We start from the raw sequence: 144179 nt of genomic DNA, 5'->3' as shown, positions 1-144179 counted from the left end.
TTGCTACCAGGTTCTCCTTGTGATGCGCTATCCGACTGCTCCTGTGGATCCTCCTTTATGTCGATGGCTGCCATGGGGGCCTGCTTGAGTTGTTCAGAAACCAAATGGCCACACTTCCTCAGTTCTTGTTGGGTCTCAACTTTTAAGTCAGTCTTCATGTTCTCCTCAAGAAACTCCTCGATTTCATCCAAGGTAGGGTGAAATAGCGATGTCTCCTCCATGTCCACCCCAAAGTCAGGAACTTTGAAGAACTCCTCTTTGACCATTGTTGGATGTTTTCTTTTGTCCCACCAAGATACAGAAGCATTACCCAAAGACGTCTGGGACAGGAGATAGTCTAGAATACTGTCCTGACCCTCAGCACTGCCCGTACTACTGTAGCTGGAGCTTAGCACCTGGGAATCAGGACTGGAACAGGAGCGGAAACTGGAAGAGTCACTGTCATCCTCGGAGGTGGGAGAAGGCAACATGTGATAGCTCCTTCCTCCCATCAACATCTGCGTGGAGTAACTGAGGTTTGACTGCGTGTTTGAGAAGCACTCATCCGTAAGAAGCAAATGATCCACCATTCCTGGATGAACTTCTGAGACGATCCCAGCACCATAAGCCAAAAAATAAAATGTAAAATATCCCTTGCGGTAGAGGCTCTGCAAGATAAGAAGACATGAGATTGATGAAGTCAAGTCTGGCTACATCTAAGGAACTTCATATCCAATAAAGTGTCATTATGACCCAAGATGTGGTCTAGTTACATCCCAGAAGTTTGCAACTGGGGAACACATGAAGTTATATCATGATGACCCTTAATGAGGTCCATCCAAGTGTTCTTGACAACTATGGACTACCAGCCTGCAAGCAACTGCGAGGTTGACTAGAATACAACCGGGTTACTCTTATGTTTTTAGGTCAAAAATCAGGGTCATCAAATACACACCTCTATCTCTAAGAGTGGAATAGTATCAAAGTTATTCATTATTTGCATGTGTTTTGAGTTAATCCTAACTCCCAAAACTTATTGGCTTCTTATAGATCTAGATACCATTGTGATAGGGAAGCAACTAATAACCCTAGTGGGGACAAGGCCAACCATGACTGGTTACCATACCTGGGTTCTGAAGAATTAGGTTCTACAATAAACAAAACCAAGGCGATCCATAAATCAATTAATGAGTAAAGTAAAGTGAAATATTTTTGGAAGGATAAACCACAGAGCCCTCATTTGCAGTCCTACGTAAGTCTTCTACATTCCTTTACTTGGCTCTTAGAACCTGGTCTCGATGTATCGGCCAACTGCACTTTGAGAACATGTTGTCTCATCCCCCCTCTTGGCAGCGAAATGGTAAACTGAAGGTGGAATGTTCTGTTAATGAGATGTTTTAATGCAGGAACATTCAAAGATTGCTGGATCTGGCTATCAGTTCCGCACATAAGGCAAGATCGCTGGCTCCAGAGGGGAGCGGGATAAAGGCTCCTTTCTCAGAAGACGTAAGTCTATTACAAGGGTAACAGTCATCCCCCGTCATATGAGGGCTGTGACTGTGCATGTATGAAAACCCTAGTCATGTTCCCCGCCACACTGAGCCCCTTTCCACATGCTACACTGTTGCTCTGTGTTACGCTCTGTCAGATGAATAGTCAATAGGGGATTATGTGATGTCTTAACCCCTCTTCTTCCAGGGGTGAAGGTCATCTGCTCCTGGTGAGTCCACATGTCACCATCTATCATGTCCATCTACCAGATCCCAACAGCTGGAGCGATGATAGATGATGAGCTCCTACTGGAACACCCATGAACCTGAGAGCTTGTTATTTTAGTGGATACTATAATGTCTCCTAACCATCTAACTTACTATACACTGAGTGTGATAATTCAAGAGTATAAAGCAGTGATGGCGAACCTTTTAGAGATCGAGTGCCCAAAATGAGACGCAAAAACCACCAGCTTTTCCCAAAGTGCCAACACGGCAATTTAGGCAGTAACAAACTTATTGCTACCAGAATCTTTGAGCTCCAATCCGACACCTTTTCACTCTTCGGACAGGACCAAGCAGCACAGGATGGGTCACTTTAAAATAGCAGGGTGCTACTTGGACTGCCTGAGACTGCAGGAAGATGCCATTTCTCCCAAACTCTGTCCCTCGGAGACAGCCCGTGTGCCAAAAGATGCCTCCGAGTGCCATCTCTGCCACCAGTGCCATAGGTTCACCACCACTGGTAAAAAGGGTAATTTCTTCAACCCTCCTGTAGACTGCATGTCCTCATTGTCTACATTGTCTACATTTCTATGGAGCATGGAGGGACAATGGGAACCCTTCATGGGATTCTTCATAATCAAGATTGGACCCTCACCTCATGGCTCTATGACCTGTCTATGGACATGCAAATGAAAGAAAACTCTTCTAAAGTTCCCCTGAATTTGAAGGTTCTCCTGGAGATCATTCATCATCATCTTGTGAATGCAATTGACATCCAGGAGAAACAGGGAGTTAGTTATTCTCCCTAAAATGTTGGAGGGCACCATAAGACCTCCACCTTCATTTCCTATTTGGACTAACCCAATAATACAAGAAATGAGTGAATGTATTCCCAGGAGGATCGCCAAATTCAGTCAGTCACTATTGGGATCGATTGGACTCAACTGGACCTAATTCTGATCCTATGTATCCATTCCCTCCTCTCTATGTGACATATGGGTGGGTCTTCAATTTTCCGCTGACAGCTGGATGTATTTTTGAGTCTTTAACTTGAAGAAGAAATAATCAGCTGGGAAAGCATGGAGAACTCTTCCCTCTCCTGTGTTTGTTCTTCTCTAACTGAAGTGGAAAGATTGTTAAAATCTTATCAGTGACTTTGAAGAGTTACAAATTAACCCAGGAAATGGAATAATGGGCACATGCTGACATGTGATTGCGGACCAGCCAATCCCGCGCTCAGGGCTAATATGATGGACAAGAGAAGGGGACCACCCACCTTTTACCCTATGTCACCAAGCTTTCCTACAGCCCTGAACGGTAAATCATTAATCTAATGATTGATGTGGCAGAATATCCAGGCAGATGACGATCTGACCACGATCACCACCACACTCCATGGCTGTCAATACCAATTATATTTAAATGAGCGTTCTACAAAAGTGACATCAGATAATTCCACTGCAAAGTTTCATGACAGCGACCACATGACTAACACAAGCCGGGGGCAATGCACTTGACCCGCTGCAGCTTTACAGTAGTCACCAGATCCTCTACTAGAGTCTACAGTGTAATATCACAGATAACACAAGATCCACATCTGGGAAGAGCAGGAAATCGTCACAAATCAACTTGTTTTTATTATCCTCAAAATTTCTGGAGGTAATTAGACACATTTTTCTTTTTGCCAAAATTCAGGGGAAAAATGCTTTCAAGTTAGATCCTACACTGTGTCCAAAAGAAGATGGGTGCATGGAGGGATGGATAAATGTGGGATAGAGCAGAAGATAGATGATATATAAATAGATAGATAGATAGATAGATAGATAGATAGATAGATAGATCCTCACTTCTAGACAACCCCTGTATTAGCAGCTTATCTCCACAGGTTTCTTGTGTTGGCTCCTGAGGCCAGTGAAGATCAAGGAGCTACAGTCGCTATGGAATGTACGGATTGTCATGTAAACAGCCGCCAGATTAACCCTTGGAAGAAAGCAGGGTGCTATGCCAAGTTCATAGGGGTTAAATCTGAGGGTCCCATTCTCAAGATTGGCAGAATGGTGCAGATATGATGTGGGACATTCACACAAATGCCACTGTGCGCACTTGTAGAGATTTAACCCCTTCAGCCCTGGGGCTTAGAGTGACAGCAGCGTTAGGGTTAATGCAGCTTATCCTTGGTGCTGTGTGTGAATGGAGCATTGTACAGTCTATTATTGAGTCCTTACAATGTTCTCCAATCCCCAATCTCCGGCCCCTGGTGCTGAACATGACCGCTAGTAACCCCCTCCCTCCCTCTCTGCTCCTACTGTCAACATTCTCCTCTCCATAACAGCCCAGGAATAGCTACAGCAGCACATCTCATCTAACTGCACCAGGCTGCAAAAGACGTGTGCCCATCACTGTGCCCAGAGGAGCAGTCACACAGAAACCTATCAATGCCCTCGTACAGCCCAAGGTGTGTGCCCATCACTGTGCCCAAAAGAGCAGCTACACAGAGACCTATCAATGCCCTCCTACAGCCAAAGAAAGTGCTCATCATTGTGCCTAAAGGAGCAGCCACACAGGGACCTATCCATGCCCTCCTACAGCCCAAGGTGTGTTCCTATCACTGTGACCAAAAGAGCAGCCACACAGGGACCTATCCATGCCCCCCTACAGCCCAAGGCATGTGCCCATCACTGTGCCCAGAGGAGCAGCCACACAGGGACCTAGACGTGTGCCATCACCGTAGCCAGAAGACCAGCCACACAGGGACCTGTCCATGCCCTCCTACTGCCCAAGATGTTTGCCCATCACTTTGGTCAGAGGAGAAGCCACACAGGGCCTACACATGCCCTCCTACAGCCCAAAACAGGTGCCCATCACTGTGCCCAAAAGAGCAGCCACACAGGGCCTATCCATGCCCTCCAACAGACCAAAACGTGTGCCCAGAGATGCGACCACACAGGGACCCATTAATGCCCTTCTTCAGCCCAAAAAGTGTGCCCATCACTGGGCCCAGAGATGCAGCCACACAGGGACATATCTATGCTCTCCTGTAGCCTAAGACGTATGCCCATCACTGTGCCCAAAAAAACAGCCACACAAGGACCTATCAATTCCCTCCAACAGCCCAAACCGTGTGTGCATCACTGTGCCCAGATGAGCTGCCACACAGGGACCTATGTGTGACTGGAATCCAGAAATCTAGGGCAAACCAACTCTTCACAGGAAGAAGACACCCGCAGCTGATACATTCTATTTACATTATTTGGATACATTGTATCAAACTCCAACACTGTGATACTTTGCATCCCTGTCAATATCAACAATGACACATTCTGCTAAACACAGGAGAAATGTAGGTCACACTATAGGAAGATGACATACTGCCCCCCATCTGCCATAGAGTAAACAACCACCCCCAATACTGGACTACAACTCCCCTAGGACACAGAGCCAAAGCAATCGTACATGTAATATCCTTTTATACAGTCATGTTTATATAGGGATTACTGTTAAATAGCAGAAGTGATGTGACTATTACTGTATACAGAGATGTAGCAGAGGTGAGTTTATTTAACCCTTCCTGTTCTGTTATACACATTGGCCAAGGGTAATGTTGTAGTGTCACAATTCTGTGTTATATCACAGGGAACAAAACATGACCTTACCATGGGATTAGTCACATTACAAACTCAGCTCTGCTAGATGGATGTAGATAGATAGATAGATAGATAGATAGATAGATAGATAGGAGATAGATAGATAGATAGATAGATAGATAGATAGATAACATGGATAGCTAATACATAAGAGACAAGTAACACATTGATGACACGACTTGATCTTTGTTATCCAGCTGTTAAGTAACTGCAAACCCTGCAGAGGCCAACCCTGAAGTGCATGCTGTTACTTGTAGTCCCCCAGCTTGTGGTCTGGCTCTCTACATGCCATTAGTAACTTATTGCTGTCTCCTATGTCAGCTCCGGGTCACCATATGTTGGGATTATTACTATGATTTGCACATTCTCCCCTCCACCATCCATGATCCTCTCCCTACCTGCTGCTCCAGCAGATCCCAGGGAATTAATCAGTAAAGTTTTAGGAGTTTTTCCTCCGCGCCCTTGAGGTGAGTGACAGCAGCGGCTCCGGTACAATGTGTCTGCAGCAGCCAGCAGAGTAATACTAGTGATCCTCACATGACTGGGACTGGGACAGGGAAGGCTTGGAGAGGGCTCGACCACATCTCCGCAGCTCATTGGTGCAGAGTACAGGGGGCGTGGCTTGTGCACTTGTCATCAGTGGGAGTTTCTTCCCAAGCCAAGAAGTAAAAGTACAGGAAAGTCTCCTTACACCATGCTGCAGGCATCTCCTGTCATAGGATCAGCTGCGGAAGATGTAGCAGAGCTGTGTCCTCACACTACACACTACATGCCCTTACCATGGCTCTTATGTCACCCCCTCATCCTCATAGACTGTAAGCTCTTATGTCACCCCCTCATCCTCATAGACTGTAAGCTCTTATGTCACACCCTCATCCTCATAGACTGTAAGCTCTTGTGTCACCCCTCATCCTCATAGACTGTAAGCTCTTGTGTCACCCTCATCCTCATAGACTGTAAGCTCTTGTGTCACTCCCTCATCCTCATAGACTGTAAGCTCTTGTATCACCTTCTCATCCTCATAGACTGTAAGCTCTTGTGTCCCCCCCTCATCCTCATAGACTGTAAGCTCTTGTATCACCCCCTCATCCTCATATACTGTAAGCTCTTGTGTCACCTCCTCATCCTCATAGACTGTAAGCTCTTGTGTCTTCCCTCATCCTCATAGACTGTAAGCTCTTGTGTCTCCCCTCATTCTCATAGACTGTAAGCTCTTGTATCACCTCCTCATCCTCATAGACTGTAAGCTCTTGTGTCACCTCCTCATCCTCATAGACTGTAAGCTCTTGTGTCAACCCTCATCCTTATAGACTGTAAGCTCTTGTGTCACCTCCTCATCCTCATAGACTGTAAGCTCTTGTGTCACCCCCTCATCCTCATAGACTGTAATCTCTTGGGTCCCCCCCCCCCCTCATCCTCATAGACTGTAATCTCTTGGGTCCCCCCCCCCCCCCCTCATCCTCATAGACTGTAAGCTCTTGTATCACCTCCTCATCCTCATAGACTGTAAGCTCTTGTGTCACCCCCTCATCCTCATAGACTGTAATCTCTTGGGTCCCCCCCCCTCACCCTCATAGACTGTAAGTTCTTGTGTCACCCCCTCATCCTTGTAGACTGTAAGCTCTTGTGTCACCCCCTCATCCTCATAGACTGTAAGCTCTTGTGTCCCCCTCATCCTCATAGACTGTAAGCTCTTGTGTCACCTATCATCCTCATAGACTGTAAGCTCTTGTGTCACCCCCTCATCCTCATAGACTGTAAGCTCTTGTGTCCCCCTCATCCTCACAGACTGTAAGCTCTTGTGTCACCCCCTCATCCTCATAGACTGTAAGCTCTTGTGTCACCCCCTCATCCTCATAGACTGTAAGCTCTTGTGTGTCCCCCTCATCCTCATAGACTGTAAGCTCTTGTGTGTCCCCCTCATCCTCATAGACTGTAAGCTCTTGTGTCACCCCCTCATCCTCATAGACTGTAAGCTCTTGTGTCCCCCCTCATCCTCATAGACTGTAAGCTCTTGTGTCCCCCCTCATCCTCATAGACTGTAAGCTCTTGTGTCGGCTCCTCATCCTCATAGACTGTATGCTCTTGTGATCAGGGCCCTCTGTAGTGTAATATTATATTTGTATATGTCCCCTATGATGTGTAAAGCTACGGTATATGATGGCGCTATATGGATACAGATGATTAATATAGGTGTCAGGTTGTGGGTTGTGTCGGCTCCAGATGAGTTTATCTGTTGCAGTGTATAATAGATAGAATATCCTCCTGTTGGTGCTGTCCCTCCGCCTTGCTTTACACTGCTGCGCTCTTTTCTCAGACATGTACACAGAAGTAGTGGCGTAATGTGAGGCCACGTGTGAGATACGCGGTTATTAGCGAGTGACCCCGGCGGCAGAGTTACATATTTGTCGGGCGCTGGATTGTGTAAACTCTACATTTCATAAGACGCTGCAATGTCAGCTGTAACCGAGCCAGGCAGCCATGTCTACCGCAAGTAGTGACCCAGCATGGACCGATACACTGTATTGTACAGTATTATACCGCACTGCATGTACTGTACTATACCGCACTCTGTGCCACATTATACCATTATACTGCACTATACTGTACGGTATTATGCTGTACTGCACTATACTGTACGGTATTATAGTGTACTGCACTATACTGTACTGTACTGTACGGTATTATACTGTACTGCACTGTACTGTACGGTATTATAGTGTACTGCACTATACTGTACGGTATTATACTGTACAGCACTGTACTATACGGTATTATACTGTACTGCACTATACTGTACGGTATTATACTGTACTGCACTATACTGTACGGTATTATACTGTACTGCACTATACTGTACAGTATTATACTGTACTGCACTGTACTGTACGGTATTATACTGTACAGCACTGTACTATACGGTATTATACTGTACTGCACTATACTTTACGGTATTATACTGTACTGCACTATACTTTACGGTATTATACTGTACTGCACTATACTGTGTGGTCAGGGCCGCATTTGCCATGAGGCGAGATGAAAATCTCGCCTCGGGCGGCAGAATGCAGACCTCTTTAAAAAGCTCTTTAAGAAACAGGTGCGATTTACATGCAGAGCGACGCAGCATGTTTATTCTGGGGGGCTGTATATATTTATATGGGGGACCATACTCTTTTTATTCTGGGGGGCTGTATATATTTATATGGGGGACCATACTCTTTTTATTCTGGGGGGCTGTATATATTTATATGGGGGACCATACTCTGTTTATTCTGGGAGGGCTGTATATATTTATATGGGGGACCATACTCTGTTTATTCTGGGGGGCTGTATATATTTATATGGGGGACCATACTCTTTTTATTCTGGGGGGCTGTATATATTTATATGGGGGACCATACTCTTTTTATTCTGGGGGGCTGTATATATTTATATGGGGGACCATACTCTGTTTATTCTGGGAGGGCTGTATATATTTATATGGGGGACCATACTCTGTTTATTGTGGGGGAGCTGTATATATTTATATGGGGGACCATACTCTGTTTATTGTGGGGGGCTGTATATATTTATATGGGGGACCATACTCTGTTTATTCTGGGGGGCTGTATATATTTATATGGGGGACCATACTCTGTTTATTCTGGGGGGCTGTATATATTTATATGGGGGACCATACTCTGTTTATTCTGGGGGGTTGTATATATTTATATGGGGGACCATACTCTGTTTATTCTGGGAGGGCTGTATATATTTATATGGGGGACCATACTCTGTTTATTCTGGGAGGGCTGTATATATTTATATGGGGGACCATACTCTGTTTATTCTGGGGGGCTGTATATATTTATATGGGGGACCATACTCTTTTTATTCTGGGGGGCTGTATATATTTATATGGGGGACCATACTCTGTTTATTCTGGGGGGGCTGTATATATTTATATGGGGGACCATACTCTGTTTATTGTGGGGGGCTGTATATATTTATATGGGGGACCATACTCTGTTTATTCTGGGGGGCTGTATATATTTATATGGGGGACCATACTCTTTTTATTCTGGGGGGCTGTATATATTTATATGGGGGACCATACTCTTTTTATTCTGGGGGGCTGTATATATTTATATGGGGGACCATACTCTGTTTATTCTGGGAGGGCTGTATATATTTATATGGGGGACCATACTCTGTTTATTCTGGGGGGCTGTATATATTTATATGGGGGACCATACTCTTTTTATTCTGGGGGGCTGTATATATTTATATGGGGGACCATACTCTTTTTATTCTGGGGGGCTGTATATATTTATATGGGGGACCATACTCTGTTTATTCTGGGAGGGCTGTATATATTTATATGGGGGACCATACTCTGTTTATTGTGGGGGAGCTGTATATATTTATATGGGGGACCATACTCTGTTTATTGTGGGGGGCTGTATATATTTATATGGGGGACCATACTCTGTTTATTCTGGGGGGCTGTATATATTTATATGGGGGACCATACTCTGTTTATTCTGGGGGGCTGTATATATTTATATGGGGGACCATACTCTGTTTATTCTGGGGGGTTGTATATATTTATATGGGGGACCATACTCTGTTTATTCTGGGAGGGCTGTATATATTTATATGGGGGACCATACTCTGTTTATTCTGGGAGGGCTGTATATATTTATATGGGGGACCATACTCTGTTTATTCTGGGGGGCTGTATATATTTATATGGGGGACCATACTCTTTTTATTCTGGGGGGCTGTATATATTTATATGGGGGACCATACTCTGTTTATTCTGGGAGGGCTGTATATATTTATATGGGGGACCATACTCTGTTTATTGTGGGGGAGCTGTATATATTTATATGGGGGACCATACTCTGTTTATTCTGGGGGGCTGTATATATTTATATGGGGGACCATACTCTTTTTATTCTGGGGGGCTGTATATATTTATATGGGGGACCATACTCTGTTTATTCTGGGGGGGCTGTATATATTTATATGGGGGACCATACTCTGTTTATTGTGGGGGGCTGTATATATTTATATGGGGGACCATACTCTGTTTATTCTGGGGGGCTGTATATATTTATATGGGGGACCATACTCTTTTTATTCTGGGGGGCTGTATATATTTATATGGGGGACCATACTCTTTTTATTCTGGGGGGCTGTATATATTTATATGGGGGACCATACTCTGTTTATTCTGGGAGGGCTGTATATATTTATATGGGGGACCATACTCTGTTTATTCTGGGGGGCTGTATATATTTATATGGGGGACCATACTCTTTTTATTCTGGGGGGCTGTATATATTTATATGGGGGACCATACTCTGTTTATTGTGGGGGAGCTGTATATATTTATATGGGGGACCATACTCTGTTTATTCTGGGGGGCTGTATATATTTATATGGGGGACCATACTCTGTTTATTCTGGGAGGGCTGTATATATTTATATGGGGGACCATACTCTGTTTATTGTGGGGGGCTGTATATATTTATATGGGGGACCATACTCTGTTTATTCTGGGAGGGCTGTATATATTTATATGGGGGACCATACTCTTTTTATTCTGGGGGGCTGTATATATTTATATGGGGGACCATACTCTGTTTATTCTGGGGGGCTGTATATATTTATATGGGGGACCATACTCTGTTTATTGTGGGGGGCTGTATATATTTATATGGGGGACCATACTCTTTTTATTCTGGGGGGCTGTATATATTTATATGGGGGACCATACTCTTTTTATTCTGGGGGGCTGTATATATTTATATGGGGGACCATACTCTGTTTATTCTGGGAGGACTGTATATATTTATATGGGGGACCATACTCTGTTTATTCTGGGGGGCTGTATATATTTATATGGGGGACCATACTCTGTTTATTGTGGGGGGCTGTATATATTTATATGGGGGACCATACTCTTTTTATTCTGGGGGGCTGTATATATTTATATGGGGGACCATACTCTTTTTATTCTGGGGGGCTGTATATATTTATATGGGGGACCATACTCTGTTTATTCTGGGAGGACTGTATATATTTATATGGGGGACCATACTCTGTTTATTGTGGGGGAGCTGTATATATTTATATGGGGGACCATACTCTGTTTATTCTGGGAGGGCTGTATATATTTATATGGGGGACCATACTCTTTTTATTCTGGGGGGCTGTATATATTTATATGGGGGACCATACTCTTTTTATTCTGGGGGGCTGTATATATTTATATGGGGGACCATACTCTGTTTATTCTGGGGGGGCTGTATATATTTATATGGGGGACCATACTCTGTTTATTGTGGGGGGCTGTATATATTTATATGGGGGACCATACTCTGTTTATTCTGGGGGGCTGTATATATTTATATGGGGGACCATACTCTTTTTATTCTGGGGGGCTGTATATATTTATATGGGGGACCATACTCTTTTTATTCTGGGGGGCTGTATATATTTATATGGGGGACCATACTCTGTTTATTCTGGGGGGGCTGTATATATTTATATGGGGGACCATACTCTGTTTATTGTGGGGGGCTGTATATATTTATATGGGGGACCATACTCTGTTTATTCTGGGGGGCTGTATATATTTATATGGGGGACCATACTCTTTTTATTCTGGGGGGGCTGTATATATTTATATGGGGGACCATACTCTGTTTATTGTGGGGGGCTGTATATATTTATATGGGGGACCATACTCTGTTTATTGTGGGGGGCTGTATATATTTATATGGGGGGACCATACTCTGTTTATTCTGGGGGGCTGTATATATTTATATGGGGGACCGTATTCTGTTTATTCTGGGGGGCTGTATATATTTATATGGGGGACCATACTCTGTTTATTCTGGGGGGGCTGTATATATTTATATGGGGGACCATACTCTGTTTATTCTGGGGGGCTGTATATATTTATATGGGGGGACCATACTCTGTTTATTCTGGGGGGCTGTATATATTTATATGGGGGACCGTATTATGTTTATTCTGGGGGGCTGTATATATTTATATGGGGGACCATACTCTGTTTATTCTGGGGGGGCTGTATATATTTATATGGGGGACCGTATTCTGTTTATTCTGGGGGGCTGTATATATTTATATGGGGGACCATACTCTGTTTATTCTGGGGGGGCTGTATATATTTATATGGGGGACCATACTCTGTTTATTGTGGGGGGCTGTATATATTTATATGGGGGACCATACTCTGTTTATTCTGGGGGGCTGTATATATTTATATGGGGGACCATACTCTGTTTATTCTGGGGGGGCTGTATATATTTATATGGGGGACCATACTCTGTTTATTCTGGGGGGCTGTATATATTTATATGGGGGACCATACTCTGTTTATTCTGGGGGGCTGTATATATTTATATGGGGGACCATACTCTGTTTATTCTGGGGGGCTGTATATATTTATATGGGGGACCATACTCTGTTTATTGTGGGGGGGCTGTATATATTTATATGGGGGACCATACTCTGTTTATTGTGGGGGGGCTGTATATATGTATATGGGGGACCATACTCTGTTTATTCTGGGGGGCTGTATATATTTATATGGGGGACCATACTCTGTTTATTCTGGGGGGCTGTATATATTTATATGGGGGACCATACTCTTTTTATTCTGGGGGGCTGTATATATTTATATGGGGGGGTCGTATTCTGTTTATTCTGGGGGTCTGTATATATTTATATGGGGGACCATACTCTTTTTATTCTGGGGGGCTGTATATATTTATATGGGGGGTCGTATTCTGTTTATTCTGGGGGGCTGTATATATTTATATGGCGGACCATACTCTTTTTATTCTGGGGGGCTGTATATATTTATATGGGGGGCCATACTCTGTTTATTCTGGGGGGCTGTATATATTTATATGGGGGACCATACTCTTTTTATTCTGGGGGGCTGTATATATTTATATGGGGGACCATACTCTTTTTATTCTGGGGGGCTGTATATATTTATATGGGGGACCATACTCTTTTTATTCTGGGGGGCTGTATATATTTATATGGGGGACCATACTCTTTTTATTCTGGGGGGCTGTATATATTTATATGGGGGACCATACTCTTTTTATTCTGGGGGGCTGTATATATTTATATGGGGGACCATACTCTGTTTATTCTGGGGGGCTGTATATATTTATATGGGGGACCATACTCTGTTTATTCTGGGGGGCTGTATATATTTATATGGGGGACCATGCTCTGTTTATTCTGGGGGGCTGTATATATTTATATGGGGGACCATACTCTGTTTATTCTGGGAGGGCTGTATATATTTATATGGGGGACCATACTCTGTTTATTGTGGGGGGCTGTATATATTTATATGGGGGACCATACTCTGTTTATTCTGGGGGGCTGTATATATTTATATGGGGCCAGATTCTTATTTTCCTGGGGGGGGGGGGGGCTGTATATATTTATATAGAGCCGGATACTGTTTATACTGGGAGGGGGGGGGGGTGGCTATAAAAATAAATTATATATATTCATTAGGGGGTGCTATATATTTACATTAATCAGGGTAGCACTTATTATATATTAGTTATAAGATGCAATAGAATACTTTGCATCATGTAAAACAAATGTTGGGGGTCTGTATTAATAAATTGGGGGTGTTGTATATTGATTGGTGCTGTACATGCTATAATTCCAGTAGAATAAATATATATATAATGAAGGGATGTTTTATATGTGGGGGAGAGTGCGGTCAGTTGCCTTGTGAGGGGTATATATTATTTAGGAGCGCAGTGTTATCCAGGAGACTTTATACTGTAAGTGACTGTGGTATTTTTAGGGACGCCGGGTGGAGATGCTGCACGGAGCTGAAGATATCTGGCCGTGAATTCAGCAGTGATATGTAATGGATTGGAGAATCCGGAATAAAGTTCTCCTGATGGAAGAGATTGTCATCTATAAGGTACTAGATGCCACTAATGACTCCCAGAACCTGTAGTCAGTCACACAGTGTCAGGGAGCTGTCTGTAGGGTTGTTAATTGTTAGTAAAGTTTTCAGCATTTACTGAACAGGGAGCGGGGGTGGGGGACTTTGGGGGGCAGCATTTTAATATTCGCCTCAGGCAGCAAATATGCTAGAATCGTCCCTGTGTGCGGTATTATACTGTACTGCACTATACTGTACTATACCGCACTCTGTGCCACATTATACCATTATACTGCACTATACCGTACGGTATTATATTGTACTGCACTATACTGTATGGTATTATAGTGTACTGTACTATTCTGTACGGTATTTTACTGTACTGTACTATACGGTATTATAATGTACTGCACTATACTATATGGTATTATACTGTACTATACTATACGGTATTATAATGTACTGCACTATACTGTAAGGTATTATACTGTACTGCACTGTACTATATGGTATTATACTGTACTATACTATACGGTATTATAATGTACTGCACTATACTGTAAGGTATTATACTGTACTATACTATATGGTATTATAATGTACTGCACTATACTATATGGTATTATACTGTACTATACTATATGGTATTATAATGTACTGCACTATACTATATGGTATTATACTGTACTATACTATATGGTATTATAATGTACTGCACTATACTATATGGTATTATACTGTACTATACTATACGGTATTATAATGTACTGCACTATACTGTAAGGTATTATACTGTACTGCACTGTACTATATGGTATTATACTGTACTATACTATACGGTATTATAATGTACTGCACTATACTGTAAGGTATTATACTGTACTGCACTGTACTATACGGTAATAAACTGTACTGTACTATCCTGTACGGTATTATACTGTACTGCACTATTCTGTACGGTATTATAGTGTACTGTACTATCCTGTATGGTATTATACTGTACTGCACTATACTGTACGGTATTATACTGTACTGCACTGTACTATATGGTATTATAATGTACTGCACTATACTGTACGGTATTATACTGTACTGCACTATACTGTACAGTATTCTACTGTACTGTACTATACGGTATTATAATGTACTATACTATACGGTATTATAATGTACTGCACTATCCTGTATGGTATTATACCGTACTGCACTATACTGTGCGGTATTATACTGTACGGTATTATACTGTACTGTACTGTACTATACTTTGTGTTATACTGTACTTCACTATACTGTACGGTATTATACTGTACTGCACTATACTGTACGGTATTATACTGCACTGCACTATACTGTGCGGTATTATACTGTACTGTACTATCCTGTATGGTATTATACTGTACTGCACTATACTGTACGGTATTATACTGTACTGTACTATACTTTATGTTATACTGTACTGCACTATACTGTACGGTATTATACTTCACTATACTGTGCGGTATTATACTGTACTGCACTATTCTGTACGGTATTATACTGCACTATACTGTACGGTATTATACTGTACTGCACTATTCTGTACGGTATTATACTGTACTGCACTATACTGTGCGGTATTATACTGTACTGCACTATTCTGTACGGTATTATACTGTACTGCACTATACTGTGCGGTATTATACTGCACTGCACTATACTGTGCGGTATTATACTGTACTGCACTATACTGTACGGTATTATACTGTACTGCACTATTCTGTACGGTATTATACTGTACTGCACTATACTGTGCGGTATTATACTGCACTGCACTATACTGTGCGGTATTATACTGCACTGCACTATACTGTGCGGTATTATACTGTACTGCACTATACTGTACGGTATTATACTGTACTGCACTATACTGTACGGTATTATAGTGTACTGTACTATCCTGTATGGTATTATACTGTACTGCACTATCCTCTATGGTATTATACTGTACTGCACTATTCTGTACGGTATTATAGTGTACTGTACTATCCTGTATGGTATTATACTGTACTGCACTATTCTGTACGGTATTATACTGTACTGCACTATCCTGTATGGTATTATACTGTACTGCACTATTCTGTACGGTATTATAGTGTACTGTACTATCCTGTATGGTATTATACTGTACTGCACTATACTGTACGGTATTATACTGTACTGCACTATCCTGTATGGTATTATAGTGTACTGTACTATCCTGTACGGTATTATACTGTACTGTACTATCCTGTATGGTATTATAGTGTACTGTACTATACCGTACTATACTGTTTTGTGCTGTACTGTACTGGACTGTAGGGTATTATACTATACTGTACGGTATTTTATAGTACAGTGCTATACACTACTATGTTATATTACACTGCACTATGTTACACTATACTGTACTATACAGCAGTATACGGTACTATAACAAATACTCTATGCTATGGACGTGTGACATCACAAGGCGGAGTGTAAGTTGTGACCTCACAAGGTAGGTGGGTGTGTTTATGTATGTGTACATTACATCATAGCTACATATATGACATCACTGGGTAGAGAGGTCATGTGACATCCGGTGGTCGCTGTGTGACATCATTACTAGAGTGTGATGTCACCAGGTACAGGGTCTGTATCATTTGTTGTAATTAGCTTATATTTCCGCCCATTAACCCCTTCATAATCTGATACCAGCGGCTCACGATTCTACTAGAGGGAACTACAACTCCCAGCATTCCTTACATGGGCCTCACATTACAACCTATTATGTGACACAGATTTTATGTAGTGTTCCCGATGGCAAACACAAAGCTATAGGCACAATGTGCCGCCATATGGTGCCTCTGTGTACCGCCACTTCTCCCCACGGATAATACCGCCATATACAGAACTTATCACAGGGACAGGTCAGGGGATGATGGGGGTTGTAGTGCTGCTTGGTTAGGTCGGACGTCCTGATGATCCATGTAACTATGCAGCAAATTTACATCAGATGAGACAAAGATTGCATGAACATGTGACCCGAGACACCCCACAGGATCAGAGAAGATATAGCAAGACTGTATCACACAGGATGGGATTAGATACACAGCTCAGCAGACTGTATCACACAGGATGGGATTAGATACACAGCTCCACAGACAGTATCACACAGGATAGGATTAGATACACAGCTCCACAGACAGTATCACACATGATGGGATATTAGATACACAGCTCAGCAGTCAGTATCACACAGGATAGGATTAGATACACAGCTCAGAAGACAGTATCACACATGATAGGATTAGATACACAGCTCAGCAGACAGTATCACACAACATAGGATTAGATACACAGATAAGCAGGCAGTATCACACATGATAGGATTAGATACACAACTCAGCAGGCAGTATCACACATGATGGGATTAGATACACCGCTCAGCAGACAGTATCACACATGATGGGATTAGATACACAGCTCAGCAGACAGTATCACGCAGGATAGGATTAGATACACAGCTCAGCAGACAGTATCACACAGGATAAGATTAGATACACAGCTCAGCAGCCAGTATCACACAGGATAGGATTAGATACACAGCTCAGCAGACAGTATCACACATGATGGGATTAGATACATATCTCAGCAGACAGTATCACACATGATGGGATTAGATACACAGCTCAGCAGACAGTATCACACAGGATAGGATTAGATACACAGCTCAGCAGACAGTATCACACGGGAGAGGATTAGATACACAGCTCAGCAGATAGTATCACACATGATGGGATTAGATACACAGCTCAGAAGACTGTATCACACAGAATGGGATGAGATACAAAGCTCAGCAGGCTGTATCACACATGATAGGATTAGATACACAGCTCAGCAGGCAGTATCACACATGATAGGATTAGATACACAGCTCAGCAGACTGTATCACACAGGATGGGATTAGATACTCAGCTCAGCAGACAGTATCACACATGATGGGATTAGATACATATCTCAGCATACAGTATCACACATGATGGGATTAGATACACAGCTCAGCAGACAGTATCACACAGGATAGGATTAGATACACCGCTCAGCAGACAGTATCACACAGTATAGGATTAGATACACAGCTCAGCAGAGAGTATAACACATGATGGGATTAGATACACAGCTCAGCAGACAGTATCACACAGGATGGGATTAGATACACAGCTCAGAAGACAGTATCACACATGATAGGATTAGATACACAGCTCAGCAGACAGTATCACACGTGATGGGATTAGATACACAGCTCAGCAGGCAGTATCACACAACATAGGATTAGATACACAGATAAGCAGGCAGTATCACACATGATAGGATTAGATACACAACTCAGCAGGCAGTATCACACATGATGGGATTAGATACACAGCTCAGCAGACTGTATCACACAGGATGGGATTAGATACTCAGCTCAGCAGTCAGTATCACACATGATAGGATTAGATACACAGCTCAGCAGGCAGTATCACACATGATAGGATTAGATACACAGCTCAGCATACAGTATCCCACATGATGGGATTAGATACATATCTCAGCATACAGTATCACACATGATGGGATTAGATACGCATCTCAGCAGACAGTATCACACAGGAGAGGATTAGATACACCGCTCAGCAGACAGTATCACACATGATGGGATTAGATACACAGCTCAGCAGACAGTATCACGCAGGATAGGATTAGATACACAGCTCAGCAGACAGTATCACACAGGATAAGATTAGATACACAGCTCAGCAGCCAGTATCACACAGGATAGGATTAGATACACAGCTCAGCAGACAGTATCACACATGATGGGATTAGATACACAGCTCAGCAGACAGTATCACACAGGATAGGATTAGATACACAGCTCAGCAGACAGTATCACACAGGAGAGGATTAGATACACAGCTCAGCAGATAGTATAACACATGATGGGATTAGATACACAGCTCAGAAGACAGTATCACACATGATGGGATTAGATACACAGCTCAGCAGACTGTATCACACAGGATGGGATTAGATACTCAGCTCAGCAGACTGTATCACACAGAATGGGATGAGATACAAAGCTCAGCAGGCTGTATCACACATGATAGGATTAGATACACAGCTCAGCAGGCAGTATCACACATGATAGGATTAGATACACAGCTCAGCAGACTGTATCACACAGGATGGGATTAGATACTCAGCTCAGCAGACAGTATCACACATGATGGGATTAGATACATATCTCAGCATACAGTATCACACATGATGGGATTAGATACACAGCTCAGCAGGCAGTATCACACATGATAGGATTAGATACACAGCTCAGCAGACTGTATCACACAGGATAGGATTAGATACACCGTTTAGCAGACAGTATCACACAGAATGGGATGAGATACAAAGCTCAGCAGGCTGTATCACACATGATAGGATTAGATACACAGCTCAGCAGGCAGTATCACACATGATAGGATTAGATACACAGCTCAGCAGACTGTATCACACAGGATGGGATTAGATACTCAGCTCAGCAGACAGTATCACACATGATGGGATTAGATACATATCTCAGCAGACAGTATCACACATGATGGGATTAGATACACAGCTCAGCAGGCAGTATCACACATGATGGGATTAGATACACAGCTCAGAAGACAGTATCACACATGATGGGATTAGATACACAGCTCAGCAGACTGTATCACACAGGATGGGATTAGATACTCAGCTCAGCAGACTGTATCACACAGAATGGGATGAGATACAAAGCTCAGCAGGCTGTATCACACATGATAGGATTAGATACACAGCTCAGCAGGCAGTATCACACATGATAGGATTAGATACACAGCTCAGCAGACTGTATCACACAGGATGGGATTAGATACTCAGCTCAGCAGACAGTATCACACATGATGGGATTAGATACATATCTCAGCATACAGTATCACACATGATGGGATTAGATACACAGCTCAGCAGGCAGTATCACACATGATAGGATTAGATACACAGCTCAGCAGACTGTATCACACAGGATAGGATTAGATACACCGCTCAGCAGACAGTATCACACAGGAGAGGATTAGATACACCGCTCAGCAGATAGTATCACACAGGATATGATTAGATACACAGTTCAGCAGACTGTATCACACAGGATATGATTAGATACACAGTTCAGCAGACTGTATCACACATTATGGGATTAGATACACAGCTCAGCAGACAGTATCACACATGATAGGATTAGATACACAGCTCAGCAGACAGTATCACACAACATAGGATTAGATACACAGCTCAGCAGACAATATCACACATGATTGGATTAGATACACAGCTCAGCAGACAGTATCACACAGGAGAGGATTAGCTCAGCAGATAGTATAACACATGATGGGATTAGATACACAGCTCAGAAGACAGTATCACACATGATGGGATTAGATACACAGCTCAGCAGACAGTATCACACATGATGGGATTAGATACACAGCTCAGCAGACTGTATCACACAGGATGGGATTAGATACTCAGCTCAGCAGACTGTATCACACAGAATGGGATGAGATACAAAGCTCAGCAGGCTGTATCACACATGATAGGATTAGATACACAGCTCAGCAGGCAGTATCACACATGACAGGATTTGATACACAGCTCAGCAGACTGTATCACACAGGATGGGATTAGATACTCAGCTCAGCAGACAGTATCACACATGATGGGATTAGATACATATCTCAGCATACAGTATCACACATGATGGGATTAGATACACAGCTCAGCAGGCAGTATCACACATGATAGGATTAGATACACCGCTCAGCAGACAGTATCACACAGGAGAGGATTAGATACACCGCTCAGCAGACAGTATCACACAGGAGAGGATTAGATACACCGCTCAGCAGATAGTATCACACAGGATATGATTAGATACACAGTTCAGCAGACTGTATCACACAGGATATGATTAGATACACAGTTCAGCAGACTGTATCACACATTATGGGATTAGATACACAGCTCAGCAGACAGTATCACACATGATAGGATTAGATACACAGCTCAGCAGACAGTATCACACAACATAGGATTAGATACACAGCTCAGCAGACAATATCACACATGATGGGATTAGATACACAGCTCAGCAGACTGTATCACACAGGATAGGATTAGATACACAGCTCAGCAGTCAGTATCACACAGGATATGATTAGATACACAACTCAGCAGAGAGTATCACACAGGAGAGGATTAGATACACAGCTCAGCAGAGAGTATCACACAGGAGAGGATTAGATACACAGCTCAGCAGACAGTATCACACAGGAGAGGATTAGATACACAGCACAGCAGTCAGTATCACACAGGAGAGGATTAGATACACAGCTCAGCAGGCAGTATCACACATGATAGGATTAGATACACAGCTCAGCAGGCAGTATCACACATGATGGGATTAGATACACAGCTCAGTATCACACATGATGGGATTAGATACACAGCTCAGCAGACTGTATCACAGAGTATAGGATTAGATACACAGCTCAGTAGACAGTATCACACAGGATAGGATTAGATACACAGCTCAGCAGACAGTATCACACAGGATAAGATTAGATACACAGCTCAGCAGACAGTATCACACATAATGGGATTAGATACACAGCTCAGCAGGCAGTATCACACAGGATAAGATTAGATACACAGCTCCTCCTCCTCTCACCTGACAATGTTTTTACCTTCCACAAAATCTTAAGAGTTTTTATAATAACTTTGCACCAAACATACAGTCCTGGTCACAAAGGAGAGTGCACAGCGCCATCTACTGACTGCTCAGAGTAACTACATCCCGTCAGGAGAAATATGGTAGATTATGTTATATGGGATATTCAGTATTCACTGCTCCCCCTGCTGGACAATCTTCATCATTACACTTCTTCTCTGCTGGACGATACTTATAACTACATGGCTCTCTCTGCTGGATGATCCTTATAACTACACTGCTCCCCCCTGCTGGATGATCCTCATCATTACACTGCTCCCCCTGCTGGATGATCCTCATCATTACACGGCTCCCTCTGCTGGATGATCCTTATAACTACACTGCTCCCTCTGCTGGATGTTACTTATAACTACACTGCTCCCTCTGCTGGATGTTACTTATAACTACACTGCTCCCTCTGCTGGATGATCCTTGTAACTACACGGCTCCCTCTGCTGGATGTTACTTATAACTACACTGCTCCCTCTGCTGGATGTTACTTATAACTACACTGCTCCCTCTGCTGGATGTTACTTATAACTACACGGCTCCTCTGCTGGATGATCCCTATAACTACACTGCTCCCTCTGCTGGATGATCCTTATAACTACACGGCTCCCTCTGCTGGATGATCCTTATAACTACATGGCTCCCTCTGCTGGATAATCCTTATAACTACACGGCTTCTCTGCTGGATGTTACTTATAACTACACGGCTCCCTCTGCTGGATGATCCTTATAACAACACTGCTCCCTCTGCTGGATGTTACTTATAACTACACTGCTCTCTCTGCTGGATGTTACTTATAACTACACTGCTCCCTCTGCTGGATGATCCTTATAACAACACTGCTCCCTCTGCTGGATGTTACTTATAACTACACTGCTCCCTCTGCTGGATGTTACTTATAACTACACTGCTCCCTCTGCTGGATGTTACTTATAACTACACGGCTCCCTCTGCTGGATGATCCTTATAACTACACTGCTTCCTCTGCTGGATAATCCTTATAACTACACTGCTCCCTCTGCTGGATGATCCTTATAACTACACGGCTCCCTCTGCTGGATGATCCTTATAACTACATGGCTCCCTCTGCTGGATAATCCTTATAACTACACGGCTTCTCTGCTGGATGTTACTTATAACTACACGGCTCCCTCTGCTGGATGATCCTTATAACAACACTGCTCCCTCTGCTGGATGTTACTTATAACTACACTGCTCCCTCTGCTGGATGTTACTTATAACTACACTGCTCCCTCTGCTGGATGTTACTTATAACTACACTGCTCCCTCTGCTGGATGTTACTTATAACTACACGGCTCCCTCTGCTGGATGATTCTTATAACTACACTGCTCCCTCTGCTGGATGTTACTTATAACTACACTGCTCCCCCCTGCTGGATGATCCTTATAACTACACTGCTCCCCCTGCTGGATGATCCTTATAACTACACGACTCCCTCTGCTGGATGTTACTTATAACTACACGGCTCCCTCTGCTGGATGATCCCTATAACTACACTGCTCCCTCTGCTGGATGATCCCTATAACTACACGACTCCCTCTGCTGGATGATCCTTATAACTACACTGCTCCCTCTGCTGGATGTTACTTATAACTACATGGCTCCCTCTGCTGGATGTTACTTATAACTACACGGCTCCCTCTGCTGGATGATCCTTATAACTACACGGCTCCCTCTGCTGGATGATCCCTATAACTACACTGCTCCCTCTGCTGGCCGCTGGTGGTAGTGCAGGGAAGGCTTTGTTTTGGTGCAGGCCCGGTTACCATGGAGCTCGCACACTGTACACACCGTGCGGCTGCGGTGCAGGAGGTAAGTGCTCGGAGACTTTGTATTTCTCATGATACCGGGGAGGTGTGCAGGATGATAGTGATGGACGAGGTGAACTACAAGTCCCAGGATGCCTGGAGCTGTAACCCTGCAGGGATCCTGAGGAACAGCTGCTGCAGACTGATACACTGTAACGAAAACTGAATCCTTTTAAAGGTGCAAGATGCGGCTTTTATCCATAGATAAGGGGGTGACAGTGCAGGGACCCCAAATCATCCTGACATCAGGGTCTTGTTACACTAAATGTACAGAGCCGGAGACACAGATACAGTGACACGTGCGGACGTGTATGAAGTGTCGCCGCCACACAGCACCGAAAGCTGCAGGCGTAATGTCACGGGTGACGCACGGCCGATAAACTGAGAAAAACTGAGTGCATCAGAAAAAATCTTGGGTGCCCGAGGGTGCGCCACATGCATGGAGAGCGGAGGGTGCTGCGGCTGTATATATATATATATATGTACCTGTATATAACACTGCTGCTTCTCCTGTACTGAGGCTGTACATACACTCACCGGCCACTTTATTAGGTACACCATGCTAGTAACGGGTTGGACCCCCTTTTGCCTTCAGAACTGCCTCAATTCTTCGTGGCATAGATACAACAAGGTTCTGGAAGCTCCTCAGAGATTTTGCTCCATATTGACATGATGGCATCACACAGTTGCCGCAGATTTGTCGGCTGCACATCCATGATGCGAATCTCCGTTCCACCACATCCCAAAGATGCTCTATTGGATTGAGATCTGGTGACTGTGGAGCCATTTGTGTCCAGTGACCTCATTGTCATGTTCAAGAAACCAGTCTGAGATGATTCCAGCTTTATGACATGGCGCATTATCCTGCTGAAAGTAGCCATCAGATGTTACAGGGTACATTGTGCTCATAAAGGGATGGACATGGTCAGCAACAATACTCAGGTAGGCTGTGGCGTTGTACCAAGGGGCCCAAAGACACCATGACACCACCACCACCAGCCTGAGCCGCTGATACAAGGCAGGATGGATCCATGACACCACCACCACCAGCCTGACCCGCTGATACAAGGCAGGATGGATCCATGACACCAGCACCAGCCTGACCCGCTGATACAAGGCAGGATGGATCCATGACACCACCACCACCAGCCTGACCCGCTGATACAAGGCAGGATGGATCCATGACACCACCACCACCAGCCTGAGCCGCTGATACAAGGCAGGATGGATCCATGACACCACCACCACCAGCCTGACCCGCTGATACAAGGCAGGATGGATCCATGACACCACCACCACCAGCCTGACCCGCTGATACAAGGCAGGATGGATCCATGACACCACCACCACCAGCCTGACCCACTGATACAAGGCAGGATGGATCCATGACACCACCACCACCAGCCTGAGCCGCTGATACAAGGCAGGATGGATCCATGACACCACCACCACCAGCCTGACCCGCTGATACAAGGCAGGATGGATCCATGACACCACCACCACCAGCCTGACCCGCTGATACAAGGCAGGATGGATCCATGACACCACCACCACCAGCCTGAACCGTTTATACAAGGCAGGATGGATCCATGACACCACCACCACCAGCCTGAGCCGCTGATACAAGGCAGGATGGATCCATGACACCACCACCACCAGCCTGACCCGCTGATACAAGGCAGGATGGATCCATGACACCACCACCACCAGCCTGAACCGCTGATACAAGGCAGGATGGATACATGACACCACCACCACCAGCCTGACCCGCTGATACAAGGCAGGATGGATCCATGACACCACCACCAGCCTGACCCGCTGATACAAGGCAGGATGGATCCATGACACCACCACCACCAGCCTGAGCCGCTGATACAAGGCAGGATGGATCCATGACACCACCACCACCAGCCTGAGCCGCTGATACAAGGCAGGATGGATCCATGACACCACCACCACCAGCCTGACCCGCTGATACAAGGCAGGATGGATCCATGACACCACCACCACCAGCCTGAACCGCTGATACAAGGCAGGATGGATCCATGACACCACCACCACCAGCCTGACCCGCTGATACAAGGCAGGATGGATCCATGACACCACCAGCACCAGCCTGACCCGCTGATACAAGGCAGGATGGATCCATGACACCACCACCACCAGCCTGAGCCGCTGATACAAGGCAGGATGGATCCATGACACCAGCACCAGCCTGAGCCGCTGATACAAGGCAGGATGGATCCATGACACCACCACCACCAGCCTGAGCCGCTGATACAAGGCAGGATGGATCCATGACACCACCACCACCAGCCTGAGCCGCTGATACAAGGCAGGATGGATCCATGACCCCACCACCACCAGCCTGACCCGCTGATACAAGGCAGGATGGATCCATGACACCACCACCACCTGCCTGAGCCGCTGATACAAGGCAGGATGGATCCATGACACCAGCACCACCAGCCTGACCCGCTGATACAAGGCAGGATGGATCCATGACACCACCACCACCAGCCTGAGCCGCTGATACAAGGCAGGATGGATCCATGACACCACCACCACCAGCCTGACCCGCTGATACAAGGCAGGATGGATCCATGACACCACCACCACCAGCCTGAACCGCTGATACAAGGCAGGATGGATACATGACACCACCACCACCAGCCTGACCCGCTGATACAAGGCAGGATGGATCCATGACACCACCACCACCAGCCTGACCCGCTGATACAAGGCAGGATGGATCCATGACACCACCACCACCAGCCTGAACCGCTGATACAAGGCAGGATGGATCCATGACACCACCACCACCAGCCTGACCCGCTGATACAAGGCAGGATGGATCCATGACACCACCAGCACCAGCCTGACCCGCTGATACAAGGCAGGATGGATCCATGACACCACCACCACCAGCCTGAGCCGCTGATACAAGGCAGGATGGATCCATGACACCAGCACCAGCCTGAGCCGCTGATACAAGGCAGGATGGATCCATGACACCACCACCACCAGCCTGAGCCGCTGATACAAGGCAGGATGGATCCATGACACCACCACCACCAGCCTGAGCCGCTGATACAAGGCAGGATGGATCCATGACCCCACCACCACCAGCCTGACCCGCTGATACAAGGCAGGATGGATCCATGACACCACCACCACCTGCCTGAGCCGCTGATACAAGGCAGGATGGATCCATGACACCAGCACCACCAGCCTGACCCGCTGATACAAGGCAGGATGGATCCATGACACCACCACCACCAGCCTGAGCCGCTGATACAAGGCAGGATGGATCCATGACACCACCACCACCAGCCTGAACCGCTGATACAAGGCAGGATGGATCCATGACACCACCACCACCAGCCTGAGCCGCTGATACAAGGCAGGATGGATCCATGACACCACCACCACCAGCCTGAGCCGCTGATACAAGGCAGGATGGATCCATGACACCACCACCACCAGCCTGAGCCGCTGATACAAGGCAGGATGGATCCATGACACCACCACCACCAGCCTGAGCCGCTGATACAAGGCAGGATGGATCCATGACACCACCACCACCAGCCTGAGCCGCTGATACAAGGCAGGATGGATCCATGACACCACCACCACCAGCCTGAGCCGCTGATACAAGGCAGGATGGATCCATGACACCACCACCACCAGCCTGAACCGCTGATACAAGGCAGGATGGATCCATGACACCACCACCAGCCTGAGCCGCTGATACAAGGCAGGATGGATCCATGACACCACCACCACCAGCCTGACCCACTGATACAAGGCAGGATGGATCCATGACACCACCACCACCAGCCTGAGCCGCTGATACAAGGCAGGATGGATCCATGACACCAGCACCAGCCTGAGCCGCTGATACAAGGCAGGATGGATCCATGACACCACCACCACCAGCCTGAGCCGCTGATACAAGGCAGGATGGATCCATGACACCACCACCACCAGCCTGACCCGCTGATACAAGGCAGGATGGATCCATGACACCAGCACCACCAGCCTGAGCCGCTGATACAAGGCAGGATGGATCCGCGCTTTCATGTTGTTGTACCAAATTCTGACCCTACCATCCGAATGTCGCAGCAGAAATCGAGACTCATCAGACCAGGCAACGTTTTTCCAATCTTCTACTGTCCAATTTCGATGAGCTTGTGCAAATTGTAGCCTCAGTTTCCTGTTCTTAGCTGAAAGGAGTGGCTCCCGGTGTGGTCTTCTGCTGCTGTAGCCCATCTGCCTCAGAGTTGGACGTACTGTGCGTTCAGAGATGCTCTTCTGCCTACCTTGGTTGTAACGGGTGGCGATTTGAGTCACTGTTGCCTTTCTATCAGCTCGAACCAGTCTGCCCATTCTCCTCTGACATCAACAAGGCATTTCCGCCCACAGAACTGCCGCTCACTGGATGTTTCTCTGTAAACCCTAGAGATGGTTGTGCGTGAAAATCCCAGTAGATCAGCAGTTTCTGAAATACTCAGACCAGCCCTTCTGGCACCAACAACCATGCCACGTTCACAGGCCACAAATCACCTTTCTTCCCCATACTGATGCTCGGGAGAACTGCAGGAGATTGTCTTGACCATGTCTACATGCCTAAATGCACTGAGTGCCACCATGTGATTGGCTGATTAGAAATTAAGTGTTAACGAGCAGTTGGACAGGTGTGCCTAATAAAGTGGCCGGTGAGTGTATATACCTGTATATTACACCGCTGCTTCTCCTGTACTGTTGTATTTCAGCTTCTCTCTCTCCCACAGCTTAGAATCCCGTTATTCCGCCAGCTCCGTCCTCCTGGATGAACATGTCTTCCATGACCCTGGACCGGTCCATTGTGTCACGAGAAAGCACAGCAACCGGCGCCGGATCCAGTAAGTAGTGATGTCACACAGAGCGTCACACCAGGGAGGGGGGATGATGGGAGTAGTAGTATGCCTCTTACATGTGGGGTCTTGTCTGCAGGAGGGGTCCGAACCACATCCCATCGCTCTGCCCCGAGGTCCATCCTGAGCTCTGCCAAGTCCTGGAGCGACACCAAGTCTCTGGTTTCAGGTAACGTGGGATAGAGGGGAGGTGGGAAGGAGTATAACCCCCAACCTCCACATCATACCGATGTCTCCACAGCCCAGGGGGAGAAGAAGAAGAAAAGGAAAGACGCCAACCCCTTTAAGATCTCCCCGGATGTGGACTTCTTCCAGATCCGAGATCAGGAGAGGGAGAAAAAACAAATGGTAAAAGACATCACTGTGTATTATCCCTGTACTGTGACATCGCTGTGTGTATTATCTCTGTACTGTGACATCACTGTGTATTATCTCTGTACTGTGACATCACTGTGTGTATTATCTCTGTACTGTGACATCGCTGTGTGTATTATCCCTGTACTGTGACATCACTGTGTGTATTATCCCTGTACTGTGACATCACTGTGTGTATTATCCCTGTACTGTGACATCACTGTGTGTATTATCCATGTACTGTGACATCACTGTGTGTATTATCTCTGTACTGTGACATCGCTGTGTGTATTATCCCTGTACTGTGACATCACTGTGTGTATTACCCCTGTACTGTGACATCGCTGTGTGTATTATCTCTGTACTGTGACATCACTGTGTGTATTATCCCTGTACTGTGACATCACTGTGTATTATCCCTGTACTGTGACATCGCTGTGTGTATTATCCCTGTACTGTGATATCACTGTGTATTATCCCTGTACTGTGACATCGCTGTGTGTATTATCCCTGTACTGTGATATCACTGTGTATTATCCCTGTACTGTGACATCGCTGTGTGTATTATCCCTGTACTGTGACATCACTGTGTGTATTATCCCTGTACTGTGACATCGCTGTGTGTATTATCCCTGTACTGTGACATCACTGTGTGTATTATCCCTGTACTGTGACATCGCTGTGTGTATTATCCCTGTACTGTGACATCACTGTGTGTATTATCCCTGTACTGTGACATCACTGTGTGTATTATCCCTGTACTGTGGCATCACTGTGTGTGTTATCCCTGTACTGTGACATCACTGTGTGTATTATCCCTGTACTGTGACATCACTGTGTGTATTATCTCTGTACTGTGACATCACTGTGTGTATTATCCCTGTACTGTGACATCGCTGTGTGTATTATCCCTGTACTGTGACATCGCTGTGTGTATTATCCCTGTGCTGTGACATCACTGTGTGTTATCCCTGTACTGTGACATCACTGTGTATTATCCCTGTACTGTGACATCACTGTGTGTATTATCCCTGTACTGTGACATCACTGTGTGTATTATCCCTGTACTGTGACATCGCTGTGTGTATTATCCCTGTACTGTGACATCACTGTGTGTATTATCCCTGTACTGTGACATCACTGTGTGTATTATCCCTGTACTGTGACATCACTGTGTGTATTATCTCTGTACTGTGACATCGCTGTGTGTATTATCCCTGTACTGTGACATCGCTGTGTGTATTATCCCTGTACTGTGACATCGCTGCGTGTATTATCCCCTGTACTGTGACATCACTGCGTGTATTATCCCCTGTACTGTGACATCGCTGTGTGTATTATCCCTGTACTGTGACATCGCTGTGTGTATTATCCCTGCACTGTGACATCACTGTGTGTATTATCTCTGTGCTGTGACATCACTGTGTGTATTATCCCTGTACTGTGACATCACTGTGTGTATTATCCCTGTACTGTGACATCACTGTGTGTATTATCTCTGTACTGTGACATCACTGTGTGTATTATCTCTGTACTGTGACATCACTGTGTGTATTATCCCTGTACTTTGACATCGCTGTGTGTATTATCCCTGTACTGTGACAGCACTGTGTGTATTATCCCTGTACTGTGGCATCACTGTGTGTGTTATCCCTGTACTGTGACATCACTGTGTGTATTATCCCCTGTACTGTGACATCACTGTGTGTATTATCCCTGTACTGTGACATCACTGTGTGTATTATCCCTGTACTGTGACATCGCTGTGTGTATTATCCCTGTACTGTGACATCACTGTGTGTATTATCCCTGTACTGTGACATCACTGTGTGTATTATCCCCCTGTACTGTGACATCACTGTGTGTATTATCCCTGTACTGTGACATCACTGTGTGTATTATCCCTGTACTGTGACATCACTGTGTGTATTATCTCTGTACTGTGACATCACTGTGTGTATTATCTCTGTGCTGTGACATCACTGTGTGTATTATCCCTGTACTGTGACATCACTGTGTGTATTATCCCTGTACTGTGACATCGCTGTGTGTATTATCCCTGTACTGTGACATCACTGTGTGTATTACTCCTGTACTGTGACATCACTGTGTGTATTATCCCTGTACTGTGACATCACTGTGTGTATTATCCCTGTACTGTGACATCGCTGTGTGTATAATCCCTGTACTGTGACATCACTGTGTGTATTATCCCTGTATTGTGACATCACTGTGTGTATTATCCCTGTATTGTGACATCACTGTGTGTATTATCCCTGTACTGTGACATCGCTGTGTGTATTATCCCTGTATTGTGACATCACTGTGTGTATTATCTCTGTACTGTGACATCACTGTGTGTATTATCCCTGTACTGTGACATCACTGTGTGTATTATCCCTGTACTGTGACATCACTGCGTGTATTATCCCCTGTACTGTGACATCGCTGTGTGTATTATCCCCTGTGCTGTGACATCACTGTATGTATTATCTCTGTACTGTGACATCACTGTGTATTATCTCTGTACTGTGACATCGCTGTGTGTATAATCCCTGTACTGTGACATCACTGTGTGTATTACCCCTGTACTGTGACATCACTGTGTGTATTATCTCTGTACTGTGACATCACTGTGTATTATCTCTGTACTGTGACATCGCTGTGTGTATAATCCCTGTACTGTGACATCACTGTGTGTATTACCCCTGTACTGTGACATCACTGTGTGTATTATCTCTGTACTGTGACATCGCTGTGTGTATAATCCCTGTACTGTGACATCGCTGTGTGTATTATCTCTGTACTGTGACATCACTGTGTGTATTATCCCTGTACTGTGACATCACTGTGTGTATTATCCCTGTACTGTGACATCACTGTGTGTATTATCCCTGTACTGTGACATCACTGTGTGTATTATCCCTGTACTGTGACATCACTGTGTGTATTATCTCTGTACTGTGACATCACTGTGTGTATTATCCCTGTACTGTGACATCACTGTGTGTATTATCCCTGTACTGTGACATCACTGTGTGTATTACCCCTGTACTGTGACATCACTGTGTGTATTATCTCTGTACTGTGACATCACTGTGTATTATCTCTGTACTGTGACATCGCTGTGTGTATAATCCCTGTACTGTGACATCACTGTGTGTATTACCCCTGTACTGTGACATCACTGTGTGTATTATCTCTGTACTGTGACATCACTGTGTATTATCTCTGTACTGTGACATCGCTGTGTGTATAATCCCTGTACTGTGACATCACTGTGTGTATTACCCCTGTACTGTGACATCACTGTGTGTATTATCTCTGTACTGTGACATCGCTGTGTGTATAATCCCTGTACTGTGACATCGCTGTGTGTATTATCTCTGTACTGTGACATCACTGTGTGTATTATCCCTGTACTGTGACATCACTGTGTGTATTATCCCTGTACTGTGACATCACTGTGTGTATCATCCCTGTACTGTGACATCACTGTGTGTATTATCTCTGTACTGTGACATCACTGTGTGTATTATCCCTGTACTGTGACATCACTGTGTGTATTATCTCTGTACTGTGACATCACTGTGTGTATTATTCCTGTACTGTGACATCACTGTGTGTAGTACCCCTGTACTGTGACATCACTGTGTGTATTATCTCTGTACTGTGACATCACTGTGTGTATTATCCCTGTACTGTGACATCACTGTGTGTATTATCTCTGTACTGTGACATCACTGTGTGTATTATCCCTGTACTGTGACATCACTGTGTGTATTATCTCTGTACTGTGACATCACTGTGTGTATTATTCCTGTACTGTGACATCACTGTGTGTAGTACCCCTGTACTGTGACATCACTGTGTGTATTATCTCTGTACTGTGACATCACTGTGTGTATTATACTGTGACATCACTGTGTGCGTTATTTTTGTAGGAGAAGGAGAAGAATAAGCAGCTGCGGGTTCACCAGAAGACGACGTATAACACGCGGATGACTGCGGAGATGGGGCGGCTGAGGAGAGAGATTGAGGAGGAGGAGATGGAGGAGGCCGCTGGGGACAGGGACAAGGCTTTGGCCCTACAAGAAAACCCTTCATGGAAACTTGCAGTGACGAGAGGTGACCCCGGGGTGATAATAGGGCGTTTCCTTACTACAGGGTGACATTGTCCCCCAGTCTTTCTGGGATCATGTGATCCGATCCCACCCCCACCCCCACTAATTACACATGTAGGGGCTTATACATGCATTTTTGATTTCTCTTTGGATATGGGACACTTTAGTGCTGAGGGCGCAGAGCACAGCAGTGTGAGGATATAAATCGATCCATCTATCTTCTCGTCCAGACAGGAACATCCAGAGGGAGAGTCTGAACGACTACATCAACAAGAAGAGAGAGATGTTCCGGCTGGAGGTAAGTCGGGGGCGGCAGTGACTGGGGTTATTGTGTGTATTCCTGGATGGGGAGGTCACTGGACTGCAGACAGTACAGCCGCAGCAGTGATCAGCGGGTGCCGTGTAATGCTTCGTCTCACCTGTGGTGGCGCTGTACCCTGAGATCCTGTCACCCCTCCGTCATCTGGGCATCTGACTACTTAGAGAGTCCGGTTATAGATTGATCCGTTGTTGGTTCTGTTCGCCAGTACGGCCTCCAGGTGAAGAGAGACGAGATCCAGAAGCTGGAGAGCATGGCCGCCGCCGAGGAGCTGAAGCTGGAGAAGGCCGAGCAGTTCCTGGAGCAGGACGCCATCAGATTTGATGAGTTCCTGAAGGAGAATGACAGGAATTCTGTAGAGGCCATGAAACAGTAAGGACCTGTCCTCACCCTGCTGTGCTCTGTGTCGCCAGTGTTATGTATTGTCCCTAGGTGTAATCAGATCTTTGTGTATGTTGTTAGTAGCAGCAGGACTGTGATATATGGATTTATATTCCAGGATTGTAGCTTCACCAAGTGCACTGGGGGCGTGTCCTCACACTGCTGTGCTCTTTGCAGCCATTGTTGGGTATTATCCTTGGAGAGATGTATAATCAGACGTTTGTAAATGTTGTTAGGAGCAGCAGGACTGTGACATATGGCTTTATATTCCAGGATTGTAGCTTCTCCAAGTGCAGTGGAGGCGTGTACTCACACTGCTGAGCTCTGTGCTCTCTGTAGCCATTGTTGGGTATTATCCCTGAAGAGATGTATAATCAGATGTTTGTAAATGTTGTGAGGAGCAGCAGGACTGTGACATATGGATTTATATTCCAAGATTGTAGCCTCACCAAGTGCACTAGGGGCGTGTCCACACACTGCTGTGCTCTGTGCTCTCTGTAGCTATTATTGGGCATTATCCCTGAAGAGATGTAAAATCAGACGTTTGTAAATGTTGTTAGGAGCAGCAGGATTGTGACATGTCTGTATATTCCAGGATTGTAGCTTCTCAAAGTGCACTGGAGGAGTGCACTCACACTGTTTGCAGCCATTGTTGGGTGTTATCCCTGAAGAGATGTGTAATCAGACCTTTGTAAATGTTAGGAGCAGCAGGACTGTGATATATGGATTTACATTCCAGGATTGTAGCCTTAGTGTGTGTTCACACTGCTGTGCTCTGTGCTCTCTGTAGCCATTGTTGGGTATTATCCTTGGAGAGATGTGTAATCAGATCTTTGTGTATGTTGTTAGTAGCAGCAGGACTGTGACATATGGATTAATATTCCAGGATTGGAGCTTCTCCAAGTGCACTGGGGGCGTGTCCTCACACTGCTGTGCTCTGTGCCCATTGAATAGAAATGGCTTCTGCTGGATATAACTGAATCAAATTACTCAGCCTCTGATTTAAACTTAGGGCCGACAAGGAGACGAAGCTGAAGCTGGAGCGCGCGGCAGAGATCAAGAGTCTGACTGGACAAATGATGAACATTAAAAGGTAATGGAAACTCCTGACGCCAGATGTCGATCACCTGACATGGAGATACATGGCGGCGTTCTCCACAGCGCCACACCCGTCTTCTGGTTGTGTCTGGTATTGGACCTCATCAAAGTGAATATGGTTCAGCTGCAATACCAGGCATGACCTGAGGACACGAGTGGCGCTGTTTCCAGAAGAAAGCAGCCATGTTTTTGTAGTCCATTCCAGAGGCTTTAACCCCGTCCTGTCGTTTTCTATCGTCCTCAGTGACATTGCGAAGTCGGAGGAGATTCTTCGGGAGTATCTCATGTACAAGGAGTTTCTCTTCCGATTGTCTCCTAAGGAGTGGCAGGAGGAGATCCTGAAGAAGAGGGCGAAGGATCGGGAGAGCCGGTCACATCTGCCGCCCATCAGCAGGGAGAAGGAGAAGAGCGGCTCCGTGTCTCACAAGGTCTCTGCATCCCCGGTGTCAGGGAAGAGTAAGTGTCCAGGGGGCGGGGCCACTGAGCTCGATACATTGTATCCCGGGTCTTCTCCGGTATAATTTGTTTCCTCCTCCTCATCCAGAACCAGAATCTCGATCGTCCGGACCACTGGCCAGCCGCGACTCCACCCGGGACATCCGCCAGCCATCCAGGTCCAGCCTCAAGACCGTAGCCTCCAAGAAAGTGTAAGGACATCGTGACGTCTCGTGTGTATGGAGGACCTTAAAGGGGCGTCTGCCTTTCTCTGCAGTGACCCATCTATTGTCTCCACAGGAGCAGCACAACGCTACAGGAGGACGAGAACGTCTCCGAAAACTTGGTGTCCTCCGACAGTGAAGAGGTGAGAGAAGTTTTGGACCGCGCATCCCCCTGTCACAAGGTCACCTGCCTATAAGGACAATGAGAGGGAAGGGGCGGCTTAAAGGAAATATTCCATCATAATAAACCAGGGACATTACTTATAGGTCCAGGCACCGGGACTGTGGTAACCTTCATATATTTGTTATCCATGGCCTCCTGCCTAATGGGCCTGAAGGATTCTGGGGCTGTTACCAGAGTCATTCTGTGCTGTAGCTTCACAGGTTGTTATACTGCCACCCCTCATAGAGGGAGGGGGTGACAGTGTAACAGCCTGTGAAGCTACAGCATGTAGGTGCTCTGTTAACACCACCAGAGCCCCTCAGCCTTATTAGCATAATTTTAATAGTTGATCTTAGAAGGAAGGAGGCCATGGATAACAAATATAAGAAGATTAGCACAGTCAGGGTGTCTGGATCTATAAGTGTCACTGGTTTATCAGGATGGATTGTTGATAGATTTCTTTTAAAGATGAAAAACATGGCTGCTTTCTTCCAAAAACAGCAGTTTGGGGTAGTGAAAAGGTTAATGACAGCAACTTGTAAAAAAAAAAAAAAAAACACATCCCTGAAGCGCCAAGGGTAGTGAAGGGGTCAACCCTAAGCACCCCTGGTAGCTTAGGGTGACATAGGGGGTTAACAATTCCTGGTGGCCTAGGGTACATTCTGTTCTGGGGTAGCAGTTAGGTTGATACCAGTTTCCCTGGTTGCACAAGTAACAGTCTATTTTCTACACTAGACCACCAGGGATACTGCTATTAACTCCTTCATTGTCAGCATAATTATGGATGCTGGGATTATCCCACCAGGAATGCTGATATGAGCCCCCTCACTACCCCACACCACAATGGAAGCTGATGTCAGCCCCTGGTGTTCAGTGGGATGATCAAGTAATGTCTGCACTGCCTGCGATGGGATGATGGGAGTTATCCTCCTCCTATAGGCCATGCAAACAGCAGAGTAGAGAGTGGCTAAGCGGCTGATGCTGATGACTGATCTTTTCCCAGGAGCCGGAGCTTTACTTTACGGATCCACAACAATTACTGAACATCTTCTCAGAAATGGAGGAGCGGAACCTGTCCCTGATCCAGAACTCACAGGAAACGGAGGAGGCGCTGGAGGAGATGAGACACAGCATCAGCGCCACCGAGAGGAGAATGTGAGTGCAACCTAAAGCAGAACACAAACCCATCCACAGTCACTCTCTATAACTGGTTTCTTTTTCCATCTCCAGGGAAACAGAGACCCAACAGCTGAAGGCCCAGATCACCCATCTACAGGCAGCCATAGCGCGGGAGGAGGAGAGAGCTGCAGATCTGGAAATGAAGTGTCGTGTGTTTGCCTTTGGCCAGTACAGTTTTGAAGAGCAGGTAAGTCCACATGTGCAGAATAGTGAGTGCAGCTCTGGAGTATAATACAGGATGTAACTCGGGATCAGTACAGGATAAGTAATGTCATGTATGTACACAGTGACTGCACCAGCAGCAGAATAGTGAGTGCAGCTCTGGGGTATAATACAGGATGTAACTCAGGATCAGTACAGGATAAGTAATGTCCTGTATGTACACAGTGACTGCACCAGGAGCAGAATAGTGAGTGCAGCTCTGGAGAATAATACAGGATGTAACTCAGGATCAGTACAGGATAAGTAATGTCATGTATGTACACAGTGACTGCACCAGCAGCAGAATAGTGAGTGCAGCTCTGGAGTATAATACAGGATGTAACTCAGGATCAGTACAGGATAAGTAATGTCATGTATGTACACAGTGACTGCACCAGCAGCAGAATAGTGGGTGCAGCTCTGGGGTATAATACAGGATGTAACTCAGGATCAGTACAGGATAAGTAATGTCATGTATGTACACAGTGACTGCACCAGCAGCAGAATAGTGAGTGCAGCTCTGGAGTATAATACAGGATGTAACTCAGGATCAGTACAGGATAAGTAATGTCATGTATGTACACAGTGACTGCACCAGCAGCAGAATAGTGAGTGCAGCTCTGGGGTATAATACAGGATGTAACTCAGGATCAGTACAGGATAAGTAATGTCATGTATGTACACAGTGACTGCACCAGCAGCAGAATAGTGAGTGCAGCTCTGGGGTATAATACAGGATGTAACTCAGGATCAGTACAGGATAAGTAATGTCATGTATGTACACAGTGACTGCACCAGCAGCAGAATAGTGAGTGCAGCTCTGGAGTATAATACAGGATGTAACTCAGGATCAGTACAGGATAAGTAATGTCATGTATGTACACAGTGACTGCACCAGCAGCAGAATAGTGAGTGCAGCTCTGGGGTATAATACAGGATGTAACTCAGGATCAGTACAGGATAAGTAATGTCATGTATGTACACAGTGACTGCACCAGCAGCAGAATAGTGAGTGCAGCTCTGGTGTATAATACAGGATGTAACTCAGGATCAGTACAGGATAAGTAATGTCATGTATGTACACAGTGACTGCACCAGCAGCAGAATAGTGAGTGCAGCTCTGGAGTATAATACAGGATGTAACTCAGGATCAGTACAGGATAAGTAATGTCATGTATGTACACAGTGACTGCACCAGCAGCAGAATAGTGAGTGCAGCTCTGGAGTATAATACAGGATGTAACTCAGGATCAGTACAGGATAAGTAATGTCATGTATGTACACAGTGACTGCACCAGCAGCAGAATAGTAAGTGCAGCTCTGGATTATAATACAGGATAAGTAATGTCATGTATGTACACAGTGACTGCACCCCAGCAGAATAGTGAGTGCAGCTCTGGGGTATAATACAGGATGTAACTCAGGATCAGTACAGGATAAGTAATGTCATGTATGTACACAGTGACTGCACCAGCAGCAGAATAGTGAGTGCAGCTCTGGAGTATAATACAGGATGTAACTCAGGATCAGTACAGGATAATATATGTACAGAGTGCTCTCCGGCAGAATGTGGAGTGCAGCTCTGGAGTAAAATACAGTAATGCATATATAAGGAAACTGATGGAGACATCTTTTGATTTTCCAGGAGAAGATGTTGACTTCTCTTACAAAGAAAGTGGGGGAAGTGTACCAGGCCTGTATAAAAGAAAACCGGGCTAACTTGAACGCCTTGCAGATGTTAACCATGATGGAGCAGCAGGTGGAGGAGCTCTTGGACAACATTGAAGCCATCCCTAAAGAAAGGCTGGAGATCGCTGAAAAAGCAAAGGAGAAGGAGCGGCGGCTGAGGTGCGGAGAGGTCCGGGTGCTCGGTTATTCAGTTCAATTTGATTTGATTCATTTGCAAATTTTTCTTGTTCCTCAGGTTAAGAGATGAGAAAATTAAACAGCAGAAGCTGCACCAGGAGGAGAGGCTGCGGCGCGCACTGGAGAGAGCACAGGCCGACCCCAAGAAGACGGTAACTTCCCATTATACATTCCGGAGCGGTATCATGGGGACAAGTCCAGGGAGCATGTCACATGTCACTCACAATACATCAGAGACTGTGACCAGACGAGTGGAGCGGACGTGCGCTGTACCCCTTACAGTACATTTACACCTCATCCGGGTCGTGCTTGTGCTGGACACTGGATCCTGACATCTTCTAAGTTCCATTTCCCATTTTTCTCCCTTCAGACTGGAAGAAAGCTGATGACCCGTTCTGATCCACCAGCAATGAAACCCAAGATCGAGATAGACCCTGACGCAGACAAGGAGAAGGAGGAAGCCTTGTATTTTTTTAGTTAGCATCATGGACTCTGTGGATTCTTCTAGAATCTTTGAATTTACATAAAGGACTTCTTGTCTAGAACTTTTAATATTGGGGGGGGGGGGGGGGGGGATGCAGTGAACATTTTTCTAATATACTATAATGTGCATCTATGGAGGTTGCAGGACCTCACATCTAATCTCCCCGTGTGTCTTGAATCAGCTCTGCCAGCGGGGATTAACCCCTTTAACTTGATGTTTGAATATAGTGCTCATAGCATACTACAGCCAGGATGAAAATAGGGAAAGTTAACCCCCACAGCTGTGTAAACAGGAGAAGAGAGGAGACCAATCTTCCATCCTGTAAATGGATTTATATAGCAGTACCTGAGGGGGCACTTGTTTCTTTACAAAGTAAGACACTAATGTAGATTAGAAAACTGTTCACAACATCTCCCCCCCCCCCAATACAAAAAAAATCAAACAAAATAACGGTTCCGCTCTAAAACATCATGTCTAATGCAAATAAACGGTGGTGAACGCTACGGAGAAACCTTGAATTAAGAGCTTGTAATGTTTCGTACACTTTGATTGCAAGCAAAATTTCATAACACAAGCAGCATGTGAGCGCTCGGCCCCCGCCCCCCCCCCCCCCTCCTGTATTGAACCGCCCTCTCACAAAATTGTATAATACAATATTGAAGACTTAAAAAATAAATAAAGAGGGGAAAATGTTGTACTACACGTGACTAAATGTTTTTGGGATGTGGAATGCATGTGTGTCTGCATTTCAATGATTTCCTATGGGTAAACTTGCTTTGATATACAAACAATTTGGATTACGAGCACAAATTCTGCTTGTAATATAAAGTTATTCTGTAATTATGGAACCGATCCTCTTCGTTTATATGATTCCCTATGGGAAAAGTTGCTTTGATATACAAATGTGACGGAGTAGCAATACCAAACACAACCTGTAGATAGATTTGACACTTTTTGTGGGATAAAACACGGATGTTTTTCAAAACCTGGATATGCCCACAAGAGTTTCCCTGGATTAACCATTATCAGCCTGAGCCAAGGATAGACCACTATATAGTTATTCCTTGCAAATTCCTTTAAAAGGGGAGTTGGTGTAAAGTGGCCATTCACCTCTCCTCAAGCTATTGTGGCCGACTCCTTCATTTACATATAGGCCAAGTATTTCTATAATCAGAGGGAAATAACCTTCTGCTGCTCTGGGTTCAGTCCATATATTGACAAGAATCTAATCAGAACTACAGGCAACATTCAATTCAGATGAGTCCAGTTGAGGCTGATACTTATAGCCAATACACAACCCAAACCCAACTGTATCGATCCAGCCCCACAATTGCTTTGCACCAGTTTTGAAAACTCCCCCAATATGATGTGCAGTCAATGCAATTCTGCTAAAAGTCATGCAAGAAACAGAAGAATTAGAACAATTTAAACCCTTTTTTAATACTTTCTTAATTCACCAAAATCCACCCAATTAAAAAAAAAAAAAAATTACAGGAGGGTGAAAAAAAAGGAATCTGAATTGAAGGGAATATATATAAATATTAAATTTGTACAACTTTGTACAAAATAAACCAAAGAAAAAAAAAATTCCTGCAGTATACACAAATAAATACCTGATATCACAATTTACACCTGACGAAGGGCCAGTCCTGTTCATGGATTCTTATAAAAGGGTCAGCCTGGACAGCAGGAGTTTTGGACTGACCAGTTTATGCTTCAGAGGTAGGTGCACAGTATCACTGGAGAGACAAGATTGGAATACTTGTGGAGGCAGTCATCTGCCAATGGGTGCCAGTCACCTCATCAGACACAAGACTGCAGAATACTATTTTCCAGACTAAGATTCAGGAATTCCTTCCAGGTGGATATAACAGAACAGAATATGTTACAATGAAGTCCCAATTCCTGCTTGGATTAAGTAGTAGGCGGGGAGAGAGCAGCTTGTGGGCACTTCCACGAAGAGAATAACGAATGACGATATGCGTGGATAAAGAGGCGCAGAAAATCTAGTGCAAAATGTAACGCCACGTGGGAGAACAGTCCACGTTCAGGGAAACGGATGTGCAGGGGGGGGTCATCTCCTAAAGGCCATGTGACTGGCTCCAATGGAAGAGGCAGATGCACCCTGCGGCTGGTTGACTTAAAATAACACTTTACATTTCTGATCGAGCACAGCTCCGGTTTATTCAAGGTCCTGCAGGTTTATTGTGCTTCCTGTAAACTGGGAATTATCTGAAGCGGCATCATCTTCCGCCGACACGTGAGGCTCCTGGAAGAAAACAAAAAAAAAAAACATTGGTCTAAATATGCACAAAGAAAACAAAAAATAAATAAATAAAAATACTACAGCTACATCTTAAAGGGACACTGCATATTAACAGTCTATCCTTAAGGTGCTTGTAATCACGAGAGCCATATCAGTTTAAGGGGATTTCCCATGAAAGACAGTTCTCAAATTTGAACCCCCTAACAATGTTTAAACAATAAAGATAATTTTAACCCCTTACATTACAATGTTTTTTGCTATTTTAGCTCCTATCAATCAGTTAGCAGACACTTCATGATCCCTCTGTGCCATGAGATGCTGTGTGCTGCCAATGTTCTTAGATTATCAGGGTACAGGTTTATCTACACTTTTATTTAGCTTCTGAACATTGTACTAGTACCTGACACAAATAAGAGATTAGACAGATCATAGATTAAAGATGAAGAGATCCATGAGATGCATATAAAACACAATGACACTTCAGCTCTGCTACACCTGAGCTTTAACACACAGAATATCCCGGGGGAGGGTAGGAGACAGAAATCACACTGCATCAAGCAGACAGGAGAAGCTATTCACGAGTAGAATCTGCCCTGCCCAACCATAAAAATCAGAAGATTTACAGTCAGATGCCGGGGCAACCGAAATTGTATAAACCAAGAGACAGGTGGGAATTAGATCTGTGAAATGCTGTATTTTTGATAATAACTGAATTAGAGAATGTGTTATTTTTGTTATCCTGAGTATATTTAAGAATCGTGGACGACTAGTCTTTAAATTTTTACTTTCACCAGGCCCAATCCTTCATACCAAATTCCACACATGAATTAATGGAAGAGCCGAGTGTGCACATTTAATGGGTTACCTGCAGGATATGCACCGGTAAATCCACAGTGAGCTGTGTGTGCGCGGCTGGCGACTGGGCACTCAGCTGGAAAGGCAGGTCCCCATCTCCTGGAGGTTCATCCTAGGGCAGAAGACATGAATTAAAAGACTAAATAAAATTAATAGTTCACCATGTAATTATAACACAAGAATTACTTCCGCAGACATATTTATATGAACCAAATGCAACTGCACAGACTCATGTAAAGATTCAGATCTGTCTGCACAGAGTATCCAGCTACTGTTTAAGTGGTCAATAATGCAGAGCCTGCCCAAGTTTATCTACTCCATTTAACAAAGGAAAACAAGGATTCTGCATACATACCTGAAGAAGCTGGATCTGCACATACTGTGTCCCGGTCGCTGGATCATGTAATGTTAGCCCGCCATTTGCCAAGACACTGCTACCAAAACGGTTGCCAGCAGGAGAGACTGCTTGGTTTTGTTTTGTACCTTTAGTTTTCCTCTGCGGAGGTGAAGTCCCTGTAATAAAATAAAATGTTAAAAAAGGGAAATTCTGAACACAGCTGATCAATATTAGATTACAGGGGTTAGATAAGGTATACAACTTACCTGAGCTGCTTGCACTGCCCTTCTTTTTGCTCTTTGCCAATTGAATGGCTCTGTAGTCAGTCCGCGCCGAGCCCCCACTCTCCTGAGAAAATGGAAACAAGACATTGAAGTGTGCCAAAAGAAAGGAAACTTGTCACCTTCATAATTTTCTTTCCTCTCCCTATTCATAGGACATACATGCCTCATTGAGCCAAGCGTCTCCTTTACATCAGAATTTCCTGCTCAGGGCTTACGTAAATTATCCAAAAGATAAAATGGGGAATAAATACACTACCAAAATATGGTCTCTGACCTTGGAGTTATCTGGAGGTTACAGCTTTGCAGTTGCTAAAAGATCACAGGTCTTAATATTTTAAGCCATACATGACAAACTATTACTGCAGTTTCCCAGGAAGTACACTAAAATAGTAAATTAAAGTTGCTAAGCAAATTCCAATTTACCACGTCTGTTACAATAGCAATGATAACTTAATAACCTCCAACATAATAAAGAAGTCTATAAATGAGGGGTCCCTGCTTACCAAAATGGAGTTTCCAGTTCCAGGAATAAAGTCTATATCCTTCTGAGCGCTGTAGTTTCCGGTCGTTGGGAACACAAACTGCGTTACCACTTTACTCCCCTCCTGTTGGCTCACAACCTCTGAAGCCGGGATGAGGCTTCGGTCAGCTTTGGTCTGGGTCAACAATTCCGGTATGGAGCTCCCCGTTCCCAGTGTAACTGAAGGGGTTAACGTTGCGGCATCTATGGTGGATGTGAGTGCATGTATGTCCTGGTTGGAACCTCTCATAGATAAAGATGCCAAAGATCCAAGAGCCTCTGCATTTACTGTCTGTACATCGTCCAGCTGTAGACTTCCCTGCTGCAGAATAGACGCTGCGGCTCCTAGAAGAAGCGAGCTCTCTAGACCATTGTTATTGTCATTATTGGACACCAATACCAAGGGGTCAACAGGATGTACCAGAGTGTTATTGGGGGTCGATAGGTTTCCCCCTAACGTAGATCGCACAGAAGACACATCAATAGTCAGTATTCCAGAATTAACCAGGGTCAGGTCAGCAGAGATTCCCGAACCATTAGACGACACGTTGGTGAATAGTGAGGAGAGGTCAAGGTTACTTAAGTCACTCTGTCCGGAGCTCGTCAGCTCACTGCTGGGAGTAAGGGAACTAGCAGCTTCAAGTTCTGGAACACAGAAAACATTGCAAATAAGATGAGAAACGTATAGAATCATGAAATATATGACAAACATGGCAAGTTATTAGAGTTTTTCCAATCCTGCATGTGGCGCTTACAAGTCCAAGACAAAAAGATGCAATCCTCCCCTTACCAATCAGATGCTAATGCCCCTCAGCTTCACTGATAAAATCATGGTCGATTTCTTTAAGAAACAGCACCACAGCTGTCCATGGTTTGTATGTGGTAGTGCAGCTTAGCCATTACAGCAGAGCAGTAATACCTATGCACACATGTTGTTCTATTATTCAACAGAGGAAGTTGTTTAGTGTAAATTTAGACAAGCCTTTTTTTTGTGATGCACATGTCATATCTACAGTTTGTGATAATCTGGAGTAGTCAAATGCTGAAGCCTGGTAAACAGAGTGTCAGGGAAGCAGGGGGCCGACAAGGCCCTGCAAAACTGCAAGCAGTATCAGGAAGCAGCTTTGGAAAGCTGATTTATAATACCTGTGCGATTGTATATGTATGTAAAGAAGCATACCGGGTTTGTGACGTTTAACCATATGAGACTTCAGGCTCTGCTTGGAAGTAAAGATCTTGCTGCAGTTGGACACCGAGCAGCGAGTCTTTGAGGTGTCCACATCCTGAAGGTGCTTTTTGGAGTGGATGTACAGGCTGCTTCGTGCTGAGAATTTGGCTCCACATCCTAATAAAACAGGTAAATGTAAGCTCAAAAACCCATCGTACACCATCCTCATTCATTGCAGATTACAGGCATCATACACGAACCTACAATGCTCTGGTATAAAGTACACAAATATGTGACTAATGAAATTACCCTCCATAGGACACTCAAAGGGTTTAGTGCCCAGATGAGTAATCTTGTGACCCTTTAAGTGCTCTGCCCGTGTAAATGACTTTCCACATCCTTCAACCGGGCATGGATAGCGTCTGTCATCCTCATGTTTCCTTCAAGTAAACAAGACAAAAAAATAATAATATGAGCAATTCTAATAATTGCAATTTTAAGCAGCTTCATTTTGGTACAGATAGCAGCACAGCAATGTGGAGGTTTTCATACTACATATTCTATATTTCTGTATGGATCCCTCTGCGTGCAACTTGGGAGCCCCATTCATTGAGTCAACAATGAATCCTTAACATATAGAAGACATCACATTGAATGAAGTTGCACAGATTTGGGCTGGGAGGGTACACAAGTTGGTAAGAAAAACATAGAAAGCAACACTAAATCTGTATTGCGGCCACTTAATTTTCAGGATCACTAGAAGAGGACCCCTAATGAAAGTAATGGCACATTACATACAGAGTACCCCTTTAACAACACATGACAACTTTTTCAAAAAATGTTATACACTGTGTTGTGACTTCATCAATATCAGTGCTGTGTGACGGCAAGATGCAGCGGAGACAACTTACCTCTTATGCCTTAAGAGCTTGGACATGCTCGTGAAGGTAGCGCCGCAGCTTTCAGAGTCACAAATAAAAGGACGTTCACCTGAAATAAGAATAAACAGTGAGACCCAGAAACAACGACATATACAACATTTTCAGCTTTATGTAGAAGAAATGGTGAAATTATAAATCTAGCGATTCCCACAAAGAATGGCGGCGAGCTGCCCCAGATCATGGCCATGACCATGTACATTTAAGCAAAAATCCCAACCCCAATGGTAATTCCAGATACTCTGCCTTATGCTACGCAGCCAAAACATATGTAGACGCTGGGCTAAATCACATGACAAACATATGGACACTTCAATCCAATAAGTAGCAATGCATGACGTACAGCAGCTATGAATACTCACAGTCTGTGTATGTTGCATATTAAAAGTATACAGGCTACTATAAAGTGTAACCGGCAAATAATAGCAAGAACTAGGAGACCCCTAAATATTTTCTGTACACTACAGTGACTATTCTATTAAACATTTACTACATAGGATGCCTGACTGTTGGGGGGGTTAGAGTGGCAGGACCACCTGGGTTTGGCTCCTATTTAGTAAACAGTACTTCTATGATCAGTCCTGGAAGTTTCATCGAAATCAAAGGAGCACAAGGCAAACTCATCCTGCACGCCATTCATTTAGATGAATTTCGCCATTCATTTTGGACAGTTATAGACTGGGCACTCCTGGAAGCAGCAGGGAAACTTGTGGGGTCACCCCATTCAACCAGAAATGTAAAGAGGAATTCCAGGAATTCTGGAATACCCATTGGGAAGCAAGCGTAGTTCCATGCTCCAGTTCCCACACTGAATGGAACCTCCAGTCTTTGGCATCAGTGCAGGGGAACCAAAAGCTTAAACAGGGCAAGTACAATTTTTTTTTTTATTTACCACCCCTGCCCCAAGGTGTTTTCCAGAATTCTTGGTAGACCTTCTTTTACCTCTATACATTCGATCTAATTTCCCTTTTAAAGCAGTCTAGCTCCCATTTCTGACTTGAGGACATACCTGTATGACTTCGTAGATGTATTTTCAATCTACACGCCTTATCATATTTCTTATTGCAGCCAGGGAAAGAGCAGAAGAACTGTTCCTGCTCCCGTACATGCGCTCTGTGATGGGAGAATAATGCAGTCACTGTAATAAAAGTCTTGTCGCAACCTACAAAGAACAAGAGTGTTCAGTCTCAGAAACAATAATAGCTCAAGACCACAAATCATCAAGCAACTGTGCAAAAAGAAATCTCACACTCTGCGAATAAAGCTTCAACTATGCGTATACATGGGGACAGAATAAAAGTCCAGCGAGCGATTGGTGGTGCAGCACCACTCAGCCGCTGATTGGCTGCTTTAAACTGCTGCCTGTGCCACACTAAAGATCAGTCCTGAGCTGCAGGCCTTACTCGGCTTCTATTGGAGGTTTTATTAAAATAATTATAACCAAGAATCCCCTTTGAGATGCTTTCAGGAAGGCAATTCATCACAGATACATAGCACAGCTGCTCGGCAGCTCACGTTTTCATTCTTCTTCCACCCTCGTGGACATCTGTGGCCATTGTGTTGGATCTGCATACTGTAAATCTAAGGATATGCTGCATGTCCTTTAGTTATGCAGCAGAGCACTAGCATTCGCCCCATAGTTATTCACTACTTATAGGGGGGATAACTATTCCCAGGAAGCAGATGTTGGGGGTGAAAGAAGAACTAGACATCATTAGTCAGGGAGAGCCTGGCAGCAGGTTACATCCCTCTGTTCACTGAGGACACGTGCATGCTCTGCTCAATGTGAATGGGGGGGTTGAGACAAATATAAAAAGTTCACAGAAATGTTTGGGGTGGGTTGAAAAAATGGGCACAAATGACAAGGAAAAAAAATTGCAAAGCTGCAGAAATTGGCAATGGCTATCCTTACTGACACCAGCAGGGCTGAGGAGCTGCATAGCCTTTTCCTGACCGCTCATAGCTCAAGACCAAAACTGAATAACAGCCACGGAAGTCAGGCTGACACTAACCAGCACCTGACACTGCTCTAACCACCACTAACCTCTGTTGTGATTATAACCTATACAGAGCCCCTCCAATTCCTTCATCAATCCGCCTGCAAATTGCTAAGTGTTACCATTCCCACTGGTGGTATGACGGGGGAATGACAAGCTCACTGTTATGCATTTGTATCACAAAATTAAAAGTTAAATTTGTGTGTTAAAGGGAACCTGTCAGCAGAAATTGACCTAACAAACCACTACCAGTATGTTGTTAAGCATCTGAACACCTTCCAGACCGTGTTTTTTGTTTCATGACTCAGTGTGGTAGCAACCACCAGAAAATCTACTTTGAAGCGAGATGTAAATTGGTTATATATAGTGAAAGAGGCGGAGATTTTAACACTGAAGTCAAGCTCTCTCTTCCTCAGAAAGACTCCTTCACTGTAATTGATGATCCTGCATCTAGAGACATCACTAGCCAGATCTCTAGAATTAAAGTGACCAAGGAGGAGGCGTTCGGGGCTTCAGAGTTGAACTCTCCTCTTACTTGAAGTTATACAACTAATTGACAGCGCACTTCAAAGTTGATTTTCTGGATGATGATGCCACCGCAACGGGTTAATGAAACAAAAACTAAATGGTGTTACACTGTTTGACAATATCCTGATAGTGGTTTATTAAGCTAATTGCTGATGACAGGTTCCTTTTAATTTCCTGGAGGGATAATGGTGTAACAGATTGAGAATTGACCCTTGATGAATGGTGCTCCCTGACACCACTCATGCTGTATGACACCAACTACATGTATCAATGTATCATATGTGCTGCACGGGTAATCCACAATGTGAGATAGCAGTGTAGCCGTGGATGGGATTTCTGACCAAGCTCGGCATCTCATAGGTGACCTGTCACTTGTTCCTACGGATGCCAGTCGCAGCTTGTGGAGTGGCTGCTGGATTACCACTCTTGTACATAGATGCTGTATACCACATAATTTTGAGCACGCTCTCCCGGCGCCTCCACCATCTCATCTCTGACACGTACCATTAAATTCACACTTATACGGCCTCTCGGGCTCGAAATGTGTCCTCCTGTGTGCGCTGAGCTTGGTGGCGGTGGGGAAGGCCTCTGCGCAGGCGCCGCAGCGGAACAGGTTCTCCTGCTCGTGGGCCTTGAGGTGAGCCTTGAGGTTGTAGATGGTGGTGAAGCTCTTGCCGCAGCCCGGGGCGTCGCAGGGGAAGGGGCGCTGCTTGTCGTGTGACTGCAGGTGCCGTTTCAGCTTGTACAGGGTGGTGAAGGTCCAGCCGCAGTTCTCCACGTGGCACTTGTAGGGGCGCTGCTCCTTGGTGTGGCTCAGTAAATGGACCTTTAGTTGCTGTTTACGGTCAAAGGCTTTGGCGCAACCGGGCTGCGGGCAGCGGAAGACCAGCAGCACCCCCTTCCGGGCTAAGTCCAGCGCCTCCCCCAGATTGACCTGCAGCTCCCCAATGTCCCCCACCAGGAAGCCGGCCACCTGCTCGTCCTCAGGGTCCCTCAGCACCATGTCCACGTCGTCCAGGCCCTCGGAGAAGCTGTGCGGGGCCCCGGAGCTGCCGCCCGCCTCCCCGGAAGGTGACAGCTCTGACGCCCAGCTCTGGTAAGGGGTGGCCGGCGCGCTGCTACTCCCACTACGCGGCTGCGGCCTATCCCCGGACACGTCCCTGCTCCCCAGGGTCAGCAGCCCGTTCTCCAGCCGCACCGTCACGTAACCGGGGAGAGCAAGCTCCGAAGCCGGGCAGGGCCTGGGGGCCGCGGAGGGGGCGGCCGGCGCGGCGGCCTCCAGGTTGACCACCATGTAGATGGGACGGACATTAGCCTCGTCTTTGTGGAGGCCGCACTTCTCGTCGTCGTCCTCTCCCTCAGGGAGCTCGGAGCCGCCATCTTGCTGCCGCTGCCCCGTCGGCCCCTGGATTTCCATCTTGGTGTCCCTGTAGCATGTAGTTCGCGCGGAAGGAGACGGCAAAGGGCCGCACTGCGAGCTGCGAAAGACGCGCTGAGACACCATATCCATCCGCCGACCAGCGCGCACTATTTTTTTCAGTAGAGTCTAAATATTTAGTCACGTGACCTCATTTTTAAGCATATTTATAAAACTTTTGAGAAATCTCAAAGTATATTGTGCGATTTTCTTACTTATATTCGGTGATGGGCGCCATTTTTTTTTACAACACTTTATTGAACAACACCATTAAGAGATGTCTGCGTCTTATTTTATCGAATTTTGAGGTAAAATGTGCACAAAATTCCACTCACAGGAAAAATACATTATTCTGAACAGAAAGCCGAGGCTAGGCAAAAAAAAAAAAAACTGCATTAAAAATATTATCCAAACAATTCTAGTGTGAACATGGCCTTAGAGAGCAGTTATTGGTAGGCGCTCTCATGGACACCCCAATTATGGACACCATTTTTGGATTATAAGGGAGTTGGAACCGGTGGAAGTCAAAGTTTTTACTGGAGAATCCCTTTAAGCCATGATGGCCGTGTGTGACCTTGTTACAGGGGATTATCTGTCACGGACATCGCTACTCTACAACCGTATACAAAAGATTTAGTGAAAAAGCCTTTGTTAGAGGCACATAGTCTGGAAGTGTCTGACTGTCCCACCAGAGCATCGGAGGATCCTCCGACCTCCATCCTCATTCATTGACTACTAAGGTCTATTTACTAGTGTTTGATGGATGAAGAACTCCTCAACATTTTATTCGGTGGGCCCAAGGACTCCAATCCGACTCCACACCCCTCTCAGTGCAGACCATAAGGCTTGTAGTAGTTGCAGCAGAGCCGCAGGGATGGTGGGAGTTGTAGTTATCACTGTCAGGCACTAGGGAGCAGCACGGTCCTGTTCCAGTCCTATGGCAGCTCCTCTATGAGGGACGGCAGTTCTGTATCTCACATCTTTTGGGAACGGGTGTATAGTCAAATATCGCCAGAGTCTCGTCAGTGATTGGTGTAGTTTCATTGCGTCTCAAAAAAATAAACCTGGCTCCAGTGATAGAAACTGATACAGCGCCCCCCGCGGAGTCGTTTTCTACTTGCCGAGAACTTTTATCAATAAGATATTGGAGACCATTTCCAAAAATTTTATTACAGTACTGTTCCCTCTCACTTCACGGACATCCTTTATGGCCGACCCTTTGCTCGCTGGATCCCAGATCGTTTAATCACACTCCAATGCGTACATTCAACTCAACTCAGGTTGCCTTACGTGTAAAAGGTAAAGCCTGAGGCTACTGATCTTTAATATCTTAAAGGGATGTGTGCATCAGAAATGGATCAACCAAATTCAGAACCCGCACTGATCCAAAAAATGGATGTGTCCGGAGCCCTCTCACTGCATACCCTAACGAAGAGGTGGTCACTTTCTTAGTATTTACGTCTGTGGACCTAGGATCAGAACTTCCCTTTAAACCTCCTAGATGGTGGCATTGAGGAATAACTCCCCCAAAGAAATTTAAAGGGAAGGTCCACAATTAAAAAAAGACATCCACCAGAAAGAGCTACCCATGATTATTGCCAAAAAGTCAAAGGGAACTGCTGACCCCCTCCACCAAGCACAACCCAGGAACAGATCCCCATATCACATCATCTTGGAGTCCGGTAGGTTACTATTTAACCCTGCGAATGCTGGAGACCTATCAAATTACCGGTAATAGATGACAAAGTTGTCAAAGACATTGTGTTTATGAAAGGATTATTAGACTTCAGATCTTATAGAATTCATCAGTTTACTTTGGATTTATGGAAAATATAAGAACATCAGACAAGACTCTTGCACAGATGGACCGGATTCATGCTGGTGGCGGTCAGGAGCGCGGTGTCACGGCGGTCACTTGTCTCGCAGCGCAGCGTCCAGCACAGTCCTGTCCTTGATGTCATAGGGCAGCGTCACCCTTAGACTGCGGTCTTCCTCCATTGTCCGGATTATCGTATCGTATGCGTTTCTGTTTCCTGACCAACAGCGCCTGGCCACCTGCAAGGGAAGAGCCAAACATTACACTCCAAGTGGCAGATAACAGGGAGCAATAGATGCTATAGCACAGCAAGTATACAAAGATCCAATACTCAGGTAATATGCCCCAGTTTTGTCAAAATACGTTTTTCAGACCAAAAATATAAAGATTGATCCTCAAAATGGGAATGTAGGCTACCTGCACTAAGCGGGTCTGACCACAATACAGAGAACGGCGCTGTCCGCTTCCTTTTCTATGCATTTACTGCTGAGAACAGCTGATCTGTAGAGGGCACATGACCGTCATCAATCTGATACCGCAGCCAGCGTTAGGTATCATCCCTGGAGAGATGTATAATAGGATTGTAGCTTCTCCAAGTGCACTGACTGGCTCTGTTCGGCCAGTGTTATTTACTGTCCCCGGAGAGATGTGACCACTGACCACTGTGTATGTTAGTAGCAGCAGGACTGTGATATATGGATTTATATTCCAGGATTGTACTAGAAGCTTGTCTTCACACTGCTGTGCTTTGCAGCAGATAAAAGCGGAGAGCTAAGAGCACAGCAGTGTGAGGACATATCCACAGTGAATTAGGAGCAGCTACAATCTCGGGATATAAATCCATGTTCTCCCATTTCCCAGGGACTAACTAAATTACTGAATTTCCAAAAATAGTCAAAAGGAAGACAAATGATTATTAAGATGACATAAAATATTTCACTCTCCTAAAATTGGAAACACTAATTCTTCAAAAACCCACCCCATTGGACACGTCCCAGCTCAGCATAGTTCTGGCATTTTGTTCCGCCTCTGGAGATCCATCCAGAACGAGACCAAAGCCTCCGTTGATGACCTCGCCCCTGCAAGGAAGCCAAAATCTGGATTAAGAGTCAGAAGGTAATTCATCAGAGATGTGGAGCGCAGCAACGACAAAACATGTTCCCCAGATGCAGCTGGTGACCGCTCTCCACCTTTTCCCATAAATATAACATCCTAAATATATCAGAAGGGTAAAGTTATATTTGAATACAACCTTATAGGGCAGTGATGGAGAACCTTTTAGAGATCGAGTGCCCAAAATAAGACCCAAAACACACTAGCTTTTCCCCAAAGTACCAACACGGCAATTTAGGCAGTAACAAACTTATTGCTACCAGAATCTTTGAGCTCCAATCCAACCCTTCTCGCTCTTCGGACAGGACCAGGCAGCACAGGATGGGTCACTTTAAAATATCAGGGCACTACTTGGACTGCCTGAGACTGCAGGAAAGTGCCATGTCTGGCAAACTCTGTGCCTGGGAGACAGCCCGTGTGCCCACAGAGAGGCCTCTGAGTGCCATCGCTGGCACCAGTGCCATAGGTTCGCCATCACTGTTAAAGGGCGTTTCCAGACATTTCATTAGGATAGGATCAGATCAGCCGTTTAAAGACTGAACACTGTGGCTTACTTTACTGCTCATTAAGCTCAGCACTGGACGTTGTATAGTGGCCATGCTTGGAATTACAGCTTAGCCCCAATCACTTTCGAGAATGAGATGAAACAGGCCATGCGATGGATTGATGTGACATCACAGTCTCAGGAAAAGAAGCAACACTGTTGCTTTGAGTAACTGATCTTATTCTATGGTAAGGATATTCCGCTTCATCAATATCTGCTCAATTCATTGAAAACCTGCATAAGGTGTCAAATATGAAGAGCAAAGATTGCTCCTTTTGAACCTAAAATTTAGCAAAATTGCAGTAATCTATAAGCACAATGAGTTCCAAAATGATGTTATGAGGAAGGAAGGTCCTGGCAGGGCACTAGATCTCTCCTATTACAACAACATCAGCGGGAATCCCCCCCCTAAAAATATATACAGACCCTTCACGCAGTCCACTCACCAGCCCACGCCTCCTCCATTGTGGAGCGCCACCCAAGTGGCCCCCCGGAAAGAATCTCCGACAAAGTTCTGCACGGCCATGTCTGCAAGTACAGGACATACACAGATTATCTCCAAATGTGGAGCCCAAAGCCCGGCATAAAGGAAATTGTATTGTCAAGTCTATGAGAACATGGACAACAACTTCCTAAGGAATTTCCAGGTTAACTGTGGACTTACAGGACAAGATGGGGGGGGGGGGGTGGAATAGTGCCTGATGTACCTGCGCAGAAGGCGGAGCCATCATAGATGTTGGAGGTTTCTCTATAAGGACTATCTGTCCCACTCACATCATGATGATCTCGGCTAATGACCACCGGAGCCTGAAGAAGAGACAACGATGGTATATATTGAGGTATGAGGGTCAATCAATGAGTGTCCAGCCATAGTAACGCACTCACCTTCACTTGCCCGGAGGCCACTGCTCTGTTAATGGCGACAGCAATGGATATCCTGCCTTTCTGGTCAGAGTATAAAATTCTTGCCTGAGAACCAACCACCTAAAATATAAGTAATTATATATCATATTAAATTATTTTTTTAAGAATATTTTTATTCGTAATATTTTTACCATCATCATCTTCTCACTTAAAACAAAGTCCTTGAAAACCTCATTAGAGAAAATCCAAATCAAAATCCATCATGATAAACCAAGGACACTTAACCACAGTCAGTGCCTGGATCTATGAGCATCTTCTTATATGTTATCCATGGGCCAATTCCTCCTAAAATCAACTTTTAAAAAGGGCTCCTGGGGGGGGGGGGGGTGTTACCAGAGACCCTCCATGCTGTAGCGTCACAGGCTGTTACACTCTCATTTCCCTCTGCCTGCTGTAATCTCACACAGTGGGAGGAGGAAAGTGTTCTTGCACAATGGAACAGCCTTTAAAACTACAGCATGAAGGGTCTCTGGTAACTCCCCCAAGAGCCGCTCTGACTCATTAAAGGGCACCTACCACCACGAATCTACCTATAAAGGTAGATCGGGTGGTAGGTGGATGTATGGGACGTGAGGATAGCCCTTTTTAGAGCTAATCCTCACGTCCCCACTAGCGTAGCATAAACTTTATTGCCCTAATATGTAAATTTTATTAAGCGGCTACTGGGGCGTGGAGTAGCCGGACACGAGGCTACACGGCGCGGCTACTCCACGCCCCAGTAGCCGCTTTCCCCGCCTACCCTGTGATCTTCGGCGCGCAGCTCCTGGCAGCTGCGCGCCCTCGTCCGAGAAGCCGGAGTTCTGCGCATGCGCAGTAACTCCGACCTCGTTCCCGAGATCGCGCATCCTCGGGCTCCGAGCGCAGGCCCGAGGATGCGCGATCTCGTGAACGAGGCCGGAGTTACTGCGCAGAACTCCGGCTTCTCGGACGAGGGCGCGCAGCTGCCAGGAGCTGCGCGCCGAAGATCACAGGGTAGACGGGGAAAGCGGCTACTGGGGCGTGGAGTAGCCGCGCCGTGTAGCCTTGTGTCCGGCTACTCCACGCCCCAGTAGCCGCTTAATAAAATTTACATATTAGGGCAATAAAGTTTATGCTACGCTAGCGGGGACGTGAGGATTAGCTCTAAAAAGGGCTATCCTCACGTCCCATACATCCACCTACCACCCGATCTACCTTTATAGGTAGATTCGTGGTGGTAGGTTCCCTTTAACATAATTGTATAATTAGATTTTAGAAGGAAGGAGGCCACGAATAACAAATGTAAGAAGATTACCACAGTCACAGTGCTGGATCTATGAGTAATGTCCCTTATTTATCACACCTGATTTTGACGGTAGATTTTTGAAGAAGATAACCAAAAAAAAAAAAAAAAAAAAGAGGCCTGTGCCTCCATTCTTTGTTTACAGATTAGAAAAACATGGCCGACTACTAAAACAGCGCCACAGCTGTCCTCAGGTTGTGTGTGTAACTGCAGTTGAGCTATGTTCATTTATTGGAGTTGAGCAGCAACATAGACGTAGGGACATTGCTCGAACATCCCCTTTAAGGAGTCAATTCACTGAGTGGATACAATGGCGATAAGGGACATTATGTTACCAGTTTGTGTTCCCCGGCTTCTCGGATCCATCGAATATCATCTTTGTACTGCTTCTTCACCGCATCACTCACTGGGGAGCAAGGAGAGACAATGTGAGACACAGGAACCAAAACATCACAGTCCGATCATATACCCACAAGACTCATGTGACCGGTCACAACCCATGTACAGCGCTGCAGTATATGCAGGATCTATATACAGATGATGGAGAAATAACATGAAAGCTAGAACTGAATGCTATGGATAAAATTTCGTTATTTCAAGGGTTTTTTGGAATATCGATGCTTTCAGATTGACAGGTGCTGAGATTTTGCTCCATCAGTCTGGAAGGAAACGTTGAACAATCTGTCAGTTATTATATTATATTAGAATGTGCAGTTATCATCTAAAGCCAGAACTGTGCGGAGCTGTCAGACCTACACAATGTAGCAGCAACTGTAGTTATAGGTAGATGATGCATACACCAAATGTACATCCACCCACACAGAAAAGTCACTCATTGCTTGTCCTGTACTGATCCTAAGTTACATCCTGTATTATACCCCAGAGCTGCACTCACTATTCTGCTGCTGGTGCAGTCACTGTGTACATACATGACATTACTTATCCTGTACTGATCCTGAGTTACATCCTGTATAATACCCCAGAGCTGCACTCCACCAGCAGTACAGTGAGTGCAGTTCTGGAGTATAATACAGGATGTAGCTCAGTTATGGTTTTATAGTGGCTGTATAACATGTTGGATATTTTCAGTAAGAGAAGACTCTGCATTTATCTAGTTCTAAGCAATGACCCCCAAAAGACTTTAGGGATCTGTTTACCTCCTTGTGCAATAATATCCTCCATAACATCTCCTGCTATCTGGTCAGTGACTTTGAGGTCAGATGGATCTGCGGAGGTGCACACCCAGCGGAATGGACCAAAACCCAGCGAGAAGATGTCCCTAGTAATAAACACAAAACAACTTAATTACTAGATGTTTGAGATTCCAGTGACCCGGGGGAGACACATACTTAACGCTCCAATACTAGAATGCTCCTTTTTGGGGAATGAGGCAATGCAATGAGACATTACATAATGAGAATTTGGTTGCTCACCCCATAATATGCTGCACGTATGATGGGTATCTGAACTCCATGCCTCTCCCTCCTTTACATTCCACATCAGCACCTATTGGAGAATTAAAGGGCATGTTATAACATTTGGACCGTGAAGGGATTCTCTATATTGGAAAATTAAGATTTCCTTAAAGACAAGCAGATTATACTGGTTAGGTCCTCCAGAGTGATAGACATTCTTTGTAGCGACTCAACATATTCCGGAATGGGATATTTTTTCGATGAGACAACTTTTTAAACTCAAACTCACCGGCTCTTTGTGCCTCCAGCAAGAACGCATTTCCATAATCCCAGAAAAACATGCCTTTATCCGAGAGCTTATTGATCGCAGAGACCTGCCGACACAAACTGCAGGAAAAGCAGAAACCGTTCAGGAGCTAGGACTAGAACCAGAAGCTCATGTTCTAGATCACTTTTAGTATCAGGCTTCAGTAATTGAACAACATGTTGTTAGCGGACAACCCTTGGACACTACTCACCTTTCATGGACCAGCTTGCGGAAGGCCTGGGGGTCCCTGCACAAAACTTCATTGGCTTCTGTAAAGGACAGCTGGACTGGGTAATAGCCACCACTGAAAGGATTGTGGCAGGAGGTTTGGTCAGACCCAAGGTCTACAAGTAGGTCCCCAGTCTTCTCATATTCTTCAACCAGTCTCTCCCTACAAGCCAAGGAACAATTAAGTGTTTGGACTCAGGATTCATTGGTGCTTACATGCCTAGTGGTGGCAACCTCCTTGGGATCTGTGAATGGTGGCCACATGGGATGGCTCGGATGCAACCACTTTACCTCTATGGTGACACAACAGGAGGAGCTTTATGTAGTGGCCCCAGTGGTTGTTCCCCCCCAAAAAAGAGACATACGACTTAGAAAACTACTGTAAATATGAATATATTTTAAAAAAAAAAAAAAAACCTTACGATTCATATCAGAGAACAGAAGCTTAGATAAGTTCTCCCTCCCCCACAATAGCGTAATAGGTTACAGATTCTTTCCTGGCACATTGCAACATGACAATTACAGGCCACATATGTGCAGCAGAATATGACTTGCCAAAGGTCCACAATATTCCCATGGTATCCCAGGCTGAGCGTCTCCTTGTCCCTCTGCGCTTTTCTGTGAAGATACAAAAACATCATTTCTAGAAGTATTTTCTATAGAACTGGAGGTGAAGACCCTCAAGACCATCCTGCCCCCCCCCCCTCCAGCTGCCGCCCTGTTACACATAAGAAAAATCTCAATTTCCATTTCTCCTCACCTTATCCTTTGCATACATTCATCCAGAGATTTGGTAATCTCCATCAGCCAACCTTGCTTATGTCTCTTCACCAGAGCGTTCTCATCCACCTGACAAGACACAGGAGCTATGAGGTGTTCATAACATTTACCTCATTAATGTCCCAACAGAAGACAGACACCTACCTCTGCAATGACCCCAATACAGCCCACAACGGCTGCCGCTTTCGCCTGGGCTCCGCTCATGCCCCCCAGACCGGAGGTCACAAACACCTTCCCAGCAAGATCCTCCAAACCAAGGTATCTTCTGCCAGCATTCAAGACGGTCAACTGTGCAAGACATCAGATATGAGTTACCAGAGATGGGATCAACTCCTGAAAACACATGTACACATTGTAACAACTTACCACTGTGCCATGCACAATTCCCTGCGGGCCAATGTAGCAGTAGCTCCCAGCCGTCATCTGTCCATACCTCCAAAAACAAAGTGGTAAAGTAAGGTTCCTACATACAGCAGCACAGATCTGAGCTTCAAGATCAGGTGAAATAGAACCAAAATACTTACATTGTGACTCCTAAAGCAAACATCTTCTCATAATCTTTTCTGGAGGAGTAGTTGGGAATGACCTAGAAACCCAAACATTAGTATTACATATACAATTACAGACTACTGAGGGACGGAAAATAACACAAGAATGGACCACGATGAGAAGTCTCACCATCCCGTTGGTGATCACCACTCGTGGAGCTCCAGGGTGACTGGGGAAGAGACCGAGAGGATGTCCACTGTACATCACCAAGGTCTGGTCTTCCGTCATAGCCGATAGGTAATGCATTACCAACCAGAACTGAAGATACAAGGAAGAGGAAGCTGGTTATGCACAGAAGAAGCCTAATCCATATTCTAATCAAGGGAAGTTCTCATTCCCATCAACACCAGAATAGAAAACCTGCCAAAGTTTGTGTGGGCTACATCGAATCACATAGACAACTTTTGTGTCAAAAAAGTTCATGATGAAGAACAACAATACCCTGATACAACTCAGACAGATAACCTTCTTTTATTTTACACTAAACTAGACTAAAAATACAATGGAACGCACCCTTGGTCAGTCTCCAGACTAAGAAGTAGAAAAGCCAAACCATGTCTCCACCAAACCATAGATCATTTCTGGCCGCCATGTTTCATGGTCTACGTGTTTCATGGCCACCAACTAGTGACTCATACTCCAGGTCCATGACGTCCTGGTCAGGTGTTAACCACATAAGTCTTTTGGAAGGCAAACCCTACTTTGAAAGTTGACCAAACTCTTGAGACAAACTCAATGTCTTCTCAATTTTTCTTTATAAAACTTTATGGATGATCAACACAATGATTGCAATTCCCATGATCTCAGGAGCCTGGTCAGCTCTTACAGTCTTCTGAAGTTACTAAGATGAGCGCTTTATGTGAAACCATAGAGGATACATATTGGAGGAACTCATATGATGTTGGACCTCTAAAAGCCTGGACAGAGTGAGCAGCAGACAAATAACTAAAGAACATAATCTGCAGTTCACTTATCGGTTGCTCTCTCATCAGCCAAAGCCTTCATATTGCGGCTGATAATAATAATTATTATTTATATAGCGCACACAGATTCTGCAGCGCTGCACAGAGTGAGTTTGCCAAATCAGTCCCCGTCCCTAATGGGGCTCACAATCTAATCACCATACCAGTATGTTTTGGAGTGTGGGAGGAAACTGGAGGACCCAGAGGTAACCCACGCAAACACATAGAGAACATACAAACTCTTTGCAGATGTTGACCTGGATGGGACTTGATACTGGTAAAGGGAAGTGGGTCTTCCCAATGTTATACCTCCTACAGTAACAGAACCTACCTGCGCCCAGTTACTGAACACCTGCCCATTGCCACCGTACGTCACCAACTCCTGGGGAAACTGTAAAAGGAAATACAATTGTGTTATACAAAAATCTATTACCGCCCCCAGAAACATGTAAGGGGCTGCAAGTCACATGGAAAGAAGGGGCAATAGCCCTGGGTCTGTTCGCATTTAGCACCCTCCATTACTCCTGCCACTCACCTTCCTCTTAGGAGTTATAATCAAGCCAGCTGTGTCATCAGTTGGGTAGTGCATAACAGCGGTATTATTTTAGGTACTGCATGCAAGTCATTGCAGCACAGATGTGGAATAGTATCTGTGCACAGTAAAGCAGTATTGTTTGGTCACTGCATGGCGGTATTATTTGGTCACTGTGTTGTAAAGTTAAATGTTCACTCCAATGACCCTATTACATGTGCACTATATGTCAGTATTATACAAGCACTAAATGATACTATTACATCGTCCACAGGTCAAGGTCATTCGAGGTCCATACCTGAGCCACAGCCGGATCCAGGTTATTCATGATCATGTGCATCACAGCCGCCGCCTTCTGCGTTTTACAGGGATACTCGCTGATCGGATAGGCCCTGATAAATAGCGCATACAGTGAGCCAGCGACAAAACGTAGGGGGCGCTGTGCACAATCATGCAACCACCACAGCCCCTCACCTCATATGTATCTTCGGGCAGAACCGGTACATGTAGATGTGTCCATATTGTCTCAGCTCCTCTGCAAATTCTGGCGCCAGCGTGGAGTGATGCTCCGGGGGGAAGTAACGTAATGCATTCTCTAAGGCGAGCTGCAAAGAAGCCCAAATCCACCATGTATGGTAACATACACATCATTGTTCCCCACTATCAACAGGAAATTAAAAAGGTTTGTATGGGATTAAATAATAAAAAAAAAACAAAAAAAAAAACAAACACAAGGCTGTTATCTGTAACAGCGCCCCACTGGTCCATAGGTTGGGTCTGGTATTGCGGTCAAACCCTTTAAGGCATCTTCTGACCACTCAAACAAATTCCCATCCCTGGATGATACAGAGTCCACCATGCAAAACAGGAGAAAGGTCCCCAGCCAGCAGAGACGTGATGTTTAAGGATAAGGAGAGAACTTTGTATCCATAACTCAAGGCAGAGGAACCCATGGACACGGTTACTTCTCATGCCCTCTTAAAGGGGTTGTCCACAAGGCTGCTTTCAGAAACAGCACCACGCCTGTCAATGGGTTGTGCCCGGTATTGCAGCTGTAATGAAGTAATTGGATCTCCACTGTAATACCAGACACTACCCTTGTCAGAGGTTTCTATACTCTAAGTAAGCAGCCACTTCTGTCTAATGCTTCACCGCTGTATAAATATACTCCACACACACCCAGAGCTGCATTTTAAATTCTGCTAGCTCTAGTTTCCGGCACGTGTCTCCAATAGGCCGATTTATAAGAAGAAGTTCAAACTTTTTGAAATATGGTGCCAGGATGAAGATCAGTCCCGAGACAAGTATCAGGATAACATAACCAGCTCTGCTACATCATAGTGATAAAATATAGCCAGGGATCAAGGATAATATAACAAGATGGTGACATAGCAAACAGGACGGTGACAAACACTGGAGGCAGAGTCTGGGGAGAGGGACATCTGTGCAGATCGCTGGTCACCTGTTTACTGCTATATATTACACAATGAAGGGGAATGATTAACCCAATGATAACACCCTGCCACTGATACACTGTGACGAAAATGGATATACACAGAGCCAGGATGGGGTATACACAGCGTGAAAAGGGTGATACAACCCCTTTATCATTCCTGTATTTTGCTGTCAGTTAATGGAAACCATCATGGTTCCTCATTTAGAATCTGAAAAGTCTATTGTTACAATGTATCACTTCATTCTAACTTGTCTCCTATTCTGATAACTTCCAGTCATTCCCAGGTCCTAGAAAAAGACTCAATCATACATCTTTGTCCATGTTTTCTCTTAGGAACCAGAAGTTAACAAGAGTTTTCCACAATCACATAACTATGGTTACTTTCTTCCAAAACAGCACCACACCTGTATGCTGGCTGTATCTAGTATTGCACCTGAACTCTAGTGAAGGGCACGGGACTGAGCTGTGTGGTTTACAAATTGTGGACATCCCCTTTAAATTACTTAGAAAATGCTGATCAACTACATAGATCAAGCCCCTCTCCTCAGGTGCTGGGTGCACAATTTTGTTGCATTTGGCGTTTTCTGCAGGATTTCAATATGAACAGAACCTAAAATGTAGGGACATTGTGAACTTTCACCCCAGTGAGACAAAACGTTCCAGCAATCCACATGTCTCTATCCAGGAGGCCTATACTATCCTGTACAGAGATGATAGAACTCACCTTCTCCTCCTCTGCAGAGAGATGGGGGGTCCGGATAGGGGCATGGGGGACCCCTTCATCCCTCCCTCTGTTGGGGGGCAGGGGGTGGAGGGGGATGCCAGCACACAGCTCCTGCAGACTGATCATCATCATGAGGCTTCAGGGCAGGAGATCAACTGGACTCACACAGGAGACCCAGGGGGGACTATCAGGTGTAGGAGTCACACCCACCACTAGACTGCACCCTCATTGGTCAGCACCCTTCCCCAAATTAATGTGTTACCTGAGCCATTGCTGCAGACAGGACAGAGCAATCTCCTAGGCCCTGCCGATCTCCCGGTAGATGTGACATTATTGTCCAGGTATAGACCCATTAAGGACTTTACAATGGTTTTAGTTGCTACAGAAGTTGATAATTTATTTTCGCCTTATAGCAGCGACACCCCTGTCCACAGGCTGTGCCTGGTATTACAGCTCACAGAAATTATTTAAATGTGAACAAAGCTGCAATACTTGTCAATGCAGGAACTGAACCCCCCCCCCCTCCCTCAAGCCTCCCGTGATATATGTAATATCTCTTCATCTTAACATTATTGTATGTATTATGCCTGTACTGAGACATCACTGCGTGTATTATCCCTGTACTGTGACATCACTGTGGGTATTATCTCTGTACTGTGACATCACTGTGTGTATTATCCCTGTACTGTGACATCACTGTGTGTATTATCCCTGTACTGTGACATCGCTGTGTGTATTATCCCTGTACTGTGACATCACTGTGTGTATTATCTCTGTACTGTGACATCACTGTGTGTAGTATCCCTGTACTGTGACATCACTGTGTGTATTATCCCTGTACTGTGACATCACTGTGGGTATTATCTCTGTACTGTGACATCACTGTGGGTATTATCTCTGTACTGTGACATCGCTGTGTGTATTATCTCTGTACTGTGACATCACTGTGTGTATTATCCCTGTACTGTGACATCCCTGTGTGTATTATCCCTGTACTATGACATCGCTGTGTGTATTATCTCTGTACTGTGACATCGCTGTGTGTATTATCCCTGTACTGGGACATCGCTGTGTGTATTATCCCTGTACTGGGACATCGCTGTGTGTATTATCCCTGTACTGGGACATCGCTGTGTGTATTATCCCTGTACTGGGACATCACTGTGTGTATTATGCCTGTACTGGGACATCACTGTGTGTATTATCCCTGTACTGGGACATCACTGTGTGTATTATCCCTGTACTGGGACATCACTGTGTGTATTATCCCTGTACTGGGACATCACTGTGTTTATTATCCCTGTACTGGGACATCACTGTGTGTATTATCCCTGTACTGGGACATCACTGTGTGTATTATCCCTGTACTGGGACATCACTGTGTGTATTATCTATGTACTCTGTTGCATAGTTTGATTTTACAATACTATTCTAGTTCATCCTGGTTTGAATCACGGTTCCGGGGTGCAGGGCTGTGACCAGTAGAGGGCGCTGTTCTGTCGGTTTCCAAAAAGTGAGTGGGCGGAGTCTTTACCCACGTGTTGGGCATTTAATTTAAAGAGACAACAGCCTGGAGGAGAGTCATGAAAGTGACAGCCAGGAGAGGATCCAGCATCTCAAGGAGGCAGGAGCCAGGACCAGAGCATCCCGGGAGCGCAGGCAGCTGTGGGCAGTATACAGCATGTGCAGGGGGTGCATGGCACAGACCTAGAGCTGCCCCTGCTGCTGGCATCATACAAGTACTGGACTCCTCTGCAGAAGAGTCTGATGTGAAGGGGTGGAGTGCAGGCTGACATCACAGCTGAGGGGTCGTTACATAGGCATCTGGAGATAGAGGCAGCTCCAGAGATGTGAACACCTGCCCCTAGAGCTGAGGGCAGAACCTGGGGTGACCCTTCATCAGTCCTCATCATCACCCCCTTCACCTGGGACCTGTCATGCAGAACAAGGGCATCACATTCATTGTCTTCCTGGAATGGATTGTCTCAGTGAACACAGAAGCAGGTAAGTCCTGAGGTCACATAAGTGACAGCTATAGGGGGCAACTGCCTGCTGGGAGTTATAGTACTAGTCTGATGGATGATGATACTGGGATAGAGATAGAAAGATACATCCAGGAAATGGTAAGATATGACTCAGATATATAGACAGATGTTGCTTCTGGTGTTTCTCTTCTGTTAACCAGCAAATACCCAGTCCACATTTTGAAAAATATTTCTCAGCTGCTGCAGAACCGCTTGGCTGCAGCATTGGTCAATGCTGGGTTTCTGACAGTGTCACAGATGTTTGTGAGATGAGCTGTACATGACGACTGCTGCTTGTGGGTAGAATTCTGTATTTCCATAGATACATCAGGATCTTCTTTCTCTCTTTGGTGTCACTTGGCTCCGGCCTCAATGTAAGAGCCATGAAAATGTGACATATGATCAATACAGGAGATTATTATAGAAAATTCCACGGTCCGAACATCACAGCCCACACATATCATGTATGACAGCAAGTATTGATAATGTATCAGATAACAATGAGCGGTAAGATCTGTATGACTGCAGATCACCAGAGGATAGCAGATACTAGAGAACCTCAATGTTACATGTAGAATAAATCCATACCTGAGTTACATGCTGTATTATACCCCAGAGCTGCACTCACTATTCTGCTGCTGGTGCAGTCACTGTGTACACACATGACATTACTTATCCTGTACTGATCCCGAGTTACATCCTGTATTATACCCCAGAGCTGCACTCACTATTCTGCTGCTGGTGCAGTCACTGTGTACATACATGACATTACTTATCCTGTACTGATCCAGAGTTACATCCTATATTATACCCCAGAGCTGCACTCACTATTCTGCTGCTGGTGCAGTCACTGTGTACATATATAACATTACTGTACTGTACAGCAGCAGAATAGTGAGTTCAGCTCTAAAATATAATACATGATGTTTTTGCAGATTCCTGGGTTCTTCTGTAACACAGGACTCGGTGCAGTTTTTTGTTTTAGCAGGTTATAAACTTTTATAGTTGTTTTGAGATAAAAAAGATTACTGACCAGGATTTGGGTTCCAATAAATTCCCTCCGTCTCACACATGTTTGGACAGTGCTTGCGGAGTTTGGAAGAAAATCATAGCTTATTTCTAGATTTTCCTGGCTCGGGTCAGATAAGGGATTGATTTGTAAAACATATGAGAAATCAATGGACATGACATTTATACAGGTCATATTTACATTGATTTTTATAGGACTGGTTTATAGGGCCACTCTAAGGCCTCATGCGCACGATTGTATAAGGGGCCTATTATACGGTTTCACAATTTGTGGCCATCTCAGAGCCCCCATAGAGGTCAATGCCACTGGGTCATGGTTTGGTGAGCAAACAGTGAACAAGCTACAATTCTGTAATGTAAATCCATGTATCACAGTCCTGCTGCTACTAACAACATTCACAAAGGTCTGATTACACATCTCTCCTGGGACAATACAGAGCACTGGCTGTGGTCTTTATGGTGACAGATTCCCTTTCAAAAATTGGCATAAAAAGGCTCCCTGGAGTGGTGATTATGTAGATGGTGTCTTTTATATGGAGTGGTGCTCTGGAAGACCCTTCCTCCAGGGAATTGCACATCTCTCCCGGGACAATACATAACACTGGCTGCACAGAGCACAGCAGTGTGAGGATCCAGTGCATTTGGAGAATGTGAAATCCTGGATTATAAATTCATATATCACAGTCCTGCTGCTACTAACAACATACAAAAAAGTCTGAATACACCTCTCTCCAGGGCCAATATATAACATGGGCTGCAGTCTTTATGATAACTAGTTCTGTAACTCTTGTTTTACCCTTTAGATCTATAACTCTTCATAGCTGAGGGTTTGTTTGTTACAATGTATTAGCACATGTCCCACTGTAATCCTGTGCCATGTATATAATATGTAATGTAGGGGCCACAGGAGGCCTTGGAGGACCACCCTAGTCCTGGACGTCATCCCTTCCCCACTCATTTGCCTCTGGCGCTGGGTAACATGTGGTTAATGCGGCGGCGGGCTCCCTGGCTTATGGGGGGTTATGAGACAGGATGCTGGCTGATTATTGGAGAATGGATCCGGTTCAGCGGCTGCAGTCAGGAATCAGTGCATGCAACAGCAGCTCCCAAAGAGATAAGGCCGCTTCCCCCGCCATCAGCAGTTTATGAATTATTGAAGATCTGTGCCCGAATATGAGGTCGTCCTGCTGTCTGTGTGCCAGGCGGATGGGATGATACCCCCATAAGCAGCAAGCGCCCTCCCTATAGTCCTGAGGCCATCCCCTAGTCATTACATGTGTGACCCCCATGCCATTCATGATCCATTATTACACAAATGTTTGGAAACTTTGTAATATTCCGTATTTAGATGAATTTATCAGCATTAACAAGATTTCTGGTTGCTGTCAGTGAATAACACATTCTTGTAATTTTCTAAAACTTGTGAAGACCGTCGCTGAGAATTTGTTACAGTTGCATATAGACAAGGTAGTCACCTGGGGAACAACCTGTGGTGTACTCCCGATGTATTTATGGAGGGTGCACCTGGACTGGTGGAGGGGGATTAAGGGACAGTGTCGCACTTTAAGGGGAGGAGGTTATTGCAGTGCACTTACCTCCCCCCCCCCCCCCCTCGTACAGTATTTAAAATAAACCTACCACTTGAAGTGGCAGGTTTCAGATGGAAATACCGAGCACCGGCTCAGGGTGAGCTGGTGGCGGAGCTTATTTTTGTTAGTGTTTTAAACCGCTGTATTGCGGTTTAAAACACTTTTTAAACTTTATAGCCGGCGCAGGGAGGTACGCGCTCAGCGCTTACCATGCGTGCGGCTACATAGGAAGTGAAGGAGAGACGCGCGCATGGTAAGCGCCGAGCGCGTACCTCCCTGCGCCGGCTATAAAGTTTAAAAAGTGTTTTAAACCGCAATACAGCGGTTTAAAACACTAACGAAAATAAGCTCCGGCACCAGCTCACCCTAAGCTGGTGCTCGGTATTTCCATCTGAAACCTGCCACTTCAAGTGGTAGGTTTCCTTTAAGGAGGAGCGAGCTCCTTCTTCTTCCTCTCTGGACTGCGGCACACACAAGAAGCAGTCCCTCCCTCCCTCCTTAAGTTAAGGATTGTTTACTGTTTTGAAATTCTGTGTTTTGTAGTTTTGAAGTCACAGCTGGCGGAAAAATGGTGATCGGAGATTGGTGCCTTGCTCGTTTGGCCGACTTGCCATCTGGGAGTCCAGATGGGCATAGGGCAGTCCCGAGCCGTTTTACCTTTGGATGAAGATGTTTCTATAAAGTGCCTACTGTTTTACATTTTATGTTTTTCAGAATTGTTAAATAATATATATAATAAAGCTGTGATCGGTTTTCCACCACCCAACACGAGCCTCGGTTTTAAGTGTTATGCACGTTTTACAATTATAAGTGGTTTTATGCATTCTAGCGTTGATGAAAAGTGCTGGTTTGCCAAATATTGGAAGTGGGGTAAGTTTGGCATTCCATCAGTCTGGACTTCATGCTTCTATATGTTGGGCTCTGTTCACATTCTGTTACACAGCAAGCAATGGTAAAATTAAGGACACCTTTAGGGCCCCTGAGGAGATCTGTTCTGTCTGAGATATGAGTCATGTATCTACAGTATAACGTGCAATAATGATACATTGTAACAAATTATTGAGACTGGAGATAGAGTTGAAAAGGCAAATAAAGATGATTGTATATGTGTAAAGAACATGCATAAAAAAGTATACATTGGATACAATTGTAACAAGATCAGGGTAACAAATTGTAACAAATTGCTGTAAGATCAGGGTCGGCTCTAGGCTTCAATAGGAGCCTGGGTGACAGAGCCTCAGTGGGCCCCTTTGCAGTGAACTAATGTGGCGGCATTTAAAAATTCAGAAACTACCGGTAAAACTGTTTCCTGTTCCCTAAAATTTTCCCTAATTTATCATACCAAACAGCCCCCTCATGGTTATTTTATATACAGCCTATGGATTCATTAAATACAGCCCTCAGCACGATGGTTTCCTTAAAGGGAACCTGTCACCAGGGACCTCATTTTCACTAAAGACAGATTGTAAAAGCCCATGACACCTGCAGTGCACAGCTGCCTCTCTGCCTTTTCTATGCATTTGCATTACTATATAATTGTGTGTTATAACTTACTCTTGCATCCTGACAAAATCCTGGGGTAGTCACAGGGGCTGGGCTTTGGTTTGCATGCATTTCAAAAAACAACATGTGACTTGTCTGAGCTGTAAGCTGTCTCCATGTTTGTGCTCCTGTACAGATTGTCCCTCCCCCACTGATGTCAGCTCACAAGCTCTGAGAAGGAGCAGGAGGTGGAGCTGTACAGGAGCACAAAGGTGGGGGCCAAGCTCTGAGGAGGGAGTAACAGACAAGTCACATGTTGTTTTTTGAAATGCATCCAAACCAAAGTCCAACCCCTGTGACTACCCCAGGATTTTGTCATGGAGCAAGAATAAGTTATAACACACAATTATATTGTAATGCAAATGCTTAGAAAAGGCAGAGAGGCCGATGTGCACTGCAGGTGTGATGGGCTTTTACAATCTGTCTTTAGTGAAAATGAGGTCCCTGGTGACAGGTTCCCTTTAAGTACAGCCTTATGTGGTCCCCCCAGCAGCTGTGGGCCCTGGCACTTGCCCAGGTATGCCCAGTGCTGGCGCCGGCTCTGTGTAATTAGTATCACCACTGTATTGTTCCTGAGACTGTGCAGATTCATGGAAAGCAAGCAGAGATGTGGAATGTAGCATTCTCTCATGATATCTCTCTGTCTTTTAACTCCACAGATTCGGGCAGGTTCCACCGTCTCCGCTGTGATGGACACTCCTGTAACCCTCCGGTGGGGAACCTTGCTCTGGGCCGGACACCGGTCACCCTCACCACCTGCGGCCAGAATGTCAGTGAACTCTACTGCTTCTACCCTGAGGTCCAGATCCACCGGACTCCGGTCTCCTGTAGCCAAAGCCAGTGCACGAAATGCAGCAAGACGCAGTCCGAGTACTGGCACCCCCCCTCCCACATGACGGACGACGTCTTCTCCAGCCCGGCTACATGGTGGCAGTCATCCCAGGGCGTCCTCCGGGAGGAGGTCAGGCTGGACTTTGAGACTGAGCTTTACCTGACGCATGTTATCATGGTGTTCAGGTCTCCACGGCCGGCAGCCATGGTCCTGGAGAGGTCCGCCGACCACGGGAAGACGTGGAGAGTTTATAAGTATTTTGCTACTAACTGTACGGCAACCTTTGGCCTTCAGGATGACCTGAATGAAGAGGGGTCAATGTGCACCTCCAGGTATTCGGACGCCTGGCCCTGTACAAGAGGAGAGGTGAGCAATGGAGGACCACCCTGCAGAGGAGCTGTATACATAAAATAGAATAAACTATTCTGAGAGACACGCTGACACTTGGGGGACAGGACAGGGGCACGCTGACACTTGGGGGACAGGACAGGGGCACGCTGACACTTGGGGGACAGGACAGGGGCACGCTGACACTTGGGGGGACAGGACAGGGACACGCTGACACTTGGGGAGACAGGACAGGGACACGCTGACACTTGGGGGGGACAGGACAGGGACACGCTGACACTTGGGGAGACAGGACAGGGACACGCTGACACTTGGGGAGACAGGACAGGGACACGCTGACACTTGGGGGGGACAGGGCAGGGACACGCTGACACTTGGGGAGACAGGACAGGGACACGCTGACACTTGGGGGGGACAGGACAGGGACACGCTGACACTTGGGGGACAGGACAGGGACACGCTGACACTTGGGGGGGACAGGACAGGGACACGCTGACACTTGGGGGGGACAGGACAGGGACACGCTGACACTTGGGGGGGACAGGACAGGGACACGCTGACACTTGGGGGGGACAGGACAGGGACACGCTGACACTTGGGGGGGACAGGACAGGGACACGCTGACACTTGGGGGGGACAGGACAGGGACACGCTGACACTTGGGGGGGACAGGACAGGGACACGCTGACACTTGGGGGGGACAGGACAGGGACACGCTGACACTTGGGGGGGACAGGACAGGGACACGCTGACACTTTGGGGAACAGGACAGGGACACGCTGACACTTTGGGGAACAGGACAGGGACACGCTGCCACTTTGGGGAACAGGACAGGGACACGCTGCCACTTTGGGGAACAGGACAGGGACACGCTGCCACTTTGGGGAACAGGACAGGGACACGCTGCCACTTTGGGGAACAGGACAGGGACACGCTGCCACTTTGGGGAACAGGACAGGGACACGCTGCCACTTTGGGGAACAGGACAGGGACACGCTGCCACTTTGGGGAACAGGACAGGGACACGCTGCCACTTTGGGGAACAGGACAGGGACACGCTGCCACTTTGGGGAACAGGACAGGGACACGCTGCCACTTTGGGGAACAGGACAGGGACACGCTGCCACTTTGGGGAACAGGACAGGGACACGCTGCCACTTTGGGGAACAGGACAGGGACACGCTGCCACTTTGGGGAACAGGACAGGGACACGCTGCCACTTTGGGGAACAGGACAGGGACACGCTGCCACTTTGGGGAACAGGACAGGGACACGCTGACACTTTGGGGAACAGGACAGGGACACGCTGACACTTTGGGGAACAGGACAGGGACACGCTGACACTTGGGAGGACAGGACAGGGACACACTTGCACTTGGGGGGACAGGGACACGCTGACACTTGGGGTACAGGACAGGGACACGCTGACACTTGGGGGGACAGGACAGGGACATGCTGATGCTTGGGGTACAGGACAGGGACACGCTGACACTTGGGGGAACGGGACAGAGACACGCTGACACTTGGGGGGGACAGGACAGGGACACGCTGACACTCGGGGGACAAGACTGGGACAGGACAGGGACACGCTGACACTTGGGGGAACGGGACAGGGACACGCTGACACTTGGGGGAACGGGACAGGGACACGCTGACACTTGGGGGAACGGGACAGGGACACGCTGACACTTGGGGGAACGGGACAGGGACACGCTGACACTTGGGGGAACGGGACAGGGACACGCTGACACTTGGGGGAACGGGACAGGGACACGCTGACACTTGGGGGAACGGGACAGGGACACGCTGACACTTGGGGGAACGGGACAGGGACACGCTGACACTTGGGGGGGACAGGACAGGGACACGCTGACACTTGGGGGAACGGGACAGGGACACGCTGACACTTGGGGGGGACAGGACAGGGACACGCTGACACTCGGGGGACAAGACTGGGACAGGACAGGGACACACTGACACTTGGGGGAACGGGACAGGGACACGCTGACACTTGGGGAACGGGACAGGGACACGCTGACACTCGGGGACCACAACCACTAAAGCCATTAACTGCACAGTGTTTGAGTATGTATGCAGTGAGCTCTCCCTAGTGTTGGCTGCCTTTTCACAGTTTTAATTTCTGACTGGCTATGCAGGAGATTTGGTGCTCTGTAACAGTAAACTAATGCTCCAACCCTTTGAAATATGTTTCATAAAGTAGCATGTGCAGAATATCTGGTCCACTTATCAGTTTTTTAAAACATTGATTGACATATTACCAGATTTCTATTAAAACAAATAGACGCAAATAAAAGGGGTCTTATTACATAAAGGGTTAAGCGCACATGAGAGCCCATCTGCCCCCCTCCACATAACAGAACCGCAGGGGTCCCCAGAGCCTCCGTCATCAGCGGTAGCCACACTTGTGTCAGCCGTGTTGGAATTACATTTTTTCCCCGACTGCTGCGGCATGGAGAATAGAATGGAGCGTCTCTACGGCACAGCAGGGTGAGCATCTCCTAACAGTGGGGGGGCCGGGACACTGCACTCTCACTGCTAGGGGGGATTGTAAGAAATGATCTTTAAATCATGACAGTTGACCGGACATGAATACAGTGACGCAAATCACGCTACATGTGTAGTCACAACACACAGCCGGGGGCCCGCACTGTGCCGAGGGGATCCTCCTCAATTACTGCTCCAATGACTTATTATATAGAATATACACTGCTCAAAGAACTACACAACAAAAACAACACAATGTAACTCCACGCCTGCTTATACTTGTAGGACGTGAAAGGCTGGGTGGCACTACTGGAAGTACGTCAGATTGGCTAAGGTGCTGGTCTATATATTTCAATACGATCTCTATCAGAGAGTCCCAGTATAAGACAAGTGGGTATTGGAACAGTTGATAGGAGCGCTGTGGTGCTCTAAATTCCTAGCGTGAGGGCATACAAAATGTAGAAAGATAAGAAAAGGAATGGCACTCACCGCGTTGTATCCTTCCAATGCAAATTTATTTGTGCATACTCACAATAAAGACAAGGAGTGTTGTTGCAGGTCGAGGGGAGGGGAGGACGCAGGGACTCAAAACATGACAAATAGGACCACTGTTTCGCGCGCTCGGCGCTTCATCTGGCTTGTCTGCTCACACACATGTAAAACATAGCGGGCATTTAAACCTGCTAACCACGTCTCCTTGAGACAGAAGTGTTCAGAAAAAGTACAGCTAAGAACGCTCTCCTACACTTCCAGAGTTACCATCCTGGATACGTTAAGAGAGCCGTTCCATACGGCCAGTTTGTACGAGTGTCCCGCATCAACAGTACAGAAGAGGGTTTTCTCACACAGTCCCAAGAGCTGAAAATCAGGCTCTTAGCAAGGGACTAACCGGAAATAATCATAGAAGAAGCATTTGAGAGAGCTAAAAAGAATAGGGAAATAATACGTAGTGGCAACAGAGCCCGCAAAAAACAAACAGGCAAAATAGATAATGAAAGATTTGTTTTCTCCTTTAATTTCTCACCCCAGGCCGAACTGGTTAAATCAGTTATTAGGTCCAACTGGCCCATAATAGAAGCAGATAGAGAACTTACCGAAGTAGCAGCCAGGGGCCCCCTGATAACATTTCGAAGGGGGAGAACCATTAAGTCGGAGTTAGTCAGGAGTGCGTTTAACCCCACCACCGATAACTGGCTAGAGACGAGCAGCCCTAAAGGCAACTACCCTTGCGGGAGTTGTAGCTATTGCACACAGTTTATAAAGACTAAAGAGATAAACTGTGGAGGCCAGATGGTGAAATTGAAACATCTCATAACATGTAAGACTGATCATGTGGTTTATGTGATCTTCTGTGACTGTGGTAATTTTTACATAGGAAAAACCATTAGAAGCCTAAACAGACGGTTCTATGAACATATCAGGTCCCTAAGGACAGGTTTGGGAGCACCCAGACTAATAGAGCACATAAAAACACAGCACAATTCTGACCCTAAGACCCTAAGATTTGCCGGTCTAGAACGAGTACCTGTTTTGAGAGGAGGTGGCGACAGACAGCGCCTCCTATTACAAAAAGAGGCTAAATGGATTCTGCGCACAGGAGCCTTAGGTCCCCTGGGACTAAATGATAAATTAGACATGAGTGTATTTATTTAATATGGTCCAGAATATGTACTTTTACGCCCACAAAATACATGTACCAACAATCTCGATTCCCAACTAAAAAGAAACTAAGTTAAGAAACAATAATAATACCAAAGGAGGCATATAGGACAACAATCTATCCCAAACACAGACAGAGGACTGTTTGTTGGGAATCAAATGACAACAATCTTTATTATAAATATTTACAGCAATCAAGACACATAATATTAAAAACGTAAAAAATATTCCACAAGACACAAAAGAGTGTGATGGTGGTCCAAAAAGTCAATCAATGTAAACGCATCTCCACTATAATGGCCCAAATAAATATGCCAAGTTATCTACAAATTCGTATTACCCACCCGGGCATGACATGATGAAAAAACAACAGGAGAGAGGCTTGACCACCACCACAGCACCCCGACGCACGTTTCGCCGTCACTTCTTCCTGGGGGTGTGAGAAGAAGTGACGGCGAAACGTGCGTCGGGGTGCTGTGGTGGTGGTCAAGCCTCTCTCCTGTTGTTTTTTCATCATGTCATGCCCGGGTGGGTAATACGAATTTGTAGATAACTTGGCATATTTATTTGGGCCATTATAGTGGAGATGCGTTTACATTGATTGACTTTTTGGACCACCATCACACTCTTTTGTGTCTTGTGGAATATTTTATACGTTTTTAATATTGTGTGTCTTGATTGCTGTAAATATTTATAATAAAGATTGTTGTCATTTGATTCCCAACAAACAGTCCTCTGTCTGTGTTTGGGATAGATTGTTGTCCTATATGCCTCCTTTGGTATTATTATTGTGGTCTTGGTGTTAGGATCTATACAGGAATAGGGTCATCTGATTGGTATTCATTAAGTTAAGAAACATTACCAATTGTAACATTATGTAATTCCACTGCGTATTTGTATACACAGCTATTTTTTTCCCCAATACGAGATATAACTTCAAGATTCTGGGGCAAAAATTAGCACTGGTTCCCATGTCCATTCTGACATGAGGTACTAATGGTAAAAAGTTTTTAAATACAGGTCATTTTTGTCTTGCTACCCACTCAGCCCCTTTCCTCAAATATATTTCAAGCGCATGCCGCGCTATACTCCCATTGTTGAATAATGCCGTTAGATTGTTTCAGCTGTAACCACAGCAACACTTTCTACCCCTTTGGTCGTGCGCCTATTCCGGCGCAGCCTGCGACTGGTCCCCGCCTCTCCGGCTGGCGTCGCTGGGGGGGCGTGTCATGTGACAGCTGACCCGTTGCGATGACGATGCGGATGCTGCGCAGCACGCCCCGTCCATACCGATGTAGGTTGGATGAGAGCGGACCACAGCGCATCCTAGCTACCGGTGAGTGCATTGACTTGCAGGGTATATTTAATGTACATAGGCATTGATCTCTACATGTACTGGGAGTTGTGTAACTCGTGGAAGAACCAATAGAAAGCAATTCCTGTTTCAGGGGGCGTGGTTAGCAGGTTTAAATGCCCGCTATGTTTTACATGTGTGTGAGCAGACAAGCCAGATGAAGCGCCGAGCGCGCGAAACAGTGGTCCTATTTGTCATGTTTTGAGTCCCTGCGTCCTCCCCTCCCCTTGACCTGCAACAACACTCCTTGTCTTTATTGTGAGTATGCACAAATAAATTTGCATTGGAAGGATACAACGCGGTGAGTGCCATTCCTTTTCTTATCTTTCTACAGTTTGTGACTCCACGCCTGTCACTTCTGTAAAATCATCCTGTCCAGTTATGACTCAACACTGATTGTCAATCAATTTTTTCTTCTGTGGTGCAGATGGAACAGACAACAGGTATAAAGGAGCGGTTCTGTATGTGGTGACCACAGACCACGTCTCTGTTCTCCTCTTTTTTGGCTGTTTTTTGGTTGCTTTTTGCCATTGCCCTTGCCTAAAGAATAATAAAGAATACTACACACAGGGGTGTCACAGTGCAGTGTAATATGATTATAACATAACTGACCTATACGTTTGTAGAATTAGGATTGCAGCTCTAGATGTGACAATACATTCTAATCTTTGCTCCTTCTTCCCCGCAGGTGATATTTCGAGCCTTGAATCCAGCGAATAAGATTGAGGATCCATATAGTCCGGAGGCACAAGACCTGCTGAAGATCACGAACCTGAGACTTTTGCTCTTAAAGAGACAGGAGTGTCCATGTCAGGCAGTGCCGGGGTTACAGGAGAAGCCGCATAGATTCGCTCACTACGCCATTTACGATCTCATCGTACGAGGAAGCTGTTTCTGCAATGGTCATGCGGAGGAGTGTGAACAGACGGGGAATGTGCCAGGAGCAGAAGCTGCTGTGAGTAGAAGGAACACCCATGTGTCAGTCCTTACTGTAGTTCTTGCCTTCTATTCCACCACCAGAATACTTTGCTGCTTTATAGTGAATTTCCAACAGCAATACAACTTGTGACCCAAGACGTTGCAAACATGAAAGTTGTGAAACTTTCTGATAGATTTTATGCATCCATTCCAGTCTGGTCATAGGATCTCTATTAGGTCATGAATGGAAACATTATAACTTTTTACAGCTATGGATTTGCTGCAAAGTATCCAGACAATAATAATAATGATAATAATAATAATAATCTTCTTTATACAGTGTCAGCAAATTATGTAGCGCTTTACAGATTCTGGGGAACATATACAAATAAAATAAGACAATATTGAGGGCCCTCGCAAGAGCTTACAGTCTATGAGGATGAAGGGGTGACACAAGAGCTTACAGTCTATGAGGATGAGGGGGGACACAAGAGCTTACTGTCTATGAGGATGAAGGGGTGACACAAGAGCTTACAGTCTATGAGGATGAGGGGGTGACACAAGAGCTTACAGTCTATGAGGATGAAGGGGTGACACAAGAGCTTACAGTCTATGAGGATGAGGGGGTGACACAAGAGCTTACAGTCTATGAGGATGAGGGGGACACACAAGAGCTTACAGTCTATGAGGATGAGGGGGTGACACAAGAGCTTACAGTCTATGAGGATGAGGGGGCGACACAAGAGCTTACAGTCTATGAGGATGAGGGGGTGACACAAGAGCTTACAGTCTATGAGGATGAAGGGGTGACACAAGAGCTTACAGTCTATGAGGATGAGGGGGGACACAAGAGCTTACAGTCTATGAGGATGAGGGGGACACAAGAGCTTACAGTCTATGAGGATGAGGGGGTGACACAAGAGCTTACAGTCTATGAGGATGAGGGGGACACAAGAGCTTACAGTCTATGAGGATGAGGGGGGCACAAGAGCTTACAGTCTATGAGGATGTGGGGGAGACACAAGAGCTTACAGTCTATGAGGATGAGGGGGACACAAGAGCTTACAGTCTATGAGGATGAGAGGTGACACAAGAGCTTACAGTCTATGAGGATGAGGGGGGGACACAAGAGCTTACAGTCTATGAGGATGAGGGGGTGACACAAGAGCTTACAGTCTATGAGGATGAGGGGTGACACAAGAGCTTACAGTCTATGAGGATGAGGGGGAGGACACAAGCGCTTACAGTCTATGAGGATGAGGGGGACACAAGAGCTTACAGTCTATGAGGATGAGGGGGACACAAGAGCTTACAGTCTATGAGGATGAGGGGTGACACAAGAGCTTACAGTCTATGAGGATGAGGGGGGACACAAGAGCTTACAGTCTATGAGGATGAGGGGGGACACAAGAGCTTACAGTCTATGAGGATGAGGGGTGACACAAGAGCTTACAGTCTATGAGGATGAGGTGGTGACACAAGAGCTTACAGTCTATGAGGATGAGGTGGTGACACAAGAGCTTACAGTCTATGAGGATGAGGGGGGACACAAGAGCTTACAGTCTATGAGGATGAGGGGGGACACAAGAGCTTACAGTCTATGAGGAAGAGGGGGGACACAAGAGCTTACAGTCTATGAGGATGAGGGGTTGACCGAAGAGCTTACAGTCTATGAGGATGAGGGGGGACACACGAGCTTACAGTCTATGAGGATGAGGGTCTTACACAAGAGCTTACAGTCTATGAGGATGAGGGGGTGACACAAGAGCTTACAGTCTATGAGGATGAGGGGGTGACACAAGAGCTTACAGTCTATGAGGATGAGGGTCTTACACAAGAGCTTACAGTCTATGAGGATGAGGGGGTGACACAAGAGCTTACAGTCTATGAGGATGAGGGGTTGACACAAGAGCTTACAGTCTATGAGGATGAGGGGGTGACACAAGAGCTTACAGTCTATGAGGATGAGGAGGTGACACAAGAGCTTACAGTCTATGAGGATGAGGGGGTGACACAAGAGCTTACAGTCTATGAGGATGAGGGGTTGACACAAGAGCTTACAGTCTATGAGGATGAGGGGGTGACACAAGAGCTTACAATCTATGAGGATGAGAGGTGACACAAGAGCTTACAGTCTATGAGGATGAGGGGGGCACAAGAGCTTACAGTCTATGAGGATGTGGGGGAGACAAGAGCTTACAGTCTATGAGGATGAGAGGTGACACAAGAGCTTACAGTCTATGAGGATGTGACACAAGAGCTTACAGTCTATGAGGATGAGGGGTGACACAAGAGCTTACAGTCTATGAGGATGAGGGGGACACAAGAGCTTACAGTCTATGAGGATGAGAGGTGACACAAGAGCTTACAGTCTATGAGGAAGAGGGGGGACACAAGAGCTTACAGTCTATGAGGATGAGGGGGTGACACAAGAGCTTACAGTCTATGAGGAAGAGGGGGGACACAAGAGCTTACAGTCTATGAGGATGAGGGGTGACACAAGAGCTTACAGTCTATGAGGATGAGGGGGAGGACACAAGCGCTTACAGTCTATGAGGATGAGGGGGACACAAGAGCTTACAGTCTATGAGGATGAGAGGTGACACAAGAGCTTACAGTCTATGAGGAAGAGGGGGGACACAAGAGCTTACAGTCTATGAGGATGAGGGGGTGACACAAGAGCTTACAGTCTATGAGGATGAGGGGTGACACAAGAGCTTACAGTCTATGAGGATGAGGGGGAGGACACAAGCGCTTACAGTCTATGAGGATGAGGGGGACACAAGAGCTTACAGTCTATGAGGATGAGGGGTGACACAAGAGCTTACAGTCTATGAGGATGAGGGGGGACACAAGAGCTTACAGTCTATGAGGATGAGGGGGGACACAAGAGCTTACAGTCTATGAGGATGAGGGGTGACACAAGAGCTTACAGTCTATGAGGATGAGGTGGTGACACAAGAGCTTACAGTCTATGAGGATGAGGTGGTGACACAAGAGCTTACAGTCTATGAGGATGAGGGGGGACACAAGAGCTTACAGTCTATGAGGATGAGGGGGGACACAAGAGCTTACAGTCTATGAGGAAGAGGGGGGACACACGAGCTTACAGTCTATGAGGAAGAGGGGGGACACACGAGCTTACAGTCTATGAGGATGAGGGGTTGACCGAAGAGCTTACAGTCTATGAGGATGAGGGGGGACACACGAGCTTACAGTCTATGAGGATGAGGGTCTTACACAAGAGCTTACAGTCTATGAGGATGAGGGTCTTACACAAGAGCTTACAGTCTATGAGGATGAGGGGGTGACACAAGAGCTTACAGTCTATGAGGATGAGGGTCTTACACAAGAGCTTACAGTCTATGAGGATGAGGGGGTGACACAAGAGCTTACAGTCTATGAGGATGAGGGGTTGACACAAGAGCTTACAGTCTATGAGGATGAGGGGGTGACACAAGAGCTTACAGTCTATGAGGATGAGGAGGTGACACAAGAGCTTACAGTCTATGAGGATGAGGGGGTGACACAAGAGCTTACAGTCTATGAGGATGAGGGGGTGACACAAGAGCTTACAATCTATGAGGATGAGGGGTTGACACAAGAGCTTACAGTCTATGAGGATGAGGGGGTGACACAGGAGCTTACAGTCTATGAGGATGAGGGGGTGACACAAGAGCTTACAGTCTATGACAGTGATGGCGAACCTATGGCACGGGTGCCAGAGGTGGCACTCAGAGCCCTCTGTGGGCACTCAGGGCATCACCAGAGATGACTCCAGGTATCTTCCTGAAGTCCCAGATAGCCCAGGACTTGCTGTGCGTCAGCGCTATCTGGGACTACTGCAGGAGTGGGAAGGTGTGGACAGATCTGGATTATCATTGTAGCTCCTGCTCCGGCCCTGACAATTCTTCCTGTTTATGGGACCCTGGAGGGAAGCTACAATGATCATCCAAGTTTCTTCTATTTTCTGCATTATTGGTGCCTCAGGTGGTGGTAGCAATGAAAACTGTGACATAGAAGGGAGTATAAGTCACAAATTAAATTTCTGCGCTGGCACTTAGCGATAAGTAAATGGGACTTGGTTGTAGTTTGGGCACCCGGTCTCTAAAAGGTTCGCCATCACTGGTCTATGATGTTGTGAGCTGTACATTTTACTTGCACTGATACAATGTAACAAACTATTTGTTACCTGGGTTAACTAGAAAACACCTTTGAGTATTTTATCTACTGACTGCAATCAGAGATCCTACACACGGTAGAAAGTTACAGAACATATTTATAGATGGCTTCATGAACCATGCAGAGAGGAGGAATACGTAGTGGCACGGGGTTGCGGTAAAAGGATTTCCCAATTTTCCATTATTCCTGGATTTTACGCTCACAGATCAGGAAGTGGCGGTCTTGTTATTTTTCGGTTAGGTTCGCCCCCTCACATAATTGGGAATAACCCGCCCAGTGTTGTTATTACCCGAATAGTGTCCCACTCAGTGAGCATGAGGCCCTGGGGGGATGCTGGCACCACCTGACCTCCACAGTGCAGGGGTAGTGGCTCTACTAACCCCTCACCCCACCCCATAGATACCACCCAGCTGGCAGCGTTCCAGGAGGGTTGTGAACCAGCCCGAGCTGCAGCCATCGCAACACTGGGTTCAGCAAAATGTTACACAGACATGAAGTGAGGGGCTGAGTGTGTGGTGACATCCCGGCACTGTGTTATGGGGGTGCTGGGATATCCCACCCTATATGATATAGGGGATAGTGACCAGCACTGAGAAGTACTCATGTATATATCACCAGAGTCCTTGGTGTCCTCTGCGTTTTGGAGTGGGTGTTATTTCTCCACTTAGTCCCTGAGTCACATTTGGCAGGTGTCATTTACCTCGGACTCAATATGGTCCCTGGTCATTCCTGTCTGGGAGGGTATCCTGCAACTATGTGATGGCACTGCTTGGTCCTCCGGTCACGTCTGGTGGGGCGGGTGTCAGGTTCCCAGGTAATGTCTGGTGTGGCGGGTGTCAGGTTCCCGGGTAATGTCTGGTGGGGCAGGTGTCAGGTTCCCGGGTAATGTCTGGTGTGGCGGGTGTCAGGTTCCCGGGTAATGTCTGGTGGGGCAGGTGTCAGGTTCCCGGGTAATGTCTGGTGGGGCGGGGGTCAGGTTCCCGGGTAATGTCTGGTGGGGCAGGTGTCAGGTTCCCGGGTAATGTCTGGTGGGGCGGGTGTCAGGTTCCTGGTAATGTCTGGTGGGGCGGGTGTCAGGTTCCCGGGTAATGTCTGGTGGGGCGGGTGTCAGGTTCCCGGGTAATGTCTGGTGGGGCGGGTGTCAGGTTCCTGGTAATGTCTGGTGGGGCAGGTGTCAGGTTCCCGGGTAATGTCTGGTGGGGCGGGTGTCAGGTTCCTGGTAATGTCTGGTGGGGCAGGTGTCAGGTTCCCGGGTAATGTCTGGTGGGGCGGGTGTCAGGTTCCTGGTAATGTCTGGTGGGGCGGGTGTCAGGTTCCCGGGTAATGTCTGGTGGGGCGGGTGTCAGGTTCCTGGTAATGTCTGGTGGGGCAGGTGTCAGGTTCCCGGGTAATGTCTGGTGGGGCGGGTGTCAGGTTCCTGGTAATGTCTGGTGGGGCAGGTGTCAGGTTCCCGGGTAATGTCTGGTGTGGCGGGTGTCAGGTTCCCGGGTAATGTCTGGTGTGGCGGGTGTCAGGTTCCTGGTAATGTCTGGTGGGGCGGGTGTCAGGTTCCTGGTAATGTCTGGTGTGGCGGGTGTCAGGTTCCTGGTAATGTCTGGTGGGGTGGGTGTCAGTTCCTGGTAATGTCTGGTGGAGCGGGTCTCAGTTCCTGGTAATGTCTGGTGGGGCGGGTGTCAGGTTCCCGGGTAATGTCTGGTGGGGCGGGTGTCAGGTTCCCGGGTAATGTCTGGTGGGGCGGGTGTCAGGTTCCTGGTAATGTCTGGTGGGGCGGGTGTCAGGTTCCCAGGTAATGTCTGGTGTGGCGGGTGTCAGGTTCCCGGGTAATGTCTGGTGTGGCGGGTGTCAGGTTCCTGGTAATGTCTGGTGGGGCGGGTGTCAGGTTCCTGGTAATGTCTGGTGGGGCGGGTGTCAGGTTCCTGGTAATGTCTGGTGTGGCGGGTGTCAGGTTCCTGGTAATGTCTGGTGGGGCGGGTGTCAGGTTCCTAGGTAATGTATGGTGTGGCGGGTGTCAGGTTCCTGGTAATGTCTGGTGTGGCGGGTGTCAGGTTCCCGGATAATGTCTGGTGGGGCGGGTGTCAGGTTCCTGGTAATGTCTGGTGGGGCGGGGGTCAGGTTTCCAGGTAATGTCTGGTGAAGCGGGGGTCAGGTTTCCAGGTAATGTCTGGTGGGGCGGGGGCAGGTACTCGTGTAATGTCTGGTGAAGCGGGGGTCAGGTTTCCATGCCACGTCTCCACATGGTCCCTGGGTCTCTTCTGGTTGGATGGTGTCATGTCTCAAGGCCGTGTGTGTCTTTGTGGTCCTCTGGTCATGCCTGTCCTTGGGTCACATCTGGCAGGGTGGGTATCTGGTCTCCAGGCTGTACTTAGTCCCTGGGTCACTTTTGGCAGGACGGGTGTCATGTCTCCAGGCTGTGGCCCAGCTTTGTCCCTGGGTCACCTGAGGTAAATCCTGTTTTTGCACAGAGAGATTTCTTAGTGGATTTAATCACATTCCTCCTATAACCCTCCTCCGATTCCAACAGTTCCCTCCTGTCCAAACATCTTGTCCAACATGTGCCTTCCCCCTGATAATCCCCGGCAGAGTCTCCAAACTATCTGATCTCTGCGGTGCCAGGCTGGGTGACCTCCAGGCATGGTGCGGCTCTGCTCATCAAAGACCAGCTGGATGGAGGGGAAAAAGATAGAAAACATCCCAGACGGTGACAGCCCAGGGGAGGGGCCCGCATGGAGGGATGCAGAGCCCCCCTTATCCCATAGCTGTCAAGCTGAGGGACATTGACAGATGATAGAAAAGCCTGACCCACATATTCTGCCTAATATGAAGGGGTGTAGTGCTGTGTGATGTTAGATACAGCAATGTAGGGCAGTGTCACACAGTACCAAGCAGGATAGAGTTACACGGATTAGATATAGAAGTTTAGTAGACTGTATCACACATGATAGCAGTAGATACAGTAAAAAAAACCATATAGTTATAATAAAATATTATAATTATGAGTAGACAGAACTTTCTAATTTGTCTTCTCAGGTCCATGGAAAATGTGTGTGCCAACATAACACGGCTGGGGATCACTGTGAGAGGTGCGCCCCCATGTACAACGACCAACCATGGAGGCCGGGGGACGGCAAAACTGGAGACCCCAATGAGTGCAGACGTAAGTCTAAGGAAACATTAAACTCTAGAGATGGATAGATCCAATCCCAAGTACATCTCGGGCTCAGTGATGACTCCTCTTCCTCTGCTGTCTCCATGTCTTAGGCTGTCGCTGTCACAATCACGCTGTCAGCTGTCACTTTGATCACAATGTCTGGCTTTCCTCTGGAGAGAAGAGCGGAGGAGTGTGTGAGAAGTGCCAGCACAACACGGAGGGGTCCCGCTGCCATAGGTGCCAGGCAGGCTACTACAGGGACCCCTCTGTGCCCATCAGCTCCCCAATGGCCTGCAAAGGTAAGAGTGAGAATACAACAGAAAGAAGATCCGAGTTACTGAAAGGACAAGATGCCCAAGGACCAAAACGTGAAGTTCTCAAAAAGCTAATTATGGGGGTCCCCTCACCCACAACCAGCTATATGCTATATTGGCCTTGTGATGGACCTTAGTGGAAGACCATGGTATCTCTGGAGGACCATGCTGTCATCCTCCAGTGTCTGTGTTACTTGGGTAGCTACTACATTATTTGGCCTTAGTGATGTGACTATGTCTTCGCTTTTCAGCCCATACAGTACAATGGGTGGTCACCATTCCTCTTCCTGAAGCCCCTCGATGACTCTTTAGTGTCAACTGTGGCTACTCTAGGGTGCCGCACCCCGAACAATTAGGTAAACTATAACACATGGCTGAGAGCCCTTTAACACATGAGATGCATTGCTGAGCAATTTATTTTTGCGTCTTGTGCCAGGAAATAAGTCCATAAAAATGCACAAACCTGCCAGCTCAGATGCCACGTACCCACAGACACAAAGGAGAAGGAGATAAAAGACGGCCGTCCGCCCGCCACACACCTGCCCCGCAGCCGCAGCATAACACCGGATTCCTGGGTTTTGATATAGTGTGATATGATTGATTTGGAGCTGGGATTTTCGCTTAGAGCCGGGCATTACTCCTCACGGGGGCCGTAATGCCAGCCCATTGTTCCACTAAGCCTCTGTCTCCTTCTGTGATACATCTGGGGCATTAGCAGTGTTCATTCAATTATATCTTGGCTTTTTTTTCTAGTCCCGTAATCCAGCGTGCCTGTGTATGCAAAGCACAGCTGGGAGCGGGCGAGGAGGAACCCCGGCTATGTAAATAACTGGATTGTGCTTAGCCAACCTCATGCCAGGGAAGAGTTAAAGGGACACATCCCAAAGTTTAATAGGATACTTCTCTTATATACAAGAATATAACTACTATAATACTGCCCCCTATGTACAAGAATAACAAAAATTTACTTACCCCGAAATTTTCTTTTCCTGGAGTCCAGGGGCAGCACACACAAATGGGTTTTAGTCCTCTAGAACCAATCAGATAGAGACAGGTTACCAAGCAGTACACATGTATTCAATTAACTAGTTAAGGAGCCCTATAAGAGGGAGGAGGAACTAGGAGACAGTGTATTATTATAAAGCAATATAAATAAGGGAGGGAAGCATGTGCTGCCCCTGGACTCCAGGAAAAGAAAATTTCGGGGTAAGTAAATTTTTGTTTTCCTGATCGTCTCAGGGGCAGCACACACAAATGGGATTTGTAAAGCAGTACCGAAAAATTCTATGGGTGGGCCACATGTTTGTAACTTAAGCACTGCTCTGCCAAAGAGTGCCCTCTGCTTAAGAGATAGTCTAGCCTATAATATTTGACAAAGGTTAAAGATGACGACCATGTTGTGGCCTTGTCCACTTTGTCCATGATATAACTCTGTTGAAGAGGTAGCTGTAGGCTGTATAGAAGGAATCCTTATCTCTGAGAAGGATCTTGATAGCATGTATACTGTAGTGTTCTTCTATGGTGGCCTTAGACCACCTGGTTATAGTGACAACTTGCCCTTTGCCCAGTTATTGGGAGCACTGGAATAGGAGGCACAAAAAAATAACGGAAGATCATTTTTTAAGGGAAGACATCAAGAACTGCTATTCTTAAATCTTGATTGTGGAGACTTCATTAATCCTAACAAGAGGTTTGTAGATAAAAGGAAGCATAATTTTTTTTTTTTTTTGGAAAAAAATCTGGCATTGATACCCAGATGAGGAAGTCATCTCAATTTTTGAAGTATGGATCTTAGATTAATGGATCCTGTAGTTCAATAACCCGCCTGGCTGCGGTGATGGCGGTCTGAAGAATACTTTAAAGGTAAGGGACCTTTATGTAACAGTTCTGATAGGACCCTGTATAGGGCTGAGAAGACAACCGATAGCGCCTTACAGGAAGGACAGCAGAAGAATTATTATTATTATTAATTTGAAGAAGATATGCAGTAGATGCCATTGTTGAGAATTTGATTGAGATTTAGTCGAGATTTTTTTTTTTTTTTTTTAAGATATCTGGATCAAAGTTGATGAAGATTTGAGCCTCTTTCATACTCCGTTAGTCTTTTCACCATGGGCAGTCTGTAGGGTAATAGTGACCCCAGGATATGATCGCTGTTGTGACATGATCACTGCATCAGCCTCCAGGCAATTAGCTGCCGAGTGTGTGGATGAGGATGGTGTACGCTCTTTTTGGAGAGCAGGTCCCCTGTTGCTGGCAACTTACAGTACCTCCCTTTTGACAGCGACTGTGGCAGGCCCTGTGGAGCCAACGAGGCGGGAAGACATAGTCTTTGTCCTTACCTCTTCTGAAACTGTTCAGAACATTTGGACCAAGGGAGTAGGAAAGCAACATGTACACCAGAGCCTGGTTCCACTTAAAAAGGAAGTCCGTCAATTGCCAATGTATGGCTGAAATGACTTACATTTTTGGTAGTTTTGAATTTCCGCATGACGCTATGGCATCTGGATAGGGAAAAACCTCATTTGACCATTACACCATTATAACTGATGAGTTGAGACTCCATTCTTTCGGGTGGCATGGCTCACAGCCCAGAATATCCGCAGTGGTGTTCTATAATCTTTCAATGTGACCTGCAGAAGATCTTCTGTCTGTGCCATCATCCTTACATTAGCGGGCTAAGTGATAGCTTTTCAAGCCTACCGCTTGCTCAGAGAATATGGTCAGTCCGTTGTCTAACTGGACTGGGTGATGACAGTGGAGAAGGTACTGAAAGTGGAGAAAAGGGCTTTACTGCCCTAAAGTTCTTTTAGGATTTTGAGATTCATCAGCTTGTTTGCTCCACTTCTTCTTAGTCCATAGATGACTAACATGGGCACCCCAACCCTCAGAGGAGGCATCTGATGCAAGTCCCTATCGGAGATAGGAGACCAGAGTATTTTGGATGATTGAGTTTGAGATTCCTACCGTCTTTTCTGGTGTTTGAAGAGCCCTTTATAGGCTTGAGAGGAATGTCGTGTCCCTTGTTCCACTTTGTCTGAAGATCAATCTCTGGATGGCCCCCACTTATTCTGGGGTTACATTCACCAATTGAGGTGTTTATTTAAGAAGCTCAAACCTCGTGACTGACGGGACACAAAGCAAGATTTCTTTGCATTAAACACGAATCTCAGAATCTGACACAATTGGAGAAACTTCTAAAACATGGGATTGGAGTAGAGGTTCTGAGGAAGCTCTTATCAGCCGGCTGTCTGGATACTCCACCATTGTGATACCCTGATCCTCAGGGCTGCCATGAAAAACCACTGCCAATAAAGAAAAAACTGGAGATGCAATCTTTTGGATCTGGTTTGAATCGCTACATTACTATCCCCTGTGAGTAGACAGGGAACATTGAGGCTACAGTGTGACTAGATAGTCCTCTTTAATTAGAAGAGCCCCTGCAGACTGGATCGCTTTAATCCTGAATTTGACCCCTCTTTATTTATTTATTTTTTTGAATGCTGAGAGAAAAAAATGAGGGTCTATACAAAAAATATGACGTCAGCTGGTAGAGTTCTCTGGACACTGAGGTGCAGCCTCCTGTGATGACTGATGTCCCCAGTTGTCTGATGGTAGTTCTTGACTACTGAGAGTAATACTTCTGAGGTCTTCCTCCCCACCTCGTGTATGTGGGGCTCGGCGTCACATGACAGTAGGACTGGTAATAGGTCATCTTCTCCTGGAAGAGAAAGCGTCTTCTTGCTTAGCCAGAGACTTCTGCTGCCTCCTAAAGACTCCGCTATGGACTGTGGAGCTTCACTCCCTGACCTTCACTTCAGCTTTCCAGGATCATGGACATGGATTCTGGCTGGAACAGGAGGCTTCAGAAGTTGTTCTTAAAAACACCATTTCCATCCTATTACCTGACTCATAAGGCTCTTCTGGCCGTACTGGCGAGGGTAAATGACTTACAGGAGAGCCTCGCCGTATCCAGGTGAGTATCAGGGATCATCTGTAGCACTTGATGAGATGCAATCTTTTCAGTATTCATCTAATACACCAGAACAATTCGCTCAGCCCGAGCCACTTGGGGCAGAGGGCAGGGAGACTTTACACAGCAGCAGAGGCAGTAGATGACTTCTTCAGTACAGAGACTGCTTTATGGACTAGGGAACACCGATTCTTCAGCGGGAACATCGCTTTGTGAGGTGCCTTAGTAACAGGAGGATCCTTAATTATAAGAGATTTGACTTTTCAATGTACATCTTTGAATGTAGGCTCAGGTTATATTTATAATCCACTCCTCTAGGATGGGGTGTCCCTACTAGGATTGTTTAACGTCCTCATAAAGACTGAACTTTATCCTTGTGTAACATAATATTCATCATTATCAGATTCCCCAGAACAAGACCCCTCTTCAGAGCTCTATGGTGACTTCAGAGGCCGCTGCCCCTTGCACCATGATATAGATCCACTAGAAATGTCCTCTGTTAGATGTGTGAATCAGGACTAATAAGCTGTTAGTTTGCATTATCAGGAGGTGCAGAGACTAGGCTTAGCTTAGAGAAGGTTTCTTGCTGAGCTCCTGTGAGGCGACATCTGCTATAAAACAGAACAAAACAAGGGTTAATCACCCGTTCTGACCAGGCATTTCTAGCACTAATGCAAGCAGAGAGTGCACATAATATCGCCATTACGTATCCACACAGGAGACTGTGACCGGGGGTGCATGATAACAGCGCCCTGCTATACATCCGACCCAGGAGCGGAGGTACTGTGAGACAGAAGTGCCTATATATAGCATTTATACATCTAATATTAGCAGATGCACTAATCCATAGTGTATAATAACATCCAACATAGGGGCTGCGGCACTATGTGCATAGATCATATATCTTACACATCTAATAGCAGCTGATGCACTATGACACAGGGAGTGCATAATAATAACACCATGCTATACATGTAATATGGGGGATGAGACCCTATGTAACAGAAGTGCATTACATCATAGATTTTTATGCATCATATAAATCCAATACAGGAGCTGAGGCCTTATCAAAGGAAGCTGGGATTCCCAGCCAGTCTCCCATTCCGGCACCTGCCAGGCCTGGAGCTGCTTAGCAGCAGTGATCTGACGAGAGAAAGCACATATAGGTTAGAATGGCTGTGGAGTGTAACATAACATAACATCCTGTACATGTAATATAGTAGCTAGGGGTAACCAGCGAGTGCATAACATAGCATCCTATATGTATAATATAGCAGCTAGAGGCAACCAGCAAATGTATCATAACACAACATAGCATCCTATATGTATAATATAGCAGCAAGAGGCAACCAGCAAATGTATCATAACACAACATAGCATCCTATATGTATAATATAGCAGCTAGAGGCAACCAGCAAATGTATCATAACACAACATAGCATCCTATATGTATAATATAGCAGCTAGAGGCAACCAGCAAATGTATCATAACACAACATAGCATCCTATATGTATAATATAGCAGCTAGAGGCAACCAGCAAATGTATCATAACACAACATAGCATCCTATATGTATAATATAGCAGCAAGAGGCAACCAGCAAATGTATCATAACACAACATAGCATCCTATATGTATAATATAGCAGCTAGCATAGCATTCTATATGAGTAATATAGTAGCCGGAGGCATGATGTAACAGCGAGTTGTACATATAACCTTATACATTTGATACACGCGCTGCAGCACTATAAAGCAGCGAGTGCCTATAACATTGCATTAGGACACAGCCCTCCTATATATATCCTGCAGAGGTATACAAACCCATATAGGAGCTGCAGCACTGTGTAGCAGGGAGTGCAGGGCCTGGACAGCAGTAATCAGCGCAGTGTGAATACACACCAGGGAGCATGAGCATAACAGGAGCCATTTCTTACCTCAGTAAGCAGAGGGCCGCGTTGCTGGAAGAGAGCAATCTGCATATTGTGGCGCCGGAACTTCAAACTCCAGACGCCGATTGTGTCACCTCCGGTCCTCAGCCAAAACTCCCTGGCGCCAGAAAGGGAACACCACATCCGGTGCTGTAATCATGGCATCACACAGGCCCGGCCTGCCCCATATGTACAAGAATATAACTGCTATAATACTGCCCCCTATGTACAAGAATAGAACTACTATAATACTGCCCCCTATGTACAAGAATATAACTGCTATAATACTGCCCCATATGTACAAGAATATAACTGCTATAATACTGCCCCCTATGTACAAGAATAGAACTACTATAATACTGCCCCCTATGTACAGGAATAGAACTACTATAATACTGCCCCCTATGTACAAGAATATAACTGCTATAATACTGCCCCCTATGTACAAGAATATAACTACTATAATACTGCCCCCTATGTACAAGAATATAACTGCTATAATACTGCCCCCTATGTACAAGAATATAACTGCTATAATACTGCCCCCTATGTACAAGAATATAACTGCTATAATACTGCCCCCTATGTACAAGAATATAACTACTATAATACTGCCCCCTATGTACAGGAATATAACTACTATAATACTGCCCCCTATGTACAGGAATATAACTACTATAATACTGCCCCCTATGTACAAGAATATAACTACTATAATACTGCCCCCTATGTACAGGAATATAACTACTATAATACTGCCCCCTATGTACAAGAATATAACTGCTATAATACTGCCCCCTATGTACAAGAATATAACTGCTATAATACTGCCCCCTATGTTCAAGAATATAACTACTATAATACTGCCCCCTATGTTCAAGAATATAACTACTATAATACTGCCCCCTATGTACAAGAATATAACTGCTATAATACTGCCCCCTATGTACAAGAATATAACTGCTATAATACTGCCCCCTATGTTCAAGAATATAACTACTATAATACTGCCCCCTATGTACAAGAATATAACTACTATAATACTGCCCCTATGTAGAAGAATATATCTACTATAATACTGCCCCCTATGTACAAGAATATATCTACTATAATACTGCCCCCTATGTACAAGAATATAACTACTATAATACTGCCCCCTATGTACAAGAATATAACTACTATAATACTGCCCCCTATGTACAAGAATATAACTGCTATAATACTGCCCCCTATGTACAAGAATATAACTACTATAATACTGCCCCCTATGTACAGGAATATAACTACTATAATACTGCTCCCTATGTACAAGAATATAACTACTATAATACTGCCCTCTATGTACAAGAATATAACTACTATAATACTGCCCCCTATGTACAGGAATATAACTACTATAATACTGCCCCATATGTACAAGAATATAACTGCTATAATACTGCCCCCTATGTACAAGAATAGAACTACTATAATACTGCCCCCTATGTACAAGAATATAACTACTATAATACTGCCCCCTATGTACAAGAATATAACTGCTATAATACTGCCCCCTATGTACAAGAATATAACTGCTATAATACTGCCCCCCTATGTACAAGAATATATCTACTACAATACTGCCCCCTATGTACAAGAATATAACTACTATAATACTGCCCCCTATGTACAAGAATATAACTACTATAATACTGCCCCCTATGTACAAGAATATAACTACTATAATACTGCCCCTATGTACAAGAATATAACTACTATAATACTGTCCCCCATGTACAAGAATATAACTACTATAATACTGCCCCTATGTACAAGAATATAACTACTATAATACTGCCCCCTATGTACAAGAATATAACTACTATAATACTGCCCCCTATGTACAAGAATATAACTACTATAATACTGCCCCTATGTACAAGAATATAACTACTATAATACTGCCCCCTATGTACAAGAATATAACTACTATAATACTGCCCCCTATGTACAAGAATATAACTACTATAATACTGCCCTCTATGTACAAGAATATAACTACTATAATACTGCCTCCTATGTACAGGAATATAACTACTATAATACTGCCCCCCTATGTACAAGAATATAACTACTATAATACTGCCCCCTATGTACAAGAATATAACTACTATAATTCTGCCTCCTATGTACAGGAATATAACTACTATAATACTGCCCCCTATGTACAAGAATATAACTGCTATAATACTGCCCCCTATGTACAAGAATATAACTGCTATAATACTGCCCCCTATGTTCAAGAATATAACTGCTATAATACTGCCAACCTATGTACAGGAATATAACTGCTATTATACTGCCCCCTATGTACAAGAATATAACTGCTATAATACTGCCCCCCTATGTACAAGAATATATCTACTACAATACTGCCCCCTATGTACAAGAATATAACTACTATAATACTGCCCCTATGTAGAAGAATATATCTACTATAATACTGCCCCCTATGTACAAAAATATAACTACTATAATACTGCCCCCTATGTACTAGAATATAACTTCTGTAATACTGCCCCCTATGTACAAGAATATAACTACTATAATACTGCCCCCTATGTACAAGAATATAACTTCTATAATACTGCCCCCTATGTACAAGAATATAACTACTATAATACTGCCCCCTATGTACAAGAATATAACTTCTATAATACTGCCCCCTATGTACAAGAATATAACTACTATAATACTGCCCCCTATGTACAAGAATATAACTACTATAATACTGCCCCCTATGTACAAGAATATAACTACTATAATACTGCCCCTATGTACAAGAATATAACTACTATAATACTGCCCCTATGTACAAGAATATAACTACTATAATACTGCCCCTATGTACAAGAATATAACTACTATAATACTGCTCCCTATGTACAAGAATATAACTACTATAATACTGCCCCCTATGTACAAGAATATAACTACTATAATACTGCCCCCTATGTACAGGAATATAACTACTATAATACTGCCCCCTATGTACAGGAATATAACTACTATAATACTGCCCCCTATGTACAGGAATATAACTACTATAATACTGCCCCTATGTAGAAGAATATATCTACTATAATACTGCCCCCTATGTACAAAAATATAACTACTATAATACTGCCCCCTATGTACTAGAATATAACTTCTGTAATACTGCCCCCTATGTACTAGAATATAACTTCTGTAATACTGCCCCCTATGTACAAGAATATAACTACTATAATACTGCCCCCTATGTACAAGAATATAACTTCTATAATACTGCCCCCTATGTACAAGAATATAACTACTATAATACTGCCCCCTATGTACAAGAATATAACTTCTATAATACTGCCCCCTATGTACAAGAATATAACTACTATAATACTGCCCCCTATGTACAAGAATATAACTACTATAATACTGCCCCCTATGTACAAGAATATAACTTCTATAATACTGCCCCCTATGTACAGGAATATAACTACTATAATACTGCCCCCTATGTACAAGAATATAACTACTATAATACTGCCCCCTATGTACAGGAATATAACTACTATAATACTGCCCCCTATGTACAAGAATATAACTACTATAATACTGCCCCTATGTACAAGAATATAACTACTATAATACTGCCCCTATGTACAAGAATATAACTACTATAATACTGCCCCTATGTACAAGAATATAACTACTATAATACTGCTCCCTATGTACAAGAATATAACTACTATAATACTGCCCCCTATGTACAAGAATATAACTACTATAATACTGCCCCCTATGTACAGGAATATAACTACTATAATACTGCCCCCTATGTACAGGAATATAACTACTATAATACTGCCCCCTATGTACAGGAATATAACTACTATAATACTGCCCCCTATGTACAAGAATATAACTACTATAATACTGCCCCCTATGTACAGGAATATAACTACTATAATACTGCCCCCTATGTACAGGAATATAACTACTATAATACTGCCCCCTATGTACAAGAATATAACTACTATAATACTGCCCCCTATGTACAAGAATATAACTACTATAATACTACCCCCTATGTAAAGGAATATAACTATTCTAAAACATATTACGGTATTTCTTTATTTTTGCTTACTTCCTCTGTAATATATAATATGCTCTTCTTCATTATATAACAGAATGTTCATGTAATATAATGGGATCTGTGAATGAAACCCTGAACCGAAGTTGGAAGTGTCACCCCAAGACTGGTTTCTGTTACTGTAAACCCGGTGTGGCCGGCCCATACTGTGACCGCTGCTTGATGGGATACTGGGGATTTGGAGAAAACGGCTGTCGGCCATGTGATTGTGCGCGAGACTGTGACCCGGACACTGGGGAATGTTATATCAGGTATCACATGACAGAGTCTGATACATTGTAACCAGTCCCAGTGATTGTGTTTGCGCTCCTGATATCTCTCATAATCCAGGTAAATTGTGACTGTCATTATATTGCTGTTTTGCAGCGATAACAATGAGCGTTATTTCAACATTCCTATTGGTGGACGGATTCCTGACATTATAGATGCGCCAGCCAATGAGAGTGAAGATGACTGGAAGTGGACAAATGAGCAGGGATTTTCAGCTCTGCGACATCCAGGTAATGGATGGGCATTGGGTATCCATAAGGATTATCATCATGTATGTTGTGAATAGCAGCTGAGGTTCAGCTCCGTGCAGAGAGCACAGAGCACAGCAGTGTGGGGGCACAGAGAGTTCCATAATCGGACCTTTGTGTATTTTGTTAGTAGCAGCAGGACTGTGAAAAATGGATTTATATTTTAGCTGTGTTTTAGGACTGTGTTATCATTGATTGTAGCTTCTCCAAGTGCACGGTGGACTGCTGTGCCCGTGACTGTTTTAGTATCCAAGAAGAAACTAGCTGCAGTCTTTACTCGAAACAAAAGGGAGGGGCTGTGGAGCAGTTCAGTGCAGAGAGCACAGCAGTGTGAGGACAGCACCCTAGTGTTCTTTGAGAAGCTACAATCCTGGAATATAAATTAATATATCACAGTCCCGCTGCTACTAACACCATACATAAAGGTCTGATCACACATCTCTCCAGGGACAATACATAACACTGGCTGCAGTCTGTACGGTCACAGCTGCTGATAAGATCCACACATTCAAAAACTTTGCAAAGTAACTTTATCAGTCATGTTGTGCTCTCTATACATATTTTCTTCTCTAGTCACATCCAAAGCTTACAATGATATTCAGAATGTTGGATGAATAAGATATATCACACGTTTTATAATAAGCTCATGGCTTCCCAGTTGTTGTACTTGTAGTCCGCCCCTACTGGTCTATGTTAAACCTTTGTCCTTGTATCCTGCAGAGAAGTGTGTGTGCAAGGAGCGGATGCTGGGGAGCATCACAGATTTCTGCCAGATGAAGTATGCGTATGGTAAGTGGGAGCTCGGATGTTTCCTGATCTGACACGATAATCAAATTCTCAACATTTCTGACCTGAGAACAGTAAGATGCCATATTTGATACGCCAGGAATCTGGAAACTTTATAAAACAAAATTGTGATGTTTATACTCCAGTCACACCCAAAGCTGTATCAACAATTCATCTATACCACTAAGAGCCCCTAACATAGGAGCCACCTCACCTCCCATAATGCACTGCTTGGTGGTAATTAGCAGAGTGCTGAATGCAGCTTTAGATGCGACTGGAGAAGATTATATCTTATAACCCAAGATGTGTATAGATGTATATAGATGTGTATTTGTTTCCTCTGTCAGTCATCAAAGCGAGGATCCTGTCCGCACACGATAAAGGAACACACGCAGAGGTGGTGGTCAAAGTGCGGAAAATCCTCAAGTCAGGAAAAGTGAAAATTGGTCGGAATAATCGGAGGATCTATCCTGAATCATGGACCAATCGCGGCTGCACCTGCCCCATCCTTAACCCAGGTATCTTCTATTCAGTAAAAATATTAGGGCTGTCTGCACCCAACACTAACAAGGGATCCCATTGAATACAATTTAAGGAAACCTGTCAGCAGGTGTGACCACTGCTATTTATTGTCCCTGGAGAGATGTGTAATCAAATCTTAGTGTATGTTGTTAGTAGAAGCAGGACTGTAAAATATGGATTATAGATATTCCAGGATTGTAGCTTCTCCAAGAGCACTGGGGACTGGTCCTCACACTGCTGTGCTCTCTGCAGCCAGTGTTAGGTATTGTCCCTGCAGAGATGTGTTATTATACCTTTGTGTGTGTTGCTAGTAGCAGCAGGACTGTGATATGTGAATTTATATTCCAGGATTGTAGCTTCACCAAATGGTGGGAAGAAGCTACAATCTTGGAATATAAATCCATATATCACAGTCTACATGGTTCTACCTGATGACGGGTTCCTTTAAAGGGGTTTTCCCATGAAAGAAAATTCTCAAATTTCAATCCCCTAGTGATGTTAACACAGTAAATATCATTTTTAACCATTTACTTCACAATTTTACTTGTTACTTCTTACTTATAGCTCCTATAACTCAGTGATGGTCAGTGCAAAATCCCAGGGTGTGGGCGGAGAATTGTTAAGCAGACACATTATGATCCATCTGGTTCTGTGTGCGGACAATGTGGTTACATTATCAGGGTACAAGGTTATATACAGTTTCATCTGGCTTCTGAACATTGTACTTGTATCCGACACATAGAGAGATGGGACAGATCAGAGATGATGATGATCTCTATTAGATGCCTATTACACACAATGTCAGCTCTCCTACATCTCTGCTATCCCAAAACACACTAGATCTGCTGTGCCGTCCCTGATAAACAACTTAGCTGTCTGTATCTTGTAGTTCTCCTCATGTTGCTGCCAGCAGGAAGTCAGTGTCTGTGTATCAGTGTGAGCTCCGTCCTGGAGTGCAGGGGGCGGGGCCTAAGTAAGAAATTACAGGGTCGTGTCTAGGGGCAACTGAAATTGTGTACAGGACTGATATCTGGGAAATTCTGCATTTTTGTTAATAACAGTGAATAAGAGAATGTATTATTTTGTTATCCTGAGTACATTTAAGTAACTTGTCTTCATGGGAGGAACACCCCTTTAAGCTCTTTGGCTCCCTCTAGTGTTGCCTGCAGTAGATTTATCTAAGAAAAATCCAAAAGTTGATAGAACATAGATTGATGCCAATGATCTCATCTGAACAACCCTTGGATGTCTGATCCTGGTGGGTGCTGGGTGTCATCCAGTACTTAAAGGGTCAGGCAGTGAATGCCAGCGTTTCATCCTCTCCCAGAAAATGCTGGCAGACACAGTGCCCTTTCTGTTCGGGACCTGGGATCAGTTGCTTCTGTCTCAGATCCAAAAGTCTCATTCCACAAGTGGAGCTGAATGAATCGGGCCGTTCATGTGCAGATCTCTTACAGAGCCGGGGTCACAGCCCCTGCCCATTGTGCGCCTCACTATGAGGATGACCTTGTCTGGTGTAGTGTTATATGGGATACAGCTGCAGAATATGGGAGGCGAACCCCTTTACATGACCCATCACATGCCATAAGAGGTCCCACCCCCCCTCCTATGGTCAACTTGCAACTCAATCAGTTGGATCCCCCATCAATCAGCCGGGTCCCCACTTATCTGACTGTTCTCCCTTATTTCTTGGAAAGGAGGTAACACACTTGGGTCAACCCCTTTAAATACATAAGGCCAAGACTTTTCCTGATCCCATCACAGTTGCATGGTCTGTTACTGTAGAGAACACCGATTCATTGTAACAAGGGGTGTTCCTAGCAATGTATATTATGTGCCAGACCTTTATAATCATTAAAGGGGTTGTCCAGGATTAGTAAAACATGGCCGCTTTCTTCTACAAACAGCGCCACTGCTGGCCATACCTTGTGCAGTCACAGCTCATTCATTAATGATACATTGTGCAGGGGCCTGAAGGAAGGCGCAGGACTCCGGGTTCTGTGTTTGTGTGTAAATGCATGCAATCAGTATCCAGCATCTAACGTCTTGCATTTAGATAATACAATACATGGGGTGCTGGTTACCCATCGCACATATAGTCAACAGCACCCTTGGGGTGCATTCACAGTGGCGTTAAACGAATGCATCTCTAAATGCAACGGATCAGCGAATGAAAGATTTGCCTAAATGTTGTGTTAACAGTTGCCTTTGTAAACATATGTTAACGATGTGTTAACATCAGTTGAATTTCACGATTGCAAATGTTAACAGCCATTTAATTAGGTAAATCCCTCTTCAGCTGATCCATTGCGTTTTGGAATTCAGCAAAGGATGATATGTTTTGGGGGCTTTTTGTCACCAGGAGCGGAATAGTGAATGTGGCCCTTGTTACATTACAGGTGTGGACTACCTCATCGCTGGACCTGAGGACACCCGCAATAACAAGCTGCTGGTCAACATGAACAGCCTGGTGAAGCCCTGGAAGGCGGTGTGGGCCAAGCAGGCCATTGATTTCATCCGCTCCGGCTGTAAGTAGCCCTCAGAGACCCTGCTGGAGACGTCTCGATTCTTGGCGGCTCTTTACTTCTATTGGCGGTAGCGTAGATCTGTCTTAGGCCAAGCTCCTGGATAGACAAGCAATGGCAGCACGAAGTCATGTGACCGGGCGGCTCCGCTGCTGAGAGTGACCGCTTTCACGATGGAGGAAGCTTCCTGCATGCCCTTAGACTTTCAATGGATAGATGATCCATTGCTCAAGCCAATATCCTTGACCTGAGACTGTACAACGGACACTGCATGCTACCAAAGACTTACCTAAAGAAGAAGTATACCTTGCATCACAGCATGAGACAAGCCGCTGCTTTCAGGCACATGATATAATCTCTGAGCGCTGAAGATTTAGGACAGGCATATTACTATGTCCCATCTCATTGAAGAAGATTGTCCTGATATGGCTGATAACAGGGAGCAGTAACTGAGAAGCCTGCAGATCTAGTGTCCTGTACAGATGTGTCTGTCCCCGGGCAATGACTATTCAGTAGTGGACATTTTGCAGCACTAATGCTTATACAGGACTAGTACCTCCTGGAGGGTCTGAGCCTGAAGTCCTCCTTCTGTAAATGGAATTTTGCTTTATTTTTGGTTTCTTTGCCCCCAACAACTAGAGCTCCACTTTTTCTACCAAAATGTAAATTAAAGTTATTTAAACATTTGTGACTGAAGTCAATTCAGTAAAAAGTTACAATGCTGAGCTGTATCTAATCCCACCCAGTGTGCTGCCGTCTGCTGAACTGTGTATCTAATCCCACCCAGTGTGCTACCGTCTGCTGAGCTGTGTATCTAATCCCACCCAGTGTGCTACCGTCTGCTGAGCTGTGTATCTAATCCTATCCTGTGTGATACTGTCTGCTGAGCTGTGTATCTAATCCCACCCAGTGTGCTACCGTCTGCTGAGCTGTGTATCTAATCCCACCCAGTGTGCTGCCGTCTGCTGAGCTGTGTATCTAATCCCACCCAGTGTGCTACCGTCTGCTGAGCTGTGTATCTAATCCCACCCAGTGTGCTACCGTCTGCTGAGCTGTGTATCTAATCCCACCCAGTGTGCTACCGTCTGCTGAGCTGTGTATCTAATCCAACCCAGTGTGCTACCGTCTGCTGAGCTGTATCTAATCCCACCCTGTGTGCTGCCGTCTGCTGAGCTGTGCATCTAATCCTATCCTATGTGATACTGTCTGCTGAGCTGTGTATCTAATCCCATACTGTGCGATACCGACTGCAGAGCTGTGTATCTAATCCCATCCTATGCAATACCGACTACAGAGCTGTGTATCTAATCCTATCCTATGCAATACCGACTACAGAGCTGTGTATCTAATCCTATCCTATGTGATACCGTCTGCAGAGCTGTGTATCTGATCCTATCATGTGTGATACTCTGAGCGAATATATTTAAGCCTATTTTGCATACGTCTACAGAGCCATGCATTTAATGACCGTTTAATTAGCAGGCAGTATCACACAAAATTGGATTATATACACAGTTCAATGGACAGTATCGACACCGGATAGCATTAGATACAGTTCATGAAAAGCTTGGATACAGAGTGGCACTTGACATCTCACACCCTCAGCATCAGTTGTATCTAAAGGGTTTCATTAAATAACTGACATTTTATAGGGGGTGATGGTATGTGTAGACCCATGGACTCCCAAAATGAAAGGTCTGCACAGCGCACCCTAGTACCTCCTCGCCATCCTGACCACATTAAGGTGAATGGTGATATACTGCAATCTCCTGCACCACTGGTCATTATTGGTGGGGGTCCCACATCTCCCAGTGACACATCATCGCTTAACAGGTTGGGATACACCTGATGACATCATCAGCTACAACAATGTATAAGATACAATGTCTCAGGCAGGATCCCAGACACAAACCTCAGCCACAGATTCTGCTGCTCATGAGACTGAATGCAACTGTAGCAAACCCTTCCCTGTAAGATGAATTATGCAGCAAGTTAAGGAATATGAAAGCAAGCAGAGATCTTGAAAACGTATGGAATCAAAACAAGGTATATTTTGAAAGGTCCAAATATTAAGGCAAGTCCTCCAAGTACATAACGGTGTGACAACACGACCCTGTGGTGCCCCAGTGGTTGCTAAACTACGACTTCCAGCATACACCTCCCTTAAACTGTCAGGACATGCTGGGAGTTGTGGTTCTGCACCTGCCAGAGTCTGTAGCTTAGCGGAAAACACAACATATCTGTGAATCTTGCAAGAAGGTAAAAAGATTGAATATTCTGCAGTCAGACACAGATAAGGAGTCTGGTAGATTCAGTGCATTCAGGAGGAGGAGGCAGCAGGGGCAGGAGTGAGGCACAAGGGGGCGCCGTCTGCTCCTCTACAAATATCGTCCGTACTCCATAGGTGACTACAGAAAAGACAGCGAGGAGCGACCTGGGATCGTGGAAAGTAACATGAAATCCTTACAATTGATCCCTGAACGACACATAAATAATCCCTTAGAGTGATTCTAGTTATATCCCTTTCTGGAAAAGACGGGTGATGGCCAACATAGCCACTGTCACTTTCACCCAGCTTTCCCAAACCCGTACATGGCATATCTAACTAGTCATACAATGATATAGGATCAGATAAAGTAGATCAGGTGACCATATGAATTGCGACGCAGCTTTGCCTGTAGCGAGAACTGGAACTTTTTCTTAAAGGGGAGATGCTCTTTAAGGATTAGCAGTGGTCTCCAGCTATTAGAACATGTGGAGGAGGTGGCAGAGGGGCAGCTCTGGATGACGAGGTCCATAGAACAGGGGGTGGTAAAATCTGAGAGGCAGGGCCCCCTTCCCTTGCATTAGCTGGAGGTCTCCTCCGTCACAGTGGGCGCAGCCTCTGTAGGTGCTGGTTCCGGGCTCTGCTGGTCTTTGCTGTCCTCGTCATCGTCTTCCTGGGGGTAGAGGTCGGGGTACTTCTGCATACACTCCTGCATCCCCCGAAACTGCTCCAGGCAGTCTGAGCCCTTCACCTCCTCCTGGCTGTAATGGAAACAGGAGAAGGCCGCCTTAAACTGCTCCCCACATGGACCACTGGCCATTCCCCCCAGACACGGACAGTTCCAGTTAATGTCCCCATTTGGGAGAATCAAACCTTTGGGGAAAGAAAAAAAAAAGTCAGACATAGTAACAAACCCCCCCCCCCCCCCCAGCTTAGATGTAGCAGTGCTGAATGGGGCCCCAGCAGTTGGTCTTTATCCTATGGACGGGGCTTGTGCCAGGGCTGTGAAGTTTGTGATAAACTCTAAAAACATACAATAGATTATAAAATTATTTCCTTTATGTCTGTTCTATTCCTGATCTAAGGATCTAGGCCAGGGGTGAGCAACATTTATTGGTCCAAGGGCCTCAATGTCATACTGCTCAGGGGTGTCAGAAGTTTGGCTCACAGACTCCACAGTCCTGGTAAGGAGGGACACCCCTTATGTATTCCCATCTTCTAAAGACCTGAGTGTAAAAGGCAAAAACTATTCAGGACCTGGGAGACTCTGAACTCTAGTCAGCTCCAATCCCTGCAGATTTAAAGGGGTTGTCCTCTATATGCAAAATCTAGCTGCCACACCTTTCTTTAGGTTATATTTGGTATTAAGTGCAACGTCATGCACTTCACTGCAGTTGCAATACCTTGGGGTGCTGCTGTTTTTGGAATATGCAGTGCCCTTTAAGAAGAGAATGTGTCCCCACCCCTGTGTTTACACCGTGTCAGTATATAGTGAACATTAGAAGGACAGCAGGCATCCTGGTGCTGCTTCTGTGCCTCCAGGAGGTCAGGGTATCACCCGCCCACATGTTATCCATCCCCTCTAGTAATTCCCCTGACCCATGGTTAAGGTTGCTGGTGACATAATCCTCAGCGCCGTGTACACACATCCAGCACTCTGTGTAACGGCAGGACACGGTTTTAATCTTTTCGAGGTCAGTGGCAGCTTTAGACAATATCTACCACCCTGCAGACCCCCCCTTCTTCATTTATACGAGTGACAAGCAGGATGAATCCGACTATTCATGCCTCGCTGCCAGCTGCTGCCCGTCTGCTACACCAGTTCTTTCAGGAGCAGTCAGCCAATGATGTATGGCATTAACCCTTCAAAACCCAAACGTCACCGTTGGGAGCAGTACCCCAACAGGATGGCTGGTCACTGATGATGTAACCAATGCCTCAGCACCCAAATAACATACAATGTATATACAGTAACTGCAAGACAAAAGGAAAAGTAAGATCATATACAATATTCTACAGTTTAAAGGAATCTGTCAGCAGATGTATCACTACTAACAACATACAAAAGGTATGATTACACATACATAACAATGGCTGCAGAGAGCACAGCAGTGTGAGGACACTGGACAGGAGAAGATACAATCCTAGAATAAAAATCTGTATATCACACTCCTGCTGCAACTAACATACACAGAGGTCTGATTACCCACCTCTCCAGGGACAGTACCTGGCTGCCTGTATGGTGAATGTGGTCAATCACGCTATACATAGCGAGGGCCTGTATATTTGTGATCTGGAATCACTTGGCCTCTTTCTCTGCGATACCAAATCCTGTGCCGGCAGCATATAGTCTCCAGCTCCATAAACGAATGCTGGAACCTGTAGTTCCAGAACAGCTGTTGCTGTAGAACAGACATGACTGAGAAGCTGAAGCCTGAAATGCCTGCATAACACAAGGCACTGGAAGTCTGGACTAGAAGTCAACATGGGTCTCCCCCCAATTACTGGGACTGTGGATTCAACCTCATACACCCCCCCCCCCCCCCATAGAACTAACTATCCTGTGCCCCCCATCCCCTTTAATGAACTCGTACAGATAATCCAGGGGTACTCTGCACACTAGGACATGCTTTGAGACATCCGCTGACTCTGCACCATGGTATAATCTGGTTTTTGGATCAGGGTCCAATTCAAATTTAACTCTTTGCAGCAAATACTTTATTTAATTTTTTTTTACAATCTGCTCAGTCTGGATACACAAACGTCCAATGAGTCATTTTAGACCGGACACTGGTGCCAAGTCAGCCGAGGGCGAGCTGTGTGGGTCTGCGCCACCGAAGAATTTAACGGTGGCCTAATACTGTCCCCTGGAGGCAAAAGGCGGAAATGCAAACTGCAGTTACATTACACTTTCATCATGCAGCAGGACACTAAAAGTGTGGATAACGCTGCAAAGTACCATCCCAATGATTTTAGATTCAAGATTTGTTGTTCTGAGCCTTCAGGAGCATTTAATCCACATGTGTCCCCTAAATCTCTTAAACTCACAAGCAACATTAGGAAATCACTAATGAAGCAATCCCATTATATACATTCTCTATAAAGGCTTTCTACTATCACCTACTACTGATCACCTTTGAAGCCTTTCAATAGCCATGCCGTGAGATGAAGATTTTTCACATCAGGATGATAAAAAGGACCCTGGTATAGTAAGTCTTTTGTTTCTGGTAGGATCCATGGATCTGCTTTTGCCAAATCCCTGGAAAACCAGGCACAACATGGCCAAAATGGGGCACAGAAGCGACAGAGCTTCATTATCATAATTTTATAATTGTTTCAAGCAAAACCACTCAGCTCAGGGATTAAACAAGATATGTTTCAGCATCAGTGTAGCTGCAGCATTCTCAAGGTATGTGTGGTTCATAATGCATCAATTCAAGTGGTAGGTTACCTTTAAGACTTCTCTTGGGACTTTACTTTCTATATTTCCCCCTAGTTGATTAAACCGCATCAAAATTGAACGGGTATCACAAGCCGCCGCCACAATAGGTATGAAGGCGGCTGTGGAAGATTACCAGGATTTTTTAAGAAACAGCTCTGCCTTCTTCAATGGGATCTTTTAATAACCCTTTATCATAGAAGGGAAGATCCACGAGACATCTTAGTAATAGAGACGTCAATCCCCCAAGAGGATGTAGAGTCTAGGTCAAGGTGATTACTTCCTCTTCACTGCTCTAAGGGCAGCTTAATCGCTCTTACCCCTAAAAATTATTTAAAACTAACCTCGGTAACAAATTAAGTTAAACAAAAATTCCTTTTTTCCACTCACAAGTTACCGGAATCGGGGTTCTTGGTGGATCAGGAGCATTATTCCTTTCAGAAGCCATCTATAGCGTGGTTAGCAACACCATGGATGCAGTGCCAGGTTTTTAGATATTGCGTGTGATGTTGTTAGCCACGCCCACTTCCGAAATCACACGTTACTGGCCATTGTGGGCTAGCGCTATATGTATGTAAACTTTTACATATATAAACTTTTTTGTAACCCAGGAGGAGTACTACAATCCCCTGACCTCCTTCTGGATATATTGCGTGCTTCAGCCAAAAAACAGAAGCGACCTTGCAGTACAATTGTCACTTCCGATTCCGGCGTTCAGGCACAGCGCGCACGCAACAGCAATCTCAACAAGACCTGAGCGCTATGTCAGTCTTGAATGGCTCCCCTCTTTACAAACCAGAGATGAGGGGGAGCCCCTGAGGGCCCAGGGTAAATAGTGGCAACACCCGGGATAGTTTCATTATTAGAAAAGACTGCCAACTAGCAGTCCTGGGTGAAAAAATAAAGAAAACAACATATTCAAATGGACCCCATGGGTCCAATCAAGACCCGTCCAGGACAGGAAACCACTGAGCCAAGATGGGAGGAGTGCGTTATTTGGCTCAGGCTTCCTGTCCCTGAGGGCGGATCCCTTGCTCTGGTTGGTGCTGCCATGAAAAACTGGTGTATGAGTCCTGATAAATGTCCCTCAAAGTGTTTGGGCGTAAGCTAAAATGTACCAAGTCACTGACAGCAATCAGTGATCTAGAGAATGCAGTATAAATTATATTTAGGTTCTTTTTTGCTTTACTGCACTGGACATTAAACACCCCGCACCTTGTATAATAGGCATCACTCACCGTGATCCTCGTAAGGGTCGTTGGGGTCATCAGGGATGAGCTCCGCACTGCTCGGCGTTGCATGATCTTCTTTGGTTACAAAGATTATCTTGTCCTTTCCTGGAAAAATTACAATACGAGTTAGAAAAAGACTAATCACATTTGTTATCTCTCTCTGTGCTGGACAAGTCAATCCCTGCCCTTATTAAAGATCTCTGCTTTCTGTGAACATTCCTAGTTACTTGCAGTTGAGAAGATACATTATGTTTTGCACGTAGAGAATACTCTTTCTTTTGCCCACACAATATATTAGTGAAGGTAAAATGCATCAATCTGGGGTCAGGAGCTTAATGACACAGAGTGGTGCCTAAAATTTTAGCTATAATGTTGCAAACCCTCAGCTGAGAAAAGAAGATGTGTTATTCCTGTGGATAGGGGGTAGATGTCTGACTGCAGGGGTGCCGATTAAGAGTTCCCCTCACCTGCTCTATAACGAGTGGGACTTCAGGGAGGCGCGGTCCCAGAATTTCCTTAGAAGTGTCACTTTACTTTCTGTTTATTATCCATTTTAATTTTCTTTAATGCGATCCAGAGAGGAGTGTCAGTCGGTACCACAGTCATACATGTGGCAGCCCTCCACTCCAAGCCAATGGGACTGGCACCAAAGATGGCGTGAGCCATAGCGACTGAATGATGCTACAAGAGCAATCACTGCTCCATACAAATGGGGACCCCTAATTATCAGGATGGGGGGGGGGGGGTTCCTGTGATGACTTATCTCGAGGTCTGGCTATAAACTGCTGCTCCCCCTGAAACATGATGTGACATGTATTTAAAATAAGAACGATATTTTGGTAAATGCATTTAGAATAATGATGAGTTTCAATGATAACCACAGAGGAGGTCTGATTTCAGCAATGTCTGGAGTTGCCCTTGAAATGTATCACCCCCTCTAGTGCCCCTGTCTTCCATGCTTTAGACTTCAGCTTCTCTCCTGTCCCCCCTTATCTGCCCTCCACTAATCATTTCTCCGGCTGGCGCCCCCTGCCCGGCTCCCCGCAGCGCCCCAGGGGCCCCTCGTGCCCTTCCTTACCCTCTTGCCTGCAGTAGGACATGGCTGCAGCTCTCTCACACTGTGCCCGGCACCGCGCACGCCGATGACGTCACGCAGAGCGACACTGGAAACGGCAAAGCCCCCTGCGGGACTGGCCATGGCGTTGCCTGTTCCAATAATAGTAATTACAGAAGAGACTCGACTTATAATAAATCCAGTCACATCTTATTCTTCATTTGAACCAAATTCGACTAAGAAATATTTAGAAAAATTACGTATATACCCGTTAACTAGATAAAACTACATCTCCCATGGTGCATAGCGCGGCTTGGACTACGGCGCATGCGCCGATGTGTTTTGGGACAGGGAGGTAACTTTGTAAGAGAAAGAGGAGCTGGCAAGAAGTGAGAGGTTGCAAGAAGAGGGGAGACGTGTGAGCCCGGGACCCCTGAGTGATATCCTGCTCCTCTAGTGTCCGCAACCCAGCTCTGAACATGGCCAAACAAGTGAGTAATGCCACAACACATATGGTAGTACCTCTGCTTGCCATATGCTGTAGAACTAATGCAACAGTATGTAAAGGAATGTTACAACATTTTATGCTCTTACTTATTGTTCTGCACCTCCATTAAAAGTTGATACTTAGCATAGCTGAAGTTTTGTCACAGTTGCATCCAGTCTAAAAATGATCTGTGACAGTATGATTTAGGGTTTCTTACAATGCATCAGTCTGCAGCTTCGCAGAGGATTCCCTAGCGTGGATACAATTGTAACAAACCCTCATCTGTGAGAAGCCAGGTCCTCATCATAGGTCTGTTAGTAATTGTACAGAAAATATTTCAGTTGAGGGTTCCTTATGGGTCCGTGCAGTCTAGAAAATCCTCTGTGGGGTAATTAGCCTGAATGCTGGACTAATACATTGTAACAAATGTTGCAAGGAAGATGAGTTTAGGTCTCACAGAATGATCTAAAGTGAATGAATTTGTAACAAACCCTGAGCTGTGATAATCCAGCAACTCGTGAAAGGTCTCAGTTATTTGCGAGAACATATGTTTACATACTCAGGGTAGAAACGTTTACAGTACAAACATATTTCACTGCTGAGGGTTTGTTACAGTTTGATCCAGTCCACACTATACTCTAGACAGATATTTTGTAACAAACTATCACATCTGACCTGAAGATCTGTTAAAGGGATATTCCCACAAAGAAAAGATTCTTATATATACTCAGGATAAAAAAATAACACTTTCTTTTATTCACTTTATACAGCATTTCACAGATATAATTCCAGTTTTTCTCTATCAGTCCTGGTGTACACAATTTTGGTTGGACCCAAACCTGGAACTTCTGACTTTAGGGTCGGCAGGCATATGGTTCTCCTGTCTGACGCTGCACTGAGCTTCTCTCTGCCTCCAGCCCCTCCCCTTGCATTCCAGGATGAGCTCACACACACACACAGACTTCCTGCCAGCGTGTGAGGAGAGTAAAGCTACAGGAAGATAAGATCTTTATCCAGGGGAGAGGAAGGGGGGCATATAGTGGATGTGACTGTATGTAATGGCTGTAATAGCAGAGGGGAGAATGTCATTGTGTGTAATATGCATTTCATGAATCTCATTTCTGATCTGTCTCATCTCTCTTTCTATGTGTCGGGCACTAGTGAATGTTCAGAAGTTAAATGTAAGTGTAGATAAACCTGTACCCTGATAACCTAAGCACATTGTCAGCACACAGCATCTCATAGCACAGAGGAATCATGTCTGGTTAGAGAGTCCCCACTCACACTCTGGGATCTTACACTGACCATAACTGAGTGATTGGAGCTAAAACACAAATAATACTGAGTTACATTGTAACTGAGTAATTAAGGGGTTAAAAATGAAATTTGAAAATTATCTTTCATGGGCAAACTCCTTTAAAGGGCATCTACTACAAGGATGAAGGCAAATGAGCCTGAGGGGCTTTAGGCTCCATTAACACCGATGGAGCCTGGGCCCCTCAGGCTCATTTGCATACAGTCCTTCATCCTTGTGGTGGATGCCCTTTAAGTTGACAGAGAATGGGATACGATTGTACCAAATTATCTAATGTGATGAAATCGATATATACATATAGCATTGATTTGTCTTGCCCATGGTGGTTATAGATGCATCTGTTCACTTTCCACTTTTTTTTCCAGCATTCAGATTCCTCCAGAGAACACACAACATTCAGAAGTGAACCAGCCCCGGGGTTTCTCCAGCGCCTAAGTGATACAGCCGGGGGTATGCTGGTCGGCCTAATAGCCTTTACCTTGTCCTTTTATCTCCTGTTCACTAATGAGGTGAGAATATATTGGACTATGGATGATCACAAGTTACGCAGTGACTCCAACAGCAGAATAGTGAGTGCAGCTCTGGAGTATAATGCAGGATATAACTCAGGATAAGTAATATCATGTATGTACACAGTGACTGCACCAGCAGCAGGATAGTGAGTGCAGCTCTGGAGTATAATACAGGATGTAACTCAGGATCAGTACAGGATAAGTAATGTCATGTATGTACACAGTGACTGCACCAGCAGCAGAATAGTGAGTGCAGCTCTGGAGTATAATACAGGATGTAACTCAGGATCAGTACAGGATAAGTAATGTCATGTATGTACACAGTGACTGCACCAGCAGCAGAATAGTGAGTGCAGCTCGGGAGTATAATGCAGGATATAACTCAGGATCAGTACAGGATAAGTAATGTCATGTATGTACACAGTGACTGCACCAGCAGCAGGATAGTGAGTGCAGCTCTGGAATATAATACAGGATGTAACTCAGGATCAGTACAGAATAAGTAATGCAATGTATGTACACAGTGACTGCACCAGCAGCAGAATAGTGAGTGCAGCTCTGGAGTATAATACAGGATGTAACTCAGGATCAGTACAGGATAAGTAATGTCATGTATGTACACAGTGACTGCACCAGCAGCAGAATAGTGAGTGCAGCTCTGGAGTATAATACAGGATGTAACTCAGGATCAGTACAGGATAAGTAATGTCATGTATGTACACAGTGACTGCACCAGCAGCAGGATAGTGAGTGCAGCTCTGGAATATAATACAGGATGTAACTCAGGATCAGTACAGAATAAGTAATGCAATGTATGTACACAGTGACTGCACCAGCAGCAGAATAGTGAGTGCAGCTCTGGAGTATAATACAGGATGTAACTCAGGATCAGTACAGGATAAGTAATGTCATGTATGTACACAGTGACTGCACCAGCAGCAGAATAGTGAGTGCAGCTCTGGAGTATAATACAGGATGTAACTCAGGATCAGTACAGGATAAGTAATGTCATGTATGTACACAGTGACTGCACCAGCAGCAGAATAGTGAGTGCAGCTCTGGAGTATAATACAGGATGTAACTCAGGATCAGTACAGGATAAGTAATGTCATGTATGTACACAGTGACTGTACCAGCAGCAGAATAGTGAGTGCAGCTCTGGGGTATAATACAGGATGTAACTCAGGATCAGTACAGGATAAGTAATGTCATGTATGTACACAGTGACTGCACCAGCAGCAGAATAGTGAGTGCAGCTCTGGAGTATAATACAGGGTGTAACTCAGGACCAGTACAGGATAAGTAATGTCATGTATGTACACAGTGACTGCACCAGCAGCAGAATAGTGAGTGCAGCTCTGGAGTATAATACAGGATGTGCACAGTGACAATATGTGTTGCTATTACAGGGTCGGGCGGTACAGACATCATTGTCTCTGGATGAGGGGCTGTCAGTTGTGGTTCCTATTGGAAATATCCAGCGGGTGGACCCTATAAATGAAGGAAAATTGTTGCACTTGGCCGGACCCCTGCAGACATCGAAGGTCAGTGTGGGGGATTGTATGTGGGGACATGTGTGGGCTTGTGTCTATAGTACACTGGAATTCCTTGGTGGTGTGCGGCAGGTTTGCGCCATGTGTATGTAGAATCTCACGTATAGCAGCACACATCACTCCTACCATACTTTTACAAGCTGCGCACTCTGCCAATTTTACAGGGCGTCGCTTCAGTTGAATCATCGTTTAACTTATGAAGTCCCCGCTGTGCAGAGAACATGCAGTGATGGTGGGTGCCCACTAGGTGGTGACCATATTCCAGTTTGAACTGATACCCCTTTAAGTATGAGGCATGCTGCACCTTATGCCTCACTAATGTCATTATGTGTTGCTACAAAAAAAAATACATTGATTGTGGAGACCTTAGACTTTTCACAGCTGAGGGTTTGTTACATTTGTAGCCAGTCTGGACAATCCTATGTTAGAGCTTGCACTCCAGACTGAAACATTGTAGCATATTCATTACAAGATTCTTCTACTACTCTCTGTGATGTTCATTTGTTTCTTTCTTTTCAGCCACTTTTTGACCCAAACTATGGGGTTTCCATGCACTGTGTGCAGCTGAAGCGCCAGGTGGAGATGTACCAGTGGGTGGAGCATGAGGAATCCAAGTAAGTATTGTCTATATCATGGACTGGAGCTTTGTGGGAAAGCTGGGTGACTACATGGACACGTCACACATGTCTGATCACCAAGTTTTTCATACATCCAGAACTTTCAATCTGCAGTTTTTTTCTTTTCATGATTCCGGGAAAGTTGTGAAATTACAATCCTATAACTTCATAATCCATCCGTATAATCCAGGGGATACTTCTAAGCGCTGGCCGTGTGCCAATGGTGGTTGTGTAGATGAGTTAGGCAAACATTCATTGGCTTCCTTTACCCCGCAGCGCTGCCTTGGCACAGATTGTGTATATTAGGATCTTAAGAGTTGTTCTAGTGCTGACGTGGTGCCTCCTGTTAAACTTTCAGCAGATTTGCTCATACAAGACTACAGTGGTTTTATGTTCCAGGTTCTTAGTGTCCTCACACTGCTGTGCTCTGTGTTTTCTGCATTGAACTGATCCACAGCATCTTCCCTCTGCTCTGCATGACTGTTGTAGTATTTAACTAGTAACCTGAGTCATCTTTTACTCATTGCATTGTAAATGGGGCATAGAGCAGCTTAATGCACAGAACACAGCAGTGTGAGGACACCCTCCAGTCTACATTTACGTGTTTTATTCATTGCAAAGTCAAAACTGGTGCAAACACTTTGATAAATGTGGCCCGTACTGTGTGTTCTTGATCTACAGGGAATACGAAGAAGGGGGAGAGAAGAAAACGGAGACTAGATACACGTATAGTGAGTATCCACCCACTGTATCCTGATCTGTCATGGCAGCCGGTCTTTGAGTTTACTTTCCCTTTATATTTTGATATATTCTATATGCAGACTGTATTTTTCTAATGTTGTCATCACCAGCTGGAACCGAGATGTTTCAGAGTGCTGTAGTGTCTGGTGTCCTGGCCACGTGGACCAGTACTACCTGACACATTAGGAGCTGTAACCATCTGTGCTCAGTTTCTTCTACTGTGTCAAAGGAGAACATCAACTTGTGTAACATTCCCAACCTCTAAGTATCACACTCCCGGCTCCAAGTGGTTGAGAAACCTTACAAGTTTCTTCATATTTGTCCCTTAAAATGTTGAGTTACTTTAGCAACACTTAGCACATCACAGTGCCTTCTTCTCTAGTCACACCCAGAGCTGTCTACACAATCCTTGGGGACCTAGAGTTTAGCTGGGGAGTGAATAATTGAGAAATTTTTTTATGCAGCTTTGGATGTGATTGGAGCATATTCAGTATGAATGTTTGCAATATTATTTTATGTTCTGCATAACTATAGATGGTATAGATGGGCCACATGTCCAGTTATGGGCATATTGCCTTACAATAAAGGGATGGCATTTCTTTGGGGCCCTATAATCCTTGGAATAAAAGGGCCACAGTGCTGATTAAGTGGTGACCCAGAGAAATCCGGATAATGAAGGGGCCACAGCGCTTATTCAGTAGTGATGCACAAATTGTACAGTGGCGCCCCCCATCACCTGCAGGGCAAGGGTCGATAGCACAGCTCCCTGCACAGCCAGCTGTTTAGGGGGGCGCCATTGTGCAGATCAAAAAGTAAACTCTGTAGCCTTTTTATTCTCTAGATCGGTGTGTGGGTCCTTATGATCATTAGTCATTTAATTTCCTTGTGATAAGCCATGACTTAAAGGTGATGCTTCCTTGTTCTTGAGTCTCACATTTGTTTTTGTTGTCAGACACTGAATGGAAGTCGGAGGTTGTCAGCAGCCGGCATTTTGACAGGGAGATCGCCCATCGGAACCCCAGGTGAGCGCTTCCCCACAGCTAACCCCATAGGATCCAATGGCCAGTACAGTGGCTCGGTCTAGTAAAGTTTCACAATGTATCGAATCCTCGGTACTTGTTTGATACTTTCATACTCTGAACTGTTCAATAATGGGTTTCTGTCATTTTTGGTACTGAGTGACTTCTGCTGTTCTACAAACTCCTAGTATCTGTCTGCAGGGGAATCCTCAGAGGAGGCGTCGGGCAGGGAATCCTTTGTATAGATGTGTTGGGGAATCCTGTGTCAGGCCAGTGGTAGAGCAGGGACCATGTCATCAGGGAGCTATCACTCAGGGAACTGTGCATAGATGTTTTTCTACATCTTCCAGGACTTCCCATGACACAAGGGGGGTCATTTACTAAGGGCCCGATTCGCGTTTTCCCGACGTGTTACCCGAATATTTCCGATTTGTGTCGGTTTTTCCTGAAATGTCACGGGTTTTTGGCGCACGCAATCGGATTGTGTCGCATCGGCAAAGGCATGCATGCGACGGAAATCGAGGGGCGTGGCCGAACGAAAACCCGACGAATTCGGAAAAACCGCCACATTAAAAAAAAAAAAAAAATGTCGCTGGACACACGCTTACCTTCACTCGGCCCGGCTTGGTGAACTCCAGTGCATTCAGCACAGCAGCGACACCTAGTGGACATCGGAGGAACTGCCTTAGTGCATCGCCGGAAGACCCGAATCCACCGTAGCGATCGCGAATGGACCGGGTAAGTAAATCTGCCCCAATGTCTCTACATTAGTTCATGTTGTTCAACTAACCACCGCTACTTTCTACCTGTCATAGAGATACAGATTTATCCACTAGGCTGTGGACGTACTGGTTGTGAATGGGAGGATTGTATCTAAGAGCTTCACTAGAGCTTCCATAAAGTTACACAAGCTCCATGCACTGGTATATGGAGATGGGTCTTCTCAGAAATCTCTCTTTACATCACTACATTATTGTTATTTTAAGCATATAATTAATACAGTTAAATTGAATTAATAAAAATGTATAAAACACATAAAGGGCTCATTCAGACAGAAATGTCCGCTGAGCATCAACAAAAAATGTGGACATGTGATGTGCGTGTTTGATGTACGTTTGTATGTCATCTGTTTTTTTTTTTTTGTTTTTTACATCTGCAAAAAACAAATGGATGGGTCTCTAATCTTCTTGCCCTGCTCAGTTGTCCTTGTTTTGTCCTTTTTTTTTTTAACAATTGACCTCTATGGAGGTCTGTGGTCTGAATACACGAAAAAATGGGCATGTGAACAGAACCATAGGAGTCAATAGGTCCATATGCTATCTGCAAAAAAAACCCAGATGGCATAGGGACATCAAAAATGCCCGTCTGAATGAGCCCTTAATGATACATCACCAGGACATCCTTTACAATATATATAATAAACTGTCATAAAAACTAAAGCTCTCCTCGCAAAACACTGGTTGACTGTTACTGATCGCTTGCGTTTCAGCGGAAACGTGTATGCGCTCGGGCTGTGCGCTGCCCCAGACATTTGCATTGTGTTTCTAAACCTTCAGACAATACATTCAGATAATACTTTTTACTTTTCTGGAAAATATTGTTTGGAGCATCGTGATACTTTTCAAAATATCATACTGGACTCAAAATTCTGGTATCGGTGCAACCCGACCCTGTAGTGGCCGGCAGCATGATTATAACATACGTTTATTTTCCAGCGCAATGGCGGTAGAGTCATACACTGCAGTGGCCGCGGACGTTCAGGTTGGAAGTTACTATCTATCTAAAGGTAAGAGATTGGGGCACATTTACTTACCCAGCCGCTTGAGTTCACGAGGTCCAAACTGTCCGACGATCAGGCAGTCTGACGCGATTCACTAAGAGTTCACCATCTTCCTCCCGGTGTATGTAAGTGCTTGGCTTTCTACACAATTTTGAAGTTAAATCCCGCGGTTTGTCCAAATCCGTCGGATTGTCCAACGGAAAGCCGGCGCGATTACGACACAATCCGATCGCGTGCGCCACAATCGCCTTCTAAATACCTGTCCCGGCGGCACGATCCCCAAAAAATGTTGGAAAACTCAACTGAAATGCGGCGGCGGGACCCTAGTAAATAAGCCCCATTGTGTCTGATTCCTGATGGTAAATGTATGTTCTGTTCCTGAGCAGCGCTCTCCTCTCCCGCTTTCCATTATTATTGCATTTCTGATCTGCTCCCCTTCCTCCAGGGCTGATTAATAAGATTGACGCCTTTAAGCAGCTGAGTCTTTCTCAGTTCAAGAAACCACAACACGCTGATGTCATCACTGAAGGGAATTACTTTTACCACAGCGCTGATCCCAAGAATCCAGAGGTAAGTGGAGAGATGGTACCTGGTACCATAGAATCTCATGATCTGGAATACTGGAGACCAAGCCAGTAGGTTTCGGGCTGCAGTTTTCATTCATTCTCACTGGTCCTGAACTATGGCAAATGTGATTGCCCTGATCCTCTATCTGCTGAATCTGTGGTGTGTGCTCTCCGCTCTCTGTACACTCATACACAGCCTGTATAATGTCTCCTCTGTCTTCCTGCAGACTCTGGTGTGTATCTGTATAGTGTCTGCTTCCTTTCCTTGCAGAGTCTGCCCTGTGTGCTCTCATTTCTTTTTCATTCCCTCTCCCTACAAAAAATGTAGTAGCACCCCACCTCTCCTTCATATCTTTATACACCCATATTCTGAGCTTTCTCCTTCCAGCTGCACAATCTGCTTATGATGCCCTTCTTTCTTTGCACACATATACACAGTCTTTGGAATCCCCCTTCCTCACCCTGCAGAGTCTTCTGGGTCTTCTCACCTCTCTGTAAACCCATTTACAGTCTCTGATTCTCTCTACCTCCTCCTTTTGAAATTGTACGCCAGTACACTGCCTTTACTCCCCATACAATACAATGTTTGTGGGAGTCCTGACTTTTTTGCCAAGTCAGCTGTGTGCGCTGCTTTTGCTCTCCACATATACACAACCTGTGTAATTCAGCCTCCCTCCCCTCCAATCTCCATTCTGTGATCTGTTCTATGTAGTTCCTCCTCTTTGCTCCTCAAACTCCATGAGAAAGGATATGGAGAACAGAGATAGTACAGCAGACAACTCCTGGTTGTGTCCACTTTCTGTGTAAGGAGCAACGGCACAACCCGCTAGGTCAAGGAGTTACACAGACTCTACAGCAGCAAAATAAAAGAAACCTTGTAATGCATATTTCTAATTTTATAATTTGTGGTAAACAAAAATAAAATAAAAACTTTGTTTCAAAATAATGTTTTGTTTTGTTTGTTTTTTTTTTTCTCCACCAGGTGGGGGATTTGCGCATTTCTTTCTGGTACGCTGGAGTTTCAATGGGAGGCCCCACATTCGGATCCATAGACACGGTAACTTCCTCTATCATTATGAACATTGGTAACTTAAGGGGGGTATTATGTATCTTATTGGGTATTAAAGGGATTAAGATTACCGTATATACTAGTCGATAAGCCGAGTTTTTCAGCACAAAAAATGTGCTGAAAAACGTCCCCTCGGCTTATACACGAGTCAATATAAAGTAAAAAATACTTAAAAAATAATAAACTTTATATACTCACCCTCCGGTGGCCCCGATGTGCAGCGCTGCTCCCCCGATGTCTGCTGGGCGCCGCCATGTTTTACCCCCGGGCGGCGCCTAGTATGACGTCAGCAGTGGCACATCATACTAGGCGCCTGCCGGCCGGGGAAGATCGTTGGCGGCGCACTGCAGAAGAAAGAAGACGGCGCGGAAGCCAGAAGACGAGCCGTGCGGACTTTGGGGGAGCAGCGCTGCACATCGGGGCCGCTGGAGGGTGAGTATATAAGTTTATTATTTTTTTAATGCTGGGCTGTATACTACTGGGGGCAGGCTGTATACTACTGGGGGCAGGCTGGGCTGGCTGTATACTATAGGGGGCTGGTTGGCTATATACTGGGGGGGGTCTGTGACCAATGCATTTCCCACCCTCGGCTTATACTCGAGTCAATCGTTTTTTGTGGTAAAATTAGGGGTCTCGGCTTATACTCGGGTTGGCTTGTACTCGAGTATATACGGTAGCTGTACGGCTTTGTATGGGTGGGTGATGAATGGTAGGTGTATACACTTAAAGGGGAAGTCCATCCCTCTTTTGAGACTATTATAAAATGAAGTTGCTTCCCTACAGGTGAGCATTATAGCGAGGCAGCGAGGAGGAGAACTGGTGTCTTACAAGACCAAGTCTGGAGACCAACTGGAGCTCCTGTACCTGGGGAGTCACACGGCGGAGGTCAGTATGATGAATGGGAGATAGTGGTGGGTATCATCCTCCCTTATTCTTATGGTTACTGTGATTGGGTGCTGTGTACCTTTCAGGAGATGTTCCACGCAGAGCATCAGAGTAACATCATGAAGACCTGGGCGCTGCGTGCTGCCGGCTGGCTGATGATGTTCGTAGGTGTGAGCCTGATGACAAAGATCATCCATACACTAGGTGAGTGTGAGATCTAGGGAGATTATACAGGACACTCCTTATGGGGTAACACAGCTGAGCTCCAGTGTCTCTGGAGCTTGATCAGGAGCTGCATTCTGTTTTCCCCCCCTAATCCTTTACCTTACATTATTATGCAGCTTCATTGTCTATTGTGGTAGACTGATATCCAGCTCCCTGCGCCATGCTTTACACTGCAGCTCTGCTTCTTCCCTTTCAGTGGACTGGTTTCCTGTTGTCCGTGACCTCGTCAACCTGGGCCTGAAGCTGTTTGCCGTGTGCATCGCTACCTCTCTCTCCCTGCTCACCATCGCCTCTGGCTGGTTGTTTTACCGGCCGCTGATCGCCCTGATGCTGAGCGCGGCTGCCATCGGTATAATCCTGCTCGCCCGATCCCGTGTACCGGCCAAGAAATACCAATAAGGACAATCCCTGCTGGAGAATCGCGCTGGTGATGGGGTTACAATGCTCCGACTTCAATCTGGGGTCAAAATGCAATAATGGGTTTAATGTTACTTTTATACTTATTTTTATGTTGTTTGTTGCATCTGATAATGTTACATATTGTGCTGAATCGCATCACCTGCTGTACTCCAATCACACCTAAAGCAGCCGTTAGGGCGCGGTCACATGGTGTGTTTTGGTCGCGAAAGGTGATTTGCCTAATTGCATTACTATTAATATTTGTGTCTAGAAAATGCAATGAAAACGCACCATGTGACTGCGCCCTTAGAATTCTTCTGGTTTCCAGCCGGAGTTTTGCTACTTGTTCAGTTTCTGCGCAGACTTTACAGGAGATGGTGGCTCGGGCATGGCGATGGATTGGCGTTGAACAGTATAATTCCAGATCGGTACAGATTATGTAAAGCAAAACTACTTAACAAGGTCATAGATATTTTCTATTTGCTATAACTTTACACTTCCATCCTGTTCATTGTCTGTATACCGATACCCTGCCTGTGTGATTCCCCATTCCTCTCCTCTCTGTACAGCCATACACCGCCTGTGCGCTTCCTCTCCTCTCTGTACAGCCATACACCGCCTGTGCGCTTCCTCTCCTCTCTGTACAGCCATACACCGCCTGTGCGCTTCCTCTCCTCGCTGTACAGCCATACACCGCCTGTGCGCTTCCTCTCCTCGCTGTACAGCCATACACCGCCTGTGCGCTTCCTCTCCTCGCTGTACAGCCATACACCGCCTGTGTGATTCCCCATTCCTCTCCTCTCTGTACAGCCGTACACCGACTGTGCGCTTCCTCTCCTCTCTGTACAGCCATACGCCGCCTGTGCGCTTCCTCTCCTCTCTGTGCAGCCATACGCCGCCTGTGCGATTCCTCTCCTCGCTGTACAGCCATACGCCGCCTGTGCGATTCCTCTCCTCTCTGTACAGCCATACGCCGCCTGTGCGATTCCTCTCCTCTCTGTACAGCCATACGCCGCCTGTGCGCTTCCTCTCCTCTCTGTACAGCCATACGCCGCCTGTGCGCTTCCTCTCCTCTCTGTACAGCCATACGCCGCCTGTGCGCTTCCTCTCCTCTCTGTGCAGCAATACGCCGCCTGTGCGATTCCTCTCCTCTCTGTGCAGCCATACGCCGCCTGTGCGATTCCTCTCCTCTCTGTACAGCCATACGCCGCCTGTGCGATTCCTCTCCTCTCTGTACAGCCATACGCCGCCTGTGCGATTCCTCTCCTCTCTGTACAGCCATACGCCGCCTGTGCGATTCCCCATTCCTCTCCTCTCTGTACAGCCTGGAAGCCCTGCGGGATACATCAAGGAGTTTTAGGCCTCCTGATCTATCCGGTGGAAGCCTGCGCAAAATGCAGAGGTTCAGGGTGGACGTTCGCATGGTCTAGATAGAGCACGGACCAGGAACGGCACATGTTGGGCCCATCTGCTGCCGGCCGTTTCACTTTGGCTTTAAGGAGAAAATAATTGTGATGATTTTCAAGGTGTCTACACCAGTTTTCTGTCCCCCATAGTGTACGATTGCTCTCCCTGTGCAGGGCTGCTGTGCCCTCTCCTTTCCTCTTGTTTATAAAGTTCCCTCACCGTGAAGACCTCGCTCTGGGCACTCGCCTCTCTCTACACCCTCAAACAGTATGTGTGGGATTTCCCCCTCCCTTTTCACGTAAAACTAAATCTACCATCAAAATCCATCATGATAGACCATCAGGGCAGCGTGACTGGTGGTCTGATTATATTTGTTATCCAAGGCCTCAGCTTTTATTAATATGCAGTGAGCCAGGAGTGCTATCGTAGCCTTTCTGTGCTTTAGCTTCACAGGCTGCTACACTGCCCAGGAGCACCTTCCCCTCCTACTGCCCGAGATTAGAGCAGGAAGAGGGAGGGGGAAATGGGAAACAAATGTAACGGCCTGTAATGCTCCAGCTCGTTAGTATAATTTTAGAAGGAAGGAGGCCATGGATAACAAAAAATAAGAGCCAGGCACCGTCCTTTAAAGGACATCAACCACCAGGATGAAAGATGAAATGCAAATTAGCCTGAGGGCCTCCAGGCTCTATTAACACCTATGGAGCCCCTCAGACTCATTTGCATACAGTCTTTCATCCTGGTGATAGATGCCCTTTATCTGTGTGCTTCATCTTACTACCTTCCCTTCCATCTATGCAAAATACAATCCAGTTGCTGCCAAAGAGATTATAATAATTGTATGTTACCAAGACAGAGTAGACAGTGCTGAGGCGTAGAGCCCTGATCTGTACCTCATTACCTCCAGGATGAATGTTTATGGCAGTCTGTGCTGCATACAGTTCACACATGCATCCTCTGACTGCCAAAGTACTACAACTCCCAACAGTAATGTCACCTCTTATGGTACCGGCCGTGTATAGCAGAAGTACTGCACTTTGCTGAACAGCGTATTACTAAGATCTTTGCTATGATCTTGTCAGTAAGTGGCAAACAGCGTTACTGATGACCTACTGCTCGCACTGTTACAGTAGTAGTATTATTAATAAGTTATTTCTATTGGGCAAAATATAGTATCACAATCCATAAAAGCACAGCATAACAGATACCGCACATACAAGCCACTGAATGTATTATTTTTGATGTATCTGACCACTGACAGCAAGCACAGATCTTAACACTAGAGAGGAATGAAGGCACAAAGTGAAGTCAGGACACACAAGGCGACAGCATCCCCTATGGATTTGCCTTGCCATGTGCACGGTCTATACCCTATAATATAGTGTATAATATTTTTGTGTATTTAAGGTGAAGCTCCGCTTTATAAGTGTTTACGTATAGTTTGCATAAGATTTTTCTGTTGATGTTTCATTGGTCACCCATATAGTTCAGAGGTTATATCCTCCAGCTGCTACCAGAGCAGCCACAACACAGATGCTCTAGTTCAGCGATGGCGAACCTATGGCACGCGTGCCACATGCGGCACGCAGAGCTGTTCCTGTGGGCACGCACCTCCGGCTGTCGGGAGCGCTGAATGTTATTGTGGTTCCCATAGTAACCACTGCGGGGAGAAGAGAGCAGCATGATACAGCTGCTCGCACATAATAGAATTGGGCAGGGGCATAAGGATCTGGCCCTTAGATACAGGGGTCCAGCAGCTGTCACTGTTCCATGTGCTCTTTTGGGACCCCTGAGCACAGTAATGTCAGCAGGAAGGCAGTCATTGCTCTGCCTTCCCCCCTGCTAAAGCCGGGACTCACACAGAGGGCTGGTCACCTGACCCAACCAGCCAATAGGAGAGGAGGGAAGAGGAATCACCAGAGCCCGGGCTGCATGTAGCTGCTGCAGTATAGAAAGGTAATACATGACATAAATAAAGTATAGCATCAGCTCATCCTCCCCTGCTATCCTGTAAATATAAACTACATCATGCAGCTATTTCATATCTTTCCAGCACCCTCATATCTATCTGTCTCTCTCATATCTATCTATGTATCTATCTATCTATGCATCTGTCTCTCTCATATCTATCTATGTATCTATCTATGTATCTGTCTCTCTGCTTCTCTTATATCTATCTATCTCCTATCTATTCTATCTCCTATCTATCTATCTATCTATCTGTCTCCTATCTATCTATCTATCTATCTATCTGTCTCTCTGTTTCTCTTATATCTATCTATCTCCTATCTATTCTATCTCCTATCTATCTATGTATCTATCTATGTATCTGTCTCTCTCATATCTATGTATGTATCTATGTATCTATCTATCTATCTATCTATGTATCTGTCTCTCTCATATCTATATATGTATGTATCTATCTATCTATCTATGTATCTGTCTCTATGTCTCTCTCATATCTATCTATCTCCTATCTATCTATCTTATCTATCTATCTATCTATGTATCTGTCTCTCTCATATCTATCTATGTATCTATCTATCTATCTATCTCTCATATCTATCTCTATGTATCTAGAAAAATGATCTATCTATCTAACAGGGCCCACTGGTGTCTTGTTACACCACTGGGATTGGGGTCACATATAAAAGATCAGCAGACCCCGATATGTGACATATGACATAGCTATAAATAAAATACATCAATATTAAAATGGGGCAATTCTCTCTATAATGCTGGTTATCAGCTGCAGGTGTACCTGAGCTCTGCCCCAATCCTTCCCCTGAACAGTATACAACAGTTTTAGGCTGGTGCCACACGTGGCGCTTTTGTCTGCGTTTGCGAACGCAAACGCAGACAAAGTCGCGCCCACCGGGGCGGGCCTCGGCCCGATCGCATCGGCGTTTCTATGGAAACGCCTGCGATCGGGAACGAGACGCCGGTGTTTCGCGTTAAATTAACACGAAACACCGGCGGCTCGTTCCCGATCGCAGGCGTTTCCATAGAAACACCGATGCGATCGGGCCGAGGCCCGCCCCGGTGGGCGACTTTGTCTGCGTTTGCAAGCGCAGACAAAGCGCCCTGTGTGGCGCCGGCCTTAGGTGAGCAGCGGACAACAGTACACTGCCAGGATTTTTTAACGTTTATTACAGGAGTCCCTATATTAAACACCTATGTGGGTTTTTTTTTTTAAATTTTTGTCTTGGCACTTTGCTATAAGTAAGTTGGGTTTGAGTTGCATTTTGGGCACTCAGCCTCTAAAAGGTTCGCCATCACTGCTCTAGTTGATACCAGAGCAGCCCCAACACTCCAGCAATCGGCTCCTGCTGAGCTTCCGATGGCTTCAAGGAGCAATAACCTCTGCGGCTGAGGACGGACCGGACAGGGCGTCCGCAGTGCGCCAGGCCAAGGCAAACAATTTACAAGTTCTCTGCAGCTGAGATACATTACAAATACCGTGAGGACACTGTAAATCACAGCGGGTAAGAGTAAGACATATTCATACAGATTTACAGTCCTGTGACTGCTCCTGTATGAGGCGTCTCGTGGGGGGCACTATATACTGCCGACACAGAAGCTTGTACCTGGTGCAGAATAATAAATACACTTTTATCACACTTGGCTTTTCTCATCTATAAAACATTTATTTTAAGAGGTTTTTACAAAATCAGGTTTTTTTTGGCATTTTTTTTTATTTATAAAGTTTTATTGTAATATAACATTGTTTTTATATTAATGCACTGTCTTTAAAGCCTTTGAGTACAGGTGCAGCCCCCTGCCACCCCCTCTGTACAGGTGCAGCCCCCTGCCACCCCCTCAGGCCTTGTACAGTTTTTGAGTTCTTGAAGTTTTTGAAGTCTATCAGGTGCAAAAAACTTCCCAAACCATTACACATCTGTGTAGGGACAGGCCCTGATGTTACTGATATGTCTAGCGGTCATGAAGAAGGCCCCTACAAGGTGGCACTAGTAAAAGGGAGGTATTTTTGGACCTGATAGACTCACCAGCAGGTACCAGAGACTTGTGGGTCATGGGGAATTTGATCTTTTACAACTTTTCAAATGGGAACAAGTGTTTCTCTTCCCCTTTCTTGTCTCTCTTGGTTTTTCGCTTCCCTCCCTGCTGCTCCTCTGCCTTTCGGTTTTGGGGCCAGGATACGGCGCTGTCCAGGGCTGGGGTCTCGGTCACCGGTTTCTCTTCGTCTGATGAGAATCCATCTCCAGCTGCGGAGGGAAGGTGCTCGGAGTCCTGCAGATATTACACAGGGTGTGAACAGCAAGTCATTAATGTAGGGACGTGGTTGGAGGACACAAGTCAGTAATGTAGGGACATGATTGGAGGACACAAGTCATCTCTGCAGGCCAGGTATCATTGCTATCTGTATAGCCACACGTGGTGCATTTGTTGCAACAATTTCTACGACTTTTTGACAAGTGCACTCATCAGCTGCATGGATTACTGCAAGTTTATTTCAGCCAAATGGGACAGTCACAGAAATTACAGGAACAAATTTGCCATATGGAAATATATTCTAGCTATAGATAGCCGTCACTCCTATGGTGGCACCTTTACCTCCTGGCACCAGGCAGTCGGATGCTGATCTCCCTGCCATGTCCATGTAACCCTACATACATCAGATGGTTCAGTCTATACATAGACCATGCAGGGCCATGGTTTGTGTTTGCTGCTCACCTTCTGTCCGTATCGGGCTTTCAGCCGCTCTCTGATCATCAGACCCTTCACCAGTAGTTTCCAGTTGCCCAGCGCTCGCTTTTCCCTCTTCTACAACACAAGGTTAGACACCGGATGAGTCCTGGTTCTAGGCCCTGGCTAATCTTATACACAGTCAGATGTGGGATCTGAACCACCTACCTCTTTCTGCTTACGCTCTATCTCCGCTTGCTCATTCTCCCATGCAGCCAACAGGACGTCCTTATACTCCTCACATACAATATATCCATCAGTCCTGCAGATAGGGGAGGGAACAAGATTGGGTCACGAATTTATGTAATGCAACTTTTATAATCTAGTTGTATTTCATTTCCTCACCGTTCAGGATTCCTGTCAGGGAATGGAAGCAAAGTGAATCTGCCTGCAAATCAATCAGACCTTTGTGTATGTTGTTAGTAACAGCAGGACTGATATATATGGGTTTATATTCCAGGATTGTAGCTTCTCCAAGTGCACTGGGGGTGTGTCCTCACACTGCTGTGCTCTGTGCAATGAGACATTCAATAGCCCCTCCCATGAGGCAAGGATGCTTATTTCATAGCTCTGTTGCTACTAACAAACACAAAGGTCAGATTACACATCACTCCAGGGACAATACCCAACACTGGCTGTAGTCTGCATGGTCACACCTGCTGACAGGTTCCCTTTAATTGTGCTGAATGCAACCAATAAAAGGAGGGATTGACTTACTATACATTAGTGATCGGTCTGCTGACCAGGGCGGTTTCTCAAACTCTTGATATAAACACCTACTATTCATTGACAACAAGCAGATATATTGCAAATAGAAAAAGAAAAGGGTTTGAGTTTTTGGGTACAAACCCCAAATATATGATGACAGGGGCGCAGCAGTCTTACACAGGATGCGAGAAGCCGCAGTGGAAGTCAAAGCCGGTGATGGCGGTGGCACAGTCGATGTCCAGCTTTCTGGCCACGCGGTGAAGATTAGGAACTCGCAAATGTGAGCAGCCGATGGGCAACATGTTGGGTTTAAAGAGGTAGACGTTCCCAAACTCATTGCGTGGGACCTGTGGATCAAAAAGAAGAATCTGGTCAAGACTACAAACTGTATCTATAGAAGAGGGAACAAGCCTGTAACACTCTGCGCTCCTGAAACTACTCCACAGTCCCTCCCCGCATGATGAGTGCTGTAGTATTCCAACAAACCTGCTGCTGGAAGGGGCTGCTGCACAGTTTAAGGGGTATTCTCGTCTGGGCATTCACATTCAGTTTCATAAATCTGCCATATATAAACATTTTTTCAATTAGATGTTATTAAAAAAAACAAGACTGTTACCTTGGATACGGCCACCTCTGCTGGAGTGATTGCACAAAGACACAAAGGGTATTTGTATATGAAATGCCTGGGAGTTAATGCAGGCCCCACAGCCGTCCTGTGGTAATGATCGCTGAAGCCAGGAAGTCAGGCAGGACTCTATAGCACATGTCTGGCCACTGCTGCCAAAATGTGAGGTGGTCGTATCCGAGGAAGCCATCTCGTTTCTAAGGGTCAACATGGCTACATTTTGAGAAATTATCTTCACATCACATCCAATTGAAGAAATGCTGACATAGGGCAAATGAATTTAATTAAATGTGAATGCCCAGATGGGAAAACCCCTTTAAATGCAGAGAGCAAAGTATTGTGAGCTTAGCCTCCAGTGCACTTGCAGAATCACTAATCCTAGAATATAAATCTATATATCACAGTCCTGCTGCTACTAACAATATACACAACGGTCTGATTACACATCTCTCCAGAGACAGTACATAACGCTGGCTGCAGTCTGCATGGTCACTCCTGCTGATGGTTTCCCTTTGTGGATAAAAGCAGGCGTCTAATGCTGCACAACCCCTCTAAGTACAGGTCATCAATAAAAGAAAACCTGGAAAACCCCTTTAACATCTGTATTTACATAGGTGGGATACAAGTCTACTTAGTTACTGTATGTGCCCGGACACATGCGCCCTCACCTTTCCATCCACCGCAACGGGCGGCTGATACTCCTCCGTTTGCCACAGACCGTACAGAGCGAGGTCATTGCTGTCCTTCTCGGGATCCGCCAGGCGGGCTTTCCTCGCTCGGTTGGACTGTCCTTTCACCATCTGTGCATGAAACAGATCGGATGTGACATAAGTAACTTCCCCCCCAAGGTGTGTCCCCTCAATGTCACCCACTGTAAGCATAGTCAGTCACCTTGTACGGCACCTCCCCGAGCCGCACCACGCGGGCGTCCTTCAGCCATGTGTCTCTGGAGTGCAAGGTGTGAACACAGGACCTGGAAGCAGAATGAGAGATCAGGTTTTTGTTAAAAAAACAAAACAAAAAACAGTATTTCATATTTTTTTTTTAGAAGTGCCTCCTGCTCCCTCTGGAAGCACCAGAACCTCTTCTCTATCACCTCCTCACTCTCTGCCTATAGACTGTAATAAACCATCCATCGTGTGTCTCCGAATGTTCACCTCACATATAAGACAGGAAAACTTGTGTCTTTCCTCTGCAAATGATCTGTACAATATGTTGGCCGCAGCTTCAGTACCTGGAATACACCGCTTCCCCCCTACAGTAGCCCAAGATGGCTGCAGAGTCCGGGAAGATGGCTTCATACTTGAGTAAATGTCTCTTCAGAACATAGAGAGGATGGTTCTTATACTCCGTGATGGAGGTCGGCAAGGGCTGGTCCAGTAATTTAACTTCAAACTAGAGATATAAAAATCAGGAATTACACATTATGTGACAGTCGTGCAACAGTAAAAAATATGCAAAATCTTAATATACAGGCAGTCCCCGGGTTACATACAAGATAGGGTCTGGAGGTTTGTTCTTAAGTTGAATTTGTATGTAAGTCGAAACTGTATATTTTATAATTGGAGATCCAGACAAAAAATTTTTTGGCCCCAGTGACAATTGGAGTTTAAACATTTTTTGTTGTAATGGGACCAAGGATTATCAATAAAGCTTCATTACAGACACCTTACAGCTGATCATTGCAGTCTGGGACTATAGTAAAGCATCCAGAGAGGTCCCCAGAGGTCAGAGGGGTCCGTCTGTAACTATGGGTTGTCTGTAAGTCGGGTGTCCTTAAGTAGGGGACCGCCTGTATTTATCAATATGTAACAACTTGTATTATACTCCAGAGCTGCACTTATTACCACATCTTCCTTCTCTGATCCTCACAGCATAAGGCTCAAGTAGCGCGATGTATAGAGAAGGACAGCCGGCACCGCCACCAGCATTACAGACCCGTCTGATCAGACGCAGTCCAGTTCTGATCACACATCTGGCCCAAAGGAGGTCGTTTCTCCTGTAACCGGGGCGCTTACAGATGCCCCAGTCACAGGTGAAACCCAGGAGTGAAAAAATATGTGAAAATTTCCCCCAGGGGTCTTTTATGACCTTATCCGCGAAATTTCATGTTAAACCGCATATAAACATATTACATATAAAAAAATATTTTAAGAGTAACTGTAAAAGTTTTTTTTACCCACAAATCAATAGCACTGGGGATGAAAAACAACTTTGCCCATAATCGTTGTTACCTATATCCAGCAGCTTTTTTGCTATATCCCTCAGATTACCTCACTGCTGCAATGGCTGCCTCCTCTCCATGTGTTGATAAACCCTATGAATCCGTACTTTGTTTACACTTTGTTTCTCAGGCGGTTTCATTGGAGGGGAGGAGCTGCTGCTCCCTGCTCACAGGGGAGGAGGTCATGTGACAGTAAATGTAGCAGAGCCGCATGTGTCCACAGTGAATACAGATATCTCCTGCACAGAATAGTGAGGTACAAGATCTCCCTGTTCCCTATAAGTCCCTCCATATCAGTCTATGATTATACTGAACTTTATCTGTAAAAAAAAGGTCCCTTTACTTTTTTCATTATAAACTATCCCTACGGGTCACGCAAAAAATAACCAAAAAAGTTTACGGTATTGCATAAAAAAAAGGAAGTTATGGCCCTTAAGTATGAAAATTTGTTACACGTCAGTAAAGCCTTTTAAGGCCTGGTCAAAAAGGGGTTAATATATTATATTCCCTAAAAAATAATAATGAAATTTTGCCAGGCTGCTTGCACTAGTACTGCGCCCCCCAGTGATGTTACTGTGGTGTGGCAGGGGGTGTGTGTCTATGTGGTCCGTACCTCTGTGTCCTCCTTGTCCTCTCTAGTAGTGTTGGGGTCTTTATAAGGCAGCAGCGTCTCCTCCCACCAGTCTGTATCGACGCGTCGCTTGCGGGTGCTGGTCATCCACTCCGAATCATACCTCCGAGTCACATCTTTTACATGTCCGCTGTTGTCGATGGCCACTATATAAGTAACGGGTTTGGTGGCCGCTTTGAAACAGAGTGAAGTATTGTTCACGGTCCTGGAGACACAGTCCACGCACACCCACTTCTCTTCATTCTCCAGGTAGACCTCCACCCACTGATCGCTACCTCTGGGGGGCAGTACCACTGTAACCTCCTCCTCCTCATCATCGGTGGAGATGATCTTGCCTCTCCGCTTCGGTTTCGAGCCGTCTCCTTCGGGCGAGACCTTTGCTTGTGGCCCTCTGGTGGTCCCAGGGCTCTTGGCTGTGCCCTCTACCGACTTCCTCCTGTTTGTCTTCACATAAGACGCCCCTTCCACTTTTCTCTCAATGGAGACATCAAAGTCCGAGAGGTCACTGCTGTCCTCGCCGTCGCTGTAGGAGTAGTCAGAGTCGCTGCTGCCCTCGCGGCTGTCACTCTCCTCTTTGTAGGACACTTTGGAGGCCGCTTTCCTCCGCAGCTGGTTCTTGGGACTTGCTCTGCTCTTGGTTTCTTCAGAGATCTCCCCTGACTTATCCTTCTCAGATTTACGGACCGGTTTCTTAGACTTGACATCTTCTGGCGGTTTCTGGTCTTCATCCTCTGAACTGTCTAAGGAAATCAACTCCACTTTCTCCTTCTTCGGGTTTCTTTTTGCATTAGATTTCCCCTTTGGAGATTTTTGGGCTCTGGAAACCTTATTAGACGTCTTGGACGATTTCTCCCTTGGACTGCTTGTAATCTAAGAGATAGAAAGATGAACATGAGCTCCAGTCCCCAGGACCTAACGTCAGCGGTGATGGATTCTTCAGAAATATTCTGATAAACTATTTTACATGGTGATAAATTGTAAGAGGACCCTTCACCCTAAGGTGCAGAAATCTGTCTCAGTTTGTGCTGCCTATTAGAAGTAACTAGCAATGTTACATTCTCATCACATTTTTTGTATTCTTACAGTGTATGAGCCGGGCAAGTTTCTGGTGTATACATAGACATATAATGACAGACAGGGGAATCCTTTTTGTCTTTATAGTATGAATTTTATACTGTGAGAAACACAAGATGGAAAAGCGCAGTAAGCTGCAATTTTCCCATCCTGATCCCCCCTGCTGCACAAGGTTTATGCTCAGTGGAGGCCATTGGAGCCTATGGGGGACGGATGTATTGAATTGCATCCCGCCCCTGGCCTCTGCTGATCCTATGGGCTGTGAGGTCCCCAGTGATGTAACTGTTCATATAAGGACCGTGACATCACTGGGGGAAACATCCTAAACATTGGCAGAGGCCAATCACTGGCTGAGGCTATTGTTCACTCCTACTCCATATTTCAGAGGGGAGTACACAGGACGATGTATCACACTGTAACTGCACACGTTGGGAATATGTCTGACGAATCCTAAGAACGGAGGACAAAATTGTGGTGTGAACCCAGTCTAAAGCTGCCCCTCTGACTTTTGTGTTTGAAATGTATCCAGACTAACCTTAGAGGGTGGTTCCTTCATGGGGATCGGCTGTACGGAGAGGACGAGGCGGCTCAGAATCTGCAAGGCTCGAAGAAGAATCAAGAACAGCTGCAGGAAAAATGGGTCATAAAAGATAAGAAATCATCATATCAAGAATCTACAACATAGAAGTAACACAGCAGACAACTATCTAATGCAGGTGGGGTGTGTGGACTCTCCCTTGATGGTAGATTCAGAGGGATTAGTTTACATTGTTCAATTTGATTTCTTACACATTGTAACAAACCGCCAGCAGAGAAGAGTGTGCTCCTGATGGATTTCTCTTACAGACAGGGCATAACTATGAGGGCTGTATAAGAACTAGAACACAGGGGCTATAGGGGTAAACAGAATACACGGCAGCGGGGACTGTGGTCCATTTTTGGCACCTTGGTACTGAAGCTTCAAGTAACAACTTGGCTCCCAGAGGATTTCCAAAATTGCAAACAACTGAAGCAAACCATCAGCTGTGACAAGGTTAAGGTCTATCTACATTTACAGCCACTGGAGGATAATGATTGACCCACAGAGGACAATTCTATAATCTCCTCCCTGATTTATGAGCCGAGCTGTAACCCCCCTGCATCACCGCTATACAAGACATGTAGCTTTCCAGTTTTGGTTCTGTTAACCGTATAGACCACAGCACTTGGATCATGTGATCAGTGTGGACCCGGATTGCTGGACCCCACCAATCACATATCAATGACTATGATCTGTAAAGTTATGAAACGAGTGAAGGATCATCTTACATGGACCATCTCCTCTCCGTCCCTCACTCCATACGCTCCAAACCTGCGCTCCAGCCTGGCGGCCAGTGGTTCCCGTTCATCCAGGGACATGTCCGGATTCAAGGTGAATGTCGTTGTGAACCTAGACAGAAGTTTACAAGAAGCGTTTCTCAGAACCAGATCCAATTATCCCTTATACAGTTATAATAAATGTGATAATCTTACCACTTCACCAAGTTCGTCAAATACACCACATCTACCCGGGCCGCAGGAATGTTTGTAAATTTAACTGGGACTACAGACAGCGCCACCGCCTGGAGGTCTGGGGAGTTGCAGGTTTCACTGCGGAAGAAACCATTAGCCAAAAGGCAAAGCAAATGTACCTGGAGGAGAAGGCAAACAACAGATCTTATTCACCTCTAAAGGACCCGTCCTCATCAAAAGCTTCAAGATCTGATCCTACATTCTGTACACGACACACTTATATGTCACGTTCTATTCCTTTACATCAACAGGATTGTGTACAAATCCGATGCTGGCTGTTCAATGTCTCACCTTATGTGTGTCTTCTCGCAACTCCTTGCTGAAACGGTTCATCATTCTGCGCAGATAAGCAGCAAACTCTGCCTTCCTCTTCTCTCTGATAGAAGGAACATAATTTCAGTTTGCATGAAAAAATTTTGTATGTAGAGTAATGATCCTGAGTTACACTCTGTATTATACCCCAGAGCTGCACTCACTATTCTGCTGCTGGTGCAGTCACTGTGTACATACATGACATTACTTACCCTGTACTGATCCTGAGTTACATCCTGTATTATACTCCAGAGCTGCACTCACTATTCTGCTACTGGTGCAGTCACTGTACATACATGCCATTACTTATCCTGTACTGATCCTGAGTTACATCCTGTATTATACTCCAGAGCTGCACTCACTATTCTGCTACTGGTGCAGTCACTGTGTACATACATGACATTACTTATCCTGTACTGATCCTGAGTTACATCCTGTATTATACTCCAGAGCTGTACTCACTATTCTGCTGCTGGTGCAGTCACGGTGTACATACATGACATTACTTATCCTGTACTGATCCTGAGTTACATCCTGTATTATACTCCAGAGCTGCAATCACTATTCTGCTGCTGGTGCAGTCACTGTGTACATACATGACATTACTTATCCTGTACTGATCCTGAGTTACATCCTGTATTATACTCCAGAGCTGCACTCACTATTCTACTGCTGGTGCAGTCACTGTGTACATACATGACATTACTTATCCTGTACTGATCCCGAGTTACATCCTGTTTTATACTCCAGAGCTGCACTCACTATTCTGCTGGTGCAGTCACTGTGTACATACATGACATTACTTATCCTGTACTGATCCTGAGTTACATCCTGTATTATACCCCAGAGCTGCACTCACTATTATGCTGCTGGTGCAGTCACTGTGTACATACATGACATTACTTATCCTCCACTGATCCTGAGTTACATCCTGTATTACAGTCCAGAGCTGCACTCACTATTCTGCTGCTGGTGCAGTCACTGTGTACATACATGACATTACTTATCCTCCACTGATCCTGAGTTACATCCTGTATTACAGTCCAGAGCAGCACTTATAATGAGCTCGTACTGGATTCTAATTGCCCCCCCCCCTCTAATTTATAAGAGTTTAAATGATTTTGCTAAACATTTACAACAAACAGCAACATTTTGCGACTATAATTTAGGATATTAGCATTGCTCATCAGGGGAGCTGAGTACTGTGATCTATTTGTATATATAATCTACCTTCTCAATCTTTTTTTGGCGGCTTCTGCTGTTTCTATCTCTATCTCCACGGACTCGGTGGGGAGACCTGAATCATTGGATGTTGTAGCCTGTAGAGCGTCCAGTGCTGTTGCATTGAGCTCTATAGAAAAGGGGGAAACAGAATGAATTTAGTAATGAGAATCTCTCACAAAATGTGCATATCTGTATTACAGAAAACAGCACCCCCAGATGTCCCCAATGATTGCAGGTACCTTCCACATCCTCCCACTCCTCCTCGCTGTCCTCTCCATCCTCCGAACCGCTTTCCTCTTTAACAGACTCCTCTTTGAGCAGCGGCTGCGACTCCAGGATTAATAAATTTCTGAGAGAAGAAAAATAACAAAATATGAACCATTTAACCCTTGGCATACTTATAGGAAACCTACCATCAGGAATCTACCTATTATTGCCTACCTGTGCACCGACGGCTGCTGGAGCTCTGTGCATGCGCAGTAACTCCGGCTGCAGTGCGAGTGATGGTGCGAGTGTCCAGCACTGGAGCCAGAGATACTGCGCATGCACAGAGCTCCGGCCGCTCGCAGAGGCTACTGGGGTGTGGAATAGGCTTCGCAGTAGTCATTTTAGATAAATAAACTCTAGATTAGGTTATATATTGTTATAGGGTTGGGCAAGCATAGTTTAGGGTTCATGGTATTAAAGGGAACCTTCCTATTAAGGTAGATTCCTGATGGTTTCCTTTAAGTTATCAGACATTCACCTGCCACGCACAGTATTATAGAACAGCTGCAGGGACCAGACTAACACTCATCATCGCCAACACCGCGTTGGGGGCGGACACATTTTTTTTTTTTGTGAACAGGGCCCTCTACATACTGGTCATCCTTTAAGCACATCACCGAGGAGGGGTCATGAAAGATAGAACATTCCCCTTCTGTGTAACCACTTAGATGCCACAGGCAGTATTGACCAAGGCCTCTAAGTGGTTAAACAGCTCAAATCATAGTGATCAGTGAGGACCCCCACATCAGGACCTGTGAGGTCCTTGAGAAGAACGTATAGGTCAGTTCACTGTAGCGTTTTTACAAAAGAGGTTGTCTCAAATGTATAGGTTATGCTGTATCCACATAATACTTAGTGACCCCACAGACTCATGAGGATAAATAAGAGGAGTAAAAACACAGGTTGGTAAGTGCGCGCTGCCCCTATGGCTAAAATGATAACCATAGGGGTAGCGCACACTTACCAACCTGTGTTTTTACTCCTCTTATTTATCCTCATATTGTACCGCAGACTACAGTGCGTGTCACAGGGTACGCCGCTGCCCTCCCAAGACTGTTTACATACCTATTCCATCCTACAGACCCCATCACTTGCATGACCGTCAATACTCTTGTCCCAAGGCACCATGTGACCCTCCTTCTAATACCCCACTGACTCATAACGGGTCAAACATGTGCCCTGGAGATAGTCACCAATGGCCCTAACGTGGCACCATCTTCCCACAGATCGTGGCTCAGCTGTTCCCCTAGAAGGGTGATACATTGGGGCAGATTTACTTACCCGGTCCATTCGCGATACAGCGGCGCGTTCTCTGCGGTGGATTCGGGTCCGGCCGGGATTCACTAAGGCAGTTCCTGCGACATCCACCAGGTGTCGCTGCTGCGCTGAAGTCCGCCGAGGCACGCCGGAGTGCATGATCCTATAATTGGTGAAGGTAAGCGCGTGTCCCGCAACCCTTTTTTTTTTTAAAAAATGCGTCGGATTTTCGTTTGGCCATGCACCCCAGATTTCCATCGCGTGCATGCCGGCGCCGATGCGCAACAATCCGATCGCGTGCGCCAAAATCCCAGGGCAATACAGGGAAAAAAATCGGCGCAAAACTGAAAAATTTGCGTAACCTGCTGGAAAAAACGTGATTCGGGCCCTTCGTAAATAACCCCCATTGTATTTCTGCAGGTGCCCATTGTGCCTCCTCTGGGGTTACAGCACTCACTCTATCTCCTTCTCCGCGTCTTCCTCCTTCACTTCCTTCTCTGCCGTCTTCTTACACCTTGGAGGCTTCTTCCCGGCAGCGCCCGCACCTGGCGTCTTACCCGCCGCTTTCTTTGTGGTTCTGGCACCTGGCGCTGCCCCTCTGCTCTTCTTATTGGGCGCCGTCTCATCTTTACACACATCCTGATCACCATCTGCTGCAAGAAACCCCCAGAGACAGGAAAAAAATAAAGAAACAAGAGAAAAAACTGCAAAAATTACAAACATGTTCAGCCATTTCTTAGTTTTATCTATTCCTGGGAAAGATGCGAAACCCATTCAGAACTAATATTCATCACTGCTGAGGGTTTGTTACAAAGACATCCAGTCTAGACAATGACTGATACATTGTACCCGGAATGTTAGAGTATTTGTTACAATGTATTGTGGCAGGAAAAATGTATCATCCGACCAGCGGTCTGTTCATTAAGGATGTGATAGACTGGATCTAATTGTAATTAATCCCCCAGAACAGCTAATAACCTTTAGAAGAGAGGGCATTCACTGACAGCAAGCAGAGATTTTAAAAAGTGGTAAGAAAACGCTAAATCTGTTAAAATGGATTGAGATTTTTGATTAAATGTGTTAATTTAAAGGGATTTTTCAGACTTCAGCAATGACATCAGCAGTGAAGCCGTTCCTTAGGGTCATATCATGAGATCAGCGATTGGATGATGACGTCATACTGATGACATCATCAACTATGAATTGCGTAAGACCCCTATAAAAACAGGGATATGAATAAAAACCCCTTAAAAGGAGGAGTTTATAAGAGAAGGGGCGGGGTTTGCTAGGATAAATAATGAAGCTATTGCAGGTAGTCACATAATGATCATCACTTAAAGGGGCCACACATTTCTCCGCACCTCCGGGCTCCGCCCCCTGCCGTCTCTTCCCCGGCTGTTTCCGGGGCTTCTTGCCCTCAGTCTTCCCGTCCACGGATCCCCGTCGCTTCCCCATCCTCCGGCTCCTCTGCCCCTCAGCCACACATGCTGCTGTTGTATAACAAACGCAAAGGAAATCACGTGGCCGCGGAGGTTTAGCTCTGATTGGTGCAACCCGCTCCCGCCTGTCAGTGGCATAAATCACGCGAGAGTTCCGTTACCAGGGACACCGGCCTCTTCCGCTGAGCGCGGTTTTCAAGATGGCGGATGATGGAGAGCAGGTGAGCGCCTCACTGAGGGGGAAGTGTGCGAGGCTGGGGGTCCCAAAGGAACAGGAGCGGGATTGTTACCCGGGGGGATACTGATACATGAGGCGTTATGCGAAATACTCATCACCCGACAGCGGCCTATACTCTCCTGACTGAGACTGTATAGTAATGTCATGTATGTACACAGTGACTGCACCAGCAGCAGAATAGTGAGTGCAGCTCTGGAGTATAATACAGGATGTAACTCAGGATCAGTACAGGATAAGTAATGTCATGTATGTACACAGTGACTCCTCCAACAGCAGAATAGTGAGTGCAGCTCTGGGGTATAATACAGGATGTAACTCAGGATCAGTACAGGATAAGTAATGTCATGTATGTACACAGTGACTGCACCAGCAGAATATTGAGTGCAGCTCTAGAATATAATACAGGATGTAACTCAGGATCAGTACAGGATAAGTAATGTCATGTATGTACACAGTGACTGCACCAGCAGCAGAATAGTGAGTGCAGCTCTGGGGTATAATACAGGATGTAACTCCGGGTCAGTACAGGATAAGTAATGTCATGTATGTACACAGTGACTGCACCAGCAGCAGAATAGTGAGTGCAGCTCTGGAGTATAATACAGGATGTAACTCAGGATCAGTACAGGATAAGTAATGTCATGTATGTACACAGTGACTGAACCAGCAGCAGAATAGTGAGTGCAGCTGTGGAGTATAATACAGGATGTAACTCCGGATCAGTACAGGATAAGTAATGTCATGTATGTACACAGTGACTGCACCAGCAGCAGAATAGTGAGTGCAGCTCTGGAGTATAATACAGGATGTAACTCAGGATCAGTACAGGATAAGTAATGTCATGTATGTACACAGTGACTGCACCAGCAGCAGAATAGTGAGTGCAGCTCTGGAGTATAATACAGGATGTAACTCAGGATCAGTACAGGATAAGTAATGTCATGTATGTACACAGTGACTGCACCAGCAGCAGAATAGTGAGTGCAGCTCTGGAGTATAATACAGGATGTAACTCAGGATCAGTACAGGATAAGTAATGTCATGTATGTACACAGTGACTGCACCAGCAGCAGAATAGTGAGTGCAGCTCTGGGGTATAATACAGGATGTAACTCAGGATCAGTACAGGATAAGTAATGTCATGTATGTACAGAGTGACTGCACCAGCAGCAGAATAGTGAGTGTACAATAGTCTCGAAAATTACATTATTTTGTATTACAAGTCTTTTCCTCTCTTATCCCCTGTGCAGCAGCAGACCACTAACACAGTAGAGGAGCCTCTGGATCTGATCCGGTTGAGCTTAGACGAGCGCATTTATGTGAAGATGAGGAATGACCGGGAGCTCCGGGGGCGGCTGCATGTATGTGTCTGGGTTACTGTCTCTATATTATACTGTAGGCTTTGGGATGTTTCGTTATTAACCTCTTCCTCCTTTCAGGCCTATGATCAGCACTTGAACATGATCCTGGGGGATGTGGAGGAGACTGTCACCACCATAGAAATTGATGAGGAGACTTACGAGGAGATCTATAAGGTACCCAGTGCACGCTGTAGCAGGGTTTTCTGGTGATTGCTTATCTCCTTGATGACCTGTACAATGTCTTATGGCTGTCATTAGTGGTATTTGTTGTCGGGTTAATATTAATGTACCGTATTTTTCGGACCATAACGCGCACAAAAAAATCCTTTGATTTTCTCAGAAATCAAAGGTGCGCCTTTTAGTCCAGTGTGCGCCTTATATGAACCGTACTTACAGACATCAGCTGCCTTGAACTGTGCACATGTCTTCCACCTGCTGGTCATTCATCCTTATAATCAGGTGCACCTTATAATCCGGTGCGCCTAATATGTATGAACTTAGACGTTTTAGCAGGAATTTGATGGTGCGCCTTATAGTCCGCAAAATACTGTAGAATTGGTCTCTGGGCACCTCCATCAGTACTCGCTATTTTATACCCCATTACTGTGCAACTGGGGCTGGTTACTATGGAATGTATGGGATAGACACAGATTGTACTTCCCTGCATGTGGAAGTTAGATCAGATCTCCTCGGCCTCCTAGCACCTATCAGAGCTGTGCCGTGTCCTAGAGATGTAGTCAGGGGGTGCATGTCTAATGTCGGGTTAAATGGATTCATACACATTATGGAATTCTCTCTCTTACAGTCCACGAAGAGGAACATCCCCATGCTTTTTGTCAGAGGCGATGGCGTTGTGCTGGTGGCTCCCCCCTTGAGGGTTGGCTAATGGGTGCACAATACACGGACATCCAGACTCTCCTCCTTCTTTGTGTCCTGGCATTGCTCTTGTCTTGCTGCTGTTTACTCTAGTCAGGAGTAAGACGGGTCCAGTGTCTGACCCAAAATATGGATCTCCTTCCCACACAACTTTACTTCTTTCAGTTACTGTTTTGGGCAGATGCTGCAGTTTACTTTGTTTTTTAAAAATTGGAACTCTTCTTATTTTGTGAAAGTGGGGACACTTAAGTTTTATATTAAATGCCAGTGACAGAATTCGGATACAGGTTTTACTGTGTTCAGAAAAAATGCTTTGATTTGAGGATATCTAATAAAGATCATTGGTTCTGATACTGGTGTCGGTGACGTCCTGTATTATATACAGTATATACTTGTGTTATCTGCAGGCAAAATCTGATCCTCACCTTGTGTCACACATCTCTGGTTGTCACTGGCTTATTCTCTTATTATAACACTATAAGAATTTGTTCTCTTGGATCACTAGAATTTGGTGTCCTACCATTGATACTCCCACTGCACCAATGGGGGAAATGGAGCAGGTGGAGAGGACAGTGACCAAGGTCGCTTAATGAAAACCTAGCATTTGATGCATTATGAAGCAAACATACCTTGAGAATGCTGTAGCTACACTCATGCAGGATCATATCTTGGTTAATCCCTGAGATGAGTGGTTTTGCTGATAAAACAGATATATAACCTTATGATAATGAAGTTTTGTCCCTTCTATGGCTGCTTCAGGGCTTCTCCTAGCACCTGAGTTATTCACTGCAGGAGAGTATGATGTAATCCCTGGGTTGTGCCTGCAGGCAGAATAGTCAATTGCTGCACCTGCTGCTGTGTATGAGTGATCCAGCTCGGGTTGATTAGTCATGTCTTGACTAACCTCCATTTGTAATTACAAGTTCCCGTGTCTAATGTGTTTGCCTGAATGTTATATTGTTTTTTCTGCAAAACCATTTAGCTCCGGGATTAAACAAGATATGTTTCTGCATCAGTGTAGCTACTGCATTCTCAAGGTAAATGGTAGGTTTCCTTATAGGAGGATTAGAGTACCAGGACAGGTGACCACCCAACAAATGATCCCCTTTACTGTAGAGAGGGATAAGCTCTATTATTCTGTGACTATCATGTTCATGAAGGTTTCCTATCACTAGGTGGCAGCACAGTCTATGACAATGGACCAGCCCTGGCTTCTAGCAGTGCACTATGTAAGGTCATGTTCTTCGGCCTGGTCTGAACTTTTCATTTATATCCAGAAGTGTAAGAGGGAAGATATGAGTCTCCAGTTATAGAACAGTCTATATGTTGTGGTAGGGCCAAGGGATCTGTGTAGTGGAAGGTTTGTGGGATCGTCAATGGTAAAATATTATATTATATGCCTCCTGAAGACTCCTGTTATGGATTAGTCTCCTCCCTGACTTGTTCTGATACTTGTCTGTATATTTCCACCTCTCGCCCCCTGTGTTTGGCCTCATATTAACCTGACTTGTTGTAGGGCAATTGAATCCTCTGATAATCTCCTTCTGACCTGACCCGGTCTTAAGCAATTTCACAATGTCTTGGCCAGGGGCTTTGCTCTTTGTGCTGCCGGTGTAAGTGAAGCTTCTCGCATCTCCCTGAGAGGGATTACAGGGGGTATCCATCGCAGAGAATTAGACGGTACTGTGTTTTGAGATGATCTCTCAGACCTGCGGTGCATTGTACCCTGGTAATGAAGGTCAGTGGGAATATAATGAGACGAATATGGCTGCGGACCACTTGCATGGTGTTTTCTGCACCTGAAGCCCATAGTAGAGGATGAGCCTCTCTGGTGGCCTTTGGCTTTATCCACAAGTCCATACGGACAGATTTTTTCAAAATGCTGCATCCTATCCCCATTCATTCATTGCATCAGGCATCTCCTCTTCATGTGTATGCAGCTCTTCCCTCTGTGCTCTGATGCCATCAGCCGGGACCTCATTAGTATATGTATTTTTTTTTCTCATCATTAAATAGTCCCAAGATCTTTGGAACTGCACACAAGGTGACAGCTTCTCCTCCCAGGACACATCACTGACAGCTGCAGGGTATAAACACTACGAGGCAGTGATCTAATGGAAACTGATTACAATGATGCCTCATCCATCAGGGGTGTAGCAGAGCCAGCTATACACCTACTACATGCTGTGTATGTGCTGCCCATCACTTCCCCTTATATATAGGAGTGTTATATTCTTGTACATAGGGGGTAGTATTATAGTAGTTATATTCCTGTACATAGGGGGCAGTATTATAGTAGTTATATTCTTGTACATAGGAGGCAGTATTATAGTAGTTATATTCCTGTACATAGGGGGCAGTATTATAGTAGTTATATTCTTGTACATAGGGGGCAGTATTATAGTAGTTATATTCCTGTACATAGGGGGCAGTATTATAGTAGTTATATTCCTGTACATAGGGGGCAGTATTATAGTAGTTATATTCTTGTACATAGGGGGCAGTATTATAGTAGTTATATTCTTGTACATAGGGGCAGTATTATAGCAGTTATATTCCTGTACATAGGAGGCAGTATTATAGTAGTTATATTCTTGTACATAGGGGCAGTATTATAGTAGTTATATTCCTGTACATAGGGGGTAGTATTATACTAGTTATATTCTTGTATATAGGGGGCAGTATTATAGTAGTTATATTCCTGTACATAGGGGCCGTGTTATAGTACTTATATTCCTGTACATAGTGGGCAGTATTATAGTAGTTATATTCTTGTACATAGGGAGCAGTATTATAATAGTTATATCCCTGTACATAGGGAGCAGTATTATAGTAGTTATATTCCTGTACATAGGGGGCAGTATTATAGTAGTTATATTCCTGTACATAGGGGGGCAGTATTATAGTAGTTATATTCCTGTACATAGGGAGCAGTATTATAGTAGTTATATTCTTGTACATAGGGGGCAGTATTATAGTAGTTATATTCCTGTACATAGTGGGCAGTATTATAGTAGTTATATTCCTGTACATAGGGAGCAGTATTATAATAGTTATATCCCTGTACATAGGGGGCAGTATTATAGTAGTTATATTCTTGTACATAGGGGGCAGTATTATAGTAGTTATATTCTTGTACATAGGGGCAGTATTATAGTAGTTATATTCTTGTACATAGATGGCAGTATTATAGTAGTTATATTCCTGTACATAGGGGGCAGTATTATAGTAGTTATATTCTTGTACATAGGGGACAGTATTATAGTAGTTATATTCCTGTACATAGGGGGCAGTATTATAGTAGTTATATTCTTGTACATAGGGGGCAGTATTATAGTAGTTATATTCTTGTACATAGGGGCAGTATTATAGTAGTTATATTCTTGTACATAGATGGCAGTATTATAGTAGTTATATTCCTGTACATAGGGGGCAGTATTATAGTAGTTATATTCTTGTACATAGGGGACAGTATTATAGTAGTTATATTCCTGTACATAGGGGGCAGTATTATAGTAGTTATATTCTTGTACATAGGGGGCAGTATTATAGTAGTTATAGTCTTGTACAATGGGGCAGTATTATAGTAGATATATTCTTGTACATAGGGGGCAGTATTATAGTAGTTATATTCTTGTACATAGGGGCAGTATTATAGTAGTTATATTCTTGTACATAGGGGGCAGTATTATAGTAGTTATATTCTTGTACATAGGGGGCAGTATTATAGTAGTTATATTCTTGTACATAGGGGGCAGTATTATAGTAGTTATATTCTTGTACATAGGGGGCAGTATTATAGTAGTTATATTCCTGTACATAGGGGGCAGTATTATAGTAGTTATATTCCTGTACATAGGGGGCAGTATTATAGTAGTTATATTCCTGTACATAGGGGACAGTATTATAGTAGTTATATTCTTGTACATAGGGGGCAGTATTATAGTAGTTATATTCTTGTACATAGGGGGCAGTATTATAGTAGTTATATTCTTGTACATAGGGGGCAGTATTATAGTAGTTATATTCTTGTACATAGGGGGCAGTATTATAGTAGTTATATTCCTGTACATAGGGGGCAGCATTATAGTAGTTATATTCCTGTACATAGGGGGCAGCATTATAGTAGTTATATTCCTGTACATAGGGGGCAGTATTATAGTAGTTATATTCTTGTACATAGGGGGCAGTATTATAGTAGTTATATTCCTGTACATAGGGGGCAGTATTATAGTAGTTATATTCCTGTACATAGGGGGCAGTATTATAGTAGTTATATTCTTGTACATAGGGGGCAGTATTATAGTAGTTATATTCCTGTACATAGGGGGCAGTATTATAGTAGTTATATTCTTGTACATATGGGGCAGTATTATAGTAGTTATATTCCTGTACATAGGGGGCAGTATTATAGTAGTTATATTCTTGTACATAGGGGGGCAGTATTATAGTAGTTATATTCTTGTACATAGGGGGCAGTATTATAGTAGTTATATTCTTGTACATAGGGGGCAGTATTATAGTAGTTATATTCTTGTACATAGGGGGCAGTATTATAGTAGTTATATTCTTGTACATAGGGGGTAGTATTATAGTAGTTATATTCTTGTACATAGGGGGCAGTATTATAGTAGTTATATTCTTGTACATAGGGGGTAGTATTATAGTAGTTATATTCCTGTACATAGGGGGCAGTATTATAGTAGTTATATTCTTGTACATAGGGGGCAGTATTATAGTAGTTATATTCCTGTACATAGGGGGCAGTATTATAGTAGTTATATTCTTGTACATAGGGGGCAGTATTATAGTAGTTATATTCCTGTACATAGGGGGCAGGATTATAGTAGCTATATTCCTGTACATAGGGGGCAGGATTATAGTAGTTATATTCTTGTACATAGGGGGCAGGATTATAGTAGTTATATTCTTGTACATAGGGGGCAGGATTATAGTAGCTATATTCCTGTACATAGGGGGCAGGATTATAGTAGTTATATTCTTGTACATAGGGGGCAGGATTATAGTAGTTATATTCCTGTACATAGGGGGCAGTATTATAGTAGTTATATTCCTGTACATAGGGGGCAGTATTATAGTAGTTATATTCTTGTACATAGGGGGAAGTATTATAGTAGTTATATTCTTGTACATAGAGGGCAGTATTATAGTAGTTATATTCATGTACATAGGGGGCAGTATTATAGTAGTTATATTCTTGTACATAGGGGGCAGTAGTATAGTAGTTATATTCTTGTACATAGGGGGCCATGTTGATGTGTCTTTAGTAGATTTTCTTGATACAGTTTGAAAAAAAATTACTCCTGGATACTTGTCATTTACATTGACTTCAGTATTTAGCGAAGGTTAACTTTTTGTTTTCATCAATCTTATATTGTGTCAAATTTTAATTGATAACCTCTATCCATAACCCATAATAATTAAAGTTATGTTTACTCAACCAAATCCATCCCATTAAATTAATGGCAGGCATTACGGCATAAACAAGACTGTAACACGTGACTGCTTCTTTGTTCTCTCCTTCGCCCTGTGTTCTGGGGATAAGGGGATCTTGTGTGATTTACTTTAATTCATATGACATCATGCAGCGTAATCGCGGTTTCTGGAATCTCTGGCCTCCTGCTCCTTATTAATCACGAGATGCAATGTAAATAGATTTTTCTTTTTAAATCGCACTCCACCCAAAACACACAGTCCCTTCAATTTTTATTATTATCCCTGCATTATGTGTTCGGCCATTTTCCAGATTGATCAGGTGTTCGTTAGACTTGGCGTGATATCTGTGGATTATCTGGTCTGGTGAATTAGTATTGATAATATTAATGGGTTGTCTCGGCTCCACCCATTATAAACATCGGCGAATAATATTATATCACACGCGATTGTCTGAACCTAGAGCTTAACCTGAGAAAGGATCCGAGTAATGACCTCTTACTGTCCTGCGCCTGGCAGTAGGACAACTTGCTCCATACGATGTGTACTAGACTAGAGACTGCTCCTGGAAGTCCTCATCAAGTTACAAATGTTTGATATTAGGGCTCTGGCTCTGTGACATTACGTGCCCTCTGTCTTAGTGTCTGTCCAGGACGCAACTAAATAAATGAAGTAAAACTTTTCTCTTGTAAACCACAACATGTCCCTAAAAGACCTGCCTCCCCAATGCCCCCCTGCCCTGGCTGCCATGTCCTTGGCGTGACCTTCCCTCGTCTTCTCTTAATTGAGAAGTGAAAATCCGTCCCATGGCAGGGTGACAGGAGCAGGCTGCTGCGTGCCATGTCTCCTCTCCGCGTCTCTTGGAAGTTAAACAATAAAAACGTTGAGAAATAATTTCTTGAGGAGAAAGGACATTGTTAATGCAGTCATGCGTGCCCTGCGCCTCTCCCGTTACACTCGCCGGATCGCTATCCTTCCCGCTGACATGAGGAATTAATGATTTACGGTGAATCTCACTCTTTGCCCTGAAGTTTTGGGAATATTTACACTGGCTACTGTTTTCACAAACAAATGGCAGCAAGAAGGAGCGTGCGCCAATGATATTATAACATGGTTGGCCAATGGAGGGGGCGTCAATATCATAACATGTCCTGGTGATGGAATGTGCGCCAATGA

The 144179-nt window shown here is 45.1% G+C and overlaps 9 protein-coding genes across 17 annotated transcripts in view; 4 read left to right on the top strand and 5 right to left on the bottom strand.

The window, feature by feature from the left end:
• KLF15 (KLF transcription factor 15) overlaps positions 1-5876 on the bottom strand; it is a 17035-nt gene extending 11159 nt beyond the window's left edge. Inside the window, exons 1-2 of one of the 2 annotated variants that reach the window (XM_072129000.1) lie at positions 5737-5876; positions 1-647 (exon numbers count right to left, since the gene is read on the bottom strand). The exon at positions 1-647 is cut by the window's left edge and continues 459 nt beyond it. In XM_072129000.1, the coding sequence (XP_071985101.1) occupies positions 1-569 (569 nt within the window). In that variant the 5' untranslated portion in view covers positions 570-647; positions 5737-5876. Of the gene's footprint in view, positions 648-1898; positions 2760-5736 lie in introns of those variants that run through there. The other variant, XM_072129001.1, reaches the window with a different exon arrangement.
• A 17982-nt stretch (positions 5877-23858) lies between these two features.
• CFAP100 (cilia and flagella associated protein 100) lies at positions 23859-40124 on the top strand. Of its 2 annotated transcripts, none has more exons than XM_072128796.1 (16): positions 23859-23961; positions 28751-28861; positions 28953-29042; positions 29115-29221; positions 33172-33355; positions 33582-33649; positions 33879-34042; positions 35064-35144; positions 35394-35605; positions 35694-35796; positions 35885-35951; positions 36975-37126; positions 37202-37337; positions 38997-39199; positions 39276-39369; positions 39588-40124. In XM_072128796.1, exons 2-16 carry the CDS (start codon positions 28789-28791, stop codon positions 39696-39698), a joined length of 1845 nt encoding a protein of 614 aa, XP_071984897.1. In that variant the 5' UTR covers positions 23859-23961; positions 28751-28788; the 3' UTR covers positions 39699-40124. The 2 variants fall into 2 exon arrangements, with proteins under 2 accessions (XP_071984897.1, XP_071984898.1); XM_072128797.1 differs by lacking the exon at positions 23859-23961 and adding an exon at positions 24004-24135.
• A 1735-nt stretch (positions 40125-41859) lies between these two features.
• On the bottom strand, positions 41860-50111 carry ZXDC (ZXD family zinc finger C). Its single transcript, XM_072128795.1, has 10 exons — positions 49099-50111; positions 47079-47231; positions 46043-46121; positions 45441-45571; positions 45144-45308; positions 43947-44608; positions 43426-43507; positions 43178-43335; positions 42833-42934; positions 41860-41970 (listed from the first exon to the last, which is right to left on the bottom strand). Exons 1-10 carry the CDS (start codon positions 50102-50104, stop codon positions 41884-41886), a joined length of 2625 nt encoding a protein of 874 aa, XP_071984896.1. The 5' UTR covers positions 50105-50111; the 3' UTR covers positions 41860-41883.
• A 1691-nt stretch (positions 50112-51802) lies between these two features.
• Positions 51803-62802, bottom strand: UROC1 (urocanate hydratase 1). Its single transcript, XM_072127385.1, has 20 exons — positions 62623-62802; positions 60917-61047; positions 60741-60834; positions 60242-60301; positions 59078-59206; positions 58924-58985; positions 58766-58832; positions 58544-58687; positions 58380-58468; positions 58171-58237; positions 57603-57778; positions 57374-57471; positions 57103-57175; positions 56827-56948; positions 56005-56075; positions 54370-54468; positions 54192-54291; positions 53931-54012; positions 52807-52906; positions 51803-52066 (listed from the first exon to the last, which is right to left on the bottom strand). Exons 1-20 carry the CDS (start codon positions 62752-62754, stop codon positions 51923-51925), a joined length of 2040 nt encoding a protein of 679 aa, XP_071983486.1. The 5' UTR covers positions 62755-62802; the 3' UTR covers positions 51803-51922.
• Positions 62803-62919: 117 nt separating this feature from the next.
• Positions 62920-99175, top strand: LOC140104518 (netrin-4-like). 2 transcript variants are annotated; one of them, XM_072128089.1, is made up of 10 exons: positions 62920-62963; positions 69466-70004; positions 76193-76459; positions 83632-83758; positions 83863-84051; positions 94176-94389; positions 94505-94638; positions 95377-95445; positions 95790-95960; positions 98364-99175. In XM_072128089.1, exons 2-10 carry the CDS (start codon positions 69699-69701, stop codon positions 98498-98500), a joined length of 1614 nt encoding a protein of 537 aa, XP_071984190.1. In that variant the 5' UTR covers positions 62920-62963; positions 69466-69698; the 3' UTR covers positions 98501-99175. The 2 variants fall into 2 exon arrangements, with proteins under 2 accessions (XP_071984190.1, XP_071984189.1); XM_072128088.1 differs by lacking the exon at positions 62920-62963 and adding an exon at positions 64195-64626.
• A 1343-nt stretch (positions 99176-100518) lies between these two features.
• Positions 100519-106644, bottom strand: CHCHD4 (coiled-coil-helix-coiled-coil-helix domain containing 4). Of its 2 annotated transcripts, none has more exons than XM_072128092.1 (3): positions 106505-106644; positions 105433-105531; positions 100519-101628 (listed from the first exon to the last, which is right to left on the bottom strand). In XM_072128092.1, exons 1-3 carry the CDS (start codon positions 106524-106526, stop codon positions 101336-101338), a joined length of 414 nt encoding a protein of 137 aa, XP_071984193.1. In that variant the 5' UTR covers positions 106527-106644; the 3' UTR covers positions 100519-101335. The 2 variants fall into 2 exon arrangements, with proteins under 2 accessions (XP_071984193.1, XP_071984192.1); XM_072128091.1 differs by lacking the exon at positions 106505-106644 and adding an exon at positions 106305-106423.
• Positions 106603-117746, top strand: TMEM43 (transmembrane protein 43). The gene is made up of 12 exons (XM_072128090.1): positions 106603-106971; positions 108648-108791; positions 110204-110338; positions 110867-110961; positions 111646-111695; positions 112658-112727; positions 114440-114510; positions 114950-115074; positions 116053-116127; positions 116923-117024; positions 117111-117228; positions 117446-117746. The coding sequence occupies exons 1-12, from the start codon at positions 106960-106962 to the stop codon at positions 117646-117648; spliced, it is 1200 nt and encodes a 399-aa protein (XP_071984191.1). The 5' UTR covers positions 106603-106959; the 3' UTR covers positions 117649-117746.
• A 5102-nt stretch (positions 117747-122848) lies between these two features.
• Positions 122849-135131, bottom strand: XPC (XPC complex subunit, DNA damage recognition and repair factor). 5 transcript variants are annotated; one of them, XM_072128933.1, is made up of 16 exons: positions 134997-135129; positions 134093-134288; positions 132351-132460; positions 132118-132238; positions 130867-130951; positions 130537-130694; positions 130333-130453; positions 129560-129649; positions 127933-128820; positions 126330-126490; positions 125987-126068; positions 125764-125895; positions 124648-124817; positions 123931-124024; positions 123751-123840; positions 122849-123306 (listed from the first exon to the last, which is right to left on the bottom strand). In XM_072128933.1, the coding sequence occupies exons 1-16, from the start codon at positions 135088-135090 to the stop codon at positions 123106-123108; spliced, it is 2793 nt and encodes a 930-aa protein (XP_071985034.1). In that variant the 5' UTR covers positions 135091-135129; the 3' UTR covers positions 122849-123105. The 5 variants fall into 5 exon arrangements, with proteins under 5 accessions (XP_071985034.1, XP_071985032.1, XP_071985033.1 ...); XM_072128931.1 differs by having other exon boundaries at positions 134985-135090; XM_072128932.1 differs by having other exon boundaries at positions 134093-134285; positions 134985-135090.
• Positions 135125-137900, top strand: LSM3 (LSM3 homolog, U6 small nuclear RNA and mRNA degradation associated). Its single transcript, XM_072128936.1, has 4 exons — positions 135125-135295; positions 136563-136673; positions 136752-136847; positions 137479-137900. Exons 1-4 carry the CDS (start codon positions 135275-135277, stop codon positions 137557-137559), a joined length of 309 nt encoding a protein of 102 aa, XP_071985037.1. The 5' UTR covers positions 135125-135274; the 3' UTR covers positions 137560-137900.
• Positions 137901-144179: the final 6279 nt, after the last annotated feature.

This window comes from Engystomops pustulosus, chromosome 10 (genome assembly GCF_040894005.1).
Source record: "Engystomops pustulosus chromosome 10, aEngPut4.maternal, whole genome shotgun sequence".
Taxonomy (NCBI): Eukaryota; Metazoa; Chordata; class Amphibia; order Anura; family Leptodactylidae; genus Engystomops; species Engystomops pustulosus.
The sequence above is the reverse complement of the archived record's forward strand: the minus strand, read 5'-3'. Positions and strand labels throughout refer to the sequence as shown.

Bases quoted from the DNA above. Each gene is read 5' to 3' on its own strand.
- CFAP100 (XM_072128796.1), top strand. From the start codon at position 28,789: ATGAACATGTCTTCCATGACCCTGGACCGGTCCATTGTGTCACGAGAA. The intron at 35,606-35,693 runs GTAAGTGTCCAG...CTCCTCATCCAG, and splicing joins ATCCCCGGTGTCAGGGAAGA to AACCAGAATCTCGATCGTCC. The intron at 39,370-39,587 runs GTAACTTCCCAT...TTCTCCCTTCAG, and splicing joins AGGCCGACCCCAAGAAGACG to ACTGGAAGAAAGCTGATGAC.
- ZXDC (XM_072128795.1), bottom strand. From the start codon at position 50,104: ATGGATATGGTGTCTCAGCGCGTCTTTCGCAGCTCGCAGTGCGGCCCT. The intron at 42,935-43,177 runs GTATGTATGCAG...CTTCTGCCCTAG, and splicing joins TGCAGATCCAGCTTCTTCAG to GATGAACCTCCAGGAGATGG. The intron at 41,971-42,832 runs GTAACCCATTAA...GTTTTCTTCCAG, and splicing joins TACCGGTGCATATCCTGCAG to GAGCCTCACGTGTCGGCGGA.
- UROC1 (XM_072127385.1), bottom strand. From the start codon at position 62,754: ATGATGATGATCAGTCTGCAGGAGCTGTGTGCTGGCATCCCCCTCCAC. The intron at 58,986-59,077 runs GTGAGACTTCTC...TTGGGTTTCTAG, and splicing joins TGGTGATCACCAACGGGATG to GTCATTCCCAACTACTCCTC. The intron at 52,067-52,806 runs GTGGGTTTTTGA...CTTCCCTTGCAG, and splicing joins GCTGGGACGTGTCCAATGGG to GTGGCCAGGCGCTGTTGGTC.
- LOC140104518 (XM_072128088.1), top strand. From the start codon at position 64,560: ATGCAGAACAAGGGCATCACATTCATTGTCTTCCTGGAATGGATTGTC. The intron at 84,052-94,175 runs GTAAGAGTGAGA...ATTATATAACAG, and splicing joins CTCCCCAATGGCCTGCAAAG to AATGTTCATGTAATATAATG. The intron at 94,390-94,504 runs GTATCACATGAC...GCTGTTTTGCAG, and splicing joins ACTGGGGAATGTTATATCAG to CGATAACAATGAGCGTTATT.
- CHCHD4 (XM_072128091.1), bottom strand. From the start codon at position 106,383: ATGGAAGACAGGGGCACTAGAGGGGGTGATACATTTCAAGGGCAACTC. The intron at 105,532-106,304 runs GTTATCATTGAA...TAATTTTTCCAG, and splicing joins GAAATCAGACCTCCTCTGTG to GAAAGGACAAGATAATCTTT. The intron at 101,629-105,432 runs GTGAGTGATGCC...CTTTCCCCAAAG, and splicing joins CGACCCTTACGAGGATCACG to GTTTGATTCTCCCAAATGGG.
- TMEM43 (XM_072128090.1), top strand. The intron at 110,339-110,866 runs GTCAGTGTGGGG...CTTTCTTTTCAG, and splicing joins GACCCCTGCAGACATCGAAG to CCACTTTTTGACCCAAACTA. The intron at 117,025-117,110 runs GTCAGTATGATG...TGTACCTTTCAG, and splicing joins TGGGGAGTCACACGGCGGAG to GAGATGTTCCACGCAGAGCA.
- XPC (XM_072128931.1), bottom strand. From the start codon at position 135,090: ATGGGGAAGCGACGGGGATCCGTGGACGGGAAGACTGAGGGCAAGAAG. The intron at 134,289-134,984 runs GTGTGGCCCCTT...GGTTTCTTGCAG, and splicing joins GCCCGGAGGTGCGGAGAAAT to CAGATGGTGATCAGGATGTG. The intron at 124,818-125,763 runs GTGAGGGCGCAT...TTTGATCCACAG, and splicing joins CCGTTGCGGTGGATGGAAAG to GTCCCACGCAATGAGTTTGG.
- LSM3 (XM_072128936.1), top strand. From the start codon at position 135,275: ATGGCGGATGATGGAGAGCAG. The intron at 135,296-136,562 runs GTGAGCGCCTCA...TCCCCTGTGCAG, and splicing joins TGGCGGATGATGGAGAGCAG to CAGCAGACCACTAACACAGT. The intron at 136,848-137,478 runs GTACCCAGTGCA...TCTCTCTTACAG, and splicing joins CTTACGAGGAGATCTATAAG to TCCACGAAGAGGAACATCCC.